Here is a 144179-nt window from a genome sequence, read left to right as displayed (position 1 = left end):
CATACATTTTATTGTCAACATGAAACCCAAATTGACACAGTTCTACTTATCTTATAACTGATTAGTGCATATATACATATTACATATTATATACACACACAGTGATGCGGTGGGTAGGCCTATTATGTGACATTACAGCATGTCCCTATTTTTCAAAAGGCTTATAAATCATGCAGAAGGCTTTTTTTTTAATTAAAAATGTGCAGTTTCCTGTAAAGGGTTAGGTTTAGGTGTAGGGGTTGGTGTAGGGCAATAGAAAATACGTTTTTTGCAGTATAAAAACCATTACGTCTATGGAATGTGCCAACAAATCACAAAAAACAATGTGTGCATGCGAGTGTGTGTGTGTGTGTGTGTGTGTGTGTAAAATTCCAATGAGTTGGAATTTTAGTTTCATGTTCACATTAAAGAAAGCAAAGAAAAAAACAATAATTTTAAAATGATAAATTATCCTAAATCGATTTGCAAACGCTAAGAACAGTTTATAAATCAGTACAGTCCAAATCATTAGCAAAACTGACATGCAATTAAGCTACATTAATGTTACCTGTTTATGGTCTACTGTATCCATAACCTGGAGAGCAGATTGCAGACAGCTTCTTCTTCGTCTTCTTTTTCTTATTCTTCTTCTGTTTGACGGATCGCAACCAAATTCACGCGCTACCGCCACCAGGAGCGTGAACAATATTACATGACATTAAACAAACCAATCAAAATCTTCTATTAGTTTGTACCGCCCACTTGCGGCTTAATGTCCCACCCACTTGCAGTTGCTCCACCCACTTGCAGCTGGCTCCGACCTCCGTTTATACCTATCTCCCTGTCATGGCGAAAATTGGAAAACAATTATGCCACTAGATGGCGACAAGTGAGTGTCTTTTGTGTGTTATTTAGGTTTTTTTTTTTTTTTTGTATTGTTTTTTTAAAAATTGCTTAAACACATTTTCTGAATAAATGTAAATACAACATAACATCACAAACAAATCTCATAACCTGTTCAAAAAAATATTTCATACAATTATAGACATTGTTTTCATATAATTATCTTTTTATTTCACCGCATGTATTTATGAAAATGAGTAGCCTTTGGCTGTTATGCTTTGTCAATGTTAAGATTATTTTTTATATGTCAATAAAAATACTGCAGGCTTTCTTCAGGTTATCATTTTATTAAAATTAAGCAAAACAAACGGTTTACTTTCACGAGCCGTCACGTATTTGCGAACTTGTAGCTGGAATCTCACGAGAACTTCAAAGCTTACAGGCTTCCGTACGTCGACCACCGCAGCATCTTCTGGGATTTTTAACGGTTCGATTCCCTCAAGTTTGCATTCGATGCATCCTCGATATCAAGAACACATCCGGGTACTTTCATGCGTCCTCCGTTCTTGAGTATTGGAATGAACGGTTGATGATGACGTAAAGCAAGAACACAAGGACGCAAGATCGCTGAAGAACGCATATTGAGAAACAGCCAATAACTGATGATCTTTACAACGGAACTGAATCAACACTGAACTGACTTCAGATGAACAATGACTGTTTTCGTTTAGAGCTGCTGTACAGCCGACATGAACTTGTTCACATCATTAAATTATTTTACTGTTATCACTGTAAAGCTGCTTTGAAATCTGTATTGTATAAAGCGCTTTATAAATAAAGGTGACTTGACTCAAATATGACATATTGGTCTTCTTTAATATGGCGAGTGCTAAATGTTGAAAACGTCTAGAGGTCGTTGTAAATTCATTCATTATTCGTATGACATTAGAATCATTATATGGCCATTCATGAGGGGCACATGATAGCTTTGTTGGTAAAAGTGAATATTTCTCAGGGTGAGGGTTATTTAACACAGTTAAAAAACTAAATTATGCCACTAGATGGCGACAAGAGAGTGTCTTTTTGGCATTTAATACCAAGGAATGTTAACACTGTAAAGCTGCTTTGAAATCTGTATTGTATACAGCGCTTTATGAAGGGAATTTGACTCAAATAATGACATGATGGTCTTTAATATGGCGAGTGCTAAATGTTGAAAGGGGTTAAAGGTCGTTGCATGAATTTGTATGACATCAGAATCGTTATATGGCCATCCGTGAGGGGCACGTGATCTTTGTTGGTAAAAGTGAATATTTCTCGGGGAGGGTTATTTTAACACAGTGGGAAAACATACATGCCACTAGATGGCGACAAGAGAGTGTCTTTTTGACATTTACAGAGGACGCATTTATTTGACCAAAATACAGTAAAACAGTAATTTATTTATGTGATGGCAAAACTTGGAAAACAATTACGCCACTAGATGGCGACAAGTGAGTGTCTTTTGAGTTTTTATTTACAGTTTTTTAAAATTGCTTACACACAATTTCTGAAACTGTCTCCTTGTCTCAAAACACATAAAATACAGTAAAATACAGTAATATTGTGAAATATTATTACAATTTAAAGTAAAAAGTTTTCTATTTGAATATATTTTAAAATGTCATTTATTCCTGTGATCAAAGCTGTATTTTCAGCGTCATTACTCCAGTCAGTGTCACACGATCCTTCAGAAATCACTCAGATATGCTGATTTGCTGCACAGGAAACTTTTTTTATTATTATTAATGTTGAAAAGTTGTGCTGCTTCATAAATTTGTGGAAACCATCATACGCCTTTTCAGCATTCCTTGATTAATAGAACATTTATTTTACATCAGCATTTATTTGAAATAGACTTTTTTCAGAGCCTGAAATACATATCTGACACTGAGAGAGAATAGCTCTCTTAAATGCTTCATATTGAGGGGATTTGTTCACTCTCAGATCACTCTGACTACATATTTCTCCCGGCAAGTGATTTTACAGATCAGTTTGTTGCACATAACCCGCATTGATCTTGACATCAGATCAAATAATTTTAGTAGCTGTTCTGAGTTTTGTGTGTTTCTTAGACTCCAAGCATTTCACAGTGTCTCTCGGTTGCTCTGAAAGCAGAGTTTCCTGGACTCTGAGCCTTTTGTGCTCTTCCGGCGAGGAAAGTGACTGTAAATCATAGTGATGTAACCCTGTAAACCTCTACAAACCAGGGTATTTTCAAACCAGCAGCTCTGTGTAGGTTTGCAGTTGTGTTCTCTGAGCTGTAGTCCATATGGCGAAGAAGCCTGTCTCTACTAGCTGAAATAGGACGTCTCGGTGTGACGCAGTGACGCTCTTTGTCACGTGTCCCGCACCCTCCCCCGCAGACAGCCCAGACCCTCCCCCGTTGGCTCTTGTGCTCTTCTGCGAGGAAGGTGTTGGCCCTTTGGCCCCTGGGAGGGTCTGCGCTGTCTGTGGGGGAGGGTGCGGGACACAAGACAAAGAGCGTCACTGCGTCTCACCGAGGCGTCCAATCACAGCTAGTAGAGACAGGTTTCTTTTGCATATGGTCTGGATTATACTACGGTAAACATACACAAAGCTGCTGGTTTGAAAATATTTTGTTTTTTAAAGGTTTACAGGCTTAAGTCACCATGATTTACAGTCACATTTCATGTAAGTGAGTAGAATAAGTGGTTTATTCACTTACCACCTCTGAAATACATACCTGGGGGTCCTGGGTATATATAGCGGCCGTCGAATCTCTCAGTTCGTGCTCGCTTCGGCAGCACATATACTAAAATTGGAACGATACAGAGAAGATTAGCATGGCCCCTGCGCAAGGATGACACGCAAATTCGTGAAGCGTTCCTTATTGATATTTTGGGTTATTAATTATGATTTTACTGTAATTTTTCATATTTTATACTGTACAGAGCAGGCACAGAGTGAAAAGCCTGTTTTTAGGGTGCAGTACGCGGCCTGAACGCCAGAGCGCAGCACTGCACTGCAGCTTCGCGCTAGAACGAGTCACTGCAGTTTAACATCTTCAACTCGGGTTTAAAGAAATTACAGGAAAAGAAATATTTTTCTTCCAAGCTAAAAATGTTGTAAGTATTCGCAATGATTATATTTAGCATCCTAATGTTTCCTCAGACGATTCAATTTACCGTATTTTAATCTGACAGCTGTTAATGTATTAGCATCGTCAATAATAACTCTGAATCTTCGTTTTCTTCGACTCAAACCAGCAGATATCGACACGAATTTAATCAAATATGATTATTTGGAATAAATACTAATGTATAAAATAATTTAAATTCACTTACCATAGCGTGTCTGACAAACTTGCGTCGTTTTCCTTGGCCTGTGTTTTTCTGTCGTACCTGAAAACGCGAAAACGATCATTAGAAAACACTAAATGTGTAACTTATTTTAATATCCAGCCACCACAAACAAAACTTACCAAACGGTGTTAACTAAATAAATGTTATTGAATGATTTTGCTTCCTACTGAACGCCCTTCGCTTCATTCAAGACCAAAACTTTTCATCATCTGATCAGACTGTAAACATATCTTGAGATTTAGTGTTAAAAACAAAGTTATGACAGGCTTGAGACCGCAGTAAAGATAGTTTGCGGTTTGATATTCAGATTTCTTTTGGCTATAAATACTCAGTTCGCTGTCATAGACATGCAAATAATACCAAATATCGTTCTCCATGATTTGTGAATTAAGGTGACGCTGTCCTTTGGGCTGAAATCAGGTTTTTTTTTCGTAGCGACTCTTAATTTTATAATGGCTATAGCTCCAAATGTTGGACACTTAGAGGAATGAAACTGGTGTCATCTTCACCAGCTTGATCTGTGAATTTTTTCACAGCAAAGCTCTTGTCCGTAAACCCCTTGGTAAGTCCGCCAGTAAGGAATGTGAAATAAAAGCGTTCTTCATGTTTAACGTCTATTACCAATGAACACGCAGACTGCTGGAATAAAATAACATTGTTTTAGGTCGAGCTCGATTTGTGAAAACTTTCACAATAGCATTTTATCTCGTGGTCGTGTTTCTCTTTGCTCTGCCCCCCGTTTTTTGTATAATATGATATATACATATATATATATATATATATATATATATATATATATATATATATATATATATATATATATATATATTATAGAAATGACCTTGTACAGATAATGTACATCACTATTCTCATTTTTGAAAACTTTCACAGTTCAGTACGGGTCAGCTGACCCTTCCCTGGGTCACTAACATCGCTATTCTGATCTGTGAAAACTTTCACAGTTGAGTTTTGGTCAGCTGACCCTTCCCAGGGTCACAAGCATTACTTTTCTGATCTGTGAAAACTTTCACAGTTCAGTACGGGTCAGCTGACCCTTCCCTGGGTCATGTACATCACTATTCTGAAGGGTCAGGGATGGGTCAGCTGACCCGTACTGAACTGTGAAAGTTTCACAGATCAGAATAGTGATGTTAGTGACCCGGGGAAGGGTCAGCTGACCAAAACTCAACTGTGAATGTTTTCACAGATCAGAATAGCGATGTTAGTGACCCAGGGTTGGGTCAGCTGACCCGTACTGAACTGTGAAAGTTTTCACAGATCAGAATAACGATATTAGTGACCCAGGGAATGGTCAGCTGACCCGTACTGAACTGTGAAAGTTTTCACAGATCAGAATAGCGATGTTAGTGACCCGGGGAAGGGTCAGCTGACCAAAACTCAATTGTGAAAGTTTTCACAGATCAGAATAGTGATGTACATTATCTGTACAAGGTCATTTATGTTATATATATATATATATATATATATATATATATATATATATATATATCATATTATACAAAAAACGGGGGGCAGAGCAAAGAGAAACACGACCACGAGATAAAATGCTATTGTGAAAGTTTTCACAAATCGAGCTCGACCTAAAACAATGTTATTTTATTCCAGCAGTCTGCGTGTTCATTGGTAATAGACGTTAAACATGAAGAACGCTTTTATTTCACATTCCTTACTGGCGGACTTACCAAGGGGTTTACGGACAAGAGCTTTGCTGTGAAAAAATTCACAGATCAAGCTGGTGAAGATGACACCAGTTTCATTCCTCTAAGTGTCCAACATTTGGAGCTATAGCCATTATAAAATTAAGAGTCGCTACGAAAAAAAAACCCTGATTTCGGCCCAAAGGACAGCGTCACCTTAATTCACAAATCATGGAGAACGATATTTGGTATTATTTGCATGTCTATGACAGCGAACTGAGTATTTATAGCCAAAAGAAATCTGAATATCAAACCGCAAACTATCTTTACTGCGGTAGATTTGAGAGGTTGTCTAACTTGTTGTGTATTGCAAAACTAAACTGAAGTAGATACAGATGCAAATACGACTGGATCGTATCATTGTATTTCTCTAAACGTCTGTTTAAACATTCATGACTATTTTCGAACATTTTTAGAGAGTATTGTGAGTGAAAAGAAAACAAAAACACATACAGGTTAATATTTATGAGACTAAAATGTTTTTAAAAATGCCTGTTTTCAGATTTTGATCAATATTTATGAACAATTATTACTAGTTTTAAATAAATACTTTTGTTAAAAAAGCAAACTAATCACCATCATTCTCGTGTTTGTGTCATATGTGGCAAATTCAGGAGAATTAGAACCAAATATTTACACCAAAGTAGCTGAAATCAGCATTTGTACAGCCACTACAAAAAGGACAAGAAAGACAACAGCTAATAGACTAAAGACTAATAAAACATTATTCCTGAAAAACTTTTATTGCTTTTCTATAGCATTAAACCTCAAATGTCAAAAAGACATTGGTTTGGTTTCTTCTTTAAATAAAAATAATAAAAACATGCATGGTATTATAATGTTATACTAAACCCTAAAGATAACCTGTAGAAAGTAAAAAACTTATTAAGCACAGAATAATGTGAGTAGACTTTTGTTTTGTTTTTTTGTAATTGCGCCTTTGAACGATACATAATTGTGGCATCCGTAATTGTAATCATGATTACAAATTCAATTAATTATGCAGCCCTACTTAACATAATCATATTTAAAAGAATTCAACCACAGATTTAGAAATATATCATCACCTGAGACTAGATTGACAAAATCTCAGTCACAGTCTTAATGAAATATGTTATAGTCATGTAACAACCCTCTACGCACACCTTGGCAATAGAATCGCCATTAAATATTTTTGTTTACTTGCCAGACTGATATACTATTTTATTTGTGTATATATCTATACAGTTGATCTTGAAAGTTTACACACCCCTTGCAGAATCTGAAAAAATGTTAATGGTTTTAACAAAACAAGAAGGATCATAAAAATTGCATGTTATTTTTTATTTAGTACTGTCCTGAATAAACTACTTCACATAACAGTTGTTTACATACATGCCACATGACAAAAAAATAGCTGAATTTATAAAAAATGACCTTGTTCAAAAGTTTACATACCCTTGATACTTAATATTGTGTGTGTGTGGTTACCTGGATGATCCACGACTGTTTTTTAGTTAATCCTGAGCAGTTAAACTGAGCTCTGTTCTTCCGAAAAATCCTCCAGGTCCCTTTCCAGCAGTGACTGTATGATTTTGAGATCCTTCTTTTCACACTGAGGACGACTGAGGGACTCAAACACAACTGTTCCAAAAGCTGCAAACATTCACTGATGCTCCAGAAGGAAACACGATGCATTAAGAGCCGGGGGGTGAACTTTTTTTTTTTTAATTGGATGAACGGGATAAATAGTACTTTTTTTGACTTCTGGGAAACATGTAAGCATGTGGCTTCCGAAGGGCAGTACTAAATAAAAAATATGATCTTTAAACAAAATAAAAAAAATTTGCGCACCCTGTTCTTGTTCAGAAGTTTACATCCCTGACTCTTAATGCATCGTGTTTCCTTCTGGAGCATCAGTGAATGTTTGAACCTTTTTTAATAGTTGTGTTTGAGTCCCTCACTGTGGAAAAGACGGATCTCAAAATCATTCAGTCACTGCTGGAAAGGGTTCAAATATGCAAAAAAATGCTGGAAAATCATATGGTATCATCAGGTAATTACACACAGTATTGAGAACCAAAGGTATGTAAACTTTGAACTGGGTCATTTTTATAAATTCAGCTATTTTATTTTATTTTTGTCTTGTGGACTTTATATGAATAACATGCAATTTTTATGATCCTTCTTATTTAGTTAAAATGATTAACATTTTTGCAAATTCTGCAAGGGGTGTGTAAACTTTTGTGCTCAACTGTATATATTCCACCAAATCATCTTATCTCTGTAAAATGGCACAGCTTTTTAAATATCTGAACATACACTCTTAACATCTGTCAATCAAGAATTATATTACGATATTATGATAATCAAGCACTATTTAATTATAGAACTTTATTAATTAAAACTAAAACTTGGTAACCGTGTATGAATGCATTTTTGTCATTTTAACTGAACTTAGGACTGATGGTGCTTGAAATATTGTTGGTCATTCAGTGTTTGTTTAAAAAAAATATAATAGTAATAGATAATAGTAATTATTATTAAGAGATAACACTACTACCAATCTACTACTAATAACAAAATACAACTCACTATGCTGCGTTCACACCGAACGCGTCTGATTTACATGTTAAGTCAATGTAAACGCGCGTCTAGACTTCCTGCAGCGCGAATCAAGCGAATTGAGCGTTCACGTGTCTGACGCCCTAGACACCCGAGTTGAAAAATCTGAACTTTGGCGAATATTCGCGGCGCGTTAACCAATCAGGATTGATTAGCTGCTGGGTTCATGAATATTAATCACGTTGTCAGCGTTCGCTGGAATTGATTTGCTAAAAAATCAAAACAGGGAAGGTAATAAACGAGCGCCAGCCAATAAGATTACCGTTTTCGCATTAGTTCCGCCCACTACCGGCATCTCTTCTGCATGTTCGTAAAAGCTGAATAATTCCAAATTAACTCACTTGTTTTAAGTAGAAAATACAATAAAAAAAATATTGTTTACATGCAGCGCGTCGATTCTGCGTGGTAGTCTCGCTCTCTCCCTCTCTCTCATTGCTTATGTGTGAGAAACACAGCGCTCTCAGCAAAGAGCGCCTCACACTAGAGTTTGCTGAGCGTCAGCTGTGTATCCATTGAGCTGAACTGAAATAGTACAGAGAGCGAAACTCAGAATGTTTAGCGAGTGAAAATTTACAGGGCTGCCAACTTTTGAGTTCAGCTTAGAGTGATATGGGGGGGTGGGGGGGGGGGGTGCTTTGGTTATGGGGGAGGGGCTTGGCTTGCTTTTGTACTGCTTTTTTATGATAAAGTTATGTAAAATAACTGCTCAGTGCTGCAAAACAAACAACTCTGCTAATGCTAACTTAATTCTATATAAACTATTAGGGGTGCGAGACAGGTATCTCACGAGACGAGACGAGACTCGAGAAGAGACAAGATGGCGAAATACATGAATAGAAAAAGTAGGTGTATTTGAAATGTTTTAACTAATCATCTTGTAATGAATGTCATTTCAGTTCTACTTTCTGAGTGTGAATTATCATATGCAGTAAAAGACAACAATACTCAAGCACTGTAAAAGGTTTTGCCACTAACTCAACTGACTGACTTCTCTTCTGTATGATTTCAGTCTGTTCAGACCTTACTGTACATGATTTATGAGCTTCTACAACTTTAGACCTCCTAACTGAATTCCTTTCCACTAACTGATTATATAATAAAAACAGCATAAATAAAAAATGGTAACACTTTACAATAAGGTCTCATTTATTAACATTAATGTATTAACCAACATCAACTAACAATGAGCAATATATTTGCTACAGTATTTATTAATCTTTGTTTATGTTAGTTAATAAAAATAGTCATTCATTGTTAGTTCATGATAGTTCACAATGCATTAACTAATGTTAACAAATGAAACCTTATTGTTTGTGCTTAATAAGATTAAGAGAATACTGTAATTCATTTTTATAACACTTTACAATAAGTGCAACCATAATCGCACTCTCTCAATATTCAAAGTGCAAATAAGACCAATTTTTCTTTGATACAGAGCTAAGAGATGGTTACAACTACACTGCCCAGCCTAAAATAGCTTTCATATTGAGAGATATCTGTATTCATCAGGGAGCCGCTTTCAAAATGCGGGGTATTGAGATCGCGTTTGAATGCGCGCTCGCGTTTACTTTCACTTTCAGCGAGCGCGCGTAGGCCTACTCTGTGAATATGGAGCGGCAGCGACCGTTACCGTGCGTTCACACCGCCGGCTGCGAGAGCGTCAACAGTCGCTTTGGCTGCCCTGCCAACAATGCTGTACTGTTCGTTCAAACCGCCGCCGACGGGAGGGTCAAAGTAAATGACAAGTTGCGTTAACCATTCGGAAACCTCTCAAGCGAGGACATCTACATTCCGATTGGTTGCCGCCGAACCGCGTCATAGCTCATTACCATAAAGTTAACCGGATTTCAACTCTCCTCGTCCTCGCAGCTCTCACCGTCCAAGAGGCGCCGCGCCGCGCCGCTCTGGCCGCAGAGCTGTTATTGACAATAAATGACTTCCTGGCACTTTGACGCTGTGAACGTGTGAACACACAGTTATCCAACCAGAGCATGTGAGCTAAGCGGAGCGGCGTGACGCTCCACTACGTTTTCCGCTCTATGGACGTGCGCTCCACTCAGTCGCTCATCCGCCCAAGCAAGCGCTCCGTTAATATTCCGCTCACGCTCGCCGAGTCGCCGTAAACCAATTCTCGCTCAGATGCCGCTCCGACACAAAATTGCTCTAGTAAGCCTAATTGTTTACTGTTTGTACCGAAATTCTTGGATAATTGTATAAAATTATTCATGCTGAGTTGCTGATAAATAGCACTTATCATGTTTCAAAACGAAATTCTTACATTCTTCTTAATTGTATTAATTGTATTAATTAAAATGTATTAAATATATTAATCTAACCTTAGCAAACATACATAAAATGCAAAAACTGAAAAAGTGTATTTGATTTTCGTTAACTTTTATTTCCGTGAAAACAGGCTAGCTGAATTCTTTATCTCCTTTTGGCCTTTTGTAGTTTTTTCTGTAAATAACAAATTTGCGTGCGTTATATTAGATTATAAATTACTGTTGCCTATATCTAGCCTAGGTCTACCTGTTGGTTCGGGTCAGTTTTTTTATTTTATTTTTTAATAATAATATTTTAATAGGCCTAAGTAGTGTGGCTAATCTTCTGTACTCTGTAGTTCTGTATTTAGGCCTATATACAGCTGTGAGTTTAGGTCTACAGTTTAACTGATATTATTTAATAACTACGGAGCTACGGAAAAATGGGCTTAATTATTTATTTCTAACATTGTTTTTCGAGAGGTCACGTTTTTATAACATAGGGCTGTATGTTATTATGCTTCATATCTTTCATAACTAATTAAAATAGCCTAACTAAACGGTAAAATATTATCTTTCATAACTAATTAAATAACTAAACGATAATATAATAAATCTATTTCATGTTAAGCATAGATTAATCCTTTAAAACTAATTAAGTAATTTAATACTTAATTCGTGGCCATAATTTAGACTAAACGAAAAAAAATATTCTTAATTCGTCGCTTTAATGTAGGCTAGTCCTAGCATAAAAAAAGAATAACTGTTAGTCTATTCTAAATTCGTGGCCGTGATTTTGTCTGCATGTTATGATCGGGGCTCCCTACAACCGAATATAGCTAAACCTACTTGTTTATTCGTTTTTTATGGTATGTAACTAGCTCACCTTTTGCTGCACCATGTTAGCACATCCTCGTGGCTCCTGCTTTCTGGCAATGTGCCGCTTCAGATTCCAATATGAATCTTTACTAACTTTAACAGCGTCCCCGCACTCCCTCTCAGTTTCTTCTCCCTGCTCATTCTTAACTTTGATTTTTAATTTACATATATGTATAAGGCTTGCAACTTCGTTGAAACAATATCTTAACTCCATAACTGCTCTACTATTCTCGACCTCTACAGATTCTCGCTCTCGAACAAGCAAATCACCAAAGGGCATTCTGGGTTGAGCGAGCGGCGCTGAGCGTAAGCGAGCGGAGCGTAATCTTCAGAAAGGCGCACTGAGCTCTAGGAAATATTACCACTCCGCTCCCCGCTCCGCTCATATGCTCTGTATCCAACTGAATTAAATGTTTTTTTTATTTAAATACAAAGCAAAACGACAGTGGAGGCTTAATGTAAACGAAGCGGTGGCATATTCTTCCCTAATCATCCTAACACTGTCATGAACATCACAGACTACTTTTCGCCTCAACGAGAAATCTCGTCACACCCCTATAAACTATACAGCATATTAGGCCTATACTAGCCTAAACTGGACGGAGACACGGAGCGCCCTGTAACTCACTGACCTGCCTGCGTTCACAATTCACACGGTGCAGATGGGAGGGAGAACAGAATACTACACAGTTTATGGGAATAAATTGTGTATTTCCCTCACAATTGTCACAAAAAACTTCCTGTACACTGTCTGTCTGGTCTCTCTGCGCGTTGCTTTGCGAGATCATGCGGCGCGATTTTTTCCCCTCACTTCTGCGTGAGAATATGGGGGTGTGGCGTGAGAGCGTGAGTCTCACGCTGAATGCGTGAGAGTTGGCAGCCTTGAATATTTATGGCGAGTAAAATCTTAGGGCCCTATCATACACCCGACGCAATGCGACGCAAGATTTGTTGTGTGTGTGTGTGTGTGTGTACTAGTTATCATTTTTACGTCGCAGTTATCATTTTTTGCAGTACTGACGAATGAAATCGGCTAATTATTTGAGCAATTGTGTTAATACACACGTTTTTAAACTGAGTCGTCAGGTTGAGGGTGTCTATATTCCGCCATGTAAATAGCAATCTGCCTGGCTTTTAAAGGGAATGAGATGACACTCTGATTGGTCTATTTCACATTACGCCCAAAACACACCCATTACTCATTAAGAGACTAGGTACAACCCTTTTGGACCATGCTGGCATTAAACTAGCCAAAGTGGACCCTAAGCCCAGAATACTCCAAGCCGACGGTCGGCCGAGTGTGTTCCACACCGTCGGCTTTAGTTGGTCCTCGTTGGCTTTTTTCAGCTGATTCGACATGTTGAATCGGCGTCGGGCCGTCGGCGAGAGAGAGAACTTTGATTGGCTGTTTAGTATAGCAAACCAGTCAGTTCACGAGAATATAATCAAAAGTTATGAAAGCAAGCAAATAAGTCTTGACGGCACAGACAGAAGGTTGTTCTAATTTTACGTCATCTTACCTGAGCGCACAAATATTTTCATAATAACATGAGTGGAGTGGAATAAAGAACACAATCTGCATTATTGATATACAAAACAGTAAGCAAGCGCTGCTTTTATGGTTTGTATACATCCCTGACAGCAACATAGTGAAGGGCCAGATCCGGCCCATATCTGGTCCACGTGTAATCCACATGTAGGCCGGATTTGGGCCACACTATGTTGCTGTCTGGAATGCAGTCTTAGTTTCGCTTTCCCATTTTGAATGATGAAGATAGACAAATATATCTGCTTAAATATACAGTTATCTCCTTTATATGCAGGCGCAGAATGCGCGTGCTATTGACAGTCGGCTGTAGTTCTTTCAGTGTGTTCAAGCACATATTTTTTTCCCGACGCAGCCGACGTGAGGCGACAACACCATTGGCTTTCGTTGCCACTAGTTGGGTTGATGTGTTGCGGCCTTAAGTGCACCTGCGCCATACGCTTCAGACCATGTGATTAGATCGATAAAATTAGGCCCTAAGTTTATTAGCCAATGGCTAATGATAGACATTATTTAGTCGTCCTCTACTCATATTGTAGAGGGTTGTACAGTAACCATTTTGTGGTTTCTCCATGATACCTGCAAAGTTATTTTTCTTTGTAAACAAGCTGGGAATAGTTTGTCTCCATAATCTGCAATTTTTTCATTCTTCTTTTAGGAAAATTGCTGGTTCTGCAGCTGGTACAGATGTGTGGACCCCAAATGTGGAAACCAGCCTCACTTGCTCATGTACATAGTTTCAGCTTTACATGCAGGAAGAACTGGTGCAGTTGAACAAAACCTTTGCAGATGTCTCAAGCAAACCTGAAGAGCCACAGTTTCTAACTTTAAGGATTACACTAGTCTGGTAAAGTACATGGATACTGCATATACACATCTCTCTCTGAGGTGGTAACAAGTTGCTATAAAGACTACTTGAATTATTTTGGCATTTTAGCTACCCACTTTTTCTTAACATCCTACATTTAAAAAATCAGCTTCAAAAACCATGTTTAAGCATGTATGATTGCATTTTATTTGTTGTAAAATACACCTTGAAAGTCTCTTCAATAAATATTAACCATAGACTTTATTGTACTCCTAAATTGAAAATGCCCAATGAAACCCATGGCTTAAAAATGCTCTTCCAGGTTTTGGTCCAGCAGGTCTGGCAGCAGCTGTTCCTGTCGAGCCCACCTGAGGAGGTTGGCCTTGAACATGCTGTACTGCCAGTCCGGATGCATCCTGCTGTATGGCAAACTCAAAGGTTGAGTGGCCGTGCCGGAACAGTTTGGGAGGCCATTGATGGAGACCAGAACCACCGGAAACTTCTCATTGTGGATGGGATCTAGTTGGTCCAGTATATCCCGTGACCAGGCTGTCAGCTTCTTTTTTTTAGGACTGGCATTCAATGTATTCAGTATCCATGAAATACCAGCCGCTGACATCTAAGACCTTCCTGACGGTCTTGTGCATCCCGCATGCTGTCAAATGGATGCCAAGCTGTCAACAGGTGAAGATTGGAGGCGCTGATTCTGGCATCTGCTCAGCATTTCTTCTCCTCATACACTTCTGCAGAGCATCCATCTTGGTACCTGGTCTGGCATTCTGCTTTTTCACCCACTTGATGAAGCTGAAATAGAGGGACACAGAATTAGCTCAAGCCCCAACCTTACACATTCTCTACTGTCTGCATCCTCTGTTAGAAAAGGGTATGGTTTATATCTCTGTTGAAGTCTGTCGCCTCATAAAGGTCCTTAAAGGCCAAGTTGCCAAGACCTGAGTTGCGTCCCAAATGATGCACTATACACTATGCACTTATACACTATGTACTTGTGCACTATGCACTCATCCATGTAGTGCGTGAATTGTATAAGGTTATTTTGTCATTTAATAACGGAGTCCGATACTCTCTCCCCCTCCACTACGTAATTAAAGCTGCGACAGTTGAGTGCACAAAGTGTCCAACATTCCACACTTTGTTTTTTCCGTTAAATAAGTGCATCATCCGGGTATTTAAAATGCACTTTTTCTTTTTGGAATTTTCTGTGTGAACGCACTACTCGCACTATTTATACTTGTCTTCCTGGGCTGGTGAGCCAGAGCCCTATCTGACCCGGCGCTCACTGATGGCAGCCATCATGTCAGGGAACAGGCCAGCATACTGCAGCAACGCACCCGTGTTGCCCATGACAGCAGACTGGGTGGTGTCGTCTCCCTCACACTCCCGTTGATGTGTGGTCAGCACCATGGCTGCGTACACAATGTCATTGGACACCATTTAGAGGTTTACCCCAGTACTGGCCAAACCACAGGACGCTCTCACTCAGCACAAGCTGATGATTGGACGTGTCACAGTTTCTCTGCCACTTTAGCTGGAAAGACTGTTTCTTAATGGCTGTCTGAGCAGAACAGGATCGCAGCCGCAGACAAATTGTCTCTGACAACTGCCTGGAAGAGGAAGAAGGGAGTAGAAGCCATTGCTCAAGGCCTGCCTCAGAAAAGGGCAAAAAAAAAAGCAAATAATTTACCTGGAGGATTATGGACACAGCAGTTATGTGTTGATTGAGGTCAAACAGCTGTAACCTTGTTTTAGCCATGAGTCTGGGGCTGTCTAGGACTACATCCCTGATCGTTCTGTAGTCCTGCAGAATGACAGCCCACCTGTTTACCCTGACACCAGCAACTGTCTGACCAGCGGGGTAAACACAGCAGAGAGCCAGGCAGATTGCCTCAACGAGACGGCTGGCATTGGGCCACTGAGCAGGTCCACTGCCACCAAGGAAGCAGCTGTGAAATAAAAGAAAACATTATGTGAAGATTATGTGAAGAGTAGATGAAAAACAAATGAATTAAATACAGATTATACAAACTGATTGAGAAATATTGACACATACTGCTTCAAACTGTCAACTCCAGGGGTCACATTTGTTACAGAATGACTGACTTTGAAGCGCCCCTTCACCAGTCTGTGACGGTGGCGATCTGGGTAGACGAGAGCGCCCTTGTCAAACTCGGACAGTTTATCCCACAGAGTCTGAATCTCATCCACCTTGAGCTGTGTGATGAACCCCTCATGTCTGAGGTCCACCAAACTGTTAGCTAACCTGACCACGTGGTCATAAGCAGGTCTGCCATCTGGTCCCAGGCTCTCCATCTGTGCATTAAAGGAAAATATATGCTCTCTTATAAGTCTTATCATGCTTATTCTGTCATATCACTCTGAAACCTCTGAAAGTAAGGTAATGAAGGAACTTCTACTTCAAAATAATGGACCGTTATCACAGTATTAATTCCTATATGGTAATTTACTTACTTGGCTCTAAGTGACTGGCTCCTCTCTCATGGGCTCAGGCAAGGAAGACTCTGCTGAATGACTCTGCACCCTCTGAAATTAAGACAATGAAGTAATTTCCACTTAAATTAAAAAATAAAAGATCATCATTATCACAGTATTAATGCCCATAATACCTGGCTCTGAGTGGCAGACTCATCTCTTATAGGTTCAGGTAAGGAAGACTCTGCTGCATGACACTGCATCCTCTGAAAGTTAATATAATAAAGTAATTTACACTTACATCAAAATTAGGGCTGGAAGATAAATGGAAATTATTGAAATATCGCAAATGTGCATACCACAACGATTTGCAATAAATTAATACTTAAAACGTTATGTATGTATAGTCAAGTTTTAGGTCAGTGTAGATAGCAGAGAGACAAAGATAGTGATGCTTTTTTTTGCCAGAAGGAATGCAAAACGTATGTTGGATATACAATTTTCAATTTTTAAATGTTAATTTAAACTGATTTATAAAATGGTTAGTTCCTGTCCTTGCTTCTGATTGGTCAATAGACCCTTTTCACAGATTGTGATGACGCATTTTAACGGTCATCAATATCGTAAATCCTGCAACGTTTTTTGAATTTTCTTTTTTTTTTTAAACGTAGGTACATTTATAACACTATACTTAGTATTACCTTTGCATCAAATTACAAGAATCTAGTTAACACTGCTGTGAGGGTGTTTCTAAAACAGCAGCTATGGGAGTGACAGTAAAAATCACATCTTTCCCTCTTCTGACTGCCGTTATCAAGCACTCATTTCCTTTTTGAAAGTTGTGAAAACACTATTGTGGAGTTTTCCTTTTGCTATTTGAGCAAATGGAAACACAAAAAATATATATTTAATGTATTCTCTCATTCACCACTATATAGAATTTTACCCAACTATGACAACTTCCGCTTCTGAGAAACCCAGAAATGTGAAAAGGGTCTATAGCTGTGGTTTATTTACGATAAAACATGGCTATGACCGCTTCACCCAACAGTTCTGTGTATCACTACACAACACCCTTAGCAACTAAAACTGTATGTTCTTAATTGATATTGTTCATTGAAGCTTACTGTATTATTAGCTTATAGTATTGTGAGAAAGAGATTGAGTGAGCGAGTTTATTACCTGCATTCAGATTTAGCATTTTCCTTCAGGTCAGTGCTATGTTCATTACAAAAAAAAAAAAAAAAAAACTGTTTAAATGTCAGATGTTTTATCTTGTCCTTTTTGACAGTTAAGGGGTTTTCCCGTGAATGACAGCGCTAGTCAAAGCATTTGTCAGTTGCGTCTTGTTTCGTGTTCACAACAATTCAGTCTTTTTCAATGTAAAAGTCTTCGCTACTGACTGACACACACTCATAAAGACAGTCTTTGCCATCATCTAATGGCATAAGAATGTAACTTCTGTTGCTGTTCACAGTCAGGGACTATTTTTTCTGGCGGAAGGAAGGCTTTTAGTCAAAGTTTATTTTATGAAAGTTTTATTGATACATATTTTTGCCTTTAATATTTGTCTTGTGTGGTAACCATTTTATAAAAGCAATGAGGTACTCGAGGCTAGTGCTTTATCATGAATAACTCACGGTATTCATGATACAGCACAGCCTCTCGTATCTTATTGCTTACTTAACAAACTTAAGGCATTATCGTATTGCATACTGCAAATTGCATTATTTAGCAAGTAATCAGATTGTACTTCAATATTGTGCAGGGTCATTTTCAGTGTTAATATCAATATGAAATACAGTTACCTGGCTTTGAGTGGGTGGCTCATCTCTCACAGGCTCAGGCAATGAAGACCCTGCTGTGTCTGCCAGACCAGGAGGTTGTATGGCCGCTGCCTGCTGTTGAATGGGTTCTGGGGGATTAAAGCTGAGCTCCATAATTTCAAGAAGGCTCACCATCGAAATCCAAATCCTCAAACCCCTCATCCCCAAATCACTCTCCAGGTCTTCATCCTGAATCCCATCGGGAATATCAGGATCAGCACCAAAGTCTTCCTCAAATGTTTTTTTTTTTTTTTTGGGAATGAGTTCACCTGTAGACATTCAAATTGTGATGAGCACATGGGTGAAATGCAGGCACTACTACACAAAAGTTTAATGTGTGCCATGTTACCTGTGTATTCGCCAGGGCTGGTGTAATCCTCCACCAAATTTAGGCCCATAAATTGCTGGCTCAGGGTGTTGGCATACTGCTGCAGTTGGCCACCATAGCAGACATCCTTTCTGCTGCCACCTTCAACCACAGCAACTGCACGAGCCTCATTCCACTGCACAAGGCCTTCCAGCAGGTACATCTGGAAGTGCAGGTCACTGGCACTTGTGCCTAGAAAAGCAGGCAGAAAGAAGTTAGCACCATGAAAAACACATGAACAAACAACTGCATTGTTTAGGAAACATGCATATCTTACACAAAACGATTTAGGTGCAGGTGGAAGGACTCCAGGGATGTTGAGCCACGTGCGCAACGATACTGAGACGGGATGAGTATTAATAATCAAAGGAACAAGACCTTTTCATTTTACAATAAAAAAATAACACTAAATCAGGCTTTACCTTTCTGCTGGAGTTCATCTTTAGGATGGAGCCGTAAACAGAGGTGACCCGGGCCTTTAGTTCAGGAAGGCGTGTCAGTTCATCTTTGGCATATACTGACAGAGGCCAAGATGGACAAGGCACAGGCACCATCTGTGGCAGCGGGGCAATGAGACGGGTGGGATCAGTGTCCTGGGTCATAAAATTCCTTAGCACAGAGAGGTACATTGTTGACTGGCCCACCCAGTGCTCTTTATGCCTGACACACAGGTGTCTGTACAGAGCTGTGGCACTGTTCCCCCGCATCAGTCTCACCACCTCCCTATCACAGGACAACCTACATGAAGTAAAAAGTACCAAAGCACAATGTTAGACCATTATGTATTATGTTAAGAGATTTAAAAACACTTTATTAAATATATTACGATGGCTGGGATGTAACTGGTCCAGGATGTCTCATGACCAGGCTGCCAGCTTCTTTTTACAGGACCGACGTTCCATGTACTCGGTTGCCATAAAATACCACCCATTTAGTTCCAAGACCCTTTGGACGGTCTTGTGCATGCCACAACCCGTTAGCTGAACGGACCTGGAGGATTTTTCTGAAGAACAGAGCTCAGTTTAACTGCTCAGGACTAACAAGGGACTCATGAACAACCATCACAAAACAAAAAAGCAGTCGTGGATCATCCAGGTAACACACAGTATTAAGAACCAAGCATATTTAAACTTTTTAACAGGGTCATTTTTATAAATTATAAATATTTATAAATATTTTTTTGTCTTGTGGACATTATGTAAACATCTGTTATGTGAAATACCTTATTCAGGACAGTACTAAATAAAAAATAACATGCAAAATCTTATTTTGTTAAAATGGTTAACATTTTTGAAGATTCTGTAAAGTTTCGAGCTCAACTGTATTGCACCATATCATCTTATCTTTGTAAAATGGCACAGCTTTTTAAATATCTGAACTGTGAATCAAGAACTATATTATTATATTATGATAATCAAGCACTATTTAATGATAGAACTCTAGTAATTAGAACTAAAACTTGGTAACCATGAATGAATGCATATTTGTCATTTTAACAGAACTTAAAACTGATGGTGGTGCTTGAGATATTGTTTCTTTAAAAAATATATATAATAGTAATTATTATTAAAAGATAATATCGCTACTACTAATAACAAAATACAACGCACTAAGGATTGATAAGCTGCTGGGTTCATGAATATTAATCACGTTGTCAGCATCTGCTCGAACTTATTTGCTGAAATCAAAACGGGGACGGTGATGGATGAGCGCCAGCCAATGAGATTACCGTTTTCGCACTAGTTCCGCCCACTACCGGCATCTCTTCTGCATGTTCTTAAAAGCTGAATAATTCCAAATTAACTCACCTATTTTAAGTGAAAAATACAATAAAATATCGTTTACATGCAGCGCGTCGATTCTGCGTGCCAGGCTATTTAAGGCGATTTGTGGGGTATTGGCTATGACTAACTAGCCCCTCCCTCTCTCAAAGGCCTCAAAACTTCATAGACATGCTAGTGTTTCTTTCGTAAAGACAACGTTGTACTTATTCAAACAACAATATTTATTTACCGTTGCAAGACGTTCAGCTGCTCTGCTGTAGAAATCATAGGTAACGTCAGAACTTCAGTTCGCTGCACTCAGGGGGCGGAGTTAAGATGTTTGACTGACAGTTTGAGCGGATCCAAAAAGATTTTGTCATGCTCTTTTTTAATACCTTTAATTGGCTAAATATATTTGTTAAACAGACTAACGGACGTAAAGGATGAGCAATAGCATCGATTTATTGAAGAAAATAAATAAATTAAAACACCTCAAAAAAAAAAAAAAAAAGGCACTTCGGAGTCTATGGTAAGGACAAAAAGGGCATGTGCTCTGCACTTTTTTTACAGTCTATTGTTGAGCCCTACCTGTGCACGTGCCTGCTCAATAGTTTTAGGCCTTTTTGCAATTGTTTCAAACAAGTTTAGCAGTTTTAAACAACGTTTATTCAGTTTAAACCTAGTTTTAAAAAAAATGTGTGTGTGAAAAAAGCGCCAATTAAACAAGACTAAACTAACCAATCAGATTTCTTTTCACCCATCCCCCACCAATGCACGCACACCGACGCACACACACACATGATTTTACTTTACAACCGTTTACAACACGTAACGTTACAAACCTTTTTTTACAGTCTATGGTATAAATGCACAGCTTTATTTATTATCATTCTCCCTTGCTTTCTCAATATATCATGAGTATAGATAGATTAATAATTAATTTAAAAATTATATTTAAAAATAAAAAAATAAAAATTAGCCCCCTCTCATCATGGTTCGCGAATCACGCTTTGTCTTGAGTCAGAAATTATTTGAACCACTGAATCGGTTCTTCGAATTGATTAAATGAATCAGAAAGGAACCACTAAATCGGCTTGACGGCTGTTCTGTGCTGTTTCTGTAAATTATTTATCACCAAACCTTCGACAGGACACGCAAACAACTTGATGAACATGTAAACACTCATATATCTGTGCATTTACATCGGATTACTTTTACAAATAACGTTAACGTTATTGGTATTATTTTGCACTAGCTTTTTTGCTTTACCGTAACGATGTTCAGTTCACTTGAGATTCATTTTAAATATGACTCAAGACTGCTAGTTACCTAACGTTATTATCCAGACATTATGAGTTGTTTAACCTATAATTAATGTCGTTTAAACACATAAAACAGTTGAAAGCCATTCTCTTGAAGTACTTTAAAAATATCTGCGCTGTTTTTCAAGCTAGCCCGCCAGATTGCGCTAGTCAGACGCTTGTTATATATTGAGGAATGTTTCCAAATAACTGAATTTTATTTCTTCACTTTAAAACAGGAATCCCAATGAGTTGGTAATGAAGATGGGAAAACCCTCAGATCTGAGTGTGTCTCTGCTCTCATCGTCCGACAATGTGTCCAGTGATGCGACCTACATCGTCTCACCATTATCAGACCTGCCAATCACAGATTCAGAACTGTGGCTAGACTCCATGTCTGATTCAAGTAAGAAACATAGCATGTTTAATTTCTATGCTGTTTCTGTTTTTTCTGAATGTTCAAACCAGAATGTATGCCTTTCTCATTTGATACAGAACGCAGAAAGACCTCCACATCCTGCCCATTAACCTCTGTCCGTCCTAACACAGAGGAGGATGAGCTTCTGACGCCTGTGGGCTCTGGGAAGAAAACCAAAGTCTCTGTGAATAAGTGCAGTCTGTGCAAGAAAGAGTTTAAAACCACCTGTGCACTTAAAACACACCTCTTGATCCACAGACATGATGGGCCACACATCTGCAGCATCTGTCAGAGAGTATTTAAACACTATCATCAGCTGTAAGTATCACATGTACTGGTATTTCAGTGATTCAGTTATGGTCATTTATCCTCTAGATCAGTGAATCTCAACCTTTTTTAAGTAATAGACCCCCGTCATATTTGGAACCATCCTCAAGGACCTCAGAATAAAATTGGCTCATTGGTATCATTAATGTCTTGGTGACGACCAAATGCAATCAAGTGTAATTTACTACTACGTTAGTTGACTTGTCTAATATTCAGTAATATCGTCAGTTATATTATACATATATCTTATTCTTTTATGGGAACTTGTCAAATGTCAAAATATACAAACATTCATATTCAGATATTTTATAAGGACCCCCTGGCATTATGTCAAGGACCACTGGTTGAGAAACATTTCTCTATATCAGGTTTTCAAATGGGTCCAGAGGGCCGCAAAGTAGTGCCTAGCTGGTTTAGATATGAACAGTCTATTAAAAGTCAAAATAATAATAAAAAAATTCACTAACTAAATAAACGTGATTTAAATAAATAATAAAAATATTAAAATGATAAAAAAGTTCATTAAAATACATAAATAATACATCAGTACTATATAGAACCACATGTGGCATTTATTATGAAGTGAATAGTGAATGAGTAAAGGAGTGAGTCGTTTTGAGTGAGCATATGTATTAAAGGGTTAGTTCACCTAAAAATGAAAATAATGTCATTATTTACTCACCCTCATGCCGTTCCACACCGGTAAGACCTTCGTTAATCTTCGGAACACAAATTAAGATATTTTTGTTGAAATCCGATGGCTCCATGAGGCCTTCATAGGGAGCAATGACATTTCCTCTTTCAAGATCCATTAATGTACCAAAAACATATCTAAATCAGTTCATGTGAGTACAGTGGTTCAATATTAATATTATAAAGCGATGAGAATATTTTTGGTGCGCCAAAATAACAACTTATATAGTGATGGCCGATTTCAAAACACTGCTTCATGAATCTTCGGAGCGTTATGAATCAGTGGTTCGGAGCACCAAAGTCACGTGATTTCAGCAGTTTGGCGGTTTGACACATGATCCGAATCATGATTCGACACAAAAGATTCACAACACTGCCAAGATTCTTCCCCTGCCATCTCTCTCTGTGAACTTGAGCGCACCAAAAAAGTAAAAGACAATAACCGAAACTTCATGTAAACTTGCCTCACATATGTGTAAAATATATCTAAAGAAAGCAAAATGAACCAATTCAAATGGAAAACAAATATTCTCAGGATATGTAATCCTTATGAAACGTGCATATAATGCGTGCACTACTGCAGCCGAAAATACAGAAAACAATAGTTCATCAATAAATTATTAAAATATTTAACAGTCTCCTTGCTATTTTCCCCCGACGCATTCATAATCATTTCTACTGCCAGTGCACTGTGGCAAGCTTTATGTGTGTGCTTGAATGCTGATTTGGCTATGCAGTCATTAAAGGCTCTTTATTATGATTTATATGGTTTATTAATAAACGTGTGGTTAGTCGACTAATCACTTAGAATGAACATCTACTAGTCGACAGGAAAAATCTTTAGTCATGGCAGTCCTACTGCAGGGGTGATAGCGTTCTGGCACCACGCCGGATTTCCGGCGTAGGCTACTGTGGCTGCGGGAAAAAAAAAAAAAAAAATGATCTGGTTATATTGGTCTACTGCAGCGTTTTAGTGCCATGTTAAAAAAATAATAATAATAATAATAATAAAAAAGATTGTCTAATGTTTATTTGATGTCTGTTTTTAAAAGCACGGAAGAGAATATGTGCTGTTCTGTTAGACATCGTTTCAGCTATTAAAATAGTTCCGTTTTGTATGTATGGCAGTGATTTCGTTTCTGTTTTTATTAATTAAGTTGTAATGGGAAGATTTTTTATTCGTCAGATATAAATAAGGTATAGGCGCATATCCATTGGTTTGTGCGGAGAGTGGAAGCTTGCACAATGCAATACAGAGGCGCCAGAGCCGTCACTTGCACTTTTTTTATCCAGTGGAAACGAATTATCCTCAAAACAATACATGCCTTACCGACATCAAATAGATGGAGAGATTTAAATTATTGCTTAACGAAATAAAACAAATCAAACCAAAAACTCTTTCATTATATCTGTAAAGATGCATTTCTCGCGTCAAAGTGGAGATTTCTATTAAGGATCTTGCGTCACTGATTTAGAATACACTAGTTTATTCATAAATAATTCAAATATCCCCTTACCCTCCGACACATTCATTGTTATGTACAAGGAATACAGCAAAACTGTTTCAAGTGATAGGCATTATTCAATTAAAAGTATCAATGAATAAAACATTATGTTGACCAGGTGGATTATTCATTGAAATCATGGAGAGTGACATTTAGTTTTGTTTTCATCAATGACAGCGCACCGTGTATTTACAGACAAACGAAATCTGCAGAAGTCTCTTTACTGCGGAACTGAACTTAATAAAACAGAAACGAAATCAATGTGTCATACATACAAAACGGAACTGTTTTAATAGCTGAAACGATATCTAAACGTTTTGCTATGTTCTGTCTATGCAAACAGAACAGCAGTAGGCTACATAGGCTAATAAATCAAGCGCGTCATCGTCACAACTATAGCCTTGTTTCCGCGCGGAATAAAGTATTTTATTCTCGGAACATTTCGACTTTATTCTCCGACTTTATTTTTATTATTATTAATATTATTATTATTTTTTGCAGAGGTTAGATATTTCGACTTTATTCTCTGAATATTCCGACTTTAATTTCGGAGTTTCGACTTTAATCTCGGAAACTTAGATTTTTTTTATTAAATATTTTTTTTTATGTCGTCGTATTGATCTTTCATTTAGATCTGAGATGCGCAGGTCAGAGAGCAGCTTTAACGCTCAACGACTCATGAGCCAATCAGAAGTAGTTAAGGGGCGGGCCTTGTGTCTTTGTCAAATAGATTGATACAGGTTAAGGCAATGCTCCATGCGCGAAGGTGTTTACAATTGTGTCTCATATTTCTCAACTCAAAACGTATGTCATGGCTATGTTTATGAAGCCAGGGGAAGACATTAAAGAGATTGATAAAAGCATAAAGAATAAATGGCGCTGGGCTTGGATTGAGGATGTGGGTAGCGACGGAAAGCCCTATTATTGCCATTTACTGACCTGTCTTGGTATGACTGTAGCATCTGCAGCATTTACTTACAGTGATTGTACTAAGATGGGCTAATAAGGTCAATGTAGGCACTGAACATATTGAGAAGAAAATGCTGTGTTTTCTTGAATAATACCGAGGGCATAATGCAAATATGAAAATATCTAAAAAAGAGCCACTTGTCAATAATGATGATCAGGGTTATACATACCTAGGCTGTTTATATATTTGGGCCCAGGGGCCAACAAGTTGTGTTAAAAGTGCGTCGCATACATAGTACCCTCTCGGGGGGCAAGGAAAAAAAGTTCAGGCTCAGGAATTTTTTTCACTATCAGCCCTGCTACTGCAAGGTGTAATACGATAGATATACTTCTTTACTCATTCATTATTTACTTCGTAGCAAATCCCACATGGGGTTGTAAAATAGATGTACAAGATGTACAATTCTTCATTTGCGCAACACAGCACTGATCCAAAACGCTCTCACGCTAGCCCCCGGCCAGTGCGCCATCCCTGTTTTTGAGCCCTGCTTACAATGGCAACCAAAGTAAATGTACTGGATATTTCTTACACTGGTACAATTTCATCACTTACAGAATGAGAGGGTGAACAGTCAGTCAAAAGGTCAGATTTAGGTAAACAAATTGAAATTGTAGTGTGCTCAAATCCTGTTTCCAGTGTCATCTTCTTGTTATTTCTCCATAGCACTTCCCACATGATGACCCACCACAAGAGGAAGACATATCAATGTACTCAATCTGGCTGCCACAAAACCTACAGTGACAAAAACTCCCTAAAACATCACTGTGCATCTCGACATGGAGTCCACTTCACGTCTCCTTCCTCCACCAGCTTAGCTTACAACTATGACCTGCCGGCCTCACTGTGGGAGCCAATGGTTAATCGTGCCGCGTCAGACTCCCGCAGCCTCTTCATCTCGCAACCAAAGCCTGTTTCAACTCCTGTGCTAAAAGATCCCAGTTATTCTGGAACACTCAAGCTTGGTTTGGGATGCTACTCAGAAGACACCCATCCCGCTAAGGTAAAACGTTCAACGCCTCAGGAAAGCTGGACTTTAGCGACTGCCAGTGAGTCTTATAAGGTCAAAGAAAGCACCAAGATGCTAAACTCCACCCAGTGGGCTTTAGGTATCGACGCTTTTGAAGAAAATCCTGTGGTTTCACAGAATCAATTTGATGTTCATGGTTTGGAAACCAAACTTGATCTCCACGAGTCTTACCCTGAAGAACGGAAAGAGATGCATTCGTTTCAGCCTAACAGAGAGGCAAGTACCTCCAGCGTGGGTTTCCCTACGAGGCCACCAGCTTCTGTCGGCCACAAGAAGCATTGTCCAATTCTGCTGAAACACAGTCTGAAAGACCCCAAATCTCTGAACAAGTTAAAGCGTCGGCACTCCTTTTCCAGTTCTACTTCTCCTGTCTTATTAGTCCCTGAACCGAAAAGTGATTTTGACTGTAACCTTCATGATCCTGCACTTCCTTCTCCTCCTCCTCATGCACCATTACCCAACAGCAGGCAGAGGAAGTCCTGCTCTAATGACACCTTGTCTAATGTTCCAACTCCTCCACTGCCTGTTCCTCAGCCCGGTTGTCATAAACGTTCACGATCCCGCTCTTCCTACCTTGTCTCACCTAGTCAGGTGGCACTTGCGTCCTTCAGCACTTACCTAGGCAACCCATTTTTACAAAAGGTACACAAGACTCCACTTTTTTCTGTATTCACTCCTTGTCTGAAGAGATAATCAATATTTTGTATTTCATTACGCAGGAGTCCATTATGAAATCGACCGGAGAGGAACCAAACTCTGGTTTCAGGTTAGAAAATGGAGTAAAAGAAATGACATTTTATGGATTTTTCACTCAACACTAAAACACTGTATTAAAGGGATAGTTCACCTCTTATTTGTTCCAAACCTGTATGAATTTCTTTCTTCTGCTGAACACAAAAGAAGATATTTTGAAGAATGTGAGTAACCAAACAGTTGATTGACTTTCATAAGCCCTATTCGGACGGGATTAGTTTTACATGGGGAGGTGGGGGCTTCTCAGTGATTTTAATCCCGTCCGAATGTGCCATCTCAGTAATCATTACGGACAATGTCAGTAAAGATTACGGTGACTTTTACCTTCTGTAAAAAGGTCTGGAAAAATTACCTCAGGTAATACTAATCCCGTTCGAATAGACCCACTGTAAATATGTACAGTAAAATTCTGTCATTTCCTGTTTAAAAGTAGTTTTCTGTGCATTTTTCAAGCATGGAAGCACTTGAAGAAACATTCATTTGTGTTGTAAGTGGTGCGACAATTCTGTGGCAAACCTCAAGTAACGTTAGGTTATTTTCCATACCATTCAGAGCAAAAAGAAGATCGAAGCAATTGTCAGAGGCACAAAACTAATTTTATCTTTAGCAAAGTGCCTATTACCATCATAATCCAATATATATTTTATATAGTTTATATATTTAGATTATATGTGTTTGCGCACATGGTATCAGGAAGCACTGTATACCCACATGACGACAGGGAGGTGACGGCAGTGCTTAAATCAAGTTACCCCTCCCACTTCTGCTAGTTTTACTGAGATGTCTTGTCCCGTGCGAATTGGCCAATTAATATTACAGACAAAAAAGGTAAAATTACTTTACTCCACCTCCCCATGTAAAACTAATCCCGTCCGAATAGGGCTATAGTATGGAAACTTGAGGGCGAGTAAATGAACAACAATTTTGGGTGAATTACCCCTTTAAGTTATTAGAGATTCATGTTCATGGGATAGTTCACCTAAAATGAAAATTCTGTCATCATTTACTCAACCTCATGTGGTTCCAAACCTATATGACTTACTTTCTTTTGTGGAACACAAAAGGAATAGCAACTTAAACATTAGTCCTTTGCTCGCAGCTGTCATATGACATCTTTTCACCAATTAATTTCATTACTTTTCTGCCAGTCATGATGAATAAGGATGTTTTAAAAATTATTTTATCCAAATTAAATGTTATGATTTAAATTATTGCTCTTATTAGAGTACAAATGTCTCTGAATTAACCATCAAGGAACGGATTATTATCACGTTGACTTTAGGACACGTTTTAATCTATATCTAAACAATGCAAATTTTGAAAATATATATTATTATATACGCTACTGTTCAAATGTTTGGGGTCAGTAAGATTTCTAAAATGTTTTTGAAAAATCTCTAATGCTTATGCTGCAGTTATTTGATCAAAATACAGTAAAAACAGTAATTTGGCAAATATTTTTAGAATTTAAAATAAGTTTTTTGTTTGAATATAATTTAAATGTAATTTATTCCTGTGATTACTCCAGTCTTCAGTGTCACAAGATCCTTCAGAAATCATTCTAATATGCTAATTTGCCACTCAAGAACATTTCTTATTATTATCACATTTGAACACGATTGTGCTGCTAAATATTTTTCTGGAAAATATTTCCAGAATTCTCTGTCAAATAGAAAGTAACAGCTTTTCGTTTGAAGAGTTTGAAATAGAAATATTTTGTAACATTATAAATCTCTTGATAATTGATAAATTTAATTCAACCTTGCTGAATAAAGGTATTCATTTCTTAAAAAAAAAAAACAACAACTTTCAAACACTTAATTTATAGTGCTTTTTTGTTGGTTTTAGCTTACCAGCTGCTAGTCTCTATATGCTTTTATAGTAGGCTTGCAAAGGGGCAGAAACATTTTTTTATGGGAAGTTAAGCTGGGGAATTTTGGGGATATTCCAAGTTTGACACTTAATGACCATTTACAGAAATTAAAGGGAATTAATTGGAAATTTTAAGTAATTTATGCAAACTTTATCATATGCAAACATATATATATATATATATATATATATATTTTGTCATAAGCAGACATGCATGCAAACTAATACAAATTTTAAAAAATAACATTTTTAACTACCCAGCATAATCATGTAGCTTTGGGGATCTATTTGCTGTAGGTAACTGCTGAAATGGAGGTGAATTGAACTGAGACTTTTGAACGGTAGTGTATATAAATTTTATTTTAAAGGATTAGTTCACTTTGAAATGAAAATTACCCCAAGCTTTACCCTCAAGCAATCCTAGGTGTTTATGACTTTCTTCTTTCTGATGAACACAATCGCAGAAATTATAATAAATATCCTGACACATCCAAGCTTTATAATGGCACTGATAGGGATCAATGAGCATGAGCTGAAGAAAGTGCTTCCATTCACATCTATCCATCATAAATATGTGCTCCACACGGCTCCGGGGGGTTAATAAAGGCCTTCTGAAGAGATGCATTATCCATATTTAAAAAAGTTATGAAGTAAAATATGTAGCTTCCACCAGAGCACCTTCCATATTGAAGTTACGAAGAAAGTGTAAACTGGCGTCACGTGAGTTACACTTTTTCCGTAAGTTGAATATGGATGGCGTAGGACGTAGCGTAAGCTTTGTGAACTGCAGGAGTTTTACACTTTCTGCGTATGTTGAATATGGAAGGCAGCTCATGCAGAAGCTAGATATTTTACTTCATAACTTGTAAAATATGGATTTTTTTTTTTACACAAATGCATCCCTTTGCTTCAGAAGGCCTTTATTAACCCTCATTTATTAACCCTTTATTAACCACATAGAATATGAATAATATGAATGTCTTCATGAGTCAGCTGTCCACAACAGGCCTAAACCAGCCATGGTACCAGCACAAAAACACTCAGAAAAATATAATCTATTGAAACAACTTTAAAAAATATTGAGATAAAAATATTTTTTTGTCAATATTGCACACCCCTAATGTTTAGTATAATTTTTTTATTTATTCAGGTCTTAAAAAGATCTTAAAAAGCCTTAAATTCAGCTTTAAAAAATGTGCAGCAACCATAGTTCATAGTATGGAAAAGAGCAGCATGAATATTTCTGTTTTTGTGTTTAGTGAAAACGAGTAAATTTGATACAATTTTAATTTTTTCAAAATATTTAGTTAAATAACTGCTGACTCTGCTTTTTATATCAGCAGGTCTGTGATAAAATCACTAAGTTTCACTCTGGTTTGTTTCCCACAGAACCTATAAAAGATCTTCATCTGTACGCAGAGCTCGATCGCAGCCCTCATGTTCTCAAGAAGCTCTTGGCTCTGGTGGAACAAAGGAGAAACATAATTCACAGCCATCCACCTCAACACTGGTGCTGCTGACATTAATTCAAGTATTATTGTAAACTTAACATATGAAAATCAGCACAATACTTACTTTAACATATTTTATCTTTTTTTTTTTTCTCACATAGGCTGAAGAACAAAAGGGGAATTCAGGACAAAGAGAAAAGTCCAAAGGGACAAACCTGTCCCCACTGATCATGCCCGTGTCTGTCCCAGTCACAAACGTTTTAGACCCCCAAGCTTGCACACACCAAGTAATGTTATAATAGATAACAACATAATAACGTTAAACAGTGAATATCCTAAAATGGCTTTTTATCTTCGATGAGGGATAGTTTAAAAGGCAGTGATGCACTAACCACTAAATTAGTTTATATCTTGTCTAGGTTGAGATGCCACAGACTCGTAAAGGTGCATCAAAGAGGTCTCGTTGTCTTGACCCTTTAAAGCGCCTGATCATCCCCAGTCCACCTCTGCCTCGCCTATCTTCCCCACAATGGGCCAGTGATTCGGAAACCCAAAGTTTGCAGAGAAGTCGTGCCATGGGGGGTTATCCCAGCCAACTGCGCTCACCAACCTATCTGGCAGACCATCCGCCGAGCCCTAGGTTTCATCCCCCACCCTACACCCCTCAGCCCATGCTGAGCCCTCTCCGTCCTGGGACAGGCCTCTACTCTAAAAGCCTGCCACAGTATCAGCCATGGACACCGCTACCCAGCACCCTCGGTGAGCACTAAACCCATGAATTCAGCTTTAATTTGATTTTCTGAGAGAACCTGACATCAGTTTCACAGATTGATGCAGTTAACCTCTGTTGAAGAGAGAAAAATAATGTAAATGCTTTTTTGTTTTAATTCCTTGCCAAATCATTTAACTTTGAAACCCTACAGATGGCGTGTCCTTCCCAACTGACAGCACAGTCATCAGCATACAGCCGTGAGTCACTCTACATCTGTATTAAAGAGGACCTATTATGCTCTTTTAGATTTTCAACTTTCTTTAGTGTAATGTTGCTGTTTGAGCATGAAAACTCTGCAAAGTTACAAACCACAAAGTCTGTCCAAAGGGAGTTATTCTCTATATCAGTGTCACTGTTTCTGAACTCCCTGAAACACCTTGGTTGTTGTCTTGAGCTTTCTTCAGGGAATGAACACGGCACAATATTCCTCAATTTCCGTCAAAGGCATACACAAAATAAAGAGTCCAAGGCCTGGTTGAGTTGCGTTAGTAGTGTGTTGATGCCATTCCCAAGAGAGACTGTTTTTCTACCCTGGGATCTAACTTGGTTATAATAAGGGCATGACATTTCTGAAACACACTCTATGAGGTTGACCGATCACAACACAATGATCCATTTGACCAATCAGAGCACATTGCACTTTTTGGAAGGAGGGGCTTCATAGAGACAGGAACTAAACGGGTGCGTTTCCCAAAAGCAGTGCTAGCCAACTATGGTTGCAAGTTCTGTTGAATTGTGTTGGTAATTATGGAACTTGCTTTGGGAAACGCCCTCAGAGTGTTACAGACAGACTGGGAAGAGAGGTGCTACAACAATGTAAAATATGTGAAAAATAATGTTTTTTTTGTTTGTTTGTTTTTAACATTCAAGCATGAAAACCCATTTTAGTAGACCCCAAAAACAAAATCAAGACTTTGTAAAAGGGTGTAATAGGTCCTCTTTAAATTCATTCATATTAAATTATTTAAGTTTTTAGTTTTTGTATGATTAAGATCTTTATTTATTTATTATTTATTATATTATCTTAGGTCCCTAAAAAAGTTGTTTTTGTGCCAAAATACTTTTTATTGCAAAATACTTTTTTTATATTATATAATATAATTCCAGTCAAAAGTTTGGATACAATTGACTGAATGATCTTAAAGACCTTTTGATCTGAAGGCTTCTATTTAAATTAACATTTGTATGTATCAATATAATTTTATATAGGTTCCACTGCTTCTCAATATATATGAAAACATAATATTGCATGTAATATCTAGTTATATATAAAGTTTTTTTGTTTGTTTTTACAAATAAGGATTGGAATTAATTATACAGAATTAAAAATACAGAGGGACATTCTACACAGTCTTACATTTCCTTTTCATGTAATGTCATTCCACCAGCTTATTTTCAAGACGGTCCATTTCCTTTCTGTGTTAATGGCAGTTACTTCTGTCCTGTTTCCTTTAGGAGGATTAACGTGGGTTCGCGTTTTCAAGCAGAGATCCCCCCAGTACGTGACACGCTCTACTTACTTTATGAAGAACACCCTGCTCAGCTCGTCTGGGCTCCTTGGAAAGATCTCTCTACCAACACAGAGACACAGCAAAGGGGTAAACACACCAACACACATACCACTCTCACTCAGTATCACCTGCAAGGGATCCATCTTGTTGGCTGTGCATTGAATAACTTTAATTTTAGTTTGTTCCTCACACAAGGATACATATTACATATTATAAACATATTACATCCTTTTGGAGGTCTGTCATTCCCATTCAAAAGAACAGCATGATCTGTTGATGTGTGAGTAAATTTCATCGAAATACAGAATAGTATAGACCAGTGGTTCCAAAAAAGGGGGCCTCAAGATGCATTAAAATGAAGACACACAAGCACTGAATTAAGCCAAAATGATTAAAAATAAAGATTTTTAATTCACCCCCTCAACAATGGTCTTAAAAACCCTGATATGAGAAAAACTAATGTAAAAGTGAGATTACAAGGCCTGGAAAACTCAATTAATTAAATCTCCATAGGCATTTTTATTATAAATATACATTTTTATAGTTATGCCAAATATTTTATGGAGTAGACATTTTGAGTACAAAATAAAAAAATCCTTATCTAGTAAATCATGAACAACTGGAAAAGGGCTTTCCAATATTGTTGTAGACAATGGGGACAAAAAGGTTGAGAGCCACAGGTTAAGACACTGGATGTAACCATGTTTTTGCAAAATTAGGATTGAACCTTGTTAAATTAAAATGGCAACAAAAGCCAAATGTTAAACAACTCACAGCTTCTTTTTTTCTTTTAGCATGTGCAAAGGGTTAATACTGATTACATGTCCTTTTTGTGCTTCAGTCACAGAGCTGTTAGACATGTGCTGTTCCAGTGTGCTACCAGGTGGAGGCACCAACATCGAACTCGCTCTCCACTGCCTTCATGAAGTCCAAGGAAACATAACGGTGAGCTTATTCATCAGACTGAGAGTTTTATTTACAGATGTTTAATACATTTTTCAACTTTCAGGCAGCACTGGATTTACTGCTAATGAGAGGAGATTATCGGACCCCCTGGCACCCTCTGAGTGATTACCACTACACAGGTACAAGCTCCTAATATACAGATACATCAGGGGTGTCCGGTCCTGCTCCTGGAGGGCCACCTTCTAGCAGAGTTTAACAACCCTAATTAAACACAGCTAAAAACATCTAATCAAGGTCATCAGGATTACTAGAATCTTCCAGGCAGGAATGTTGGAGATAAGCTCTGCAGGAAAATGGTCCGCCCAGGACAGAACTGGACAGCCATGAAATACATAAAACTTACATGTCCTTCATAAACTTGATGCTCATTTTAATTTGCAGGGTCAGACCACTGGACAGCTCAAGAGATGAAAGTGTTCAAAAAAGCTCTGGTTGATCATGACAAGGACTTTCAACAGATTCATAATGTGGTACGAAATTTAGAGTTCAGAAAAGAAGTCATTCCTAAATTAGTGCAAGACCCCACCCCATATTTGAGTGATATTCTGGTCTCCTTTACAATTGTTGCTTGTCAGACTGTACGAACATGATCCACATGATGAGTAACAATGTTTGTTTAAATCCCTATAGCGTGATGACTCCTAAAACCTGGAAACAAGTTAGAATTTTTGAACTTCTAGTTCTATCATGCCAAAATCAGTTTTTTTTAAAAAAATTTTTATGGGTTTCCATTTAAAGTGCCCCTATTATGCTATTTTAAAGGTTCCTAATTTTGTTTCGTAGGTCTCCTACATTAGGTTTACAGCATCCAAGGTCAAAAAATATTTACATTTTCTCAATATAGATTGCACATCACCTAATTTCTCTGAAAATGATTCGTTCAGAGATCTTTGATCTTTAAAACGTTGCAGACCTTTTACATTCACAAACAGCTATATTACACACTACATGAAAGGTAATATTCAAAAAAGCATAATAGGGGCACTTTAAATGGCTATGGTTAACAAGCTCAAGCTATTTTCAAATTTTATTCTACAACATAAAATACAATAGTCATACCCCACTTGTATTTTTTATTTTTGTTTACCCGTTTTAAAAAAATGTTGCAGGTTCAAAAGGTTTACCTGTTTTAAAAGAATGTTACAGAAAAGTCATCTACTCAACTTTACAACCTTGTATTTATATTTATACTCTCATTGGCTTTAGGCTTCAAAATTCATGTTATCTTGATGAACAAATGTGCAAAAATCATAAACTTTTGTTGGTCACAGATCTTATTTTCTGTAATAATCCAAAAGCCAATGGAAAAATCCTTTTGGCTTTTTGTTGAGGGAACTAGTGTGATGCTAACTTCTGGGTTGGCCTACAAAAATACATCACCCCTGCAGCACTCTATTGCCTTAAAGGGATAGTTCACCCAAAAAATGAAAATTCTGTCATCATTTACTCAGGGTGAGTAACAAAACACAAAAGTGTGATATTATGCTGAACACAAAAGATGATATTCTGAATAATGTTGATAACCAGTCAATGGACCCCAATGACTTCCATAGTATTTTTTTCCATACTAAAGAAGTCAGTGGGGTCCATTGTTTGGTTACCAACATTCTTTAAAATATCTTCTTTTGTGTTCAGCAGAAGAAAAATTCTTACAGGTTTGAAACAACTTCAGGGTGAGTAAATGATGACAATTTTTTAATTTTTTTGGTGAACTATCCCTTTAATGTTTCTAAATACTAAATTGATGTTTGTTTTGTAGTTGCAGACAAAATCAATAGCTCAGTGTGTTGAGTATTACTATAACATGAAGAAGCTGAAAAAGTTAAAGCAACGTGGCCGAGCAACCATTAAAAAGGATGGTTGTGGAGAGAACGCTGTACGTTTCATTTCAGTACATGAACACATTATTAGTCATTACATATGCATATACATCATCTATATTCGTGATAGTGGAATTTGTCTTCATTTACTATTGTCCTTATTACTACTATTTTCCAGAAGGTGTTCAGTTGCTCCGAAGTGTACCAGCCTGAGCAGACAGACAAAAACACACGGCAAAAGACAACGGCTGCTGAGGGCAAGGTGTGTGCCAGGTTAGAGACACTGCATCCTACAGCACACTTATGAGTTACATGCCTTCAAATACAAGGAGTGACACAATTAAAAAAAATCATTTTGTGATGTTAAAGGGTTAGTTAACCAAAAAAAATTAAAATTCTGCTATTAATCACCCTCATGTCGTTCCAATCCAGACTTTGTTCATCTTCAGAACACAAATGAAGATCTTTTTAATGAAATCTGAGTGATTTTGGTCCCTCTGTTGACAGCTACACAACTGACAATTTGACGCTTCAAAAAGATCGTAAAACTAATCCAAATTTTCTGAAGAGACTTGATCGCTTTATATGATGAACAGATTTTATTTAGGCTTTTCACATAAACATTGATTTTGCGCGTCAAGCAAATGTGTAATTGCTCAATTCATATGGATTATTTTTACAATCCGTTTATGAACTTGTTGAAGCGTTAAAGAGGTAGTTGCGTAGCTGTCAATGGAGGGACAGAAAGCTCCAATTTCATAAAAAAGATCTTCATTTGTGTTCCGAAAATGAACGAAGGTCTTACAGGTTTGAAATGATATGAGGGTGAGTAATTAATGACAGAATTTTCATTTTTGGTTGAACTAACCCTTTAAACTAAAAATAACACAAAAGTCTTTTTTTCATAGTTATAATTGGTAATTTAAAACTTTTTTTGAGTTTCTGTTCTAATCAGCTGTAACATGCAACAAACAACAGAACATTTTCTAATATTTATTCATAGAATGCAAATTTCTAAATGGCACATTAAAATTCATTTTACCTTTTACATCCAACAGAGATGTGAAGAGCCATAGATCCCCCTCAGTCAGGATAGAAACTAACTCCAGATGGCAACGGGTATGAAAGGACACAGGTCAGAGCTGAAGCCTGAAGTTAACTGAAGTCTGTTCGGTGTTTCAGAGGAATCCTGTGTGAAGTGCTGAAGTGTGTTTTAGACTACAGTAAACATTCAACTCATTGTCCAGAGATTAATATAGACCCTGAAATTAGCATAACTGTAATCCAAATTAAAGTTAGTAAGTAGCCATCTTTAAGTGGATTTACAACTGTTTCTTTGTTCTGTTCAGATTTTGAAAGAAGTGCACAATGCACAGAAGTTAACAATATTTGAAGTTCTTAAAATGTTCCAGATTAGTGACTGTACAATGACAGGGTTTCCTTTTCCATGTTTATTCAACTGTTTGTGATGCTCTTAAGTTTGGGATCAATATTCTCTCACTTAAGATATATGCATCTTTTCAATATTCCTATCACATTTTTGCAGTAAAAAAGTGGTATATTTAAATGATAGTAATGCACAACAAAACTGTAAAATCCTACCAATTCATTATAAATCTACAGTTTTACAAGTCAGCTGATTTCCCCTTTCCATTTGAGATTATCTTCAATCCATGTGACCTATAATAAGGTTATTAAATTGCAGTTTTACTTTCGTATGCTTATGAAAACAGCTGATGATGTCAATGTTTAACATGTTTACTGTTTATAATATTACTATAAAGTGTTCGGTTGTCTGATTTCTTTTTATGTGCTGTTCTAATAGAACAAATGTTTTACTTTAGTAATGCTAAATTTGTTAAACAAAATAAATGAGAACTGAGAACACACCATTTTCCATCTGCACTTCCCAGACTCCAGAATATTTCATACAACACTTTAATCTGATCATGCTACCAATAGAATACACTGAAAATTTTAAAGTTGCAAGTATGAAAAAGATTACTAATACCTAATTTTGCATGTACATATCCAATCCCTCATAAATATAAAGGAGGAAGTGGTTTAAATGCATGCATTATTTTAACAATGCATGTAATGCTTGCAACACTTTGTAAAGTGACAATAATATTGAAGTACTGTAACACTATATGTAGAATTTGAAAAAAGAAAAAAAAACACATATTAAACAATAATATAACAGTTACTTCCTTGCCTAGAATTGGCCGAATTTGATTTGCGGTGTTCGAAAACAGAGTATGTGAACGGTTCAGAAAAAAAGCCTGATATCTGCACGATTATGATGACCTATGGCCAAATCAGTCATACTAATATTCAAAACAGCAGCTTGATTGCTCGTGCTCATATTGCGTAATTCAGTAGAGACAAGTTAAGAATGTAGTAAAACAGATTTAGTAAAACGATATCTATATTAGTCACAAGACATTAACTACACAGACCCTCAGGCCTCTTAGAGACCAAAAACCATATTAAACAATAGTGTCACAAATTCCTTGCACAAGGAATTTGTTATTTCAAAACTAATTTACATAACTGTATTCATCTCTCCGTAATCCTTGCAACTAGAACCCATTGATGATGGAAGTCATCAGATAACCATGTAATTAAAAGATTAGTTCAGAATTAAAATTTCCTGATACTGATTCCTGATTCCTTTACTTTGTCTTTAGTCAAAAAGAAATTAAGGTTTTTGAGGAAAACATTCCTGGATTTTTGGACTTCACCGGGGTCACAACGGGTTGAAGGTCCACATTGCAGTTTCAGTGCAGTTTCAAAGGCCTCTACACAATCCCAGCCAAGGAATAAAGGTCTTATCTAGCGAAACAATTGGTCATTTTCTAAATAAAAATGTATATACTTTTACCACAAATGCTCATCTTACACTGCTCTGCGCCACACATTACATAATCACATTGGAAAAGTCATGCGTAGGTGGAAGTACCGCGGTGGGGCGAAAAACTCCATCTCATTTTCTCCTCCAACTTCAAAATTGTCTGACATCGTTGTATTACTTTTTTTTGTTAAGGCCGACTTAGTCTTTACACGTTCACTTTGTAGACACTTGCTCAGTACTTCAGCCTACGTCACGCGTGACCTTTCCAACTTGATTAAGTAATGCGTGGCGCATCGCAAAGCAGCACAAGATGAGCATTTGTGGATAAAAAGTATAGACATTTTTGTTGTTTAGAAAATTACCAATCATTTCATTAGACAACACCCTTATTCCTCATCTAGGATTGTGTAAAGCCCTTTGAAGCTGCATTGAAACTTCAACCCGTTATACCTCATTGCATTCTACTATATGGAGAAAAATCCTGGAATGTTTTCCCTCGAAAAACCATTTCTTTTCGACCGAAGAAAGAAAGACAAACATCTTGGGGGTGAGTAAATTATCTGGAAATTTTAATTCGGAAGTGAACTAATCCTTTAAAAGAAGCTTATTGTGGGATGTGACAGAAGAAATGTTCAAAAATTAAACCAAAAAATAAACAAACAGTGATCATGACTCTTCCTCAGGCACACGAACCTTACTTTCATAGGACACTAGAGTCTGGTAAAGACTTTCTCTGCTTTGGTTTCCACTGACATTGTTCCACTGGTCAATTTCACGTACAGAGGTTCCACCTTTCAGTTGATCTACGTAATCAGTGTTCTGATGGAGAAACAAAATATGATCAAGGTGTTTAGACCCCAATGTGGCCCTTCTTTGGGTCACTGGAGACTCCCTAGGGGCAAAGGTCCGATCGGCGGAAACAGCAGTTGCTGGTATGGACAGGTATTTTCGTGCCAGTCTGGCTACAGCAGGAAAGCGATGCTCCTTGTTGCGCCACCATTGCAGGGGCGAGAGGCTGCGTTTGCAGAGTGGCTCTGCAATGTAATTCTCCAGCTGCTGGTGAATTTCGGGCATTCGCTCAGTAGGGTCCTCGCCCAGAAGAATATCATACATGCTCTGTGGGAGAGGACTCATTCGTATTCGAGGTGTGAGCTGTAAATCTCCCCTCAGTGGCGAGGTCATACTGGTTCCACTAGAACGTCTTTTACGTTCGTTGGCGTTCTTGAAAGGTGATCCAACAACCTCAAGCGCGTTTTCATTGACCTGTTCTGGAGATGATATGGCAACGGAGGGCTCGCTTGGCTGCAGCTCAATGCTGTCACCTTCCTCTGCTGAGCCACATGATTCAGGAGAATCCAAAGAAGCCATTGCAGGAATTGTCAAAGAATCATCCAATCCAAAATCTGCAGGTTCTACACTTTCATCCACAGTCTCTTCCATTCCCATGCTTTGTCTTCTTTCTCCATTCCTTCCTTTGTTGCTTGTGAAAGCCTGAACAGATAGCAGCTCTTTCACCTTGTCGTGAAGCTTGCTGCGGGCATGAGGGCTAAGAAACCGCAACTCTTTAAAACGTGGGTCCAGAAATGAGGACAGTACGGCATGGCACTCCAGAAGAGCATCTTCATCACTCAAACTCCAGCGTTTGTCCATACCAGCACGAATTCTCTCCATAACTCCCCTCACCACTGGACAGGTGCACTCCACAATTTTCTGTCCCAGGAGCCTGGACACTCCTTGAAGGCATGGCATTAGGGCCGAAATTGGTCCATTGATGTCCTCACTCAAAAATGATGCCGCAATGCGAACCGTTTTTAGCACAGGGACCAGTTCATGTATAAGGCGCCACTGGTGATCCGCCAGATTTGTTGCAACTTTTTGCTCCTCTAAGACAGAGCTTACTACCCACTTGAGCTCCAGGAGACTCTCACACATCTCAATGGCGGTGGTCCAGCGCCCTGGGTCATTCAAGACCAAGCATGCGGATTCTTTATTAACAGCCTCTGCTTTCTGGCTCAGTGCTGTGGAAGCGCTCACATCATGCTGGAAATGTAGGACGATGGCACGGGCATCTGCCAGAGCTTGTCTGACAGTCTCCACGCAAAGTCCCTCCTGGACACAGAGTTTCAGGGCCTGTCCTGCACAAAGAAGAGGTGCCCATCCCTCCGGAAGATTACTCGGGGGAGGATGGCTGGGTCCAGCAAATTCTTGCTGATATTCCGGATCAATGGTCATATTCTCCTGACCCCCAGACTCAGATCTACTTGGGGTGTCATGCACAACACAGAAAACAGAGTCCTCTGGAAGCTGGAACTCAGAGAGGACTCCTCTCAGGGTGTCTGCAAAGCTCGCTTGCCCTCTCTCAGATGGGTTTCCCTTGAACTCGGCTACCGGTCGGGTCTCGAGCACGCAGCGTGCCAGGCGCCAGTGAGAGTCGACAAAGTGCGCACTGACTGTAAGGTAGTACTGACCGTCCCCGCTAACCCCACATCCATCTACAGATCGCCAGTATTCGGTGCAGAGGGTCAGACAGTGAGAAGCTAAACTTGTCTGAAGATGCTGCTGAAGGCTTTGCTTGAGGATGTGGTACCGATGCCAAAGTAGACTGCCGAGCAGAGATGGAGAAGGCACGGGGTAGTTAGGCTCTAGGCAACTCAGTAAGAGCTTGAACCCCCTCTCTTCCACCACAGACAATGGCTGAAGGTCTCTGAAGACCATCTCCAAGATAAGATCGGTCAACACTTCGGCTCGCTTGTTACTGCAGGCTCTTGTGCCAGTGCGGATGCTGCTGCCTCCAGCAGTGCTGCTCATCTCCCCTGCAGGGAAATTATACATTAGGCAGCCCATATCTGTATCTTGGTGTGCAATGACATTTGAACTAGAAGTACCGCTTCCTGCCGCACAGTCAGGGACATACGTGGTCCGAGCAGGTTTGGTCTCTCCCATCTCAGCTGTCAGTACTTCTTCCTGCTCCTCTTTGACAGTAACAGGTAGCACTGGTTGAAATGCAACATTGCCTGTGGTGTTGCATCTGTTGGCGTGTAAAGAGGTCTGAATGTGAGAGTGTAACGCTGCAGGGGTGGGGATGCCTGCTGTGTTGTGAGGGGGTACCGCTCCTTCCCGAATGCTGTGTTTGCGTCCTAAGTGTTCTCTCATAGAAGTAGTGCTGTTGTGAAAGGAAAGCTGTCTCTTACAATGGTTGCATTCAACACGATGCAGACTTAACTGAGTGTAGTGGTTCCACACTTTCGACGTGCGTCGGTCAGAAAATGGCAAAAAACGCTGCATTCTTCTCCGAAGATTTTGACCACTCAGGCTTGCAGGATGCCTTTCAAGTGGGAGATCCATGTCTGTGGTGAAAGATAAATTAAAACAGAAATAAATTTAAAATGAGTGTTTGAAGTAAAACAAGATTACACATGATAAAACTATTCCTAAACCCTTGATGTGATGTCAAGGTTTTTGGTAACAAATATCTTTTCATAGAAATGGTATGTCAAGGTTAAAATGTGGTCCTTGCAACCTGATGATTTCTGGGGGTCAACACAATTCACGTAAACCTAAAGTATCAGCACTGTGTATTGGTTTTATTTCTGACCCTTTACTTAAAGTGTTAGTTCACCCAAAAATGAAAATTCTGTCATTAATTTCTCACCCTCATGTCATTCCACACCCATAAGACTTTCGTTCATCTTCGGAACACAAATTAAGATCTTTAATGAAATCTGAGAGATTTCTGTCCCTCCATTGACAGCTATGCCAAACTGACACTTTGACGCTTCAAAATTCATAGATTGTAAAACTAATCCATATGAATTGAGTGTTTTAGTCAAAATTTTCTGAAGCATTACGATCGCTATATATGATGAACAGATTGAATTTAGGCTTTTATTTACATCTAACCAGTAATCAGCAAACATAATCAGAAGCTCAGCCGAACCTGCTTGACATGCAAGAACAAACCTCATTGGTTTTTGCACATCAAGCAAACATGCTTGAGCTTCAGTTTACCACAACTGATGTGTGCGTTGATGAATGTTTATATGTGAATATAAGCCTAAATTAAATCTGTTCATCATATAAAGCGATCATGTCTCTTCAGAAAATTTTTACTAAACCACTCAATTCATATGGATTAGTTTTACAATCCGTTTATGAACTTTTTGAAGCGACAAAGTGGTAGTTGTGTAGCTGTCAATGGAGGGACAGAAATCACACAGATTTAGTTCAAAAGATCTTCATTTGTGTTCCGAAGATGAATGACAAAAAGTCAAAAGTATTATGGGTTTGGAATGACATGAGGGTTAGTAAATCAAAGATTTTTTTTTTTTTTGGGTGGGGGGGGGGTGAACTAACCCTTAAATGCTATGACATTACTCACATACAGCTTTTTAAAATATTTTGTCAAAGTTTCTCAGCTCACTAAGTCACTTTGAATCAATCAGTTCTTGAAAGAGTTTATAGCTAGCTAAAACATTACAAACATTGCAGTTTAGTCTGATTTTATGTTCACTGTGAAAATACGTGTGGCTGCACAAATGTTTCCAGAACAAAATATTTGCATTTGGTTATATAAAAAAAATTTTCAGCTGCAATATAGCTTTCGTGTTGCACACATAACTGTGAATGAAATATAGCATGTCACACTGCCGTATCTGCTTGAAATCAATTCAAAAGCATTTGTTTTGTTTCTCGCGGAAACGTAGAATAAATTATAAGGTTTGTATTATGATAATGACTCTACATCAGTCACAGCGCTCTTTGCTCGTCACAAGAGTATCTAGGCAGAGAACAATAACCATGCAACATGATACTAATGAAACAATTCCGCTATTATTTACATCAAACGTCACTGGATGTTCTTCCGGGCGTGAGTGCGGGCCATTAAGCTTTCATCCGCTTCCAGCCTGTGTGTTACCTCCATTAACCCGTACACGACTCAGCAACTGTTACTTGTACAACTTATTTTCGAATCTGAAAATAAATACCTTTTTAATAACATATATAAAAAAAATCTCTCAGAATTCCTGTTTATCCTCCGCGCGTTTGCGACCCACACACTGGACGTGCTTAGCGCGGCCCCGCTAGGGTACCAGGATAAAGTGTGCGCAGCCAAGATAAGCGAACAATGTCCATCATTCAGGTTTATATAGCATGACTGCGCGGCGCAGCAGTGTAACTCAACTATAATTGGTGAAATTAATCATTAACGTATATGTAAACAAAAGTAATGAGTTAAATACCACATCACGGTGAACTGTTATTTTGAAAACAACTATTTAGCGACAGCCCCTAAAGTCTTAGAGAATTTACTTCCGATTTCCGCATGATGTGTCAATAAAACAAATAACTTCATTCAGGGGATGTGAATGGGATATTGCTTGGATATCATTCCCTACAGTGCAGTTCAAATCTAATCTGACAAAATGGATTACTCTGGAAAAGAAAAGGAGGCTTTGGCCATTATGGCTGAGGCAGACAAGAAAATGAAAACGTCGCATTCGATGTTCGGAACGTTTTTCGGGTAAAAAAAAACATTTTGTTTTTTGTGCATCTCAGCAATATTGAATGTGCAAATTTTGCACCTTAAAATCTAACTAAAGTGCTTGGTATCAAACAGTATTTATTTGCAACAAACAATGTTGATATCGTTCATGTTTATTAATTCAATTTATTTAAAAAAAAAAATGCCTTATTTGTAATATAATGTTAGCATTTAGCCGTCACAAATTACTACAGTTGTGTGTTTTTTTCTGGTCTGCAGATTTTGCACAAAAGTGTAATGGTCAGCTAGCCAAGTAGCATCGCATTGAATGTATAAAGCGTCATAATAAACAGAGTTGCTTGCACTGAATGCACCGTTTGCCTCTCGCTTTCAATCATACGCCTCTCAAACCCAACGCACACCAAGAGATCTCGCTCTTTTTGCCCTGGTCTGATACTTTTGAAACTCACCCATGCTGCCTTCGCCTGGCTCTTCCGTGCACAGTCTTTCACCGCCGTTGGCTACTGCGGGGATATTCAGTCGATGTTTCACTCTGAGGTGTTTTATCATGTTAGCTGTATTTGAAGAGAACTTAAAGTTCGTCTTACACAGCCTGCAGTAAACAGTGGCATTGCTCTCATTTTTTATATAGTACTTCCATGCTACTGAGCAATATCGGGCCTGTGTTTTCACACTGATTTCTGGGTCCTCTTGCTTCATGTTGGCCATATCAGGTCTGAAAACACGTTTTGTGAATGCAGGCGACAGATGCTCATAGCGCCACCTAATGGTTTGAGTGAATCTCCCCTCTTCATTGTAGGAGTTCCTCCAAGGTCGAGGAGGCCTGTGAAATGTACGTGAGAGCTGCCAACATGTTCAAGATGGCAAAGAACTGGAGTGGTACACAACACAGCAACTTTTGCATCACAATATTAAGGTGTTCAATAAGCACGTGTCATGTATATTGTTATTTTGTTTTCTTCATTTAAGCCGCAGGAGATGCCTTCTGCAAAGCTGCACAGCTGCATTTGCGGGTGCAAAACAAGCACGACGCAGCCGTAAACTTTCTTGATGCTGGCAATGCATTCAAAAAGTCTGATCCTCAAGGTACAGCGCTCATTGTTAGTTTTCGATACTGAACAATAAAAATCTTAGTGTTTGTTTCAAAAGGAGTTTGATTTCATACAACTTCTCTACACAGAGGCAGTAAGCTGTTTCTGTCAGGCCCTTGACATCTACACAGATATGGTAAGAAAAATTTCCTTAAAGGGTTAGTTCACCCAAAAATGAAAATTCTGTCATTAATTACTCACCCTCATGTCGTTTCAAACCCGCAAGATTTTCACCCATCTTCAAAACACAAATGAAGATCTTTTTAATGAAATCTTGAGTGATTTCTGTCCCTCCATTGACAGCTACGCAACTACCACTTTGACTTTGATTTTTGTTGATATGTGAATAAAAAGCCTAAATTCAATCTGTTCATCATATAAAGTGATCAAGTCTCTTTCAGAAAATTTGGGCTAATCCACTCAATTCATTTGGATTAGTTTTACTATCCCTTTATGAACTTTTTGAAGCGTCAAAGTGGTAGTTGCGTAGCTGTCAATGGAGGGACAGAAATCTCTCAGATTTCATTAAAAAGATCTTCATGTGTGTTCCAAAGATAAACTAAAGTCTTACTGGTTTGGAATAACATGAGGGTGAGCGACTAATGACAGAATTTTCATTTTTGGGTGAACTAACCCTTTAAGAGTTCCAACACAATTCATCATAAAATATGTAATATGTGTGCTTGTTTTTTGTTTATGATGATACACTTACAAGTTCTCATGTGTCCACAGGGTCGTTTCAACATAGCAGCAAAACACCACATATCTATTGCAGAAATCTATGAATCTGAATTATTGGACATTGAGAAAGTAAGTTGAAAGCAATCTTTTCTTGGAAAGGTGCACATTTATCAGTAAGTGGGTCAGATGAATATGGATAGCAAGTCAAAAGTATAAAAAACACACTACAATTTGTGGTCAGTAAGATTTTTTTTTTATTTTTGAAAGAAATTAACATTCTGCAAAGGATTCATTAAATTGATCAAAAAATCAAAGTAAAGACATACAATTTTAGAATTCTGTTTTAAATAATTGCTGTTTATTAACTAGAAGCAGAACAACTTTTCTCAACATTAATAAAAAATGTTTCTTGAGCAGCAAATCAGCATATTAGAATGATTACTGAAGGATCATTGGAGTAATGATGCTGAAAATTCAGCTTTGACATCACAGGAATAAACAACATTTGAATATATTTTAAAATAGAAAAGTTATTTTAAAGGTTTTGTTCACCCAAATATGAAAATTCTGTCATTAATTACTCACCATCATGTCGTTCCACACCCGTAACACCTTCATTCATCTTCAGAACACAAAAATACGATTTTTTGATCAAATCCGAGGGCTCAGTGAGGCCTACATAGAAAGCTTTGAAGCAGTGTTTTCAAATCGCCCATCACTAAATATTGTTGAATAAAGTTTTTTTTTTTTTTGGTGCACAAAAAGTATTCTCGTTGCTTCATAACATTAAGGTTGAACCACTGTAGTCACATTACATAGTAGCTTTCTAGGCATCTGAAAGTGTTAATCATCTTGCTGGCAATAGAAGCCTCACTGAGCCATCGGATTTTATCAAAAATATCTTAATCTGTGTTCCAAAGATGAACGAAAGTCTTCTGAGTTTGGAACGACATGAGGGTGAGTAATAGATTTTGGGTGAACTAACCCTTTAAGTTGTAAACTTTTGAATAGTAGTGTATTTGCTAATGCATCGGATGATCCATACTGAGCTAATCAAGTTATCGAGAACCCCTTCATGAAATAATAGTGTTTATTCTTATGCTATTATTTGGTCCCAAAATACTTCTCTTTGTGTACAGGCCATTTCTCATTATGAACAGGCAGCAGATTATTTCAAAGGGGAGTCGTCCACCAGGTACTCTACTATAGTCTTTATCTGCTTTCATATGTTATCACATTAATCAAATTAGGTGTGAGCACAGAAGTTGTGTTGTAATTAAATGATTGCATTTAATATTATTAAACTAAACATCTCTTGTTCTCTCTCTGACTCTTTCTCTGTAGTTCAGCCAACAAGTGTCTTCTCAAAGTGGCGAACTATGCGGCTCAGATGGAGCAGTATCAGAAAGCCATTGAAATATATGAGCAGGTCTGTGTGATCTTCTGTCAAACCAGTGTTCATTTGTTTTATTCACCCTTCATGTTGAGTGACACATTGTGTCTGTTCAGATTGGGACTTACGCCATGGACACTACCCTGTTGAAGTATGGTGCTAAAGACTATTTCTTCAAAGCAGCGCTGTGTCACTTCTGTGTGGACATGCTCAACTGCAAGGTGACGTGCAATTTTGCCTGTTCACAGTCTGAAGAAGATATTTACAATGTAACTCTCTGATTTATCATTATTTAATCCTTGTTCTCTTCAATAGCTGGCTGTACAGAAGTATGAAGAACTGTTCCCAGCCTTCTCAGATGCTAGAGAGTGCAGACTTCTTAAGGTGAGTCTTTCTTCCAACACATTTAGTTGCTTACATTTTCTTTTATAGACTTGAATTGTGATTTTAGATTATGGGTCAACATCAGTTGAGGTTGAAGATTTGCCCAAATCCTTACCTTTATCTATTAGGTTTCCATTGTCTCTTAATTGTTTTGTATATTTTTTTTTATATATAGACACTACCGTTAAAAAGTTTGGTTTTGAAAGAAGTCTCTTCTGCTCACCAAGACTACATTTCTTTGATTACGAATACAGTGAAATCTGTGTGAAATATTATTACAATTTAAAATAACTTTTCTATTTTAATATATTTTAAAATGTAATTTATTCCTGTGATGGCAAAGCTGACTTATCAGCATCATTACTCCAATGATCTTTCAGAAATCATTCTAATATGCTGATTTGCTGCTCAAGAAAAAAATTTTATTATCGGTCATCAATGTTGAGAACAGTTGTGCTGCTTAATATTTTTTGATTGTTTGATCAATTTAATGCATCCTTGCTAAATAAAAGTATTAGTAAAGTATCAACAAACTTTTGAGTGGTAGTGTTTGAACATTTTGTGACACTTTATACAAAACAATGTTTCTGCTCTAAACAGAAACTTCTTGATGCATATGAAGAGCAGAACATTGATGCATACGCTGATGCAGTAAGTTCACTTAGTATATTGTTTCAGGTTTTACATCATTCACTGCACACATTGTACCTGTGGTAGTTCATTCATGAATTAAGGCATGTTCGCACCAAAAACCATAACTAAACAGGGCTGGATTTACCTCATATTGTGACATGGGCTAAATACATTTTTGGGCCCCCCAAATACCCCACCCCCACCCAGTACTACATACTGTATGTCGTCACTGTCTGGCGGAAACCTCATATATCCAAAACCGCTACAGATATAAATACTTAACTTTTAATATCAATACTTTCACATTACAAAGAATAAATATCTGTATTTATGATTTATAAAAATGTTTTTAACCACTATTTTTAAGACTGCCCCTCTCCGTCACCTGTAGGACATTTACTATAATGCATTTATAACAATAATATCTTAGTCTAAACCGGAAGTAATCTTAACAAACTATATATCATTTAAAAGTTTGCAGACTCAAGTTTTCATATTTGGTGACTGATTTTCAAAAGAACTGACCGAGTGACTGACAGATGCCAAACTATAACGCACTCTGATTCTTTCCGTTTTTTTAATGTGTTTTAGGGATTGAATTCAAATCAAATATTAACATTATTGCCCAAACTACTTCTGAATAGGATGTCTACTTCATAAATATTATGAAAAGTATGGTAAAATATGGTTCAGATCACTCAAAACATCACACAAGACGGACAATTAACAGTAGTTAAGTTATTAAACTCAGCAAGACACTGGCACTTCAGGACTAGAGTTGAGGAGTTCTGACATACAAACAGTGAAATGTTTTGTATTTTTGGTCTGTAGTTGCTTTTGAATAGTCAACATTTGAAGTGGATCAAAAAAGGTTAATCAAAGTTGTTTTAAGAACTAAGTTGTCTTAAGAAGTTTTTAGGAAAACTTTGATGAAAGGTTTTGATCCACTTCAAATGTTGACTACAATATATAAGTGAAATTGACCCACAAACAGCAAGATTGTAAAAAATTTCTGTATGCACATTTCACAACATCAGCGTGTTGAAACTTTGCATGCATGTTCATGACGTTAAATGAAAAAAAGTCACAATTTCAAGAAACTATGTAGGTTAGATAGTATTTCAAAGAATTCATAGCTAGTTTTTGCCATACGTGGCTGACAAAAAAAAAAACTGTATTAAAAAAAGTGGAAAAAAGCTGGTAATAAGAGGTAGTAAAAAACTAAAATAACAAAATATAACCAAGAAATTTTATTATTTTGGGTCTGTACAGTTGTCTTAGAACATTAAAATATCACAAATGTATGTGTATATCTCAAAACACAGTGTGTTCAAATTTTGCATGCATATTCATGACCCTAAATGAGAAAAGCTCTCAATTTCAAGAAAAAAAAACATAATTAACTGATATTTCCGACAACTCAAAAATCAAAACAGGTCAAATTAACCCACAACAGAACATAAAGGTTAATCTGTAAATCGGCACTTCTCACATGTTGCCGGTACTCTGACCGCCTCGCCCCAGAATGTGATTTCAACCAAGATGGAGTGGAGATACAAGGTTCAGTCACAAGCTCTTTTTATAATGTTTCATTGGTTAAATATTTGCCAAACCCACAGACAGAAGTAAAGGATGACCAATAGTAATGATGACAATATGGAGCTACATGGCTTCTGCCCAATATTTAAAATGAAGTTAATTTAGATAGTAAATGTCTTACAGTGTTTTACAATTAGAGTGATATAATAATAAATAAAATATTATCTCTCCTCATTGTAATTGGGTCCCTCCTGGATGTGCAGGCATAGGAACATGCCTAGAATGCCTATGTATAAATCCGGCCCTGACTGTAATGATAACTGTATTAGAATGATATTGTCCATTGGGAATCCATGTGGATGCTGTTTATTGTAAGTGTGCTGCAGTTTTGTCATTGACTGCTTTAAATGCTCGAGCTGTGATGTGGACTCTGCTATTGCTTTGTATTTATCGTCCCTGTGAACGGGCCTTTAATCTCTGTAATATTCTGCAATTTTAATTATTTTTTTATTATTAGGTAAGGGAATATGACTCCATCGCCAGGCTTGATCAGTGGCAGACCACTATGATACTTAGAATCAAGAAGACCTTTCAGGACGAGAACGACGACCTTCGCTAATGTGAAGTCATGATTCCAAGCACACCACCCATTCTCCTGTCCTTCCTCTCTCTTAACTATTATTCCATTCTCACAACGTATTTGTGTAAATTAAGGTCACGTGCACTTTGTCTTGAGCCTTTTTCTCCAAAATTTCTCCCAAATCCTACAGTCTTCAAGGAAATATAGCTTTTATCTCCAAGAACACTGTGAAGTCTTCTAGAATGACACTAGGTAGGATTTATGTTACAAGCTTTGACCGCAACTTCCTTTAGTTTTAAATGTAACTGATTATAAATGTGATTATTGTATGCGTTACCATTTTCGTCCATGCTTGTGCAGCTTCAGTAGTTGTTTTATTTATCATTCTTTTATTATTGGTTGTAAATTAACTTTTGATTGTCATTTATTATAGATCCAGCCGCAAGGCTCTGTATGTGTCAACATTAATTAGTAGAATTTATTATCAGAATCAGAAAGAGCTTTGCCAGATATGTTTACACATACAAGGAATTTGTTTTAGTGACGGAAGCTTAGTGATAATTATTATCAGTGATTATAATTATTATAATGAAGTATTATAATTTGTGCAAAATACTGTAACTATGATAAGCTAGAATCGCCTGAAACGACACTAATTGCCATTTTCTTGTTTTCCTCTATGGAGGACATGATCAAGAACTAATTTTCTTCAGTTGGGATAGTTCACCCAAAAATAAATTCTGTCATCATTTATTCACCCTCAAGTTGTTCCAAACCTGTATGAGTTTCTTTCTTCTGCTGAACACAAAGGAAGATATGTTGAAGAATGTCAGTAACCAAACAGTTGATGGACCCTCTTTTGACTTCCAAAGTATTTTATTTTCCATACTCATATTATGGAAGTCAATGAGGTCCATCATCTGTTTGGTTATCGACATTCTTCAAGATATATTCTGTTGTGTTCAGCAGAAGAAAGAAACTCATACAGGTTTGGAACAACTTGAGGGTGAGTAAATGACTTTAAAAACTGATTAAGAATTATCATAAATTGACTTTTCTGTTTTAAACATAGAAGAGTGAATCTGTATGATGGTAATTGCAGTATTTTGAAGGACTAGAGGATGTGATGTTGTATTAGTCCTCTGTCTGAATGTGCAATGGTTAACTGTGCAATTTCTTTATGATGTATAGTGAATGAAATGGTTAACCGCTCAGACACATTTCTCAATACTCAAGTCACTTTTTCAAAACTTTTCACGCAGTGAGCATAACATCAGTCTATGTGGGCTAAACTGTGGATCATTCTTTTCTCACTTAGACAAACACTGCCAAAACTCTGAAGCATGTTTACATACTCTTTTCAAAACTGTTAAACCTAAGCTCAAAACCTAACATAACACAAAAATAAATAAGACAGCAATTTTCTACATTTCTACAGAAATACCATATTGAAATATATTCTGAATCTAAAAAATAAAATGCTATCAAAACAATTTGATGTAGCTGAATACCTACAGTACATACAGTGCTCTAAAAAAACACGAGATGCTTGTCCGAGATGTGCATTTTAAAAGTTGAGCATATATAAACTCAATAACCGTGTTTTAGATCGGCGTATCATGCACAAGATGCTGCAAGAGACCAGAGAGTAACAGTTAAAGACTTCCATCTAGCGCGTTTACATAGAAGAAGAATGGAAAAGTAGCGCAGTGGAATGGAAAATCATTTGGACCATGTAACAAACACTGCAGTGAATTGAAACAGATGAGAGATGACATTCTTGTTTTGTAAATAAATTTTTACAAAAGAAAATGTGTAATGCTACCTGTTGCTAGTGATTTTTAGGTTGTCGTTTCATGGGTGACAAAGTGTGTTTTTTTACTAGTGTTATGGAAGAAGGACTTGATCTGAGACATGTATGGAGTGTTTTGTGTAGTTTTAGTGTATTTCGAATGTCAAATTAACTGCTGTGCCAAGATGAATGTTGTTTTGGACAACTGTGCGAAGGGTTTTGAAAAGGTGTCATAAGTACTGAGAAATGTGTCCTAGCGATTGTTTTAAAAAAAAGAAAAAAGAAAAAAAAAACCTTAGCTGAGGAACCAGCTTGCCAAAAAGTTGTCCTAGTTTTTCTTAAGCTAATATCATGCTGAGTTTAATTTATTTATGTTAGAGTACTCAAAAAACACTCGTTATTTAGCCGGTTTAAGATTACACATTTCAATTAATAGTAAAATTCCATCAAATTAAATTGAGTAATCCTTACATATTGTGCATATTATGAATTAAGAATTTAAATGAGTTAAAACTAACAAAGAAAAACTAGAGCTTAATAAAACATTTTGTGGAACAAGGGAATGGACTGTTTAGTTTGTTATTCCCTTTTTCCATTAAGATTTATACAAAATATTTTATTAATCTTTTTATTTACCATTGTAATAATAATGAATAATATGTAAGGATTATTCAATTCATTTTGACGGAATTTTACTATTAACTGAAATTCGTAAATCTTAAAAAAAAAAAAAAAAAAAAAAGACTTTTTGAGTGCAGGATCATATTGTTTACCTAAAATGCACTAGAAATTATAGGCATCTTATTTATTAAGTTGATAATTTGTGCAGTTAAATGTTTTTCGTGTTGACAATTTCATCTACATACACATTGATGCTTACGACTAATTATGTACCAATACAGGACCTTGAGCATGGAAAGCATGGCAGAATAAGCTTAATGTAACAAAAAAATGTAACACAGTACAAGGTGTTAAAACAGTCGAAGCATGCATGTATTCACCAAAGCTGTTATGTTAAACTGATTTAAAAAGAGAATAAATGATATGATTCCCCATATGATTTTTGTTAAGTCTTAATATTTCATTGATGTGGACGGACATACAATGACACTATTTAGATCCCTTAATGAATTGCACTTAGTATCTGACCTTAAAGCATGTGACCAAACTCCAGGTTTATTTATAGTTAATCATCATCCTCCTCATCTTCCAGATCCTCTGTCTCTTCCAGGGCCGCCGTCTGCTCCTCCAGGGCTGCTTTCAAAGCCTGCTCTTCCTCCACACTGGGGTCCAGGGCCTCTGTGATTTCAGGTCCGCTGGGATACTCGCTTTGGGGCGGTGGGAGCGTTACTGGGGTGTAGGCCTCTCCGATATATTTCAACCCCCAACCAATGTATATGTTTCCAAAATTCCTGAGAGGAAGCAGAAAAGGGAGGTTTTATTATCAGATTAAAAGAGATAATTCGACAGACTGTTAGTAGGTATTTACAGTTTGAAAAAGTAAGGTTCTTACTTGCCACTTGCATAAGCGTAAGCTCCAGGCCAGAGGTTAGAGCGCAGCACAGCGATGGAAAACTGAGGAATGAGGTTAGAGGAGGTCATGGAGCTCCAAGGAGGAGTGTCATTGATCTCTGTGGACAGAGCACTTCCTGCATTAGAGCTGATCATTTAAACTGCTGGAGGTGTAGTGTGTAAATGTGATGCAGGGTGACTGACTTGCATCCTCAGACAGAGGCGTCAGAAGAGGAGGCCCAATCTCAGGCTCCGGCTCATCAGGTTCTTCCTCCTTCTCTTCCTCCTCGGCATCTTCATCAGCGTCATCCGCAGACTTCTTAGTTATGTTTACCCACACACATCGGCCCTAACATTCACATGTACAGTACTGTGCAAATTTCTTTGATTTTTCTCCAAAAAAAGATATAGTTATTCACATCTTTCACTTTAATATGCCTGGAAATATCAGTTTACATTTCCAAGCATTCCTTTTGCCATTTAGAGAAACAAAAACAAAAATTCTATCATCATTTATTCATCCTTATGTTGTTCCAAAACCTCTGACCTTTGAAGAAGGTTTTGGTTCCCTTTCACTTCCATTATATGGACAAAATTGGGTATCAACAGGAACCGAAATGGATTCCAAAATTCTAAAAAATATATTTATTGGTGTTCGCAGAAGAAATAAATGCATACAGTTTTGGAACCACATAAGGGGTGAGTACATAATGACAGAATTTTCATTTTTTTGGTGGATTATCCCTTTAATTGTAATAATCCAGTGAGATATTTGTGCGCACAAGAAGTCGGACAACAGATGATATGATCCGCACAGAGATCTGATCTCACCATCAAGAAATTAATTGAATGTAAATACTGTTCGTTACTGTTTATCATCAAAACTGAATTCAGAGGTGTAAAGAGTACCTGAAAACCATACTTGAGTAAAAGTACAGATAACTTACAGTGAAAATGACTCCATTATAAGTGACCAATTCCAATATGACTTGAGTAAAAGTCTTAGAATATCTATTTTAACAGTTCTTAAGTATTTTACTCATACTAAATATAGGCAAGAAACAGCTGATTTGTGAGAAGAGCAATCATATTTATTTTCTATAATCAAAATAAAACCAAAATAATTGCATTAGTCATTACAAATGTAGTGGAGTAAAGAATACATACACTTATTAAATAATGTTGTCAAGTAAAGAGTAAAAGTTGCAAAAATCTTTCAAACTCAGGAAAACTACAGAGTAGCCAAAACGATACTTAAGAACAGTAACTAATTACTCAAATACTTTACACCTCTGACTGAACTAGGAGTGAACTACATGAATTTATGGTGTAGTTATTTTGTTGAATTGTTTGGGGGTTCATAAATTTGTCAGATTTTTTTTCTTATTCTTTAAAATTTGGCAATTGTGGTAAATTTTTTTACAAGCTTTTTTGGAGCACAATGATTGATTTTTACTGTTTGCCATTACTAGATTTATTATAACAATATATAATACATGTAAAAGGAACACTGCAGAAACTAAGTGTTAGGCAACACTTACTGAAAATCCACTTCAATGGACATTTTAGGGCAGGCGAATTCTGAACAGGCCGTGTTTCTTACCTGTGTAAGTATATGCTGTACATGATGGACCCACAGATTCAGAGACTCAGCCATCTCATTTACATGGATGCCCTCAAAGTTAGGATTCTCCTCAAAGCTGTCTCGCAGTCCTTCATCCTCACCTTCATCCTCCCCAAATTGGTAGAATCCCAGAGGGCTGACGTGCGTCCCTGCTGAGATGCGTGCGATTTGGGCACGTAGGTAATTGGCCTCATTGCCAGGAAAGGGAGGGAAACTTTCAACAGGAGCATCAAGCCTGCCTGAGAAGAGCCTGCGGATCTGCCGCGCTGCTGTGATCTGAGCGGGGGTGACCACCGGCAGTCTGACCCACGGCATGCCGGGCTCTTGACACACAAAATAAGTGAATTTGTTGGCACCAGTGTGATTTTCTTCCTTTGGCACTGGAGGTGGTGGTTTGTAAGTGGATTTGGGGGGCGGATCAGCCTGCAAGACAAAAATTATTTTGGTCAAGTTTAGACATACATTTGTACAGTTTCTAGCCTTTCATCAGTACTGGATCCCCCATCAAAAAAAGTATGTCCATATTTTGATCATCTTATTTGAAACTTTTATGGATATAAATTGTCTTTACCTGCATGCGCAATAAAGATCTGCTTCGACAGAAGACATTTGGTAGTTTTGGAAACTACAGTGGATTGTAGGTAAATGTCCACCTCATCCAGCGCTCTTTTTGTTTTCCGGTTTAAGGTGTGGTCACATTAACGAAATTTCGCAAACAAAATAGGCCCATTGTCATCAATACTGTAGTGATGTATGAAGCAACGCTCACACAGAAGTGACCTTCAAACCAAGCAGCTTTCTGCTGGTCAATGTAGCAAATTTGAAATGATGAAATCCTGCATGGGGAAATCTTTGCCTTCACGCAAAATTCCTGTGAAAATTTGCTGAACCGCACCTTTATAAGGTATCCTGTTACTACTTCAGTTGTGAAAAAACTGCAAATGATTCAGTGTGAGTGCACTGTCCAAATGAATCAAACTGAATCGCAAACAACTTCAGACCTTTTTGCAAATCTGTTTGACTGTTCTGATTTGTTCTGCTTGCTAGTGGCATTGCTAGTTCTGATTCTAAATGTCTGATAAAAACACCTGACACATGATTGCGGATCAGAGATTCTCCAGTCGGGATACAGTAATCTCCACTGATAGAGCAGTATCCTAAAACATAGGCAGCTGACTTGTTTCCTAGCTGCTCTGTCAGGCAATGACTTTGCAGGCAGCGTTTGGAGAATCATGAAGGCACCTCACAAAACTGATTTTGGACAGACATCTAAGGCAGCATAACGGTTTAATGATCTACAGCAAAATAGCTCGAGCTTTGGTGAGAACTAAGCGGATATTTAAGTACTACAATAGTAATTTATCACTAGAAATGACATTAAAAGTAGAAAACACTGGTCAAAAACATAAATTTACACACAAACTGACAACCAACTGCAACTTTCAGATGCCATCTTTCATTTTTAGCTTAACTGTCAGAATGGAAAGCTCAGAATTGTGTGAACATACACCTGTGCTGCCTTCAAAAATTGATCAGATGAAGGTATCTCATGAGACAGGAAGTGAAGCTAACGGATTTGGACGTGCCTTGATACTTTCCTACCTTGGAATGCATCCTTTGAAGGCAGAATCTTTCAGTTTTCAGATGCAGGCAAGGTTTTATCAGTAATATTTTGGGACTTGTGCCCCAGAAAAAAGCAGTAGCCCCTCAGAGTGCAGAACACTCAAGATCCAGGGGGCGGAGTCAGGTAGGTTAAGGGATATGTAAAGTGGGAGGAGTTGGATCCAGATCCAGGGGGTGGAGATGGGTATGTTTAGATCCAGGGGGCAGAGACAGGTAGGTTTAGGGATATGTAAAGTGGAAGGAGTTGGATCCAGATCCAACCCCACCCCCTGGATCTTGTGTTCTGCAGTGAGGACCATGTCGTAAAAAGGGACTAGCGACACCCCTTCCTCTGTATCCATAATTTCCCTTTAAAGGTCCAGTCACATTAGCAATTTTGGCAAAATTTTGTGGGCAAAAAAAGCCATTATCTATGGAAGCTTGTTTCTGCCAGAGAATAAAAAAAAGGTAATTGTGGACTTTTTTTTCCTCACAATTCTAAGTTTATATCTCACAATTTAGACTTTATATCTCACAATTCTAAATTTATAACTCAATTCTGATTTTCTTTCTCAGAATTGTGAGATATAAACTCTAAACTGCTAGAAAAAGTCAGAACTCTGTGATATAAACTCGCAATTGCGAGAAATAAAGTCAGAACTGTGACATAAATTCGTAATGGCGAGTTATAAAGTCCAAATTGCGAGCCTACTGTAAACTCACAATTCTGCTGAAAAAAAGAATTGTAAGATATAAACTCGCAAAATTCAAAATTGTGAGATAAAAATGACCCTTTTTTATTCTGTGGCAGAAACAGGCCTCATAATCGTCTACTGTCAATAGAAAGCTCACACAGAAGTCACTTTCAATGCGGCAAATTTGTTTGACCAACATTGAAAAAAAATGGGCATGGGGAAATCTTTCACCCTCACATGAAACTCTAGATTGCAGATTCCTATTGGAATGATTGGACAACATTTATTGCTGTTCGCCAAATGTTCCTGGGTAAAATCCAGTCATTTCAAAATGGAATCCAAATGATCAGGAATTTCCCCACACATATTTCGCTATGGTTTCAACTGGCCACACAGTTTGAGCTGCTTGGTTTGAAAGTGACTTAATATACACGTGTACAATAGACAATGGACCTTTGTGTGCAGTCGTGGCCTAATGGTTAGAAAGTCAGACTGGTAACCCGAAGGTTGCAGGAAATGACAGAGGTGCCCTTGAGCAAGGGCGTGTGTGCACTAACTTGGATGGGTTAAAAGCACAGGACAAATTCTGAGAATGGTATACAGGTGATGAGCAGTGCCTGGTTTTCTCCACACATATCGCTTAGAATTAAGGCCAAAAAGTTCTATCTTGGTCTCATCAGACCAGAGAATCTTATTTCTCACCATCTTGGCAAACTCCATGCGGGCTACATCGCTACTATTCATCGCTACTATTCACATGTCACTTTCACTTTTTTTGCCTGTGAAATTTTGCTGTGGCCATCCTTTAAAAATCTATTAAAGGGATAGTTCACCCAAAAATGAAAATTTGATGTTTATCTGCTTACCCCCAGCGCATCCAAGATGTAGGTGACTTTGTTTCTTCAGTAGAACACAAATGATGATTTTTAACTCAATCGCTGCCGTCTGTCAGTCAAATAATGTGAGTGGATGGGAACTTCTACTATAAGAGTAAATAAAACTCGCATAGAAGTCCAAATTAAACCCTGCGGCTCGTGACGACACATTGATGTCCTAAGACATGAAACTATCAGTTTGTGTGATAAACCGAACAGTATTTATATCATTTTTTACCTCTAATACACTACTATGTCCAACTGCCTTCAACATTCGCTTAGTGAGGTCTGATCGCGCTCTGACAACGGCAGTGATGTCTCGCGCATATACTTCAATGAGAGCGAGACATCACTGTCGCTGTTAGAGCGCGAGTGCTGAACGCCATTGGACATAGTGGTGTATTACAGTTAAAAAATGATATAAATACAGATGGCAACGGTTGGAGTTAAAAATCATCATTTGTGTTCTACTGAAGAAACAAAGTCACCTACATCTTGGATGCGCTGGGGGTAAGCAGATAAACATCAAATTTTCATTTTTGGGTGAACTATCCCTTTAAGAGCAGATTAATCAACTTCAGTAAGTTTTGTGACTTACAGCTTCCACAAGCTCTGCTTCATCCTTGTCCTCCTGTGGCTCTTCCTCTCTCTCCTCATCCTCATTGGACTGTTCTGTGCTCTCCTCCTCCTCCCCTTCACCCTCTCTGAATTCCCCCTCAGCCACCAGGTAGTTGCTCTGTGTGCCGAGGATCTTGCCCCAGAATCGACAGCGCTGGAGACACTGTGTGTCCACCAGCTGTTTCAAAGCCAGAAAGATTCTCAGCATCTCCTCTTTCCCCAGACCCACACCAGCCTGCTCAAAGAAGAATGCAAGCTCTGCAACATTCGGTAGAGGAGAATCCACCTGAAAATGGAAAATGGTTACCGTCCATGTTACCAAAAAGTCCATGGTTACAGTCAACTGTTCACCAGCATTCTTCAAAATATCTTCTTTTTAGTTCATCAGAATAAAAAAAACTCAAACAGGTTTGGAATAACATGAGGGCGAGTAAGAGATGACAAAATTTTCGTGTGAACTATCCCTTTAAATCACTCCAAAGTTTCTGAATGTGATTAAATTAGATAACGACTTATCTAATCAAGCACTGATATTAAAGACAGCACAAGTACACTTTTCAAGCAAAGTATTTAACAAAAAAAGGTTAGGTTTTAACAGTTTAGAGAGAATCATATGGTCCCTCAGGAGCAGGACTCACCAGCTCTTCCTCCTGATCACCTTCACCTCCTGCCGCGCGCGTGAACAGCGTCTTCTGCTGCTCGGCCAGCAACAGAGCTGAGGATGAGGATGGACTGTCACGCAAGGTGTCCTGCTTCTCCTGAAGGATACTTCCTTTCAGCTCGCGACTCATGTCCTCTATCACATCGACCGCGTTCTCTGGACGCTCATCCATTACTTTGGTTAACAGTCGTACGAGGTGGTCATAGCTGGAGGTTCAATTTAAAACATATTTTGTAAACTCAAGCTTCTTTCCTCCAAATTTAAGCAATATCCGCAATTTTTAAACGTTTTAGGCTTAAATCTAAAGGTTTATGTCCCCGTTGTGACAACATGCCCCGCATAATTTTATTAGCTGGAAATACTAAAGTGAATCTTCATGGTCTTCCAATGAGTTCTCGGTTTAGTCTCTATGTAAAGGTGCTTAATAAATTAGTAATAACAACTTAATAAAATAATAACTGTGATATACATACAGATTTAAGTTTGTTTTAGTGCTGTTCTTCATCATGAACGCCTTAAATCGAGCCGCCGCCTGCAGTCGCTCATTGTTCAACGCTTCTTCTGTCATCTCCATTTTTGTAAAACTTATAAACTTTTGCTGACTAATTAAAAACAAACGATATATTTTTTCAATCCGTATTCTTATATTTCAAGGCAAATCTCCATTAACACAAACAGGCTTAGCGCAAACATCAGCGCATTTCCGCAGAGCACTTCCGTTGCCATGGATTCAGCTGTGTAACTACAACAAACGTGTTGCCTGGTAGCTTCTTCACTTTGATAGGCCGAATGCTGTCAAAATTAACATATTCATGACATACTTTAGTCCAATGAAGCACAGAGACCAATGATTTGTTTCTCATTTTGGTTTGTTGGTCATATTTTATTCTAGAAATGAAAACATTGTGGCACATACAAAATCAATTTATTCTCAAACTAATTTTAACAAAGAACAAAAATATTGTTTTCTCATATTTACTTCTTACTTTCAGATTCACAATACACTAAACAAAGCAGACATCATCTCAAAGTCAGTGCCTTCATTCAGCCTCATTTCAAATGGCATCAGTCCACGCTGCTTTCTCCTGCTTCTGCAACAACATCCTCAGGCTCGTCTTCAGGTTGGGCTGCCACATCCTCGGGTCTATCCGCAGGTCTATCCGGAGTTATATCCGCAGGTTCAGCAGTCGACTCTTCCATGGGTTCGTCTGTCTTTTCTGTGATGGAGCTGGACTGTGATGCCTCTTCACGCACTTCCATCTGCTTAAAGTGAAAGTCATTGGTCAGCCAGTGCCATTCACTCTTGTATTGGTGCGCAATGATGATGATTATAAAGTTTTACCTGCAATGCTGCTTCAGACGAGACCTCCAGAGAAGAGTAGGCCGTTTCTTCCTGCTCCATGGGCTCTTCTACTTCTATTTCCCTCCGGGCTGGGATCTGTTGAGGTGGTGCTGGTGGTTCAGTAAACACTATGGGTGTCGGGGCTGGAGGTTCTGCTTGTGGTACTGGTGCAGGCATTGATATGTGCTTTGGTACTGGCACCTTAAACAAAAGTGGACAAGAAAGAGAATAGTTTATTTGCGGATTATCCAAAGATTATCTATCTCCATAATTCTGTGTAGCAAGACTGTGTCCATGGACCTGTTTGAATTACAACACTAATTCAAGCGAAATGTGTCTACTGTCAATAGTGTAGCGATACAAAGTCGTCACTTTCAAACAAAGCAGCTTTCTATGGAAGCTTGTTTCCTCCACTAAATAAAAAAAAAGGTACTTGCGACTTCTCACAATTCTGACTTTTTTATTTAAACTCGCAATTGTTATAAAGTCAGAATTGCGAGATATAGTGGCAATTCTGACTTTTTTCGCAATTGCGAGTTTTTAATCAAGTAATTCTGACTTTATATCTCACAATTCTGACTTTTTTCCTCAGACCTGCAAGATATAAACTCACAATTGACCCTTCGCCAGGAGTTTGATTGACAAGCGATCTAGCCAATCATAATGCTGATTCAGAAGTTAGAAGATTAACTTCGGTGGACTTGAACTTGAAAAATGGTGTGTATTTACGTCTTTCCACATTTGAAACAACATTCCTTCTCATGTTCATTCATGTTTATTTGATGCTATAAATTAACTAGTAAGAAGAGATGATCGGTTCACGAGCCGCTTGAGCTGAGGCACTACAGCGATCTGTCACGACACATTAAAGAGCCACAAAATGGTTTTTATTGTTCAAATTTCTTTTAAAAAAAAAATACACAACTTGAAAGCTGGGACTTTGTTTAATATCATAAGTAACCTGCTCTGTCTTGGCTGTCGACACGTTGTCATTGTTCATTCCGTGTGTTGTGACAGTGCCACGGCTTGTCGGACAAAGCAACAGTAACTAAGGGGGGCGGGTCTTTGCGAAGGGTCAATTGCGAATTATAAAGTCAGAATTGTAAGATATAAACTCTTAATTCTGAGAAAAAAAATTTCCCCTGCACATTATCTCTCACAATTCTGACTTTATAACTCGGAATTGCGAGAAAAAAGTAAGAAATGTGAGATAAAAAGTTGCAATTAACTTTTTTATTTCTTATTTCATAAATAAAAACAAAAAATCTGCTGTGGAAATCTTTCACCTACATCGCATAGATTCCTACTAAAATAACAGGATTTCGCCCCAGTAAATGTGACCGCACAAAGTGTGGAATGAAAATTCACGCCATCTATTTTGTAAATGCATGTTATAGATCTTATAGAGTGAATTAATATTTCATTAGAATGTCATAACTCAATCTTCCAGTGAAAACACTGGAAAGTCCTGGTTCACTTAGTGTTCACGCAGTAATTTTTAACACCGAATCTAAATATACAAAACAAAAAGCAGCTTTTATGACGTATATTTTGCGACTGATCTCCGAACAGCTAAAACAATGCTGTGTGCTAGGCTAAATGAGCTCTCTTAATGTGGTAATGGTATTTTTATGAGCTAAGAACTCACAAAGAGCTTCTAAAATGTGTAAAAGGAGTCATAAAAGCACCAGATATTCCACTCTCACACACAAATGAAGATCTGCTGCAAGACGACTGCAGTTCTGATGACTGTACTGAACTGTAATGAGCAATGGAAGTCCTATGATGAGAAGAACCAGGTATACTTGAGCATTATGTCCTTTTTATGGTTGCATCTTGTGACATCACATCCTGTTTTTGGTTCGTTTAGATCTCTATGGTCCATGTTGCTTTCATATTTCAGTCCATCTGCACCAGAGTTTGATTGGAACACTAGGATTCGGATGGCAACGTTCACACGTATTTAAACTAACAGAGAAATCGCACCAGAGATTGTTTTAATCATCGAAACTTACCAAGTGTGAAGTGTTAGTTTGCCTAAACCTGGCCCCTCCACAATCTATTGCCAACTCGCATTCACATTTAAGTGCAACACCTCAAAATCCAATCAACAATCAATGAATAGAACAACTTTTTTTTCTTTGATAATCTGTTGCGCTCGGATGTACGTCACAATATAGGAGAAAAGATCTTCACTACTTCAGTTTTATCATGACATACCTCTCGCTCTCTCTCTTCAATTACTTCTGGATGGTGAAGATCAGGTTGAGGTTCTGGCTCCGGCTCAGGCTTCCTGTTGGCCTCAAGAACGGCCATTATAGATGTTGGAATGTGGGCTTGCTACAGAAACAATAAAACAACACGTTTAAATAAAAGGTATTTAGAGGTAAAATTTTATTAACTTAAGTTTTCTCATCTAAAACAATGAATACACAAACTTTTTTCACTTGTCATACTATTCATATCAATGTTTTGGAATACAGTTTTAAAAAATATTTCAAAATAACAGTGTTATTTTAGTATTATTTGTATACCATTGTTATTTACTAATATTTTGAATTTTATTTTTATATTTTAAGTCTTTAATTTAATTTTAGTTTAAGTAACTTTATGTGATTTTGCCATTTTTATTATTGTAATTTAATTTTTTTTTTTTTCAGTTTTAGTTTTAATATTACACACTACCAGTCAAAAGTTTGGAACACACACACACACACACACACACACACACACACACATACATACACACATACATACATACATACATACATATATACATATATACATATATACATATATATATATATATATACATATATATACATATATACATATATATATATATATATATATATATATATATATATATATATATATATATATATATATATATATATATATATATATATATATATATATTACATTACATATAAAAATAAAATCACTGTACTACATTTTAATATATTTAAAATGTATTATTATTCCATTATTCCAGTCTTTAGTGTCACATGATCCTTCAGAAATCATTTTAATATGCTGCTTTGGGGCACAAGAAATATTTCCTATTATTATTACTGTTGCTTTATATTTTTGTGGAAACCATGATGCAGTGGCATTCCAATGTTTGGTGTAAGTGAGATTTAAATTAATTAACCATTTTATTCAGCAGTGTATATATTTATGATTTCAGTCTCAGTAGCCATTCATTTCCCAGATGACACTTATTTGGGACAAAACCTGACACTTTGGCGATACGTACTTGGTGAGGGGTGAAGGAGTGCACATGCTGCAGGAGCGGCTCCCTCATCTCCGGGCAGCGCTCGAACACACTGGCCAATTGTGGTGGAGGCAGCTGAAGTAGAACGTTGTAGGACTGTGGTTTTGTGCGCTGACAGCACTTTACAAAGCCCTCCCACACTTTAGGATACTTCCACACCTGTACAATCAATCAACAGTCAAATCAGTGTACAGGTTTATCAGCACAAGATTATGAGAGATTACTGGCATTGGCCAATAACTGTGGATTTCATGAGTATGAAGGGTTCTCTGTCCAGTGACCTGTTTGAGGATGAGCCGAGCTAGGATGTTCATGACGAAGCCAGCCAGGCGAGGGTACATAGTGAGGGACTGGATGACTGTACGCATCAGCAGGATGGGAAGAGGGGTCTGCTCCATCAACTGCTGCATCACTACGGCCAGCACCTCTGATGTGTACACATTCTTCTCCCCAAAACACAGGTTAGTTGCTACAGGGGGAAAAGAAGACCAAAAGTGAGAAAAAAAACATCAAAAAGGGTGAGAAGAAAAGCAAAAGGGTATTTAATAGGCATCTTTTCAAATTTGTATTATTAATATATTAAATTTCATTTAAACTACACTAAATTCAACTAATTAAACTAAGCGGCTACATATGCATATATATATATATAGTAGTGGCTATATATAGGGGATATTTCCGGAGGGGACTTAAACTAAAAGATTGTCCACATTTCTTCATTCATCGCAGAAGAAATCAATTGCAACAAACACCATCGACTCACAAATTCTTTCTTCAGAAACTTTATAGACCGCTTCAACGGCAAACGCAAGTATCATACATTTAACAAGGTGTTTTGAAATAAGAAGCTGATGGTTCTTTTCATGTGGTTAAATGACTCTTTTCCATAGATTCATTCCCCGTTTCTGTTTCTGGTTTCATTCTGTAACTTTCACTTTCCATTTTACCCATGTATGCATGACTGTGTGTACGTGTTTGTTTAGATTAGTTGTCTTTGTGATTTAGTTAACACTTGTGCACAATACATATGAGTATTAGCTTCTGATTCTCTGCTTGCAGCAAAGTCATTTTAACGACGCCTGACCTAGCTACATGCTCTCAGTAGCACTGTACAGTAAGAAAGTAATTTCCCTTACCCTGGAAATTAACATTTCTTAGAATTAATAAATAATCAATACTAAGTGTTCGCTGGAAAAAACTGATTAATTGATTGTAATATTAGCTCAATTACAAGTTAATCTGATAACTGATCCAAATATTCATAATTAATTATAACACATTGTGTTGTGTTAAATATTAATAACACATTAATATTTCCCTTTTGATCTATGCATAATTTTAAAAAATGATGTAAAAGGCTGGACAGGGACTTGTGTGCAGCAGGATACCTTTGATGATTGACTTCATGTCACACTTGGAGGAGTCAATGTTGTGTAAGGCAATGAGGAGCTCTCCAGGAGTGAGTGGAGACATGGAGGAACTGCCCTCACCTACAGAACAGACAATCACACAAGTTCACTAGACTTCTAGTGATCTACAGCAAAACATGACACTGAAATGACATCATTCTGAAAAGAACTTCAGACCTATAATACATAAAATACAATGAAAACCACCTAATCTGTTTTTATCAATATCATCACACATGCACAAGAGAATCAGCAGGTATTACTGTGTTGAGTGCCCAGCAGTCTGTTGAACACCTCCTTCACCACGATGGGGTTGAGCTTGATGAGTTTGGGTAGAGCCTGAATCACCTCGTTCTGTTTGACACAATCAAGATAGCATTATAAGTGCAGTCTCCACAGAGCCCTTTTAACCTTAAAGCCATTTTAACCACCTTTTAATGTGCAATGTGTTCATTTCTGAGATTGACGTGTTAAAAGTAATTAAAAGAAACGCAACTAACACAGCAATTAATTTTTTTCACTTCCTGAAGTAGCTATGCTAATCTAGGGATGCTCTACATTTCAAGCTCTGTCTGTCTACCTGTGTTTGATCCTGTCAGTAACCTGCTCATCTCAGTGATTACAGCATGCAGGTGTTTGTGCAAGTATGAATAATAACGATCGAGAGGATCAATCCTCACATAAAACAAGTTTAACTAGTAAATATATTACTTATTGTGACAATGAACTGTCAATACAAAAGCACCTAAAAAGGACAGATGAGATGAGACAAACCTTCTCCAGGCCGTTGATAACTGGGATGAGGAAACGAACATCTGGCACTCGCTTATGATAAAGATCCCTCACCCTCTCCACCAATTCAGGAGATGGAGGCACTGTGGAAACGATACAATCCACAAAGGTCTACATTTAGTATTCAGAGATGCATATACAGACACACTCTTTCTTCTCTTTCACACACACACCTTTATCAGTGAGTATGTGTAGACAGCGAGTGACCAGCGTCTCGGCTCCTTTGGGACAGTTCTCCACCAGGAGCAGCAGGTCAGGAGAGCTCATTCCCATTCCTCTTATCTATGAAAAAAACATGGATGAAACAAAACAATTACAATTATCATAATTTTACCATTTTAAATGGAGAATGCAATAAATAGAATTGTTTGTTAGCTGTGAAGCCAGTTATATGCTAGTGTACAAATGCTGTTATTGTTAAATTTCCCCTATTATGCTTTTTCAGATATTAGCTTTGATATAGTGTGTAATATAGCTGTTTGTGAACGTAAAAGGTCTGTAAAGTTTTAAAGATCAAAGTGCACAACAAATGAAATTATGATTTCCTAAAAGAAAGATTTGATTCTGAACTGCCGAAATGAGTAGTCAGTAAATCCAGTCTCACTTCCTTTCTACGTAGGTTTGTAAAAAATCTGCATAATGCCAGCCTTTGGTCTTCACTGTGATCTTCACATCTACTTGGTTTGTGTTTTCGACATGTCGAGAAGACACTTTTCTGCACTGCGAAAGCAAATCCACTTTGCATGCACTTCCAAAGAATCAGGACTCGGGCTCGAATTTACAAGCTAAAATACGGTTTGTATTTTTTTGTAAATAAAATTACTGTTTGTTTAACTGTGTATACAATTGCTGAAGAAGAGCTAAATTTCAGATATGGTAATAGGCATTTTGTTTCTTACACACACTGTAAGTGGTAGACCAATCACAACAGTCTTGGCCCTTTGACCAATAAGTGCAGAGGAAGCTTTTATGGAACTGTCTTAGACACTCTGAGAAAAGAAGTGATGCTGCAATGTATATTGTAAGTAATTGTATGTATGTAATTAAAGTTTTTTTTGACCTTGGATGCATGTAAACCTATTGTAGGAGACCTCCAAAACAAAATAAGGAACCTTTAAAATAGCATAATAGGGCCACTTTAACTATCTGTTAGCTATTAAAACTATTAAAAATCATTAGTTAATTGAAATAAAGTTGAAATAAAATAATATCTAAATATTAGATTGAAAAACGTAAAACAATTATGCACATTTATGATTATTATTTTGTTTAGGGGGTCTACTAGAATAGGTTTACATAATTTAATATTGTTAAACACAAATTTTAACTATTGATTCTTCAATTCCTAAGTCCATATAATGATGTTTTGCCCTCATGTTTCCTTGACATAGCGTTAAAGTTTTCCTGGCCTTATAATTACCTTAGTTTGAGCCAGCAGGTGGATATTATGCAAAAGTATTAGATGGTGAAATGGCAACATTACGAAAAATGGCAGATCTACAAACTAGGTGTTTCAGGCAGGAGTTTTTCTTTTGGAGAGATTAACTCCCTTTGGCTGGACTTTCTGCTTTGTAACTTTGCAGATTGTTTATGCAAAGCACAAAACAACTATAGTGGGTGCTGTCAGGAAGTTCGCCAACAGGATGCTGCTGGTCATGTATTTCAAAATTCTTTTTACCCCCCAAGCGAAGAATGAAAATAAACTTTGCAGTGAGTATTTCGGGGTCTCTAGAAGGTGAGGTGGTCTTACAGGCTGTTCGATGACCCTGAGAACACTGCGTTTGATGTCGGCGATGGCCTCGGTGTAGACAGAAGCCAGCTCGTGCACCAGACGATGGTTGAGGGGCAGGAGAGAGAGATAGAGGTAAAGGCACTGCCGCACAGTCTCCTCTGTCCAGGGAGATGCTACCTCTGAGAACACAGCAGGATTGAGAACTCATTATTTTAGAACACAGTTCACCATTGAGTTCATTTTACACCATTTTAAAGTAATAATAAACTTTCTTTCTAAATATTCTAAATTAAGGAAACTTAAAGGGATTGTTCACCCAAAAATGAAAATTCTGTAATTTACTCATAATGTTGTTCCAAAGCCATAAGATTTTTGTTCATCTTCAAAACACAAATCAAGATATTGTTAATGAAATCTGAGAGATTTTCTTATATTTAAGTTAAATTATTCATCATATAAATTGATTGTGTCTCTTCAGAAGACCTGGATTAAACTGCTCAATACATATGGATTTGAACATTTTGAAGTGTCAGAGTTCTGGGTAAATTAAATTTCAATGGAGGGACAGAAATCTCTAAGATTTTATTAAAAAGATCTTCATTTGTGTTTCGAAGATGAACAAAAGTCGTATGGGTTTGGAACAATACCCTTTAATACACAAGTATGAGCACAATTATATCATAAACTGGGATAAATCTGAAGACTAGGAAAAGTCTTTGAACCTGTATCCTCTCCTGCTCCAAACAGAAGAGAAGGTGGGTTTGGGTGAACCAGAAACTGCATGTAGGTGAGAGCGTATTTCTCAATGCAGTCCTTCAGATGTTCCTTCTCATACATGCGCTTGATGAAGCTGAGAGCAGTGGACCGCACCTGAACATCATTGGGATTGTTATTATACTGCTATGAAACTAATTAATGCAACAATGAAAGACAGATGATTGGAGGATAACCTTTTCTTTTTCATGAGAGCTGAGGTTCAGAAGGACATTGAGGTACTGGTACTGTCTGGAGGGGCGTTTGAGGATGAGCTCCTTTAAAGTGGACATGCCCAGGTAAACACGTGACTGAAAGACAAGTGAGGAAACAAGAGGATTTTATACATGCTGCTCCTCGAGAACTTTTTAAATGATGGCATCAGGAACTTTTGGGGTTAGTGTAGAAGAGTGTCTGACCTCGTCCTCACAGTAGCGCTGAATCACCTCCAGTGCCGAGTCTGTAATGACCGGAGCCTCCAACACAAGCTTGGTGAAAAGCCTGAGATAAATGAAATTCAGGAATAGTGAACATATTTTAAACATGCCAGAATATACATGTCAGCATGTTAAAGACAGTCTTGCAATGTTTAATTTTTTTAGTTCACATAAAAACACGCATTGAATTCTGCTAGCTGACAACAGCTTAAAAAGGTAGTTCACTTTCAAATTCAAATTTCCTGATAATTTACTCACCCCCATGTCATCCAAAATGTTCATGTCTGTCTTTCTTCAGTCGAAAAGAAATTAAGGTTTTTGAGGAAAACATTCCAGGATTTTTCTCCATATACTTGACTTCAATGGAGCCCAAACAGTTGAAGGTCAAAATTACAGTTTCAGTGCAGCTTCAAAACGTTCCACATGATCCCAAATGAAGAATAAGGGTCTTATCTGGAGAAACCATTGCTCATTTTATAAAAAAAAAAAAAAAAAAAAAAAAAATATTATATATATATATTATATATATATATATGTTTTAACAATAAATGCTCATCTTGAACTAGCTCTCTTTTTCTTCTCTATTTGAATTCCAGCAGTGTAGACACTGCTAAGCGTATTACTGCCCTCCATAGGTCAAAGTTTGAACTAATTGTTATATACTTGCACTAGCATATTGTATATGACAATTTAGTTCAAACTTTGACCTGTGGAGGGCAGTAATACACTTAGCACCATCTACACTGCTGGAATTGAAATAGAGAAGAAGAAGAGAGCTAGTCCAAGATGAGCATTTATGGTTAAAACATAAATTTAACCTAATTTTAATTTTTTTTTTTAGAAAACGAGTGATGGTTTCTTTAGATAAGACCCTTTTTTCTTGTCTGGGATCACTGTAAACTGTAATTTGGACCTTCAACCATTTGGGCTCCATTGAAGTCCACTATAAGGAGAATAATCCTGGACTGTTTTCATCAAAAACCTTAAATTCTTTTTGACTGAAGAAAGACAGACATGAACATCTTGGATGACATGGCGGTGAGTAAATTACCAGGAAATTTTAATTTGAAAGTGAACTAATCCTTTAAGCAGAGTTAATATTTATCCATTTTGGGTCAGGATTAGGAGACGACGAGCACATGAAGCTTTGTGCCGTGCAGCTTATATTTATCAAACAGTAAAAATGTCTCATCCAGCACCCAAAATAAGGCATCTGTGGTTGAGAGTCCAAACAAGGACTGCTGGGACAATATCCCAGACAATAAGTGGAATGATAATTGTAGAATGACACGACAGCCATTTATTACACTACTCAAAAACAACAGCTTGTTCCATGCGTCATACTGCACGTCATTATGCCATTTCTACGGCGTAGCAAAAGAGCATAATGTTCTTGTTTCTGTTTTCAATGCGATCAAGTGTTTAAATGTCCTATCAAACCAATTAGAACATTTTTAAACCACACCTTACAGTCTGAATGAAATTTCCAATTTGATTTAAATCAGATTTAGCCAATTAATTCCTATTGATGTGGTTACATGTGACTTTTATTCTGACTGTGCTACTAGTCCAAATACAAATGGATTATTAGGGTTCATATTAAGGCAGCTAATGAAAAATATTGGGAAGTTGAAATGTCCAGCAGGTTGAAACGTAAACATACAAAACCATTATAAAAAACATTTTGGCAATTATTTCTTATAGATGCAGATCCTAATTAATTGAGAGACTACCTGGAATATTTATTCTTTAAAAAATTAATTTGTCAATGAAGGCAATTAAAAATGATGAAAAATGTAAAGCAATAAAACATGCACTTTCCTTATTAAAATACTATACCTTTGACCTAAAATCTTCCAGTAAAAAAACAAACAAAAAAAAACACACACACACACACACACACACACACACACACACACACACACACACACACACACACACACACACACACACACACACACACACACACACACACACAATACACATCTTTAAATGTTACCCATTTAAAGATAAATGGACCAAGTAATTTTCTCCCCAAAACATTATTTTGACTCCAATCATATCAGTGGATTATAAAAATCCACTGATATTAAAAAAAAAAGATTATAAAAACAATGCTCATGTGACCATTAACCAATGTCGGAGAACAGTGAACATGTGAATGTGTTGTTAAATTATTGAAAAATGAACTTAAAATCTCAGGGGTTACTTCAAGTAAATATATTTTTTTGTCTGACAAAAGTTTGAGAATCCCTAATATATAACATCATTGTATCGGTACTATATCGACAAGTGAAAAACACTGCGCATTGATCATTTTGATGAACTACTTTAATTCACTGACTGTATCAGGCTGATAAATAATGTGTGATGTTATGAGGTGATTCTCACCCATCCCTCTGCTCAGGTTTCTCCTGCAGGCCAGACAGAAGTGTGAACAGACATTGCTCATAGCTGTCCAGAGAGCCGGAGGGCTGCTGACTCAGGTATTCATTGTACTCGTGGTACAGCAGGGAAAAGGCCAGCTCACTTCTGCTTCGCATGTCCTCCAAGATAAACTGCAACAAGTCATTTTTCTTTCCTCCCTCAAACTGGGTCACCAAGCGTGCGAGCAGCTTCACACGGACCTGGGAGAAGATAAAACACAGAGATGACCTGGTAGAATGGATATAGTGGCTGAGATAGTATGCTTAGAAAAGTCCCCAAAAGCAGACTCACATGGGACATCCCACTCTGTGCAATGGTCTTTTCTGATTGGAGGATCCGCGTGATGGCCATGTTGGTAAGTTTCTCGATCTGAGCCTCTGAAAACGGCTGCACCACATCCGCCAATTTGAACACTTTTTTTCTGCCACTGGCGCCAAGAGCTCTGAATGAGGGTTAATGATTAAAACAAAGAGAGACAAATCAAACCATTGTCTCAAAGCTAGAGATAACACACAAATGCAATGTTTCTGTTCCAAAGCGCAGTGAGCCCCCTAACTAGACAGCATTTAAAGAGGACCTATTATGATATATATTTTTTTTTTTTACATTTTAAACTTTCTTTAATGCTGAAACAGCAACATTACACACTAAAGGGGCTGCAAAGTTACAAAGTAATTTCAAAGGAAGTTATTCTCTATTTCGGCAAGCACCATTTCGGATCTCCTCAAAACACCTCACAATATCCCGCATTTAAATAATTCCCACCCAAAGGCATACACAAGGGGCAAGACATGGTTGAGTTGCGTTAGTAGTGAGTTGACGTCAGTGTGTAGTTAGCAGTGTCTGTGACGTCAACCGCAGGTTTGAATGCAGTTAGAATGTCTATAAAATTCAACATATCAATTTGGCCAACGAAAATGTTACCTATAAAGTAAGAGCAAAATTGTTTGTTTCTGAATTAATCCACATTTTGAGCAAATCAATCAGGTGAACCAATGATTCAACAGCCCATTCATAAAGAGAGCTATTTACTTCATTCCTGAATGAATCAGCTGTTTGAATGAATCTAATGAATGAATGACTCAATGACTTAAGCATTTAGACATTTACTGCCACCTACTGGCAGTTTTAGTTTCTTATTTAGAGTATCATTTAATAATTGTTCACCCAAAAAATTCTGTCATCATTTGCTCACCCTCATGGCCACTAAAGCCTAAAAGTTTATGTGTAGTATGTTGAATCAAATAAAACTTTGATGCTTTTGTCATTTAATACAATAATGACTTTATCTTTTGGGGGTAATCTCTCAGCCAAATCTGATGTGCGATTAATTCGATTAATTAATCGCCACATTGTGTAATTAATTAGATTAAACATTTTAATTGCTTGTCAGCCCTAATTTATTTCTGTGTTTGTGTATATGTGGTGCTATGGGGACACTCTTACTTGGTCTGTGTGGTGGGCAGTATGGGCTCTGGAAGCTTCTTGATCTGAGGTGCCTCTTCAGCGATAGGGCTCTTGTAAGCTGCCACTGCCCCCACCACTGAGATGGCTTGACCGAGAGACACTGCAGACAGCTTGCGGATGATGAGAGGGTCTTTGGAGCTGGACTCAGCCGCCCCTCCCTCTTCCTCCTTCACCTCTTCATCTCGAGCCTTACACATCTCCAGCCCTGTGCAGGAGGAGACAGAGGAGAAGATGTTTAACTTGCAATGTTACAATATACACAAACCCCCTCACCATCTTTACAGCTGTGCTGACAGGAACTAAAGGAGTTTATCTCTCCTTCCTTCAAAATATCCATCACCTCACCTGGTCCCAGTCCAGCCCCAGTCATCTGTGTGGCCATCAGCCTGGCTAGATGTTTGATCTGAGCATCAGTGCCGGCCGATTCTACAGGCGTGTAGGTGGCCTGGAAAGAGGCTGGCATCACTTCAGGCAGGTAAACCATACTGATGAGCACCTGCATTAAAAGAAAGCAGAAAATGAATAAAGTGAACACACATGTAAGTTACAGTAATAAGCAAGACAAATTTTGACAAATTAATTTTCTAGATTGACTTTCAGCCTTTTGAATTAAGATTTAAATGATTGTTCTTTTTACATGTTAAAATGTTTTCAAAAACGACCCACAACGGGCGAAATGATTTTACTCTACAACAGCATTTCCCAGGTGTTTACAGGGTTTTGTGAGTTACTGAAAAGCTAATTAATTCATTAAGTTATAAAAATGTCAAAAAAAAAAAAAAAAGATGCTCCACATAGTTGGTGAGGTGCTAACAGAAGCGTAAGAATAGAGGTGGTACTGAATAAATATTAATGTTAAGTACTGATCAGTTTTTGTTTTTTTTGACAATATGTAAATGCATGTGTGCATTTAAAATATAATAAAAATAATGGAGAAGAAATGCTGCTTTAACAAACTCCATCTCTGCATGTCACTTATTTTCACATATGTATTAATATTGTAACTTGTAGTGTAAAAAAATATATAATAATTATCAAATATTCATTTTTTTTTTCATTTTAAAGTGCAACTGTATTTTTCAATAGGAATATATTGCAATCTTCATTTTCTATAATATCTGTTAAAAATTAGTTAAAATGTATATATTTTAGGGCTGTCAAAATTAATGTGTTAAAGCATGCAATTAAATTTTTCAGTTTAATAGTGTTAAAAATATTAAATGTAATTAATGCAGCATCCGTTTTTTCCATCATAATTTGGCTAGCATTACATTTTATGATCACGCTCTTATTCATGCAAACACTTTTAAACCATTCAAGCCTCACAAGACAAATCAGAACACACTGTCTGTGAATGTCGTGTCTGTGTCAGTATCGACCTCTCTTTCACGCTTAAACAATAACACAGAATTATGCCAAAATGCCTGTTTTGTCGAGTATCCTCATAAGAGCAGTCTCAAATTAGTTAAATAACTTCTTAGATGAACTTAAAGAGAAAATGAGATGCACGTCAGATCCTCATCATGTTCGGCAGTGGAGAAAATTGTAGCTTTAATAAGGATTAATCTATATTTCATTTATAATTTATTCAGTGAAGACTGCATAAATTATTTATGCAGTGAAGACTAATAAAGTGTTTGATAACTTTATTACATTTCTGTATATTTCCTACCTGTTAGACATGTAGGAAGGCCACAAGTAAATATGACATTTATTATAATGGGTTTATGTGAAGATTGTTTTAAGTTCAATTAAATTAAAAGTTATTTTTTTAAACCTAATACATGTTGAAATTGATAGCTTTCAGTTATACCGTAATGTTGAATGTCTATAATAAAAAAAAATAAAATAAAAAAAAATCAATTTCATAGAGACATCAGTACAATTATTAATATCAGATAATGGCCTTCATTCATAAAAAGATGCCATTAGCCAAATATTTAAAAAAGTATTGTCTATAAGTTGTTTCTACATCCAACTGTGAAATTATTACAATATAAAAATATTAAAAACAATTTTATATTAAAAATTTTAATCGCAAATTAATTACAGAAAAAGGTGTGATTAATTGGTTACAATTTTTAATCGATTGACAGCACTAATACATTAATTTATACATTTATTGCTATTATTTCAGCATTTAAAGAAACACTTTTACTTCCTAAACAAACCAAACCTCCCACACACAAACTTCAAGGAGAAACACCACTGTTAAATGTAGTTCAGACCAGACTGAGCAGTTTAGCCACAGTACGCACCAGGTTGGCCACATTCTCTGGGGACAGCAGAGGCAACAGGAACTCAGCAGTGAGATCGATGGCTGACTGGGTGCCAACGGAGGAGGATGGTTTTGGGGTGACGACAGGAGCTGGTTCCTCCTTATCCTCATCATCCTCCGCTAGAGCGCCCTCTGCAAGTGCAAACAAGGCATTATTCCCCTTCTGTCAAAATCAATGCCAACAACTGTTTGATCCACAACAAACAACGAGCCATGCAGCTCATTAAAACAGCCACTTACCCATCTTGATTCTCTTGCCCTCGACATAGGGCTCATGGTGGAGTCTCTTTCGTGGTTGTACAGTGGCTGGCGTGCAGCGGGTGATCTCACTCTGAGACATGCCAAGGTCCAGCAATAGAGTGGAAATCTGGCCCTGGAAGTCCACGCTGCTGGGGTGCTTCAGCACCGCAACCAGGTGCAGCTTCAGGTTCTTGCGCACACTGCTCACTTGAGACTTAGCCAGAGTCGGGGGCAGGTTAGCTGGGGAACGCAGCAAAAGAGATTAAGAACAAAAGAAATTATTCGATTTGTGTTCAATGCTCTAGATAATGTCAGTAAACAGAACTCACCATGTAATGTCTCATAGGCCTGCACCACCTCAGACATGAACATGGGCCGCTGTCTGGCCAGCGTCGCCAGTGATCCCAGTGCAGTGGTTAGATTAATGCTGGAGATGGCAGGGTGCACCATGAACTTTAACAACTGGTCCAGAGCCGACTTACCCTCCTCGCATAAGGTGTCTTAGAGCAGGACAGGAGGAAATGAGGAGGATGAGGAGAGAAGAAAAAGGAAGCCAAAAGAGAGAATGAAAATATTTTTGTAAAACTTAAGAGTTTTGACCTTAAGGCAGCACAATTTGGGGGGAAAAAATCTGATAAAAATTCAGAATGCAGTTTAAAAACAAAAGCTCCAGGTTTGCTGTGCTTGTTTGTAAGGTTGGACAATTTTGGGGTTTACATATGACTTCATGATCATTAAATAATAATAATAATAATAATCATCATTATTTATTTTAACTATTATTTCTACTATAAAAAAAAAATCAAGTATTTCAGATATATTTGTGGTCTTTGGTGATTTTGTCCAAGCTGCACTATTTGGCCAATTTTTTGGTGATTATATAATCAATATACTACTACTACTAATGCTAATAATAATAATAATAATAATAATAATAATAACAGAAATTATACTCATTGATTTTATTATAATTACTATTATTACTAATACTAAATAAAAATATTAAACAAAATAGGAAAATTGACAATCAGCAAGTATTTATTTAAAAAAAATATATTAATAATATAATATAAAAATATAACCATCTAAGCATACCTTGGCAATAGAATTGTCATTGGCTAGTCTATTTTTTAGTTTACGTGTGTGTGTGAATACAGCTTTTTACATTAAGATGCATTCATATGTGATATGATCTGAAAGCAAAACAATGACACTCTTAACATCAGTCAATCAAGCATTTTTTGAACTCAAGTAATTAACTAACACGTGGTAACCACGTATGAATGAAATGTATGAATGCGTATTTTTACATTTTCACAGAGTTTTGGCTGGTGGTGCTTGAGACGTACTGTACTATTGAGGAGCCATTCACAACACTGTTTTCAACTAAACACAGAAAACTAACATGTTTTGGCCGTTCATTTACACAACAACGTCATTTTGAGGGCCTGAAAATGCAAACTTTTGAAAACAGAATCCGAATGAAAAATGTTATCATTCTCATCTCCATGTAAACTACAAAAATGCGATTTTGTGAAAATGGTGACGTCATGCGCATGCGTATACAGTCTATAGATGCGTAGTGTTTCTTTACAAACTGACATCGCCAACTACTGGCCTGGCAGCAGAATACAGCGTTTTTAGTCAGATAGTGTGAACTGGGACCATATTGACAATGTTGTGCTTGTTCTTAAAGACTGAGTAATTCCAAATGATCTTCATTTTGAAAGGAAAACACAACAAAGGGTATCATTTACATGTAGCGCGTCAATTCTATCTGGTATGTAAGGCTATTGTGGTATGCAGGCAAAAGTGGCCCAAATCTGATTTTTTTTCTTTTTTTTTTTCCCCCCGCTCATATCTGACTCAGATCAGACTGTTTTTCTAACAGTGTGAACAGCACAAATCACATGAAATATGATCTTTTCGATTCTGATCTGGGCCACTTCCATATGTAAGTCGGGCACCTTCACACTACAGTTTTTATGGTAGGTCAAATACGCTGCGCACTGTAATAGTGCACTTTAAAGATGGAGCGCGAAACTTATATCTGTGCTAAACTTATATTTAGCTTCTAGCTCCAACACTGGCGAGAAAAATCTAACAAACTATTAGCCAATGGTTAATAACAGACATTATTAAGTTGCCTAGAATGAAAATTTAGCAACTCTAAATTTAGCACTCTAAAACATGCAGCTCTAATATTTAGTTAATTAGATTGATATATTGAAAGCAATATCACGATTTCTGTATTATTTTGAATAATTGTGCAGCCCGTGTAAAATTAACAAAAAAAAAATAATAATACAAAATTTTCATACAGAGTTTGAAAATGTGATTCTCCTCTTACCATATCGAATATATGCGTGGTCTTTGGGGATTTTGTCCAGGCTGATGTCTCCCTCCTGCTTCTTGGGCGTGTCGGAGTCGGGTGTCCGTGGGGAAAGAGTGATGATGAGGGACTCTGTGAATTTGATGGCGTGAGTGCGGACACCGTCGTTATCGGAATCCAGCAATGTCAGAACATCCTCTTTCATCTGGGTCACCATATCCCAGCATGCCTCCTGCATCTCCGAGACACTCTTAGTGCGCACCAGCCACTAACAGAACAAATAAAGACCATGTCAGACACATAAAAATATTAGCCCAGCTAATCAATGAATGTTGTGTAATGACTGATACCTGTAAAGCCACTTTATAGAGCTGCGTGAGCGTCAGAATGGCCTTCTTCACCACATTCACACTCTCATCTCTCATCAGCATGTTCAGGTTGGCGATCAGCCTCAGCAGAAGCTCATTGTCTCTTTTGCTGAATAAACGAAAAGCGACTGGTCATGAAGCATTGATCAAAGTATTACATACTGGATGCTTATAAGTGCACCAGCCAACACTCACCATGCCTCCTCAATGAACCCGATGACAAACTTCCGCACCTCAATTGACTTATCAGTCTGAAATGCGATGATTTCCTGTTGAGGATGGATAAAAGATGAAAGCATGAATTTAATTTCTGTGTCGACAACATTTACTCAAGCTGGTGAAGATGGTATGGATTATAGAACTTACATCCAGAAAATTGTCAAGCAATGAAGGGTCCTTGTTGATGATCAACTCCTGCACCTAATAGTGAAAGGACATAACTACATAAACATGAACACTAAACATCTGATTTTTATATTTACGACAATATGGAAAGGATTTTAAAACCTGTTTGAGGACAATAAGCTTTTCCTCTGTGGAGATGAGGGCCGCCTGGTTTAGCAGTTCTACCACCTGATGGAGAAATGCAATCCATGCCAAATGTCACATTTGCAAAACAACAACAAAAACAGTAATATCTAGTGATGTTATTAGTAATAAGTAACGATGGCCAGTGTGTTACCTTCTCGCTGGTGGTCATTTCTGAGGCTGCGGCTTCTTCATTGCTGTATGACTGTGAGTTCACGGTACCATGTGCTTGATCTCCCATGCCTGACGCCATCATGACAAATCTAAAGAAAAGAGCATCACAAGTCCTCACAGAAGGTTTACAAATGGTTAAAGTCACCATGAAAAATTTTTGTTTTTATAGAATATTACAGAATTTATTTTAAATGAATTATTATTTAATTAATATAATTTTTTTTTTTTTTAATTCATGTGCCCTCATAATCTTTTACCAATATAACTTCCCTCCCTCTTGCAGTGTCACCTCTACTCTTCTCTGATGACGCATTTACTGGCTCGAGGGCAGGACAACCTGTCACTCACATGAGATCGACCAATAGCAAACCACAACCATCCAATGAACAAATAATATCCCCATGGACAAAATTAAGTCCCGCCCCACTTTTGTGCTTGTTCAAGAATCCGTTTCACTTGGATAAACATCACAATAGAGAAAACACTATCGCAACTTCTGCTTCATGCTGAATTTAATTTCTAAATTAAGATGAAGAAAAAAGGGGAGCACAATTTCCATATTGTTAAATTGTTTAATTTGATATTATTTGATCTTATGTAAAGTCATGGTGAACTGCAACTTAACTGAAGGCTGGAAGACAAATTTAACTCACACTACACTCTTTTAGATCATATCATTTAGATCAATTTTCATACTACATTATACATTTCACTAAAAACCTTTAACAATGTTAGTTTTTCCATATCATATACAGAACATTGTATATGTATATGAGCAGTGCTTCATCTGGAAATACCTGTCATTTAAAGTAATCCCTTTTCACAATGTAATGAACTTTTCATTTTATTTTGTTCTTAGTAAATTAAATACATCATGATCTGACCATCATTTTATCAAAACTCTCTTAAGGCAAGACTTTTTCTCTGGCACTGCTCAATTTTGAGATTTTGGGCTATTTTGCTTCCATAACATTTCAGACTAGTGGAAAGAAAGTTAAACTAAAACACAAACTAAAACCAAAACACACATTTAAGTGTTTATTCTATTAAATTGATCTGTTTGTGCACTCTGTATACTGAAATTACAATACATAAACTTTTTTTTTTTTTCTCATGCACTGCCACTTATCCAGAAATCTCTACTTCAGCAGCACCAAACTAACAGCTTTATTCTGAAGGTTTTTATAGAGGGGTTTGTTCATATATCATTCACCTGATTATTCCTAAATATTTTTTTTCTGACTGTTCATAGTATCTTCAGATTTATAAGGTGATAAAAAGAGATTTCCAAAATCCCCTCTGTTTACCCTATTCACCTGTGGTGTCTTGACTTAATACATTGAGTACAAACCGAACAAACACGAGACAAAAAAAGAAACCCATCAGAGAGGTGAGAATAAACGGTCAAAGAAGCAGACATCTGAGGTGTGTCTAAAGAACTTCAGGTCATCATTGTTGTTGATCATGTGGTAAACTGACTTATCATGGCAGAGGTTACCAAATGAGTTTACCCTAATCTACAAAGGTCAATTAAGCCATAAGATTATTTAGGCAAGAATCCTAGTAATTCTGCAAGATGCTCTCTATTTTACAGTACAGAAGTACACAGCAGCTGGGATTACTGTACACAACAGTGTCACACAACTCTTAGTAACAAACAATACACAATTCAAAATATTATTGACTTCAGTATTAGCACTCAATTTACAAATTGACAGAAAACATAGCGCTGTCATGTCTTCAGTGATATTAAAGCATTACAGATTCTATGCAGATTTATTGTGTTAATTAATGTTACATTAGACACTTAAAGTACATTTACAGCACTTTATTCAGCATCTCTAAAGGAAAATTGAGACTTTTTTCTTGCATAACTTGGTGGTTTAAATGAATGTGGGACTAGTTTGGAGTTTCAAACATTTACCTGAGGAAATACAGCTAACTTAAGCGAGACAAATGGTCGGGGAAACATTGCCCTTTTATGCAGATAAAAGTGTTGAAATAATGTTAGAACTAGTACATACTGAAAATGAATGAAAATAGCTCGTTGATTTCTCATTGAGAACTGGGCTAATAGTAGCTAGATAACTTAATCTGATGAAACAGGCTTCCTGGCTGTCAAAAAATAGCATCTTTAGTAAACGAATATCACAGAGAAGTAAAACTTACTCAAGAGAAATCCTTTTAACTTCTATAAAATGAGGGTAATTAAAATTCAGAGTTAAAACCTGTCGGTTAGCATTGACGCTAAGCAATATTTCAGGCATTAAAATAGTTAAAAAGCACAAAACGTATTTTACCTTACTCAGAACTTCTTTTGATAACTTCTCACGTTGGAATTACATATTCATATAATTTACTTAGTTGCAAAATCATCAATCCTTGCAATTATTATAGAAAAGTATTCATTTGCGCCATGGTCAGAGAGGAATGATCTACTTCCGGTGTTGAACAAGAGGTTCATGGGTAATTGAGTTTTTTATTGTATTGAACTTACCGGTGATAGGTTAGAGTTGTGAGCTGTATAACAATACAACAAAAACACGTCATGTCACGACTCACCAAAATATTCAAGCAACATGCACAGGTTATACAACAACAATAAAGGTTAGAAAATACACACAAAAAAGGGTAAACCGTATGTTTAAAAAAAAAACAAGTTATTGCCTTGAGGACCCTCAGTACAGTGGGACAGTCATCAAACATCTGCATTTACAAATTAAACATTTATCTATCAACAATATTAATGAGAATTTTTTTTTTAAATGTATTGATATTTAATAAACCATATTTCACAATGTCCCACAAAATAACAGGTAGATCAGTTGTGTTTCAATTACAAATAATAATGCAAAATATTTGAAACAAACTGCTTATAAAAACACATTCTCAGCAGTTTACACATCATTTAAACTTGATATACATATGAACTATCAACATTTATCTTTTAAAGAATCTTACAGCACTTATTTATATTCAAGCAAAATAGGAAATGGAAGATATTATATTTCTAAATTTCACTTCGACTTCTGAAATAATTACTGATAACTTGCATTTATTTACAGGTAACAGGGGATCTTATTGGACTGTCATCACAACCTATACATTCTCACATTACATGGTAAAGCAGTATTAATATTAAAGGACTGTCAGGTTCACTCATCAATGACAATATAACAATTCTTTGACAAATGTTACAGAAGGAGTTTGAGCATAAATTACATTTTCCTGTTCAGTTTCTCTTCATCTCTTCAAGCATTTGTAGCTTTAGTTATTGTCTGTTCTCATTAGTATGTCTTCTATAAGAGCTTTTTCGGCTTCGTAAAGCGAGTTGAAAAATATCAGTTGTGATGAAAACCCTTGTTTTTCTGTGATCTCAAAGATCGTCCTAAATTTTTCCTCAGGTGTCGCCATTGCTTTGATTTCACTCGACAGTTCGTCTGCAATGACGTCAACAAGGTCATCTAAAATGGCATTAATGTTTCTCACCCTTCGGACAAGAACTGTTCTGTTGAGTTTCAGAAAGGACACACCTGTAGAATGTAGTCATCAATCATTAACAATATAGTATTTTCAAATTTTTGTGAGATGCAAAGATATTAATTTCCGCTGCATTAAAAAAATAAAATAAATAATAGCTCATTTGAATGTAAATAAAATGGCTATAAGATTGTTAAATGCATGTGCTTACGCTGCTCATCGGATAGGTTCAGTCCGCTGTTTTCTGCTGTATAGTCTGTAAGATAAAAAGTTGGTAATGTCTTCATTTTCAACTCTTTAGAAATTAACCGTAAATATAAATCCATTGACTTAGTGCTCATATTGTTGCAGTCTAGCATATATATTGAACAAATAAAGAGTATCCAAAGTCTTTGATGGTAATTACTGTTGGTTATTTACTTCTTAAACCTTTCTACAACCCTAGAAACACACAAACAGTACAGGGTCTTATTTAGAAGATTTATCAAGGCAGACAAAGGTCAGCATGTCACAGTGAACTTATGTTTTCAAACTTGTGCTTGTGTGAAAATAAAACGTTAAAACCGAATGAAAACCATAGGTTTTGAATGAATGACTCACTCGTACAAGTGGGATACAAATAGCAAATGTAAATAAAATAGCTAAGATTGTGTTAAATTTATTTGCTTACGCTTATCGGTTGATGGGTTCAGTCTGCTGTTTTCTGCTGTATAGTCTGAAAGAGAAAAAGTTTGTAATGTCTTCATTTTCATCTCTTTAGAGATTAACAGTAAATATAAATCCCTTGATTTAAATGAAAATCGTTAAACAATTCATTCAGCTTTTACATTATATTGTACTCGTATAGTTGCAGTCTATATGTATATTTAAAGAGTATTTCTTTGATGGTGACTGTCAGTTATTTACTCCCTAAACCTTTCTACAGTTCCAGTAACACACAAACACTAAAGGATCTTACCTGCCAGTGCTATGTCAAGGCTCCAATCAACTTTAACCTCTCTTTTCTTGGGTTTTTTCTTTTTGAGGCGTAATCCCACATTCATCACACCATTTGGTAACTTAATGTCAAACGTTGGATAGTAATGTTTCCACTGCTTTGCACAGCGAAGTTTTGTGTACTTAAAAAAGAAAAGAGAGGGATAATGAGGTTAAAGATTAAAAGGCACTACTGTACAAGACTCAAGGTTAGAAATATTGTTTGTTACTGCTGATTTGATTTAAGATGACATGCATTACATAGACCTAAAAACATTTGTCAGATGAAAAATGAGGTTTTAAAGGACCAGGTGATCATTTCTCAGAAATAAGTTTTGATATAAAGACATTAAAAGGATTCAAATTAGTTTTAGACCAATATAAACTGTGTGTAGATATCAGTTTGTACACTAAACCTGGTGAACTAGATTGGACAGTGAAGGAAAAGTGAAGGAGTGTGCAGAAGTGAGATTATTAAACTTTACTGTCAAAAATGTGAAAAATAGTAGGCCTAATAATAAAGAGTCAGTAATTGTGACTAAACTTTACCGGTAGCGTATGATAAGCTAAATTGTTGAGTAGAGGTGAATGTATAAAATGTACCACCATTGCACTTTGTATGTCTCCCTCATCTAACACACTTGATTCAACTCATCAGCTCTTCAGTAGAGACTGCATTGGGTGTGATCGATGAGGGAGACACACAAAATGTGCAGTGGTGGAAAGTCCATTGACAGTTTTGAAAAGGAGGTAAAAAACCTTGAGGTTTTAGATGCTATGTATAATTTCAAAACATTTATGAGAATAGACAAAGGTAGATAAACTGAAACTCCATTTTCAGAAAAGTTATATATACTGTAAAATCATAGTGTAAAATGCAATAAAATCAAGAACCTTTATTTAACTGACAAAAGTACAAAGAAAAGATTTCCAATGTTTTCACTGACCAATCTAATTGATTTTTGTAAATATAAACAAATTTTAAAACTTTAGAATACTTTTCGGTCATTAATGAATAACGAACAAATGAGTTACGCAATATTAACATTCTAGTGGTAACTTCTATTAACTAACAAGAAACTGATTAACACATTTTTTAAAAAAAGTAAAAGTGACATGTGAAGGACAAGTATGGTAACAGTAACCCATACTCAGATTTTTTCCTCTGCATTTAACACATCCAACACACACACATTAACAGAAAAGAGTAGTGAACACACACACCCGGAGCAGTGCTGTGGCGACCGGAAAGAGATTGGGGCAGTCATGTCCAGCCAGTATTGAGAGTTGAACCCACAACCTTCAGGTTACCAGTCTGACTCTCCAACCATTAGGCCACGACTTCTTCGACTGAAATTATATAGTACATTGGGGCATTTGGGATTATACAGAGATGTATTAATATATGCCTCTGTATAATCCCAAAATACACCTCCATGTCAATGATTCCTTAACACATAAGCAAGTCATCCATGCTGGTTGCACTAATGCACCCCCATACCATGACAGGCTTTTGAACCTGATGAAAGTCTGGATGGTCTCTTTCAAAAACAAGCTGAAATGTGGACTCATCTGACCACAGCACACATTTCCACTGTCTTTTGGACCATCTGAGATGAGTTTGGGCCCAGAGAACTCTGCACCATCTCTGCAAAGAACTGATGTATAGCTTTCTCCTAGCATAACAGAGATACAGTTTGCTTTTCTTGATGCAGCGGCAGGTTGTTAAGTGACAACACTTTTCCAAAGTACTCCAGAGCCCATGTGGCTATATTTAACACAGCAGCATGACAGTTTCTCATGCAGTGCCATCTGAGGATTTGAAGGTCACACACACATTCAACAGAGGTTTCCTGCCTTCCCCTACATGGACATCTCTGGATTCCCTGAGAATCTTTTCATAATATTATGTATGGTAGTGTCACTAAACAGAAAAATGCAACCACAGGTAATATCAAAACAGAGTTTATTGCAACACCAGATGAGAAACAAGGTGAGTAATGGATCAGTGTGTTGATACTGGCAAAGAAGTGACAGTTATCATCTGTTGCAGATAGTGAGTAGAGGTGAATAGCAAACCGGATGACTGGACGATGCACTGATGCTGAAGACTGAAGAAAACAGAAGACTGGACAGTTCGAGACAGGATTGTACAGGTACGTTACCACCGCAGATATGTGATTTCCTGTATCTTCCAGTCTAGCCATTTTATTGTGGATGATATCCAGAAGTTAAACACCAACTCTAAGAAGTTGGAAGTCAATATTTATGTGGGACCATGGTCGACATGGAACAGGGAGAAGCAAATGTTTACCCTGAGGAAAACGCCGTGGGACTTTTGCTAATTTTCAACTGTTACTGGTGGCCAGTTGGGAGACTTCCTGGGAAGTGGTGGAGCAGTTTGGAACTGCAAGGGATTCGCCCAGGTCAGTACGTCACAGTGAAATCGAGTTAAAGGCATCAACCTTGATGATGAAGGAGAGTTTTGGATCTAGATGGATCAGGATAGGAGCTGTACAGAAGGCGGTCTTCAGTTGCTGGAATGCTGACAGCAGAGACTTGGGCCCATTGCAAAGCAGGGAAGTGAGTGGTGAACTGAGTGGTACCGAAGTTATGGATGAATCTCCTGTAGAAATTTGCAAATCGGAAGGAAATTCCGGGAAAATATGAGGATGTGGTCAATATAGACGATGGCGAAATGGAGGAATTCCTGGAACACCTTGTTCATGAAGCCCTGGAAGACAGACTATGAGATGGATCCCAGATAGATTGTGCCCATTGCAATGCTTGGCCTGTTAACAGCGAGAAAATGTGTGCGAACCTCGCACGGTCATTAGGGAAAAGATGTGGTTGCATTTCAAAGAACAATGTACATTGCAGCAGAAACACACTGCATTCCTCTGCCTCACCAACGTATGTCACTGGTTGGGCCATGACTTGCAGAGGCAGATGTCAAAGAAGAAGTGACTAGCGGTTGTATGAAGTTACGAATCACTTGGATTAAATCAGCAAACAGACTGCCAGTATCGCAGGGATCTGCTTCGTGTTGCATGTTAGTCTGGTCTTCTGTCACAGAACAGAAGAATGCAAACACAGGAAATATCCAAACAGAGTTTATTGAACACAAGGTGAGTAACTGGTGATACTGGCAGTGAGGTGAGTTCTTATCTGTTGCAGATGCATGATTTTTCCCCAAACCAGTTCAGCGGCCAATGAAATTGGTTGCAGGGCGGGATTTCCGCTCTGGTTTGGGGGAGAAAAAAATAAATAAATCACGCGTTGCAGAAGGAGTGAAGAGAAGACTGAATGGGATGGCTGGGAGATGCTCTGAGTCTGTAGACTGAAGGATGACTGAAGACTGGACAGTTCGAGACGGTATAACCAAGAAATTATCCACAGGTAGGTAGTCAGGTAAGTTCAGCATCGAACAACAAGACCAGACACTGTTATAGTGTCTGTGATGATGACTCTGGTAATAATCTTTTCAATTTTATTTAGCCTCTTTCCCAACTTTTTTTTTTTATTTATTTTTTTTATTTTGTCAGTTAAATAAAGAGAATTAACAAAGCACGAATTCATGATTTGACTGCATTTTATAAAATGTGCCAATTTTTCTGGAAATAGGGTATTTGATACATGACGCCCCTATCATGATTCATTAGAAAATGTAAATGCTTTGAGAAATCTCACATCTTCGTCATGTTCACTATGCCTTATTTTAATTCTGAACCATACTGACCGGCGGTTGTATCGTTGATACTGGCCTCTCTGAAAGTTCATGTTCCTCAACAGGATCACAGGACATGCTGTACTCACAGTTAAATGTGAGCATGCATTCACAAGCTGACTGGATTAGTGTATAATCTTTATTACATTTTCTCACCTGAAAAAAAAACAGAAAATGTCATTTGTTTATAAAGTCGGACAAAATAAGGTGAAAAATTAGTACAGTAACTCAAAAACATACTTCTTTGGGATCCACATTGCGTGGTTGTAGAAACACGTGCAGCCTATGTGTTTCCTTTAAGTAGAACAGCATCACTTGGCCATAAGTCTTAGACCAATCACCTGTAAACCAGTTCTGTATTTTGGAAATAAAAAACCTTGACGTTCCTGGGATGCTCACTGTAACATGTGTGCTTGTGATATTCTGAGGTTTCAGAATGTCAACAATCTGATCAGAGTAATGTATAACTGACATGAAGTGGTAGGCTTCCTCTGAAATAATAATCAGAAAATAATTTTGCTATACGTCTTTTACATTTAGAAAATTTAAACAATGTAGTGTTATGTTTTTATATGTTAAATTTTTTTTTTGCACTTTGCATTATTCGCAGATTACATTCAGTATCTCTCATAATGTTTATTAGATTGCCAACTCACCAATGGAGGTCTCACAGTGAGGTAGACTGAGTTGAGACAGCTCACCCTGAACACATTTGATATCATACAGGGGTCCTGCTTGGTAATGGTTGGCAGGGATTGGACAGTCATTGTCCTGAAGAACAGTGCTGTACAGCACCTCCCCTTCACCCTTCATGTTAAAACCAAGCTTTGTGAACTCACAATGGAACCAGCCTGCATGGCTGCTCTGTAACCTGTTTCAAAGAAATATCAAATATAATTGCAAACTGATACACTCAAATAGTTTGCTTCACCTGTTTGATGATATAGTACAGTACCTGTATTTATTTTGCCCCTCCTGAAGGATGACCTCAGGAGTGAACAAGTAATCTTTTACATCTAGCTTCTGTGAAAATAAAAAGTGCATTGTAATTGTATTGTCAAATTAGACATAAAATTATAAAACCATATTTGCATTTACAAAGAGATCTTTTTTTTTTTTATAGAAATGAATCAGTGATTTACCCTTAAAAGGTCTGAAGGGGACTGAGAATCTCCATCTGAAATTTCTGGTAATACCAGATGCATTGAATTATTTCCTCTGATCATCCTCTGTATCTTCTTTGACAGCCCTCTCCTTTTTGTACTTTCTGGTTCAGAGCCACAGATGTAGGTTCTGTGTCCACATTTTTCATGAAGCCACTCCAATACGCTTTTCTGAGCTCCAGTATATTCGTTTATACTACAGTCTCCCTCTGTAAACACTACAATGACGTGATTCCAAAATTTCTCTCCCAGAAACTCTAAATTTTCAAGAATCTCTTTGGTCTGGTCTGTGAATTGGCCATCAAATGCAAGCAGAATGGCATGAGGCCCAGGAGCCAGCTTTTCCCATCTAAGAATCCTCTTGGCATTGCAAACATCAATATCAACCAAGTGCACAATCTTCTTGTTCATTGAACCTTTGAAACTCTTAAGCCTGCCACTGCCAACTTCATCATAACTTCCTCCATCAAAAATCAGGTTTAAAACAGGTTTTTCTGTTTCACTGAAACTCATGAGCCAAATCCTCATCTCTGTAAAAAGACAGCTTTCACCTAAGAAAAACAAACATTTGTATGAATGAGATGTTACAAAGGCTCATTTAAAGGCTTTCCTTTTTTAAGGAAAATAAAATCTCTCTTAATTCCACATATGGCCAGTGACAAATGACGATCAATGATTGTGACAATATAGACAATGATTATCATTACAATGTTAATGTCATGCTATCCTAAAACTGTGTCAAAGTTCTTAACACTGAAAATGAAAACACTTCTTTTGATTTTTGCATGAATGACTCCTAAGTGTAATCTTCAAATTAATTATTAATGCATTAATAAGGAAGTTCAGTCTTATTAAACAATATATTTTACAGTGTCATCATGTTTAAATTTGCCATTTTAAAAACTATTGATTCAGGAAGCCATCAACTAATCAAACACTTTAGAGTAGGAAGAATGTGACAGTGCACTTACTGGTAGCCAAAATTAGGACAACACCTACATATTTCTTTAAGAAATGTCAAAATGTTGGTTTAAAATAATTAATACATTCATACAACACGACAACATTCTGAATCAATAGGTTATGGGTCTTAATTTTAACATAAATGCTCAAGATGTCTACTATAATGTTTAAAAAATCCATTAATACATTATTAAATAGTTTTACTCCAAGATTATCTGAAATATTGAAATATTGAAAATATTTAAAGTCATATGCCTTTTGTGAAAACATTTACCTGCATGTGTACATTCTAATACCTTTGGGGATTTAAAAAATAAAAAAATAACATACCAGTCTATTTCACATAACCCAACCTCTAATTATAAAAGAATTATATAAAAAATAAAATTAACTAAAACAAAAGCATAAACTTATAAAATAAAATTATGTATTTACCTAAATCAAGCCCATTTCTTAGGGCTTTCTCATAAAACTCTTCCGCCTTGAGTTTTTCCCCCTTCACTTCATGAATGAATCCTTGGATAGCACACACCTCGCTGTCATTTGAGTTTTTCACCCTTTCAATCAGCTTGTTCAGGTTCTTCTCACACAACTTGCCTTCCTCTGATTTAGGCTGCAACCTCAGACCTTGCATGAAATGATAGATGGCCAGTTGTTCAGATCTTTTGCTGTAGAGCTGGTATTGGCCATAAAAACAATGAACTGCCTGCAGGTCTTGCTTTTCATTAGCAATTTTAAATGCTTCTTCAAACAGTCTCTCAGCCTTGAAGTACCATGTTGTACCAAGTTGTCCGTAGTGCAGTGCTAAATCTGCCATGGCAAAAATGAAAGTGGGCTTTAGGGAAATCGCCTTCTCCAGATGATAGATGCACTTTTGCAGGTATTGCTGTATTTCATTTGACTCTTTTTTACCATGCATCCTATAGTTAATTTCCAGGGATATTTTTTTGCTTTTGTAACACATAGCCAACTGATGGTGTATAAAAGCTGAGCTTGGAGAAGGCAGCAGGGCTTTTTCCAGTAAAGAAATGGCAGCGTCCATGTTTCCTAATTTGCGGAAAAATTTTGCTACGTATCTAAAGACATGTGGGTTTTCAGGGGACTTCAGCAGTGCCGTAATCACATTCCTCCATGCAGTATCGAGCAGCTTGCTATCATCTCTGTCATGCAGCATTCTCAGTGCTAGCAACACTAACAGAACAGCATCATCTGGATTCAGCTCTATGGCTCTTCTGAGCTGTTCTATTGTTGGCGAGTCTGAAGGGTCAGAGGTCTCATTGTTCGTGCGGTCCAGGGCAATAGCATAGCCTGTATTTAAATCACTGTCATCAGGATTCAGTTCAAGAGCCTGTCTAAAGCATTCCTTTGCCGCATTGTAGTATTTGTGAGAGAATTTAAGAAAAACCCAACCCTTTTCTCTGAGTACCTCCACAGTATGAGTGAATCCTTCGGAAAATTTCCTATGGATCCTCTCTAACTGTCTCAAGTACTCTTGACATATAGAAAAATCATTCATATGATAATGCAGCCAGGCAAGGTCTCCATAGGGAACAATAAGAACTTCATCACAGTCTTTGTAGTGTTCCTCTGCGAGCTGCACTGATATCTGCAGATTTGCGAGAGCTTCTTTCTGATTGCCATAGAGATACTGAACAAATCCAAAGCTGCTGTAAGCTCGTGTTACTCTCGCCTCGCTAGATTCCAGCCTAATCTGTTCCTCCAGACGACTTAGTAAATCACAGAGAAAAAAGTCTTCTTCTCTCAGAGACCAAGTAAAGTGGCACTCCTGCTGAAGCAGTTTGGTTTTTAAAACACCTTCAAAACTAAAAAAAAAAAAAGAAGGAAATCTGAGACAAACGATTAAACACTTCATTTATATGAGTCATGTACTATAGTTTTGTCGCAGTTTTCAGATAAAGAGCAAAGTTCATTTCAGATACATTCACATGAATGATACAAAAACAGGTACTCACACGTCTGGTTTGCTATCCTTGTGGGGACTCTCCATAGACATAATTGTTTTACGTGCAAACTTTGTTCTATCCCCTTACACTAACCCTACCCATCACAGAAATCTTTCTTCATGTTTACATTTTAAAAAAATAAAATAAATCAACTTCATTCTGTATGATTTATAAGCTTGTTTCCCCAGGGTGACACGAGTCCCCATCATGGGGGACCCCATGAGTCTGTGAGCATTCAAGTTGAAGTCCCCACCAGGATAGAATAACATGTATACACACACACCACTCAGAAGTTTTCTATGGAGTCAAATTAATGCCTTAAAGTTTTGCACAAAAATAAAGTTTTGCAAAACAAAAAAAAGAATTGAGCAATAAAAAAATGTTTTGCAAACAAAAATAAAGAATTGCAAAGGAAAAAATAAAGTATTGAGCGGAAAAAATAAGTTTTGCAAACAAAAATAATACATTGGAAAATAAAATAAAGTAGTGCAAAAATAAAAATATAATCAATTACAAAAATCAATGGCAGCTGTAATCCTATTTTATCTTTGCCACATATTTTTCATGCTCAAACCTACTAAATCATTTGCAACGCTCATTTTATTCTGCGTTTCAGTCAAGTGTGCGCTCACGATACCGGTTTTCTTTTGCGCTGCACTTTTCTGTGCGGATCTCTTTATGGCACTGGTTTGACGTGGGGGTGGAGTCAAGAAACGGGGGCACGCCCCCGCGAAACACATTAGAGGGGAACGTAATCGGCGACAGGTGAAATAATTATTTGACATGGTTAAAAATAATGAATGGTTTGTTTTTGTTGGTTTGTTTAGCATATGTTGTCGCCGATTACGACCCCCTCCAATGCATTTCTTATAGTAATATGACCCGTTGCGCTCTGTCTCACTGCCTGTATCCACTTTTGTGTCCTTAAACATTCGTTTTTTGGGGTCGACAGCTTATAAAAACTTATTTCTGGGTTTTTTAGCTTGTTAGCTGTGCACCTTGACACACAGCACCTTTTAGGCAGTGTTCTGTTTTTTGTAATGAGTCAGAAAAGACAAGAAGGCAGCCTGAAGACAGTTGGATTGTTTAATAAATGCGCTCTGTCTCTATGCTTGATCTGTTCTGTTGCGATCTGCGTCTCCTGTCGATGACGTGTTTCGCGGGGGCGTGCTCCCGTTTCTTGACTCCACCCCCACGTCAAACCAGTGCCATAAACAGATCCGCACAGAAAAGTGCAGCGCAAAAGAAAACCGGTATCGTGAGCGCACGCTTGACTGAAACACAGAATAAAATGAGCGTTGCAAATGATTTAGTAGGTTTGAGCATGAAAAATATGTGGCAAAGATAAAATAGGATTACAGCTGCCATTGATTTTTGTAATTGATTATATTTTTATTTTTGCACTACGTTATTTTATTTTGCAATTTATTATTTTTGTTTGCAAAACTTATTTTTTTATGCTCAATACTTTATTTTTCCTTTGCAATTCTTTATTTTTGTTTGCAAAACATTTTTTTATTGCTCAATTCTTTTTTTTGTTTTGCAAAACTTTATTTTTGTGCAAAACTTTAAGGCATTAATTTGACTCCATAGTTTTCGTTTTTAAATGATATTTTAGTGTAGTTAACTAAATTTTTTGTGTGTGTATAACAATTTCTATATTTATATACTTTACTGACATAAATGTTGCCATTCAATTTCTTGAATAAATCCACATTCAGGTTCAAATTTTAATGTAAAATGCCTGAGCGGAAATAAAAATGCAGCAGACAACAGCTTGTGTAACCACTTATAGGACACACGCCAGATCCTGATCACCGAAAATCACATTTTATTTGATACAAAACTAACTAGGCTAATGGGGAAAAATCATAACTTACACTATTTTCATGGTATTTCATTTTCTCCATAATTTTTGTATGAAAACTTATAAATTGTTTAAGACAGTCCTACTGTAACTATCAGAGGATGTTAATCAATAGTCTGTGCGTTTGTTAGAGTCATCAGTTTGCATAATTTCAATTTATTTTTTTAAAGAATACTGATTTTTTTATTTATTGTAGCCTACTTATATTTATTATAATTACATTCTACTTTTTATTTATAATAGGCTGCTAATACTTATTATGTTATACTTATTTTTAATTATTAATTTAAAAAGTACTTCTAGCATACATTTAAATTTGCGCCATGGTGTTTTTATTTGTTGTGTCCTAAACTGATAAAATTAAACTGATAAAAAAACTTAAAGGTGCCCTAGAATTGAAAATTGAATTTACCTCGGCATAGATATTAAATAATTAGAGTTCTGTACGTGGAAATGACATACAGTGAGTCTCAAACACCATTGTTTCCTCCTTCTTATGTAAATTTGATTTGTGCAAAAGACCTCTGAAGAACAGGCGAATCTCAACATAACACCGACTGTGACGCAACAGTCGGGATCATTAATATGTACGGCCCCAATATTTGCATATGCCAGCCCATGTTCAAGGCATTAGACAAGCCAGTATTAACGTCTGGAGCTGCACAGCCAAATCAACAGACTTTATGCAGGTATGCAAGCAAGGACAATAGAGAAAAATGGCAGATGGAGCAATAATAACTGACATGATCCATGATAACATATTTTTAGCGATATTTGTAATCCATACAATTGTTTTAATTACTTTTTTTTTTTTTCAATTTTTAATTATTTTAAAAAAGTAGGCCTTATAATTACTTATGTAAGGATGTGTAAATGTAAAGGATTTTAAGGTTTTTAAGACTTTTAAGATCAAGAATCGTTTTGGAATCGGATCATGACTCCCAGAAACTGATCTTGAGATGACTAAAGATCACCTCATTATATTATATTATACTATATTATATTATATATATATATATATATATATATATAACATAGCCTATAATCAAAACGTATTCAGATTTCAGTGTGTTAACGTCAAAGACCTTCTGAAAAGGTTTGACGATTGTATCTAGCTGCGCTTGTTTCCATGATGCATATCGTTCATAAAACATTTCATTCAACAATAATACAACAAACAAACCCACCTCATTTTGTGCCCATCTTCAGTAAGAATCAAATCATGAAAATACCAATGGAGCAGGACGTTATCAAATAGGTTTGAAACTTCTTTAGGGCCGATGAGAAACCTGTAAACATGACAGATGAAGGGTGGAGCTGAGAACAGTTGGACCTGGCAATTTTAAAGGTACACTTCTGTAACTTTTTTTTTTAAGTAAAAAATTTAAATGATTCAATAGCCTACACCATCAATTCTTAAGCGCATTTTGTCTTACCATGGTTCATATGGTAAGCCTCGTTTGAAACGTGCCCTGCCTGGAATTCAGACGAGAGAAGGCGGATGCAGTGAGACGGATAGTTTCCATTTCTCGTAATGGATCAGACACCTACGAGATCAAAGGCTGATATCGCGAGATTCACGCTCATGCGCTGTCTCTAATAAACTTTTGTTGTTGTTGTGTTGCTAACAAACTGGATGCATTTGCACATTTGAAGGGAAGAGAAGCTATTTTATCCCATTACATGATCATTTGGTGTTTTAAATTAAGTTTAGTTGAATTGCGTTCACAACACCAGTAAGCTGACAAATATCATCTTATTGAAATAACCGGTTTTCCCCGTTTACATGCAAACCCAGTGGCGTGTTTAGGTTATTGGTGGCCCTAAGCAAATCTCCAGGGCCCGGTTTTTCAAAAGGTTTAATACGGATAAAATTGATCCGGATTTAGTAATCCTTTTTTTGCGATCCGTGATCACGTAATCCAGCTTACTTTTGGAGCCAGTTTTTTAAAGCAACATCGGATTGGATCAATCTGATCCGGATAGGAACTTTTCAGGATCACCAAATCTGGATTTCCAGTGCTCTACGGAGGCCCTAAAGGGACATGTTGATAGAAAGAATATGGGTTTTGAATTAAATATATTTTTGTTGGATATTTACAGCTGTTTAGGGATTGTTTTATGGCACCAAAATTTCTTTTTACTTTAGAGTAGGTTACCGAAAGGCTAAATATGTAGACTAATGTCTGCATTTAATTTATTACTTTAACAGTTAAACTAATCAAGAGCAAGATAAAAATGTGTATGTATATTACATGATAAAAATGTTGTATTTTTTGACTAGTTTTAAAGTTTTACTACATTTTCCTCCTGGAATCCACCTTGAAATCCTACCCCCTGTTGGGATCAGGATAATCCTGTTTTTTTGGATCAAAGTGATCCAAATCCTACAAAAAAGTTCTGAAAAACCCAAACTAAAGGTTTGATCCGGATCAAAACCAAGATTGGATTAAGTGATCTAATCCGATTATGTAATCCGTTTTTTCTTTTGAAAAACACATTTTCAAGATTTGATCCAATCCGTTATCCAAAATCCTAGTGGATTACTTTTGAAAAACCGGGCCCAGGAGGGGGCCCCGTGATCGCGTTCCCGGGGGTTTATCAGCTGGCAATTTTCAATGAACATTTAAAAATGCAGGTTGCAAATATAACAATAATGGAAAGATGAGGCTTATCAGTAGCCTATGTCAAAGTCTACATGCCCTACTGTAGAATTTGTTTTCTGTTTTGCATAATTTCCTGCCAGTCTGTCATAGTTATGCATTCTGATTCACAAGCTTGCAATTCGATTCAGTATCAATTATTTTGGATACTGTATATATACTGTGATATATCAGGTACAGTACATGGCAAATTTTCTCAAGAAATCTCTCAACTAATGCGCATTAACATTTTTTCCGATGCATGTCCTTAATTTAATTTCACTTGTTTCTTCAGTACATGATGATTTTCTGTCTGTCAGCCGTATAATGCGTGTCAATGGCAACACAATCTATAAGAGTAAAAAAAAACATGCATTATACGACTGACAGAAGGCAATCGTTGAAGTTAAAATCATCATGTACCGAAGAAACAAAGTCACCTGCATCTTGGATGCCCTGGGGGTAAGCAGATAAACATAAAAAATTCGTTTTTGGGTGAACTATTCCTTTAATGTACGGTTCCTCAGCGCGGATGAATCTAATGTTTGTTTACTGTCAGTCACCGTACCGGTGTGGATACTGTACTTCGGAATCACAGGCTGTAGTCTTGAAGTATGACCAAAATAAGACTTTTCACCGGAAAATGTAATCTTAACAAGAAGCATGTCTGCCACTTTTGTTCTGACCAACTGAGAAAAAAACACTACAATTTGTAACGTTTTTTGTCCTCTGTTGGTCAGAACAAAAGTGGCAGACATGCTACTTGTTCTGACAATAAACCGCGCTACCAATGGTAAAACCAACAATCGCTTATATCACGTAAAACTGTGCAAATTATTATTGTTGTTATACTTTGTTCTCAAATTGTTAATGTTATCAGCATTGCTTTGACTACGTGTATTTAGTGTGTATTACCTGTAGATATTTCTATAGCCACTCCGCAGTCCAGTCTTTTGCTTTAACTACGGGTGAATCTCCAGTTGTTGATTTTCATTTGGATCTTTCTGGATTACAATCCGCTATCAAAATGATAGTCTGCTGTGAGAACAGACTATAAATGATCAGTCACCTGCAGCATCCTCACGTCAACACATCAATACTTCATCCAAAACGCATTTGTCTTAGGCTTACAATAGTGAATCCGGTTAGGGGTTTATACCAAGCGAGACCAAAATGTGTACATCACTCGCGTCTCATCAAATTCATAAATAGACAAAAGTTGTCTGGCTACTGAGTGTATTGTGTGGGAGAGTCTTTTATCTGCTAAAGGCCCAAAAGTTGCATAGTGTACCTTTAAAAAGTGATGAAAGCAAGCATTCCTAAAAAAAAAAAAAAAAAAGCAACACAGAACACAGGATGGTTTCTTCTGATTATATTCTCAAATACAAAATAATGCATTTTGATTTGACACAAAACCATATGCAGATACTGCTTTACAGACAAGACACAAGGTAAAAACATATCCACACAAGGAACTATTTTGGATCATTACTAATTTGAAACATGGGAATAGATGTGCATCAGACCAATCAGAGTCGTTTTAAAAATGCTATATAAAAAAGGAAAATGATAACCTTCATCAGACATCAGAAAAGTGTTATTCAAGATTTAGGTTATTAAAATTTCCAATATGATGTACCAAGACAAAAGTGTTACATGGTCTTACATCAATGTGTACATACAGGCATATGATCATATACAGAATACCCATAACCATCTACCGCAAAATGTGGTTCTTTAATCTTACAAGATAAAAAATAAAATAAAATCAGTGGTAAAACTATTGGAACACAAACACCCTGCCTCTCTCTCTATACATCAGATGTAAATCTAAGCGAGCTTCCTCAAATTTTTCCTGCTCTATTTTGAAACATTCAAGCACATCATAGTGTGTGAGCTTTTTGGAGCGGACTAAACCACACATTACTAAATTCAAAAGTCAAACCTGTCATCTACAAGTACACAGAGAAGAAGAGAGAAAAAAAAAAAAAGAAGATCAAGCATGTAAACAAATATTTATTAGAAGAGCTAAAAAGGGATACTTGCCACCAAAACTCAAATAGAGCAATGGATGGCCACAGAAATGTGACTACCTTTAAGGATGGCATAAATATGGAGAGAATAAACTTTTACAGAGAGCAGGGGGGAAAAAAAGGGGGTAAGACTGGGAAGGATCACAAAAAAGGCATGAGGAATGCTGCTTAGGGAATGGGCCGTCTGAAGCGGCTGCGATGCTACTACTGTGTTCCCTGGGCACCCTGGCTGCCTTGGGCACCCTGCTGGTTATAGCTGCCGTAATTGCCGTATTGGTTATAGTACTGGTTCCACTGGCTCTGGTTCTGGTAGTACTGCTGCCACTGCTGAGCGTACTGAGGGAAGGAATACAACGTATAAAAATACATGCATCAAAAATACAATACAATACAATACAATACAATACAATACAATACAAAAATTAACAGGGACATCTGGGAAAAAACGGCACAATTATACTTTTAAATCTTGTATGGCTGTTGGAACTGAAAAGAAACGTGAAAATGATTCGAAGTGCCAACTGCAGCACTACATTAAGATCTGCTCACGTTGCATCAGATTTCTTTTTATGTTTTTGTAGCTTTGAGCATTATAACCAATTACACGGTTCGGTTGCGATATGAATGCAATGGCCAATCAGAGGCGTTTAGAGTAGTTACCGCTGTAAAGGCCGTTTTGTTCAGTGCGCACACTCACCGACTGAATTCTGCACTCTCGCGGATTCTCTCAACAAACAACCAAGTGCAGATATGATGCTAGTAAGATTAATGTTGTAGTGTATACAGCTTCACCTATTGTAACAAGACTTTAAACACTAGACTGAAGTCATGCACCGCTTCAGTGATAGGGAAGGTACCGTCACTTCCTGTATATAATTTATTCCCAGTTTGAATAACTGTTTTTAAGCCACATTTCCACCGCAGGAACTTTCCCCAGGAACTAGGAACTTCAGGGTGGTACTCAGTGTGTTTTAGGGTCTAAATGAAGTTCCAGGTAAAAAATTCCCCCCTCCGAGGGTGTACTCACACTAGGTACGGTGGCCTTGAACCGAGCCCGCGTGCGATTGTCCCCCCTCCCCCCTCCCCCGCACTCACATTGCCTTCACCGTTCCAAGCCGGAGCACACTTACGTCATATATGATGCAACTTTCTGAATGGAAGAAAACATGTAGAAACGCACTTTCGCTAAGATACTGCCTAATATATAGGCTAATTTATAATTTATGCCATGCAGCGATTTTCAAAAGCACGTATGAGAGGATTAATTACGAAGCCAGCTGACGTTAATGGAGGAATTTGCAGCTTTACTCGCAAAATACAATTCCTGTTCATCAATAAGGTGAGAATCAGACCAGTTATAAACCCAAATACATTCGAATTAATTACACAAATTGATAAGTGTACTATCAAAGCAGTAATAAAGATGTTTGCTGTCATAATGATGACAGTAGCACACACAAAAGTAGTATATGTGATATGCTCAGGCATGGTTAGCGCTCACACTGCACGCGAACCGTGCTCTGGCCCACCTCTTCCAAGCGGGACAGGGCCGGCTAAACGAACCGGGCACGGAACGGAGCGATCACACTTCTCAAACGAACCGGGCTTTAGGGGTCAAACGTGCTCGGGCACGGTTCAGAGCGCCTAGTGTGAGTACACCCTGAAAGTAACTGCTAACAAGGTAGTACTTTTCCCGGAACTTATTTTTTTTTAGCCTACAAAAATATGACGTGCCGTTTCCCCAAATGCAAAAACTATGTATTCTATTAATCAACATTAATAATATCAAAATTATAATATCAAAAGCAATCACTGACAATTTTAACTTATGTAATACATTTGCAGCCCTACCCTATAATGAGTCCCTGTTTTTAAATTTATAATTTATAAGAACAATTTTATTTAGGCAACTGTTGTTTAAATACATGATTGCTGCCTTTGAACAGCATTAAAGTCTGTGTAAATAAACATGCCATGTCAGATGCAGCTTCTGTTCCATCTTTGCCGTGTAAAGATGGCTTCTGTTGATGTTGATAAAATTTTGTTTTAGTATTCTGATTGAAGTTATTCATTAAATTACAGTATATGACAAAAGACAACACAGATGAATTTAATAAAAGTAATCATAAATAATTGCCCATACAGAGATAAAAATAATGCCCCTGGAAATCAATGCCAGGGAGCAAATATTGCCCCTTAATGGAAAAGTTAATGTCTGACCCTGGAGCCTGTATGCAGTTTCTACCACTGATGATCTCACCTGCTGGTACTGCTGATTGTAGCTCTGCTGCTGCTGGTTGTAGGTCTGTCCTGTGGGCGCTGGAGTTTGACTGTAGCTCTGGCTGTATCCTGGGTACTGACTGTAGTTGCCATAGTTGTACCCTTGGTTGTAGTTGCTCTGGTTGTAGCCCTGATTGTAGCCTTGATTGTAAGACTGAGGCTACAGAAAAAGAGAGAACAACATGCAAGCGATAAGTACAAATCCTGCTGGATTCATAAGCTGATTCTTGGGTAATGTAAGCCCTGTCCTGGTACCTGTGATTGGCTGTAGCCTCCACTTGCTCCAGAGCTACTCTTGTTGTAGGAGCCCTGGCGATTGTGGTTGTAACTGCCTCCAGACTGCTGGTTGCGGTTGTATCCACCACGGCCTCCTGAGCCTCCATCCCTGTAGTTAGTTCCCCAGCGGTTCTGGTTGTAGCCTCCACGGTTGTATCCTAATTAATTAGTTGAGTGATTATCAACATCTAGTTCTTGTAGGCAATATCTAACCAGCAATGCTGAACAATAAGTAAGGAATAACTGTATAAAAAGCTGGTAATTAAATCACAAAATAAAGCCAGACTATGATATGATTAGGATAACTCGTATCACCCTGAAGGGGTTTCTTTGTGATAACGCCGGCTGCCTGCACATTCTCCTGCTAGTACATGGACAAGAGCCATTGATTTAGATATTAATTTATGATTTTGCCTGTATATTCTCTTAAAGCTTTCATTAAAGGGATAGTTAACCCAAAAATGAAAATTTAATGTTTATCTGCTTACCCCAGGGCATCGAAGATGTAGGTGACTTTGTTTCTTCAGAACACCACAAATGATGATTTTTAAGTCCAACCGTTGCCGTCTCTCAGCCGTATAATGTGTCAATGGCAACACAATCTATAAGAGTAAAAAAAAAAAAAAAAACATGCAGACAAATTAAACCCTGCATTGATGTCCTAAGACACTAAACAATCAGTTTGTGCGAGAAACCAAACAGTATTTATATCATTTTTTACATCTAATACACCACTATGTCCAACAGCCTTGAGCATCCAGTGTGTGAGGTCTGATCGCGCTCTGACAACGGAAGTGATCTGTCGCACTCATTGAAGCAAAGCTCGAGAGATCTCTTCCGGCCTCAAAGCACATTTAGACATCAATAACCGGATGCTGACCGCAGTTGGACATAGTGGTGTATTAGAGGTAAAAAATGATGTAAATACTGTTCGGTTTCTCATATAAACCAATCGTTTCGTGTCTTAGGATATCAATGTGTCGTCACGAGCCGCAGGGTTTAATTTGGATTTGTCTGTGCATGTTTTTTTGACTCTTATAGATGGAGTTCCTATTGACACGCATTATACGACTGACAGACGGCAACGGTTGGAACTAAAAATCATCATTTGTGTTCTACTGAAGAAACAAAGTCACCCACATCTTCGATGCCCTGGGGGTAAGCAGATAAACATCAAATTTTTATTTTTCAGTCAACTATCCCTTTAAGAAACAGTCAATTACAAAGTTCAAATCAATGGGACTATAACAAACACTGCAACAGTATTACAGTACTAGTAATACTAAAGTTCTCAGAGATCGTTTTCAGTATAAACCATAACTTAGATGTAAAATGGCGGCAGGTGTGATGGTGTGATTTGAGGGACATGAGAGTAGCGCTGGTTTCAGTAAACCAGGTGAGAGTACTGATATACAGTGTTGCCACTGATGATGCGCCGGGTTTAAAAAAAAATAAATCACACCTCAATGCCACAGCTGACCAATCAGAACCAAGTATTCCAGTGTAATAGCTGTAATAAATGTATACACATGACAATTCTAAATTTTTGTCAGTAATATTTAATGTTTTTGAAAGAAGATTCTTTAGTTCAAAGTCTTCATTTATTTAATCAAAAACAGATTAAAAGCATTATTATTTCATATTGTAATAATATTTCACAATAATAATTTTCTATTTAAAATTGTAATTTATTCCTATGATGCAAAGTGGAATTTTCAGCATCATTACTTCAGTGTCATATGATCCTTCAGAAATTATTCTAATATGCTGATTTTCTGCTCAAGAAAAGCAATAGCAATTTTGAAAACAGTTTTGCTGCTGATATTTTTGGAAACAGTGATAGTTTTGCTCAGGATTCTTTGATGAATAGAAAGTTTTTCTATTAAAAAAGCATCAGTTTTTCCATTTATAAAGCACTTAATTTGAAATAAATATTGTATGTAACATTATAAGTGTCTCTCCTGAAACTTTTGTAAATATAATGTGTCCTTGCTGAAAAAAAGTATTATTTTTTGTCATTTATTAACCCCAAACTTGTAAAACAGAACTAGCAAATTCAACACACTTACCTCCTCGGAAGCCTCCACCTCCAGAGCCGCCTCGGTTCTGGTAGCCACCTCTACCACCCTGAGGTCCACTACGATTGTCATAGCGCTGGAAGTTGCTACGGCCGCGGAAACCACCCTGGCGGTTATCAAAGCGCTTCTCCGGGGGAGGGCCTGCTTTACGGCCTTCTTCGTTGTACTGCTTGACGAGAGCGTCGGCTTCTTCCCGCTGAAGCTCTATGAATCGCACCTCGTCCAGGAACTCGCCAGCGTCGGGCAGAACAAAGTTTGCTGCGGGAGCAGAGGCATGCAATGAGGGACAGAACCGCCGTGCCGGCGAAAGACAAAGAGAATCATAATCAGCACCATACAATGGTGACAGCAAAAATACAGGGGAGGGGACAGAACAAGGAGACAGAGAGAGTAAAAGAGAGAGAACTGGATCATGTGGTGATAACAGTAACATGCTCTAGGACAAACGTTGCCTTAGCTGGGTAAGAAAACCCTTGTCCCAGAGTAGGAATATGAGGACAATGTATGGGGGTCGTAGGGAATGAAATTAAACTAAAAACAGTTGCCAGAAAAAGAGTGTTATGATAAAAGGTGTCCCTGCAAAATTATAAGTTACTAGCTGAGGACATCGGTCCAATAATTTAACATTTATTAATACAGCCAATACAAACTGCTCAGTTGCTGAAGTGAATTGGAGAGCCTGAGCCAATTGCAGCAATTCTGTTCCTCAATCCTCATTATCTGAGCTGGATTTCAGTGGTGAGAAATGGCATGAGATAATGTAAGAAAATGTGGTTAACAGGGCAGGAAGAGATGAAAAAAAAGGAGAGAGGTGCTCTTTTATCTGGCAAAAAGGTTTAACAGAAGGAGGGACGGGTGGGTTCTTCCAAGTCTTAAAATAAAGAAACAAAAAAAACAAACAGCAAAAGCAGATCTGGTGTGTAGTTTTGAACATTTGTTTTGGTTATCCGTGGCATTCCTACCTTTCATTTCTAACACAGCATGATCGGGAACATCCTTCCCTTCCTCATCAGTTCGCTTTAACGTTCGCTCTTTTAAATCCTCATCCGTGGGACAAATTACAATAGCCTTGCGTTGAAAACCTTCAAAAGGACGCATTTTTCGTCTCTGGGCTGATCCATATACATTTGTCTAGCAATGGTGACAAGAAAGAAGTAGAAGCTGTTCATTATTTGCTTTTGTTACGGCTTTGCGTTCCATAGGAGGGGAATTGGATTCCTGCAACGATGAAAGTGAGAGAGTTTTTTTTTCATTCTATAGTTACTGCTCTGGAATGACTAGCGGTTGTCTCTCACAACCCCACCTGACTTACCGTGAACTGTGCGACACATTAGAGTTTATGAATGACTGACATTGTACAGGGGACCCTTACTGCTTCCCTCAAACTAGCACTTTTAACAGAAGCTAGTTACAAACAACTGGTGTATCACTTTCTCACTATACTATAAAAGATCCAAGTTACATGAAATTAATGGTAACACTTCAGTATAGGGACACATTCGCTATTAACTACAACTTGCCTCAAACTCCTAATTTCCTTATTAATAGTTAGTAAGGTAGTTTCTGTAGTGTTCAAGTTTAGGTATTAAAGGTATTGGGTAGGATTAAGGAATGTAGAATATGATCATGCAGAATAAGACATTAATATGTGCTTTAAAATGAATAAAAAACAGCCAATATCCTAGTAATATGCATGCTAATAAGCAACTAGTTAAAGGTAGGGGTTGAACGACTTTTTAAAAGTTTATTAATGTGATGGAAGTCCAGTCAACGTAAGCTAGAACCTTCAGCTGACAGCTGAGACTTGAACTCGTTGCCTTGTGCACAGCTATAGCATATGACACTGCGCTGCCCACATGCCTATTGCTCTTACATAACAGCTAATTTTTATCAGTTCTTGTCTTTATCAAATACAGATGAATACAGTTAGATTACATTTATATGAATGCATTAGTGAGCAAGCGATTGCGTGTGTGAATTAATTCTACCTGTGCAGCGTCTCTAATAATAAGGGGCTTTCACACCGAATAGTTCTAGGAAATAGCCACTAGGATAAGTCCCTGCACCGGGAATAGGAACTGTGAAGCGACCGACAGAAGCATCTTTAAGCGCAGCATTTACAAACGCTAAAAACTGGTGAATGGAAGAAGCCGTGATCAGAGCCGTGTTTATAGTGTGTCGTGGGTTTCGTGATAACGGAGATGGAATGTAAATGCATTATTTACATGACTAAAAGAGCAAAAAGTGGGGCTAGCAGACTAAATGTCCTATGACAACTTTCAGTTTTACATATCATAGAGGTGGAAAAAAGAACAACCCTGCAGACAACTGGAAAATGCTATATCACCGTTTTCCATGTTCGTGAAGTATATATGTTTACACGTCTTTTTAAAAATGCCTGGTGCCAGTGTTTGACATGACATCAACATACATAGGGCCCTATGAAATCAGTTTTATTTTTTTCCCAATTTCCGCTTTTTTCCGTTTTCATTTTTCTGGATTTTCAGTTTTTTTTTTGGACTCCATTTTAATGGTTAAATTAAATTTTAGTAATCAAAAACCATGTCTAATTAATTGAAATAATGAAACATCCAATTTACCAACAAAAAAAAAATACATTTTATTAGGGCCCTATGATATAGGTTTTATTTTTTCCTCAAATTTTTTACCAAGTTCTGTTTTCTGGGTTCCATTTTAATGCTTTAAAGGTACAGTAAGTGGTATTTGAACTAAGCCGTTGGATATTGTTGATATGCCTCCAAAACTCCACTCCAATTCTAACCACCCTGCTCAGAGTCGGACTCAAACCGCTGCCCGAACGCTGCTGGCATGCGAGGCGAATACACTACCAATGACGCCAAGCACTGCATTCTCTAGCAGTCGTCAGTATGCAGTCATTTACCTGCAAAACTCTCACTATCTAGCCGCTGTCACACACGCGATGCGAGTGGATGTCTGTTTATCACAGCTGACGTGCAACAAAATGCTTCACAAAAATTAAAACGCAATTGATGAAAGGACAAGGAAGCACAAAAAAAATGAAGTGTTCGTTTGTTAGTCGCAAACTGCACCGCAGCTCCAGACAATCAAAACCCAGTGTACTCACATGATAAGCGAGATCAAAGAAGTTCAGACCTTCCCTCTTAGCTCTCTCCAGCGCTGGAAAGCTTTTCTAATATAAACACAGGTCCTAATGCACTTGCCCAGACATAAACCTTCATTCCAGTGATATTCTTTTGAGCTGATTTGTATGGTGTCCCATTTCTCGTTCTGCAGTTTTTTTCCCTTATTTTCAAATCTCCCTCTTGCTCATTCTCTCTCCTCGACGGGTTATACGTCCCCCGATGCTGATTGGTTAGACATTTGTTGTTGGACTCGCCCGACTAACTTTCAAACAGCGTATTTGAAATAAATAAATGAATCAAAAAGCATGTCTAATTAATTGAATTCTTAAAAACAACATTAATTAAAATTGTCTTTTAAAGAAATGTTTTGTTTTTTCAGAAATTCTGTATTTTAATTTTTCCGGCAATCAAATGAACGCATAAACTAACTGTTATCTTTTAATCATGAAATTAATTTGTCAAAAAATGTGCTGCACAACAGAGCTTTACGGTTAAAATTAAAACATGGAAGAAAAACAGATAATTCTGAATTCTACTGTACAACTCTAATGTTTCATCCTGTCAAGCTAAATCAAACTTTTATGTTAACGTGCTGTCGAGTGCTTTGAGTTTATGACGATAGTTTTCTCAGATGAAGCAGTTAAATGCTGATGAAGTGACATTCAGAGCGGTTCTGGAGATTAATTTTGTGCGTTCATTTCCTCATATAGTGAGGTGACAGAGGATGAAAACACCGCAAGCGTCGCACGTGCTTCAGCGTATGTGAGAAGGAAATTAAACCACGCTTCTGCATCATTCATTTCAGAGGCACACGGACACGCAGGATTCATGTTTAAATAGTCTTTTTGCAGTTTAATATTCACAGACACTAGTCTCTATCGCGATTTGATTTAAGTGTACTGACCTGCTTTGGATTCATTCATGTAAAATTCCGTGACATTCCATGTTATACACTAAATTCCGTTTTAGTGATTGGATTCAGTGATTCCGTCTGCGTTTTCTGCATCGTGGAAATCATAGGGCCCTACATACACTCACATCACTGATAGTTCAAATAGGAGCTAATTTAATTCCTCCAAAAGGAGTTCCTAGAACTAAAATTGTTCCTAGTTCCTGTGGTGCGAACATGGCAGAATGCAGGTACTTCAGCCTATAGTTCTAGGAACTATGAAAAGGTTCCACCGGTGCAAAAGCCCCTATAGTGAAGCTGTGGGATTTAGTTAAAGAAATATATGCTAGAACGTTTCAGTTTCTAAGCTATTTTATTGAGAAATCACAGAACAGCGCTGACAATACATTTCTGCGCGTGATGTACGAGTCTACAAGCTATACTGTAAGCGTGTGTGTTACAGTGAGGCAAGCATTAGTTTAGAACGCAAATTAACTTACCTGTACAATAAGCTGTTTAAAATGTGCATTCTCTCGTTCAATTTGAGTATCCAGATAGTATAATCACACGTTTTGTGGAGCGCTCTCGGAGCATGCATTTATTTGTCATTTTGGAAACGGAGCGTAAATGTGGACTTTCTTATGCTGTTGCGCCCTCTATAGGACCATCGACTACTCGACGTCAAGCTTAAAGAGTCATGGCAGAGCATTTAAGTCGACTAGTCGGTGCAACCCCTAGTTAAAAGTGAGAATTGAACCCTAAAATAAAGTGTTACCAATTAAATTCTTATTTGACAGCCTAATACTGCAGTCTACCGATTTCTCTTAAACTAACCAAACACAGTCATGCTCTTAATGTAAATACATCAATCATGTCTAAACATCAATGACTGAGATTTTGGCATTATCTGCTGGTACATTTTGTCCTGATAACTAGGAAATCATCTTAAAGTTAACAAATTTACTTAAATAACCTTCACTTCTGTATTTCAAACACATGCACTGCCTGGGTCCCCTTACTTACCTTAACTTACCCATTGTTCAAAAGACCAGAATGCCCGACACGGACAAACATTTAGTACCAACCTGTTCATACTCACAGTTTCCTTAAGGAACCATTAGCATGTCCTTTGACCTTACTTACCTTACAACCTCTGGAACTGTTCACCTGCAAACTTCAAGCAGGTTAGTGTTTCCACTTACCTGCCATTCATTTTTAAAAACAACATTCAAGTAAAGTTCCAAGTATATCTAATGAAAAGTTCTCGTTTTCTTTACAATTACCATAGCAACAGAAGGTGTTTTCTTACTCACCAGGCAGTGATTACTTGTTTTTCAACATCTTACTAATGTCATGGACTACTTGTACAGTGTGGCAAAAATCTCTTTACAACAAGGCAATACATAAAATCAAAAATATTCATTGTGACAACATACTATACTGCATTCTTTCCCTGCTCGTTTTTAACGTTTAAGCGAAACAAAACAAATCATAATTAAGCAACATGTTCAGGACAAAGAAATAAGGATTGGAAAAAAGTTTTCAGGAGCACAATAGGCTAACCAATGCTTTGGACTAAGCTACAGAGAGAGCAGAAGTGCATTAATGAACATGTGCATCAGTGAGCAGCAGTGGATGTGGGGTTTTTTTTTTTGGGGAGGAGGGTTGAAAGGAAGGGAAGAGCTTTAGCTGTGAGAACAGCGCAGAGATAGGCAAGTGTGGCAGTACCTGGTCCAGGATGTAGTTCCGCTTCTTGCGGGCAGCAATCTGGATGAGTCTGTTGAGACACTGCGTAGCCTGCTGAATAAGTACATCCCAGCGTCCGGCATAGTTGCGCTGCCGACGGAGTCCCATGACCTGACATAAACGAACTTCAGTGTGTGGTCTTTGAATTGGAGGAACTACATATTTCCAAAATGATTAGTTGGTGGATGGCCTGAACAACTAGTTGAGTTATATTGCTCTTAACCAAGGTTAGGCAACTCTAGCCCTCATAGTCCTGCAGAGTTTAGCTACAACCTTGATAAAACCAGCTAATCAAGGTATTGAGGATTACTGGAAAATTACAAGCAGGTGTTTTGATTAGGTTGAAGCTAAACATTGAAGGACAATGGACCTCGAAGACCAGAGTGATGTGACTCAATTAGCATTATTAAAAAGGACAGACTCCGGTACCAAGTCAGTACTGAAAGTTTAAAAATGTGGCAACATCAGTATCTCCCCTAGCATTTTGAGCTTTAAACACCTGATTGGTGTTTTTGTCTGTGACAGATATGTCTGTGATTGGCTACAATGATCAACGCTTCAAAAACATGTTGTAAATAGATGTCTTTGATGATTTTCACCAACTGAAGTCGGTTCTTTTGACAACACAAGACTCAATGGACAAAGATTTCCATCTGAATGTGTATGGCTGTAGCAGCATGGCTTTACAATGCACAGTTGCTATAATAACAGGGATTATATCCAGCAGCAATACCTTCATCTTGTCCATGATAGCATTTGTGCCCAGGATGTTGTACTTCTTATCTGGGTTCTCTTCTGCATATTTGAGGGCCCAGGTGGTTTTTCCACTGCCAGGCAGACCAACCATCATCAGGATCTGAGAAGAAAATGTTGAGGCAACATTTTACAAAACACTAAAAAAATATATTTCTTTTTTTCTGGCATTTTGGCCAGTACCTGAGGTCTGATAAACGTTAAAACAGTATGGTGAAAAAGTGAAACTATGGATTTGAAAGCGTGCAGTGATACCTGGAATCACTTTGATCATGAATACAATTAAGTGCAAGATGCGCAGCGCCAATCTGCCATATACATAATATTATAATGAGAACACTTTCATAATAGAATGTTGTAATTCTTTGTGCTTTAGTCGCCTGTGTTTCAGCGTTGTTGTTATAGTAATAGTGCATCGTGCGCTCATTCGCGTCCTTTTGTGCAGCTGGTACAATACTTTTATGTTGAATAGCCTTTAACTGATAAATAACATATAGGATGCATCAGCTGAAGAGAATTGTTTTTTTTTTTAAATTATAAAATCCTTGTTGATGAGACTGTAAAACATAATGAATATTCATCTCAAATTTCAAATGACAATTCAAACCTCGCAATCAGTTTTAGTGGCAGGTCCCAGTGTCCCTCTGACTCTGTCGTCCAGTTGAAGATCCTGAATGAAAGTATAGCCTTCTGGCTGGGGGAAGAAGGGCTCCTCTCTCTGTCCAAAGTTGAATTCTATGGCACAGTTCTTCACCAATACATGTGGGAAAAGAGCACGTCCGGCCAGTTCCTCTCGGGTGACACGGAAACATGGGCCCAGCCACTTGCCATTCTTGGAGAACGCCATCTCTACTTCCTCACTGTTTTCAAAGTCCTATGGAAAACAATCCGAGTGGGAAAAAGAAAAGAAATCAGGTTAATAATAGAGTCTGAGACCTTATCAAGTTGCATCATGTTTAATGTAATATAGAAGTATGAGAGAAAAACAATTACAATATAGCAGCCAATGATATCATTTTCACTGAACTTTTCCCCATAGTCTTCAAATTTACAGTTGGAGGATTTCTTGCCAGTTCCTCCATAGCCAAAAGAGAAGGGTTCTTCACCTATAATATAAATAAAAGGAGTTAAAATTAATAAATTAGTTAAACTACAGTGTTAATACAACACAAAACAAAATCCTCACACTTCCCAGCAAAATCTACAGCTGTTTGATTCATCTTATTAAAGAAAAACATAGCCATTTACCAAGTTGAGTGTTGCATGAATCCAAGGACCATCCGATTCTCACCACATGAGGGTCAGGCTCAGTGCTAGGAAGGTGCTTTACTGAAATTTCCTCATTTATCTAAACAAAGAAATAGACAGGAGAGATGTGTATCTCTACAGATATCTAAGGCATTCAAACAAGGCAATGGTTTACATCAGTCATATTACATAGATATTTGTTACCTTCATTTCAAAGCACACACGTCCTTTGGCAACACCATAAGTGGCTCGAGCACCTGACCACAGGAAGGCAAAACCCTCAATTGTCAGAGGGTACCCGCTGTATCTGTCACGAGCCACTTTGAAATGCAGGTCACAGTTATCTGAAGACAAACAAACAAGAAGCCATTGTGATGTGAATGAAACGCTAGATATGAAACTAACCACATTTAAAATAAGTTTTGTGTCCATGAACCATGGAAATTAGGGAAATTACCACTTATTTTCCAGAACGAGTATGATACCGATACTTTCATTTTTGGCAGTTGCTGATACAGGAATTTTTATTCCATTTGTAATTTTTATAAATGTTTGGTAGAGAAACCAAAAGAATTTGAATCATCTTAGATGGCCTGATTTGTTTAGTATATAGATATTTCAGTGTCCTTGTTACATGTACTTTGTAATATTGTAAATTATACATAATTAAATGCAAATAACCCTGAACCATACCCTAATTGTAACCATAACCCTATAGTAAGTACATATTGTTATTTAATATTACTCAGTTCTTAAATGTAAAATTACACTGGAACAAGGACACCTTAAAATAAAGTGTAATCAATATTTCCTATAGTAATTTTCATGCTTTATTATGTCTGTTAAATTGCAAATTATCATATGTTTTTATATTTTATTAAATATCAGAGTGCACATTTAGAGTTTTAGTTCAAATGACGCAGCTATAAAGGAGTAAATATTGAATTTATGTTTAATATTCCATTAATTAGATACATTAACGTCATAGATACAGATTTAATCTCGGATATCTCCATTCTGCACTCTGTCTGTTCTGTTGTCTGCGCTTCTTTGTGTGGACACAAACACTGTGCACACGCTGCGCGGTATTGAAGCATTTTAACGAGAATGTATTGGGCATCCCTAATGAAAATACAGCACTGCAAATACAAACATCTCCATCACACACACACACACACACACAAAAAAATCTCTCCTTAATTATACTCACAGGTGTCAATAACCACAAGTTTATCATCAATGTCTTCCTCCTCTTCTTCGGCTGGGGGCTGTGGTGATCGTCCCCTACAACAACCAAAGAGAACTATGAGATTGAGCAATACAAAAAAATAATTAAATAAATCCAAGGACGCATAACTTACCTCCTTTCCTCGCGATGCTCATAGTAACCGTATCCTCGGCTATCATCATATGACCTCTTACGACTGTATGAGTATCTATCATCCTCTGATTTGGCCTGTGCATCCCAGTCACCGGCCTGCTCTGCCTGCTGTGGAACGTCCTCGTCGGCCTTATACTCAGACTTCACTTCCTCACCTACAAAAAGATTTTTGAAAAATATATCAAAAGCTACATCAAATAAAAATGGTAAGGTCACAAGTAACGTTAACTACTTACGAATTATGTGCATGAACCTCACTGGCATAGAAATGTGGCACAAATGGCAACAATTTAACTTAAAATCTGCTTTAGCATGTGTGGTTAGTTAAAAGAATAATTCACTCAAATGAAAATTTCCTGATATTTACTCCACGAGGCTATCTGAGAAGCATGACTTTCTTTCTTCAGCTGAAGAGAAATTAAGGGTTTTGAGGAAAACATTCTGGGATTTTTCCCCATTTAATGCAAGTTAAAGGGAAATGTTCTTTTTATAATGAACTATTCTTTTAGCAGTAGTATGCTTTAAAAAAAAAAAAAGCATGTATAACAAAACACTATGCTAAATTGGTCCAACTATTAGAGAATTCTCCCCTTATGGCTCATACACTTGACAAGACTTACCAGACACTTCCTGCTGGCTGCGTTGACTTGAGTCTCCCTCTGGGATCTGCCGGGACGCCGGCTCATCAGACTTCTCCATCTGTGGCTCTGCATGTGAAGGAGTCTCCTCATTCTCCTGCTTCATCTCCTCCTGATTTTTATGGTGCTGCCCGGCTGGTTCCTCATGGCGCGGCTTCTTGGCTTCGGGTTCCTGGTGATCATCCCGCTCATAGGAGTATTGCTCTGTCATTTGTTCCGGCATCGCATCCGATGAATAATCGCTCGTTCCAAAAGCAGGTATGGGGGTCTCGGTGCTGTCCTCATTGCCTTCGTTACTCTCATTTCCCTGATCTTCAAATCCACCCTGGTAGAGGTCTGTGCTGTTTCCATCATCAAATTGTGCCTTGGATTCTTCTCCATAATCTTGCTCCCTGGCTGCAGCTTCTGTGTAGAAATGAAACAGAATTAAAATGTTTTGTTGCGTTAAAGGTAAAATATGTAATAATTTTGTCTGCTAGAGGTCACTAGAAGCCTATTCAAAACAAAGGCATAGCTTGATGACGCGTTTAAGAGCGGAAACTTGGGACGTGATCTCCATCTCAAGGGACGGTGCAAAAGAATAGGGATTGGAGTCGGGAAGAACTCATGTTCATGGATGAGATTATTAACGTTACTACAGTATGAAGCTGAATGAGACCACTGGAGCGATTGCGCAACACACGCCTCACGAGCAGCAGAACTTTTATTATGACACAGTCACCGGCGCCACTTCAGCTTTTCCGATCGTGAGTATGAGGTAACGCAGCTCTGTTTATCATATTAGATACATTTGAGAGTGTTAAATGTTATAACGTTACTCTGTGCATTCGTTCGGCAGCTGCTGTGAGACACTGTTGCACAGTACAGTAAGATATTATTAAGTAGCATTATTATTATTATTATAAATGCCATGCAATTCATTTTAAAACGTATTGTATGATGGAGAAAATTATGTATTACTGTTAGGGATGCTCACATTGACCGTTTAACCGTTAACCGAAAGTAAGAATTTTAACCGATTAATACTATCAGTTAAACGTTTTTTTTTTTTTTTTTGCTGTTTGCTGCATGGTTAAAGAAAAATATGCTATATATACATATATGCTTATTTGTTAACTCGCGGGGCGTTTCACACGTGCCAGACATATTTCGCTAAGCAACAAGCAAAATGAAGCGAGCGAAAAGAAGTACTGACCATTTCGATAGAAAGGGTCAGGCGCGCCGTTGGCACGGGGACAGGAAAGAAATCGACCCCCGCACTTTTGATAAGGGCTGCTTCAATCAGTCACAATATATCATCTTTTAGCTTAGGATATTTTCTTTCAAATGAGACCATTTTCACGTTTCTGTGAGCTTTCGTTCATAAATAATAAACTGTTTTGTCGCAGATGTGAAGAAGAGGAAATGCGCTCTCGAACAGAGAAACACGCGATCTCCAAGCAATCGATCACAGCGTGCTAACGTTTTAGGACAGGTCGATGGTATATAAATCGTGGCCGAACGTTAGCGTTTGTCAATCAAGCAAAACCGTCCATTCAGAAACCGAGAAATTTGACACTTTAAGGTAAGAGGCTGATCTCTCAGATTGACGCGCGAGCTGGCTTGACTGAAGTTTTCGTGAGGATTTGTAGTTTATGGACAGTTAAAAGCATTGATGGCATCTATAAAAGAGATATCTAAAAGCGAAACGAAAATTATTGCCTCGACCGGCGACACAGTGGGGAGGACGCACGAGAGGAGACCTGCGCGTTTAATTGGTATGTGTATGCTACTGTAATACTGCATTTACAAAGCTTATCAGTGGCATGCACTTTGATCACGAAAGTGAAAGTGCCTTTTGCGGTCGCATCGCGGTGACCCCCGCGTTCCCATTTCTCTCGATGTGAACCGTGAGCTCCAGTCCATTACAATTTAGGGCCATGGTATACTTCATTTACCGCATTCCGCTCAGTATCGTGCGCGAGCCTTTCAAAGAAACTGCCCATGAGCGCGGAAAGACGCGTTCGGTATGCACACGTGCACCGTCCGTGGTCATAACAATAACAATCCTTGAGGTAGGCCTGCTATTTTTATTTGACGGAAAAAATGTCTAAAATACTTCAATGGATTCACCGTGTTTTTGTTTTGTCATCTTAATTTGTTAAACATTTAAGTGAAAAATATTTAGTGTAGGCCTATTTATTTTATGCCTTTTATTGAAATTATTTTTTTCTGTTGTCAGAAACGCTGCAGGTGCGTGACAATTTGATAATGTGAATCCAGGTTCTGTTGTTTATCTGTTCTGTGCTGCTGTTTGCATGTTAAAATAAACCCGTGGAAGACACAGACACTAGTCAATTGTATTTTTTATTTAATGTCATATATATGTCATATTATATAGGCTATACAATATTATAATCTTATCAGTTAACGGTTAATAATCGGATATCGAGCGTCGGTTGTCGGTCGAGAAATTTAACCGAAATGAGCATCCCTAATTACTGTTAATAAAAATAAACCTGCGTCTGATTATGCTATGTTAGCTATTTGACAAAATAGTGTTTTTCTCTGAGGCATGGTAAAGCATGGTAAATCGAAAAAAGGACTAAACGTGTTGAGCTATATAACAATGATTAGTTTTCTGTCTATAAATATATCAAAACAGTTGTTCCCTTGCCTATTAAAATGTGTAATATATTAAAGTGTCTTTAGTGTTTCCATGGTTTCTACAAAATAAAACCGTGGGTATCACGGGTATGACGCAATTGACAGGGGACTCCTCACACGTTCTGGAGCCTTGGTTAAAATTACAATTTTCTCAAGATTTACAAATAGTTTTGGGATATTGTAAGTACTCAAGTGAACAAAATATATAACACTGGCCTAGTGGTTTTAGGATATTTTACTGCAAAAATATTACATGTTGCACCTTTAATGTCTTTTAAATACATCATTAAAAATTACTCAACTAATTTCCATTACTTTTGTAGTCATTCAGAATTACTCAATAAGGACTTTATTTTTTAAGAGATTATTTTTTAAGCAATGATTACACTTAATTTTAAGGTGTACTGTGTAATTATACAATAAATTACTGAGTAATGTTAGTTAACAACATGTAGGATAATGTTTAGTGTTACTTATACATGTTTACTTATACATAGAATTTAATCATTTTTACTACAAGATTTTTTCCAGAGATGTGGAAATCACATCTGTAAAATTCCCTGTAATTTTCAGTTTTCCTCAATTGAAAACACTGATGTTATCAGATGCCCCTAAATTTAAAAATCAACCAATGCTTGTTTTATTTCACAGAAGGATGTCCTAAATCAAAGGGGTTCCCCTGTGGTGGTTTAACACGTTGCCAGGCGCCCCTCATAAATAATAATCTCCCCTAATCTCTGTGAAGCACATCTCCATTTGCAACAACAGCACGGATTAACGCCTCAGAACATAGCCAGGTCAAAACATAAACATAAATACATGTATTACCTTCCTCCTGATCATCATTCCCCTCTCCAGACTCCCCGCCAGCCTCAAAGTCTTGTTCCTGATCGCCTGATGGTGCATCCCCCGCCGCCTCGGCCTCCAGTGCCGCCTGCAATCTGTCCGCCAGATCCGCCTTCAGCCCGCGAGTGTCCAGGCCTCGGCGCTGGAGCTCTTCTTTCAGCTCATTAACTTTGAGCTTTTTGACATTAAGCCCGCTCATTGTTCATGCACCCCTACAGCAGTTTATTCCAAACTGTGCGCCTGTACATCAGAGTAAACAAACGCGAGTCATTGATTGGTTACTGTACGCGCTCAGCGGATCATCTTCGCTAAAATATTAGCCCGCTAGCTAACTGGTTAACGGAGGCAAAGGTCTTTGCAGCTAAAACGTAATTCCACTGCATTGTAAGAGTATCTGGACATTAGTACATTAAATACAACAACATGCATAGACCAAATCCATTTGTTTAAGTGTCAAAACAGTGTAGTAGCATGGTTCATCATAGCCACTGGCTTAATGCACACTTAGCATTCGTGATAACTAGCGAACTATGGAGTCAAGAAATTTGCGCGCAAATCCCACCCGCCTCACATGCATTCACAAACATCAGTAAATACCGGTTTAGACCACAAACAGAACATAAATACTTCCTCGTGTTTGCAGAAAACAACATATTTACCTTTATCTGTCAGTTTTCCTTTTAAGCAAATTGTCGTTACGGTTGTATCAAAAATGGAGGGTGACCGTGGTAGCCCACTTCCTCCGCCTCGCGACGGTGTGAGCGCTCTTGGTCCCTGCAGCTGATTGGCTAAATCTGCTGTCTGTCTAAGGCCGGATGTAGCCAATCATATTCGTTATACGCAGCCATGTCCCACCCCAATCTTTCATGATGTAAACATGTCAAATACTACAAATAATACACATTTTTTTAATTCTGGGACTTTAATGTAGTTGTTAAAGTCCTTTTTGTAATTCACAGAGAACCAGGACAGAGGAATGAGAGAAATGTATGTAGGTCAAATTTTGTTCAAATAAAATAAAAAGTTGAATTAAATACATTTGTTTTTGCCCCACGTAAAATAACCATAAACTGGGATAAGTGCCAAAATAAATGCACAAGAGTCTCAGGAGGGTTAACATTTTTTGTTGTTGTTGTTGTCTAAATATATTTTATTTTTTATTAAAAGGTTAGTTCACCCAAAAATTAAAATACTGTAATTTATTACTCACCCTGATGCCATTCCACACGTAAGACCATTAATCTTCGGAACACAAATTAAGATATTTTTGATGAAATCCAATGGCTCTGTGAGGCCTGCATAGGGAGCAATGATATTTCCTCTCTCAAGATCCATAAAGGTACTAAAAACATATTTAAATCAGTTCATGTGAGCACAGTGGTTCAATATTAATATTATAAAGCAACGAGAATATTTTCGGTGCACCAAAAAAACTAAATAACGACTTATTTAGTGATGGCTGATTTCAAAACACTGCTTCAGGAAGCTTTGGAGCATAAATTAATCAGTTTGTCGAATCATGATTCGGATCGCGTGTCAAACTGCTGAAATCACATGACTTTGGCGCTCTGAATCATGATTCGACACGTTGATTCATAATACTCTGAAGCTTCATGAAGCATTGTTTTGAAATCAGCCATCACTATAAGTCATTATTTAATTTTTTTTGGTGCACCAAAAATCTTCTCCTCGTTTTATATTAATATTGAACCACTGTACTCACATTAACTGATTTAAATAGTTTTTAGTACATTAATGGATCTTGAGAGAGGAAATGTCATTGCTGGCTATGAAGGCCTCACAGAGTCATCGGATTTCAACTTAATTTGTGTTCTGAAGATTAACGAAGGTCTACCGGTGTGGAACGGCATGAGAGTAAGTAATAAATGACAGAATTTTAATTTTTTGGTGAACTAACCCTTTAATTAGGAAAATAAATTTCTCTACTTGTATTTGTTTATATATTTTATTTACTTTATAATTTGCGTTTTTTTTTTATTATTATTTATTTGCGAGCAAAAAAAGAGTCATGAGTGAGTCAAGATCCGTGGGTGTCTGAGCAAGACCAATCTTTATGTTTCTTATCTTGTTGATAGTTTAGAACCAAAGGAATCTGTCCGTTTAGCGATTAGGTCAGGACGATTGAACTGTGGAGCGCATCGATTTCGATCGATTAATTTAGTCTTGCAATCGGTTATCTGCAGAGACTTCTACTGTCTTGTTTACAACACCACAGTCGTGAATGGCGAATAAGGAAGTACAGTTGCTATGGAGAGAGATACTGGTGCAATCGCTTTAATTAAAGCTCTTGGGTGAGTAACAGCGATTTAAAAACTATGTTTTATTCTTGTCAAGAAGATAATAACAATCACATCTGTTTTAATATTGCATAGGTATAAGAGCAGAGAGTGCTTGAAGACCTGTCAGTGTGACGAATTACCTTGCCCTTTGCTCACCTGGCTGATCTCTGAACTGAGAGCAAATTGTCCTGATGTACCAGGTAACCCAACCAAGACAATCCTATACAAGGTTTCCACCCCATTGATCTCGTTTTTTAGTCGTTTGTGATTAGCCAATAAGGGATTTCCCTGTATCATATTTAAATGATTAGAGCTGCACTTTTAAATCTAATAATAATGTGTAACTTATTTAGCTTTAATTCTAGGCCTGGGATTAAAAATTAAAACTTGAACCCTTTGTTTCACAGACAAGGCTTAACCTAGTTCCAGACTAAAATGCATGTTTGAGCTGGTCTAACTGAAAGCAACTTTCACTCACAAATCTTAAAATATGTCAATGCCATTGTTTTGTCTCAAGATGCACATCAGTAATGTACATTTATAAAAGCTACTTAAATATCCTAATTGAACTAAGGCCCAATCCTGGCTTAAACTAAGACCTGTCTGAAAGAATTTTCCTGCCTATAAGACAACAATTGAAGACTACAAATGCAAAACCCTCTAAGTGCCGTCTGAAATTTTCTTCTAAAATGAGCATTTTTATCAAGCTTGTATGTTTATGTTCAGTTATTTCACTCGAATGGCATTGAAACGGATATATTAATTGCCATTAAAGTGAAATTACTGAACTTTGTTTAACCACCCATTTTTAGCTGGTATTATGCATAAAATGTAACTGTGCTTCAGCACGGAGAGTTGGTGGTGCAGTTCTGGTTGGGGAGTTGAGGGAGGTGCTGAAGGAGATGTCCTGTCCTCAAAATACACTTCTATCAGAGCACCTTAGCCCGCTTCTCCTGTTCAGAGTGACCGGTAAGGTAGGGAGATGATAGATGTGCTCAATTTCTGCATTTTTAGGATTTTCTGTGAAGAGCTACTGTGCATATTATTATCTTTCATTTTACAGAGTATTTGCTGTCTGAGTTGATGGCAGCGCGTATGCTGAAGTACACAGAGAGTCATCCAGAAGAGATAAATGGCAAAGAGCATTGTGAGACGAATGGCAAAGAGCAAAGAAAACAGGAGAGTCTTACTATGGGCAATGAAGATGAGCATCAGAAAACCAGTCAAGAGGAAGAGGATAAAACTAATTGGAAAGAAGTAAAAAAGGATCTGGCAGAGCTGTTCCAGACTCTTGGCTTAGAAACATCCTCTCAGATGAGTGATGCCTGTGCAGAGGTAGGAAACTGATCACCAGTGAATGTCTAGTAAGGGTTAGTTAGGGTTAGGGTTAAATGAAAATTATTACAATCATTACATTCTTAAAAAAGTTTCCAATTAGGGCTTTTTCGCAGCTATGCTATAGAAGATCTTTTTTTGAGTTCCACCAAAGAACCTTTCATTGAACCTTTTTTAGTTCTTAATGTTGACATGTAACGAAAGTTGCAAAGTCTTTTCTTCTCTATTATGACGTATATCAGAGTGAAACTCCTTTTTGAATAAGAAAAAATGTAGGGCAGGACTTGATTTTGTCCATCAGCAATTGATTTGATGGTTTTGGTTTGTTATTGGTCGATCTCATGTGAGTGACAGGTTGCCCCGTCCTCGTGCCAGTAAATACATCATCAAAGAAGAGAAGAAATGTTGCTGCAAGAGGGATGGGAAGTTATTTTGATTAAGATTATAATGGCACATGAATATTAAAAAATTATGTGCACAGGGAAATGATTTATAATAAGTACTGCAATATTCCATACAATTAGAAATTCTATTTTCATGGTTCCTTTAAAGGAACACACCACTATTTTTGAAAATAGGCTCATCTTCCAACTCCCCTAAACAGTTAAACAGTTGAGTTTTACAGTGTTCGAATCTATTCAGCTGATCTCTGGGTCTGGCGGTACCACTTTTAGCATAGCTTAGCATAGTTCATTGAATCTGATTAGACCGTTAGCATCTCACTCAAAAATGACCAAAGAGTTTTGATATTTTTCCTATTTCTAACTGGACTCTTCTGTAGTTACGTCGTGTACTAAGACTTACAGAAAATGAAAAGTTGCCATTTTCTAGGCCGATATGGCTAGGAACTATACTCTCATTCCGGCGTAATAATCAAGGAACTTTGCTGCCGTACCATGGGTGCAGCAGGCGCAATGATATTACGCAGCAGATGAAAATATTCCTCAGCTAGGTAACTTTCATGTTCCAAAAGCTCATCTTCAGTGTATTCCGGTTTCATATAGATATGGTTTAGGATCTGCACCAAAGTAAATATATTCTGAATCTTCTTTCACAAATGTCTCCATGGTTGCAAGCAGGTGGTCACGTTGGTTATGTTGACAGAAGTTAGCCTATTTTCCGGCACTGTGTAATATCATTGCGCCTGCCTATATCGCAGCTTTTCATTTTCCGTCGGTCTTAGCACACGATGTAAACTACAGAAGAGTCAAGTTTTAAAAAGGAAAAATATCGAAACTCTTTGGTCATTTTTGAGCGAGATGCTAACGGTCCAATCAGATTCAATGAACTATGCTAAGCTATGCTAAAAGTGGTACCGCCAGACCCGGAGATCGGCTGAATGGATTCGAACACGGTAAAACTGTTTAACTTTAGGGGAGTTGGAAAATGAGCCTATTTTCAAAAATAGTGGTGTTTACCATTTTTTTCTTTAGTGTGAAAAACTAATGATCTAAAAAACCTTAAATCCTTTTTTGGAATGTAAAGGTTCTATGGATGATAATGGCACCATAGATGCAAATAAAGAACTTTTAAACTTTTAAATATTTTTAACATAACATGAGTGTCATTCATTCAGGTGGAGTCACGGCTGACATCACTTCCAGAAGGTGAAATGCCAGAAGCGTTACTGAATACCAGTCTGAACTCTGAGCAATGGGTACGTATTGCAAAATTACGTTTGACCTATTCCAGAACTCTCTTCCAGAACAAACATTTTCACAATTATTGTTTTCTCTCTTAGAAAAAGATTAATGACATCAACAGAGCTCTCTGTAAGGATTATGAGTGCCGGCGCCAAATGATGATCAAGCGCTTTTATGTCACGCTACAATCCTTTGCTTGGGGAGAGAGGGGAAAGGTACTAACAATTTTTTTTTTTTTTTTCAAACCTTCAAGTATGTATTGAAATATTTGTTTCATCAAGCAAATTCTCTCTGTTCTTTCAAGGAACGCAGTGCTGTGCTTTCTTCCATGCCACACTTTTCACCTTCCTCTAAGTCCTCTGTCTCCATTGCTATGCTGTTGGCGACCAGAGAGGACGAGTCTCGCATTAGGCCGGTTAAAGCAGGGCCTTCAACAGCTGTTCACAAGGTACCCTTCAGCAAAGTTTTACTTCTAATAGTAACAATAATTCACTTTTTTCTCCCAGCATTGAGTGCATTCAATTTAGTGAGGAAAATTACATGAGAAAAGATATAAAGGTATAATTCAGTACTGGCAAAATGGGCTTTCAATAAAATGTGGCTGCCTATGTGGTAGGAAGGCAATTTTTTTTTTTAAATTGATGCTATTGGGCATGTAGCCATCCAAGGCCACTCCTAGTCTTCTCCTAGTCTTTTCCTATTGGATAGGCTTCACCAGAGTCAAATACCTTGCTTGAGTAGGAAATGCTTCTAAGGAAACTTTTTGACATAATGGTGTCGACATGTATTGTTCCTTTGAGCAAGAATTCAAAGAGTAAAGATTTAGTGGGAGTGAGTTATTTTCAGTTTCTAGTGAAGGGTCCAGAGAATTGTAGGCGGTGGCTAATGTCTGCAAAGAATTGTAAATTGTAAAGAGAAAACTTCGACGGAAAAGCTGAAAAACCTCTGTGTCTATAGTGTCCTTTTTTAAACTGAATGACTACAAAAACAGTGTTTGTATAGAAGCTTGTTTCTGCCACTTGATAAAAAATAAAAAAGATAATTGCAACTTTTTATCTCACAATTCTGACTTTTTTTTCACAATTGTGAGTTTATATCACAATTCTGACTTCATAACTCGCAATTCTGACTTTATAACTCACAATTATATGTTATAAAGTCAGAATTGTGAGATGTAAACCCACAATTCGGAGAAAAAAGTCAGAATTGCAAGTTTATATCTCGCAATTCTGACTTTATAACATGCAGTTGTGACTATATCATGCAATTCTGACTATTTCTCGCATAGTCAGTTTATATTACACAATTCTGAGAAAAAAATTCAGAATTGTGAGAGAAAAAGTCACAATTATTATTATCATTCTCCGGTATTGTTATGTTTAGGATTAGGGGGTGGGGTTAGGATTTGGCAATCAAGTAGCAGCTTCAATTTGGCAGGGAGTAAAAATTCAGAACAGCACCGGTAAGAAGGCTGTAGCCATAATATTTTTACCATAATGCTGTTTAAAGACAATGTATGATACAATTTACAGTGATAAACCTACTCTTAGCATAACTGTTCTGTTAATAACCCTCTGTCGATCCGACTGTCGTGGTCGGGGATACAAATATGTGAAAGTACAATCTGTAGTTTTCGCCTTGTAGAAAGCCCTGGAGCTGTCGAAATTATGTGTTTTGCGTCATCCAGTGGACTTTTACTGACAAATAAATGGGATTTCTTGGTCCAGGAAACACAGAGAAATACTAAACTTTGTTCATTTACATATACCTCCGACATTGTAACAATACAAAGAGGGTTGAAAATCAATTTTGACTTTACAACAATTGATGTGAAACATTTGTTTGTGCAGGTACTAATGGGCAGTGTCCCAGACAGAGGGGGACGTCCAGGAGAGATCGAGCCACCGATGCCCAGCTTCACCGGCCGCAGTGAGGGAGGAGGCAGTCATCAGCAGTATAGAAAGAGAAGGCGAGAATATTCAGGGAAGAAGAAGAAAGATAAAAAGAATTAGAGGTTTGTTTTTTTAGTGCTAGTTTTGTAACTAACACAACACAAAGAGCTTGTTATAAGGTGGCAATATTTCTCAGTAACATGAATGATTATGGACTATGCTAAAAAAAAATCTTATTTAATGTTTCAAATCACTTTATGCACTATTTAATTTGATGAACAAAAATGTAATACGTTCATTTCAATGAAATGTATAAATATAAATTGCTACAAGCTGTATTTTCTTTTCACAACCAAGACCTATGACATTATTAAAGGCAATTATGTTTCCTTTAAAACAATGTTTTTTCTTTAAACTCTTTTCCCTTATTACATTCCCCCTAATAATAATTATTAATTTATCATGTGCATTTTTAAGTAGTTGTTGACGTGACATCTCAGGCAGTGACAGCAATGTCCCACAGTTCATTCATTGAAAACTACTAACATTCGTCTAGTTCTTAGTAATAATTAAAATACATTTTTTATGGCCTAAATTGTTAGATTTAATTGAGAGTACATAGAAAATATGTGTTATTATGAATAGAATAGATATAGATTGTTTAAAAAAAAAAAACAAAGCGGTGTCATGACATATCGGTCCTCCCTCAAAAACGGGTCTCTATCAACTATCAGTTAATGTTATAAACAATATTCATTTATAATATGTATAGCTTACTATATAGTGCATAATTAAAAAAGTAAAACGTAATTTCTTTCACTTGATAAACTGTTAATAGGGTATTATTTATTAAATAAATAACTGAACATCATTACATTCTTTTTATAACTGAAATGCTTGGACACTTAATTTAACATGTAATTACATTAAAGGTGATTGTGAACACATGTAGGGTAAGTGCAAATGCGTGAATAAACTAAGATATCATCAGGCTAATCGGGTATGTATGCTATGCTAGTACATAAGCTTAATAGTACAGACATTAATGGTCGTTTAATGTAGTCCAAACAGCATTTATCATAACATGATTTTGTAAGAATTGTAATCAGGCACTAGAGAGTACCTATTAAAAGTAATTGAGCTAATGTGATCACTTGGGGTCCTAACAGAGACTTGGGCTGCATCCAAAATCCAAAATCACTTCCCTACTATATAGCAGGTGAAAAACAGTATGTGACTAAAGAAACATGTCCAAATTCACAGTAGTCATAATAAAAGAGTAGGCAAAAAGTAACTTGATGACCGACTACTTCCAGCGAGACTGAAGAAGTGTGCATATGATGGACACTTTACTGTCCCATGAGGCCAGGGGAGAGGATTTGTGAATGCCAGTGAAGCAACGCAACTGACACTGGTTGGTCATGTGATAATGACAACATGGTGAATGTAGTTAGTACATCCGAATTACATTCATACTACACACACTCATACTATTTAGAACACTTTTTAAGCGGTCGTTAAGTAATTACTTGTTCAAAATAAGTACCTACTCGAGAGTATGCGATTTCGAACGCAGCCCTGATTATGAGGAGGACCTGGGGAGGTGCGTCCCAATTCGCATACTTATGCCCTATTCTATAACGTTTTTAAGTATAAATAGTGCAATAGTGCGTTCACACAGAAAATTCCAAAAAGAAAAAGTGCACTCTAAATACCCAGATGATGCACTAAATTAACGGAAAAAAATGAAAGTTGCGTCCCAAATGACAGACTATACACTACGTACTTGTACTCATCCATGAGTATACACTATGCACTTATGCATGTAGTCATCCATGAAGTGTATGAATTTTAGAAGTTTATTTTGCCATTTAACATCGGAATCTGACAACCCCATCCCCTCCACTACATAATTAAAGCTGCGACAGTTGAGTGCATGAAGTGTCCAACACTTCTTTTTTGGAATTTTTAGTGTGAACACACTACTTACGCTATTTATACTTAAAAACGTCATAGAATAGTGCATAAGTACGCAAATTGGGATGCACCTGAAGTTGGACACTTCATGCACTCAACTGTCGCAGCTTTAATTATGTAGTGGAGGGGAAGGGGCTGTCAGACTCCAATGTTTAATGACAAAATAACCTTATACAATTCATGCACTACATGGATGACTACATAGTGCATAAGTGCATAGTGCGTCATTTGGGAACTTCATTTTTAACAGCTTCTGAACAAGTAGAAATGTAGGGTGGGACTTAATTGTCCATCAGAAATTGATTTGATGGTGGTGGTTTGTTATTGCTGTGATGTCATGTGAGTGACAGGTTGCCCTGCCCTCATGCCTGTAAACAGAAGATTAAAGGGAGTAGAAATTATTTGTATATCTTGTTATTAAAGATTATGAGAGCACAATATTCATATTATTATTATTATTTTAAATAATAACGTGCACAGATAAATCATTTATTACAAATCCTGCAGTTGATTTCATGGTGACTTTAAACTGAGAAGTGTAACACTTTTAGGGATAGTTTCAAAAAAAGATTTCTGTTTTATCGTAATAATATTCCTCAATACTTTGGTGTTTATTATCGATATGTTTGACGTAAGGAGTTGAACTTGTGGGCAGTAAATGGTTAACTGGAGTGTTTGGATTAAGACGCTGTCTGGTAACCAAGGACGATTCACACCCTGACAACATTAAAAAGCGCTGAAACTTTGCAACGCAACACTGCACAACCTCGCATTTCATTAATTTGTATTTACACTCAATTTAGGACGGCAAATATTTCTCTTTGGAGTCGATAAAACGAACTAAACGAACACTTTAGACTATTTTGTTGTCAGTTACACTATGTATGCTGCAAGTGCAACTGTATTTTTTTCGCGAGTCTTATTTTTTCCCTTACAATACTGGATTATTTTTTAAGTCGATTAAATTGATTTGATTCAGTTCAAGCCATGTCTGGAATTCAGCATGCATCCAATCAAAGCATCAAGCCTTTTAAATCCGGCGAGGAATATCTCTATGCCATGAAAGAAGACCTGGCAGAATGGCTGGGAGATTTATACAACATAGACATTGACGTAAATAATATTTTGGAGATGTTAGAGACAGGTGCGCTTCTGTGTGCTCACGCCAATAACGTGACACGAGTGGCGGATGACTTTCTGAAGAGGAGCGGACCCTCTGAGATCCAGATGCCCGCTTCTGGAGTCACTTTCAACAGCTCTGCACATCCTACAACATTCCTGGCCCGGGATAATGTGACGAATTTTATCAACTGGTGTCGAAAAGAGATGAGCATTCCTGGTATGTTTTATCATTTTAATGTGACGTTTTATATTTGTCGAATAAAAAAATATTACTCAGCATATAGAAATAGCTTGATATAAAATCACATGTTTGCGATTCGCACACTTACCACTAGATAGTGCTGTGAGCTCACAATAGCTTGACAAGTGTTGTGCTGTTTGCTCAAATGTATTTTTCCCAAGGTTTTTACACAAAAAACGTTAATTGTACATTTGATTCATACGTTTAAAGACATATACATTCACATTAGAGGAAGATTCATGTCATAAGAGTAGCCTTTACATGTATTAGATATGGGGGCCACCATATTGAGATCACATGACCAATCGAATACTTGTCTTTCTGTACTGTTCTTCAAGTCTATACTATGGTCAACGTGATTTCAACAAGTACAACATCTTTGTTGATCCTGGAACAACATTCCAGTCAACCAATCAGTTTTGAGGGGTAAGTTTATAGTTTGTTAAGTTTAGCCTTAAAATCAGGGTTAGGTGCTTCTACATCAGTGTTATTCACCTATCATTTCCCTCTGATTTTAAGGACAAGTTATGGGTAGGGTTAGGATCTATTTTTGGGGTATGTTGATCCAGGAACTTTTCTTACTTGGCAAAATCATGGTGACCTCTATAATATATCCTTGCTAGTGGAATAAATTATAGGTGCAATATGTAAGAATTTTGCAGTAAAATATCCAAAAACCATTAGGCCAGTGTTATATATTTTGTTCACTTGAGTACTTACAACATCCCAAATTTTTTCAACTATTTGTGAATAGTGAGAAAATTGCAATTTTAACCAAGGCTCCAGGATGTGTGAGGAGTCGCCTGTCAATTGCTGTTAAAAAAGTTCAGCTCCCACAACACTCGGTCCTGCTCCGCTTTATACTACAGTAATGTTAATAATCACATCCATGAACATGATTTCTTCCCACGGCGAGTCCTATCCCGATTCTTTTCCATCGTCCATTGAGGCGAAGACCACATGTCCCAAGATTCCGCGCTCAAACTTGGCATCATCAAGCTACGCCTTTTTGGGGCATCATTAAATATGAGCCAATTTAGGCTGCGGCCCCTTTAAATCCTCACGCTCCCCGCCCACGGATCTTGCGCTTGCCTTTAACACCATAAACAAAGTTCACACAGCTAATATAACCCTCAAAATTGTTCTTTACAAAGTGTTTGTCATGCAACATGTCTAATCGCGCAAGTATGGTGTTTATTTGGATGTTTACATTTGATTCTGAATGAGTTTGATAGTGCTCCGTGGCTAAAGCTAACATTACACACTGTTGGAGAGATTTATAAAGAATGAAGTTGTGTTTATGAATTATACAGACTGCAAGTGTTTAATAATGAAAATTACGACATGGCTTTGGTCTCCGTGAATACAGTAAGAAACGATGGTAACTTTAACCACATTTAACAGTACATTAGCAACATGCTAACGAAACATTTAGAAAGACAATTTACATATCACTAAAAATATCATGATATCATGGATCATGTCAGTTATTATTGCTCCATCTGCCATTTTTCGCTGTTGTCCTTGCTCGCTTACCTAGTCTGATGATTCAGCTGTGCACATCCAGATGTTCTGCCCTTGTCTAATGGCTTGAACATGAGCTGGCATATGCAAATATTGGGGGCGTACATATTAATGATCCAGACTGTTACGTAACAGTCGGTGTTATGTTGAGATTCGCCTGTTCGTCGGAGGTCTTTTAAACAAATGAGATTTATATAAGAAGGAGGAAACAATGGTGTTTTAGACTCACTGTATGTCATTTCCATGTACTGAACTCTTGTTATTTAACTATGCCAAGATAAATTCAATTTTTAATTCTAGGGCACCTTTAATGTTAAATAGCAAATTTCTGACATCAGTAACTGAAAACTTTACTTGATGCCGCATCCTACAAGGTGTAAGTCCAAGATGACTGTCATATAGACCAGCGTAACAAAACAAAATACCTTTTATTTTCACAAATTTGTTCCAGTTCTGTTTTCTGCTACCATCTTAAACTCTGCCCCCATTGCAGATGTACTGATGTTCGAGACAGACGACCTTGTCCTGCGTAAGAATGAGAAGAATTTTGTGCTGTGCCTTCTTGAGGTGGCCAGACGGGCCTCTCGTTTCGGCATGGCTTCACCAGTCCTCATTCAGCTGGAGCAGGAGATTGAGGAGGAGATTCGCGAAGAGATGGAGGACTTGCCTGCTCAGCCCAAACCACAGAAGCGCTTGATAAACATCCAGAACCTGGATGAGATGGTGCTGCATTACTTATTAAATTCACATGTTTACTGATGTGCCGAGGGCATTGGATTTTAAATAAGAATTGAATCTAAATGAAGATATTTTCGCATAAAATAACTTGATACCATCAAAATTGTGGATTTAAAATGACCTAATTTGGTTCATTGCAGTCTTTGAATGATCCCTTTAGGTGAATCTCAAAAAAACCTGTCAAGAAGAACATTTCATATTCGCAAATTCAAATGAAATCAAAAACAGCATAATGAAAATAAACGACTGTTTACATTGTAATATGTTTGACAACAATTGAGCACATAAAAGTTAGAGCAGAAGATAAAAACTATTTATTTAAATTGTAAAGAATTTATACATTGTAAAGATTTAAATTTTTTAATGTTGTGTCTAGACACGATTATATATATATATATATATATATATATATATATATATATATATATATATATATATATATATATATATATATATATATATATATATATATATTGAGCACATACATAATACATAAATGATAATTTAAAGAAGAAAAATGTGCTAAAAAAATTGTAAAAGAAAAAAGAAAGAGTCAGTGGTCCTAAAACTTCATTTTCTGTATTAAAGATATGTCTTTTTTTTCACCATTGATGTCTAATGAATATTTTCACAGTCACAGTCGCTGTTTGTTGTTAGTAATTATTCGTTTAGCAGATACTTTAATCCAAAGTGACTTGCCTATAAAGTACTCTTAATGCAGACACAAGCCATTTGTAATTAAATGCTTTGCTCAAGGGCACAATCAGTGTTGCCAAGTGTGTGATTTTCCTGCAGAATTGGGCTACTTTTACAGTTTCTGCAGGATGTTTTTTGGTCTGCAGGTGTAATGGACATATCCCAGCCTCCTCACCCAGAGCTCAATTTTTACGCCCCGGAACACAATTTATACCGGAACCCCCCCTTTCCTCCCCATTTGGGCTGGATTTGTAACACAAACCTGGCAACTGGAATAATGTTGGCTGTTCATGGTTTGCTCCTTCCAGCGACTGAACCACCAAACTTCTAGTTACCAGCTTTAAAGGGTTAGTTCATCCAAAAATTAAAATTCTGTCATTAATTACTCACCCTCATGTCATTTCAAACCCATAGGACCATAAGACCCTTCCATAGACAGCAATTTAATTACCACTTTCAAGGCCCAGAAAGTTAGTAAAGACATTGGCTACAGTGGTTCAACCTTAATTTTATGAAGTGACGAGAATACTTTTTGTGTGCAAAAACAAACCAAAAATAACAACTTTATTTCAACAGTTTCTTCTCTTCCCTGTCATTCTCCTACACAGTTCACACAGTGCAGAGCTTCTGGGTTCCATCTAAGAACGGCAACTCGTTGTTGGCCGTCTATTGGCATGTGTCGTGGTGCTCACTTGAACAGCGTTGGCCAATACTGAGCCGGCGTTCTGACGTAGAACCTGGAAGCGCGGAGCATAAACAGGATAGGAGAATGACACTGAAGAGAAGAAGAGTTCATTTGCAAAAACAGATAACTTTCTCACTAAAATTCTCACAAATCGTGTGTGTGTGTTTTTTTTATGTGCATTCTAGGTTATTTAAATCAAACTGCAGTTGGGTTGTAATAATAGCTCCAAAAATACAGGTAACTTACAAAATTAAAGTTCATTGGAAGTATGTTTTATATATATATATATATATATATATATAAATTTTTTTTTTTTTTTTTTTTTTTTTTTTTTTTGTAAAAGCAGATAACTCCAACAGTCATTTTTTGGCAAAAACAGATAACTCCTCATTTCATGTTGAATCAAACCCAGTAATTTCTTGTAATTGCATTTACACACACTCAAACACATGTGTTCACACAAAAACACACACACACAGATTGGCACACACATATATGCATGAATGCGCACATGCAAACACAAACGCAAAAGGGTTCAGCATGTAAGACATGTAGAGTGTACAAGGACATACAGGAGTCAAAATTATAAATCCTCGATCACTTTTAGTCAGCTTTGATGAATCTCTCCTCAGCGCATCTTTTTTGAAGTGACTAGCAGCCTTGTCACCTGACCTGAATACTTTGTGCTGATTCGCTAAAACGGATTTATCGGTTTCTGTACACAAACAACAAGGGCGCTTGTCAGTTTCTGCTGTAAAATGTGAACTCGCGACGCCTTGACAGCGAACAAAACCAGCTTTTCTGACAAAACATATTTAGGGTTCAGAACGTGCTATATGTGGAGAATAACGCACAGCAGTCAGTTAATTTAAAAAAAAAAAAAATCACAAAAAGGGGCACAAAAAGTATTCTCATCGCTTCATAAATTTAAGGTGGAACCATTGGAGTCACATGGACTATTTTAATGATGTCTTTAATACCTTTCTGGACCTTGAATGTGGTTTCTGTCAGGACCACTATCGTCAAATATGATTGATAATTGCATAGAGTTTGTATTGGCGGAATGGATCTGTTCTGGGCAAAAACTCCCTATGCATCCATGCAGCCTAGCATAGATAAGAGCAGGGAAAGCAGCAATACCCTCCCAGCCCCCAGACACCCCCCCCCCCCCCAATATATGCAGATATAATTATATTAATCATATTTCAAGAATTAGTTTGATTCAGGGGAATCATAAGGCCAATCCTGACTGAAGAGAGGAGGAGCTGGGGATGGAGGAGGGTAATTGGCTCCTGAGAAATGCAATAGCTGCTAATAATACTGAAGAGCTAATATATGGGTGCTGTTATAGGCATCGTATTCCTATAGGTAGACGTGAGTCAGCTGATGCCTTCCTGAACTGACGCTAACGCTGGATAATTATATTGCGGTCTTGGGAGGAGTCAGAAAGCTCTTGGATTTCATCAAAAATATCTTAATTTGTGTTCCAAAGAACTTACTGGTTTAGAACAACATGACAGAATTAATAATTAATGACAGAATTTTAATTTTTGGGTGAACTAACCCTTTAAACTTTAAACACTACACCACCTGTAGCACGAACCCCGGTGTTATTCAACCAATAAGGCATGCAAGAGGAAACAAGGACACCCAAAGGGTCAAAGCTGAACATCCATCCGTTCCTATAAGATTCATGCCTCTTTTTACTGTTTAAAATGATTTGCAGGATAGGAAAAGAGGAGAACTTTGGATTAGCCTGCCATTTTGATTTGTGGGTCTTCTCCTTACTGATTTATGAAGGCTTTCAAAGTGGCAGGTTACATGGTCTGCTTAGAATACTCTATCAGAAGTGTGCGGGTCATTCCAATAATGTTTTTGAGCTTGTGTTTGTTCGTGTGTGCAGGTCCAGTTTCTAATAAGCCGATGCACCTGCCCAACCCAATTCCCCATGGTGAAGGTATCAGAGGGCAAATACAGGGTTGGAGACTCCAACACTCTCATATTTGTTCGGGTATATGAAACCTCTTTTTCTCTTTCTGTCAATTTAGTATTTTTCTAAGCGCTACTCTTACTTCTGCCTGCCTATGCTGGAAAATGTTAATCTATCATAGTCATCAAAATATGTCTTTTACTGTCTCAGAAGCTTTGTTTAGCAGAAATGAAAGAGTATCTCTTTTGTTGATATGACAACATGAGATAAATGGCTCCTAAACAAACCCACAATCAACTGTAGATGCTCATACATTTTTATTAAGACTTATGTGTGTGTATGTATGTTTCTCTGTGTAGATTTTGAGGAATCATGTGATGGTGCGAGTGGGCGGAGGATGGGACACCCTGGAGCACTATCTTGACAAACATGATCCCTGCCGCTGCACTTCTCTCAGTACGCTCACATATACACACCTACAACTACCTACAAAAATTAGCATCAGAAATTATATAAACAGTGAAAGGTTTGTGTTAGTTTGTCACGTATCTCAACCCAAGAATTTTTGTGTGAACTATCCCTTTAAAGTCCTTAATTTCTCACCCACACGACATTCCAAACCCGTAAGACCTTCGTTCATCTTCGGAAACACAAATGAAGATATGTGGTAATTTCGTTGCTTTCTATTAAGGATAAAAAAACCTGTTGGATTTCATCAAAAATATCTTAATTTGTGTTATGAAGATGAACGAAGGTCTTACGGGTTTGGAACAACATGAAGGTGAGTAATTAATGACAGAGATTTCATTTTTGGGTGAACTAACCCTTTAAGACCGGTTTGGTATGATGAAGTACATTATGAGAAATTGTAGTAGGATTATGCAATAGTGGCATAATGTATAATCTTCACTAATATTTCATCACATCTCAACACATGTACTGTAAATAACTTCTTTAAAGTGCCCCTATTATGCTATTTTAAAAGCTCCTAATTTTGTTTTCTCCTATAATAGGTTTACATGCATCCAAGGTCAAAAAACACTTTAATTTTTATCATAATATACATTTGCAGCATCACCTCTTTTCTCAGTGTCTCAAACGGTTCAATCAAGGATTCGGTCTCTCTAATCCCCTCCTTTCTGAGAGCTTCCTCTGCTCTGATTGGTCAGATGGCTCAGTCTGTTGTCGCTTTCAGCATGTGTTGGAAATGTAACACTCATTAGCATATCAGAATTTCAGCACTTGTACACAGTGATACGAACAGTATCTATGGTGTTGGTTTTATCGCATCAATTCAAGTCCAAAAATTAAATATCAGAAGAAGTAGCTAATCAACCTGAACCACCATTGCAAGCATGACTTTAACAGAATATTTTGAACACTCGGTAGAAAACTTACACATAAATGATTAATCATACTTACAGGCAGTGGTGTAGTCTACAGGATACGCAGGTATATGCCATATACCCACTAGGAAAGGTCAAGGATTTCCGTATACCCAGTTAAAAAAGCACGAGGATACGTAACCATCCAATAAATCGCAATAAGCTTTGTGCTCTGTTGCTTTTGACATGAAACAAAGTCTCATATTTCTATTCTGCCCATTTTACATAAATAGTCTTGGCGCTCTATAATGTGGCATGACTGATCGCTGTAGTGCCTCAGTTCAAGAGAAGCGGCAGCGTGAAGCGAACGTGAACTGATCCTCTCCTCCGCTTTAATACCAGTTACAGTGTGAAATAAACATGAATGAACATCTAAAGGTATGTTAAAACATACAGTACAACTTACTGAAATCTGATACATGTCATGTCTCGTGTAATCGCTTACTCAGTGTTCAACCGCGGAAAGACGTTAATAAAACAAATGTAACGTCACTTATGTGCACTATATTACATATCAATTATAATTTGTAATGTTCTTCAATAGCCTATATAATGCATGAATAAATCCATCATGTTGACAGCCACCATTTAAATGTTTATATTTAAAAAAAAAACGAATTGGAGTACAAATAATTTTAAAGTTAGTAGGCCTATTATATTGTAACTTTACTATTATATAAATTTATCTTAAGTGTAATTTAAGCTTGTATACAAATCAGTTCATTTTATCATTCAAATCAGTTCCTTTATCCTTTAGATGAGAGATTGTTTGTTTTTTTTCTTGAGAAAATTTGCCATGTACTGTACCTAAAATATCCGGTATATCCAAAATAACTGATATCAAATCAAATTGCAAGCTTGTGAATCGAAATGCATAACTATGATGACAGACTGGCAGGAAATGGTGTAAAACAGAAAACAAAGTCCAAGCAGGGTGATGTTGTGACATACTGATAAGCCTCATCTTTCCATTATTGTTAATAATAGTTGCAACCTGCACTCTTTAATGTGCATTGAAAATTGCCAACTGATAAAACATATGCTCCAGGGACCATATTCATATAACATCTAAGGCTAAATGTAGATCTTAACGGGCTGAGTTAGATGGCGATTGACACTAAACAGTAAAAAAATCAGTTCAGTCTCTCCAGGTGTAAATGTCATTGGCTGTTAAAGTCTTGTGTTGCTTATAATAAATTGACATATTGATAACCTACATAAGCAGTCTTTCAGAATGCTCTCAATTACATGTAGCCTAGATCAGATGCAGACTATATGCAGTAGTGAGTGTGGTGGTGCTTATGGGGTGTCGCTCTGGGACGGGTGAGTATGAAAACTAGACTACACCACTGCTTACAGGTTGTGATCCAGAGGCACAAGATGGTCCAAATAAAGTGGGTATTGCTGCATCTTTAATTGAAAAAACATTTTGCAAATCCCACATTGACCTTGGCAAGATTTAAGTCATCAGTAAAATGAAAGGAACACAACAAAAGGTTGAAGTTAAACTGCTGTGGTATCATTTGTAAAAATTAAATTAAGCACTGACTCATCACTTCGTCATCCTTTGGAAGTGGGAAAACAGCGTCCTCTCAACATGTCGACAACACAAATCAAACTCTTCCAGGCTCAGCTACAACTACAGTGTTTGAGGGTCAAAGTAGACATTGTTTGCAGGCAGCCAATGAAGACCATAATCTGGCAATTTGTTACAAACCTATGTAGGTTTGAGCAGGAAGTAAGAGTTGAATTACTGACGACTCATTTCAGGCAGTTCAGAATCGGTTCTTTCATTTAGGAGACAATAAATCCATTTGTCATGTACTTTGGTCTTTGAAATTTTCCAGACCTTTCATATCCATTAATGGTTATATTACACACTACATGAAAGGTAATATCTGAATAAAGCTTAATAGGGGCACTCTAAGGAATTGGATCAGTATTTCCTGCAAAACCTCGTTTTATTTCTCTCTCACACATACATGCATACATCAGTCCATAAGTTGACCACACGTCCAGCTACTCCGGTCCATGAGATCAAAGAGCGGTTGACCACACCACGACCTGATGCCCAGTGTGCTTCTCAGACCACTCTTGTGCTGAGCCGAACTCAGTCCCCCCTTCAGCCAGTTGTCTGGACCCCTTCAGCCCCATACAGAGCCCAGAGAGGATGGCCCTCTCCCCCTCGCTCCTCCTGTTCCCCGGACCCTGACTATCAGCCCACCCGCCGGAGAAACAGTCCCTCTCCTAACAAGTAAGTGCCCAGTTGGTTTGCAATGCAGTACCTATATAGCTATTTAACTGTTACGACAATAAATATGGTCCGTTTTGATTGACTATGAAGTTGGCATGAAATTTAAATTCATACCTATTTCCATTTTATTGATTATTTGGTGAATGATGTTTAATTTTGATGTATGCAGGACCTCTCCAATCATTTCATCCCTATAAACCTCATCCCTTTCTTACAATCAACTGCAAGCTCGCATTCAGATCTGCCTCTGTCCAATCATCAACTGATAGATAGAACCAGGTCCACAAATTTTTTTACCCCAATAATCCATTTCACTTGCGTGTATGTACATCACAATGCATGAGAAAAGATCTGTTGTTACATTTTTTCTGTTTATATACAGTCAGAACTTGTTGAAATGTCATTGGTCTAATTGAAAATCTTCCTCTCAGGCTTAGATCTGGCTGACAGGATGATAAAAATCCACTTAAACCCTTGGATTTTCACAGACACTTTACTTGTTGTCTGAGACCCAGACAATAACAGCACACAGAGTCTAAGGTATAAACTTGGTTTGTGTGCAAGACAGAGAGACAGAGACTATGATTTATAAAAGAAATAACATTTACAACTGAGCTTGCCCCTCTGCAATTAAATAGTCACTAAGAAACAAACTTGTTCCACTTCATCATGACATCTCATTAGCAATGTCACGCTTTTCAGCAAAGACCTCAGCAAGGATGTAATTACAAGGCCTATTATTTCACATTACTATTTCTATAGTCTCTATAATACACACATTTAATGATCACCACATTTAATGTTGGCTATTAAATCATTGTAATAAAATTAGAAGAATAACAAAAGGAGAGAGCAATGGGAGAAATTAACATTCAAGAAATGAACCATGTGAATGTTGATCCTTGATTTTTGTGGTAAAGCATAATGTTAACATGAGTGTTTTAGATAGTTAATTTTAATCTGTAGTTTGCAACAATAATCACTAATGACAGACTGTATCACTGTGCGATTATTATCTGAAATTATATTTATTATCCAGATTGCATTTACACCTTCATTCCAATGAATCGCCTGTGTGATTGGATAAAGATGCAATCACACTTACCTGTGTAAAATGCAAATCACCACTCACTTACATATTATATGCGTTTATACGAGTCATTTAAAGTCATTAAAATTGATGGATAACTCCAAGGACCCTATCATACACCTGGTGCAATGCGACGCCAGGCACGCCGCAAGTGTTTTTTGCTAGTTTCAGCCTGACGCAGTTATCATTTACACATTCAGCGCCCACATTGTTTAAATAGCAAATGCACTCGCTCCCATCTGTTCGCCCATGGGCGTGTTAGTCTGAAAACGAGGTGCATTCAGGCGCATTGTTAGCGTGTTGCTATTTTGAGGTAACTGAAACCATTTTTTTCAGTTGTTAAACTAGCAAAAGTGGATTCGGACACGCCCTAAGTGCACCCGTGCCATCATGTCGTTGATTGTTAAAATAGGGCCTCAAATGTTTTCTGTCATTTCTTGCATTTTCTTTCTTTACAAAACCCCCAGTAAAGGAAGTTAATGGGGATTAGATGTAAAGAAAATAGCTCTCTCTTTGAGAGGAGAAATTAGCAAAATGAGAGATTCCAAGTGTAGTTAACTGGAAAAGAACTTAGTAGTTTTGCAATTTGCTCACCTGATTTACTCAACGATATCCAATTATCTGAGTCTTGTGTCTTTTTGACAATAAAAGCAGAAAAAGAAAAAGCTAATGACAACTGAATGCCAATAACAAAAATACATTTGCATTTACACCCTAATTAAATGTGGTTGAAATCAGTCCCAGACCACCTCAAAATGTGAAAATGTAGAAAACACATGCCAATGCCTGGTGTAAATGAGGCCATAAACTGAGAGTGAGCCTGCAAATTGGTTGTTTTAATGTATCTCCATAAAGTGTCCATTTGATCAAATCCCTTCTGATCTGATAAAATGGAGTTTGTATTACCATATGCTTAATCATGACTATTTGTGTCCGTAAATACATGATACTATTAACAGCTGTTGAGAAAGCACAACCTCACTGACAAAGCTCTGTGTGGGTGTTTTTCCAGATTAAGAGAGAGACCGAGTACTCCATCACATGTGTACACTTGTGCTGACAGAAGAAACAGCTTGAAAACAAACTCCTCCAGTAGGACAGGCAGAAATGCAACACGGACATCACCCACACCTCGCCTGACAAACAGTCTTCCACGGGCCACCCTTCATCCTCCCACACCACAACCTGAGATACAGCGTCCTCAAACACCTCTAGTCCTTCAGAGAAACACCAATCAGATCCAACCCCAGCAAGTGCCTGAGAAGAATCTGGGTCAAACCTGGACCAAATCGCAGTTTGTTTCCAAACTGAGACAAGCTGGAGTAAAAGGACGAGAGAACCCGGACATACAAGAAAGTCCAGGAAGGACCTTCCAGAGTCTTCCCGGAAATACACATTCATGTCCCAAACCTCCGAACATCACCATTCATGAGCCGGAGAGCAATGGGGGTCCTAAAAAGAGTCTCATCCGCTCCTTTTCTCCTCTTAAAGGGATAATAGGGGCCATCTCAGAAGCACAACACACCAGACCTAGAACACCAGCTAAGATCTCTCAAGAAGAGTCCCCAGATAAAACGAAAAATATTCTGGATGTAACTGGACAAGGAGCAGATAGGTCAGCCAGCAAGAAGGTACAACACTTGGCCCTACCAGTGCCAAACATTATGCAGTCGCCTCTCATTAGCAGCTCAAGTAAACCTTCTGACAGCTTTCTTGAGTCTCAGAAGTATAAAGCAGATTTAGTTGAAGAGGGAGGAATTGAGAGAAGTTATCTCTTCACTCCTCCTCCTCTCAGCCCTTTTCAGGAAGCCAACCTCTACAAGAGCCTTGAGGAGGAAATCTTGTCCAATCTACAGCAGCTAAGCATTGACTCGGAAACCAGCACTAGCTCCGATGAGAAGCACCACGAGACTCCTAAGAATTCGAGAGAGATTCTATCTGACCACTGTAAAGCCTCCAACAGATCAGCGAGTCTTGATCGGGCAACACCCGACAGTGGAAACAGGGCTTTTGATGCAGTCGTTGCTGAACTCTCTGGCGGCCAAAGGAAGACGGAGAAGGTGTCAGTTGAGAAGTGGGTGAACACTCTTCCTAAGGGTCTCAGAGTTAAGGTGGTGGAAGACCACACTACCGCACATCACCTTAAGGTCTCTAAACCTCGTATGAACAGTTCTTGGTCCTCATTGGGATCCAGTATGGATTCAAAGGAGGCTGCTGATCTTGTGAAGGTGCCAGCTGACAACTCGATCCCCCCTGGTAATTTATCAGGTTTAGGAACTGAACATGTAAAAAATCAGAGGAATTGTTCAATCAAACAAAGAAGATCCTTAAGGAAGCCAGAGAGAGTGCCATCCATCTTTAAGCTGAAACTTAGACCCTGTGTGCGACCGAGACGTGACCACAGGTCCGACCAAAAGCCTTCAAAAATCCCAACACCAGTTTTCTACAAAAGAACAAGCTTCAAAGACGCCAACTCTCACAACCAGAGAGAAAGTGATGCCTCACATGGGCCTTTCGGCACAGACAACTCTCGAGGAAACACTTGGACTAAACCAAAATCTCAGGTCCCAATACCGATTGCAACAAAGTGCCAAAGCGCAAACAAGGAACCACATGCAGATCAAGATCTGGAATCCTGGGTTTAACCAACAACTCAGTAAATTTGTAATTTTGGAGTTTACTGAAAATTTGACTAATTCAGAAAAGCCATGTTAGTCAGGAACTATTTTTACTTGCTATTCATAACAGCATTTTTCAGAAAGCGTTTAACATCTTTTACTAAGAAGCACAACATTTTCATCAGAGATAAAGTCGCCTTACACTAAATTAAATACTTTGGTTTATTGATTGTTTATTTTCTTTTATGTAAAGTACATGCATTTACTGTATGGAAAAACCTCATTGACTACTATAGTTTTAATGCCATAACAATGTAGCCATGTTGTTTCTGTCAAATATTGTAAGGGATTTTTGTTGTTTTGCATTACTCTTCAGGGTCTAACTAATAATTTTTTTAAAATGTTAACCATATGCACTGTGTCAAGATGTTTACCAGTTCCACTCCGTGTACTATGCACAAGCTAAAGGAATAGTTCACCCTAAAATACTGTCATAATTTACCACATTGTTCCAAACTTGTATGACTTTATTTCTTGATATCCTTTTAAAATGAGCATTTCACCTCAGTGTCACGCTTGGGCAGTCGGGGGCCTGTAGACATGACGGATCAGATGTTATTCTTCCATACAATCAGGCATTGAGGGTGATGAAACTTGCCCATTTAATAAAAACAATACACTGACATCTGAGCCGTGTGAATATTTCCCACATCATAATGCATGTCCATGTACAGATTTATATGTTTATACTTTTACATTTTGTAACATGCTATAAATATGACACGACTGTACAAGGATTTATCCCTGTGTGCTGTTTATTCATCCAGGCATTCGGCTATCATTTCTTCCTAGGCGTTTCCAAGTCACCTTGTACTTCAATGTTTTTTGCTGCAGGTTTTATAAATAACTCTTGGCATAAGTCTGGAGCTAATAATAGCTTCGTCAGAACTGCAGCCTGTCACACTACAGCAGCTGTGCTCCCTTGCAACTTTCTTCTCCTTGTTCCCTCCCTCCAAACTCAGTCCCCTTTCATCCCCAGACTCTTGTCAGTGCGGAGCCCTTTTGAAGATATCCTCTGAGGACTGTGAGAGCATGATACTGCGAGGACCTCAATTTTGTGGACTTCTTGGGATAAAAAGATTAAATTCAGCCTTTTGGAATTACACTGAATCTCATCCAGTTATTTTGAATGACAGTTTAAAATAAAAATAGGAAAACATGCTTCCATTTGTCATGTTACCTGAAATGATTCTCTTTGATTATTTAGGGATTAATGAACATTAGTAAGCTTCACCAGCACACTCGTTTATCATTGAGCAGTGCCTCACTGATTTGCATAGTACATGCTACGAATCACACCTTGTTCTTACTGAGTACGTGTAGTGCATTATATAAACAGTAGGGCAGATACACTACCTCTGAAGAACAGATACTGATGTAAGTATTGATTTTGTACTCATACATCACACAGAAGAGAATGCATTTTCTGTGTCCAGTGTCCATTTATTAGACGTATGTGCTCTTTACATGTAGCCATTTGTATTTAAGATGTATTTGATCAGACTTTGATGTGTTGCAGAAGCTGGTCTGTATGTGTGCCAGAGATGCGGTGGGTTAAATTATTAAAGAAGGGAATATTTTTAGTCTTTTACTTACCTCACACAAACATCGTCCAAGACTCTGTGGATTCCACAATGTAAGATCATACATTTATAACACATTTACATTTAAATGATATTTTCCTCTTCTCCTTGTGACTTGATTTAATGTGTCTACAGCACTTCAAAGTGTGACAAATTCTCATACCTCGGCCTAAATTACATTTGTGGGATAAGACGGAGTATCAAGAAATACTTTAAAGGGATAGTTCAAGATCTGACACTATTTACTCATCCTCGTGGCTTTCAAAAGAAGAACTTTTAATGATTTACTATTCACTCTTTTTCATGCAATTACAATGAATGGAGATATTGTGCTTCATGATGAAATACACAACTTCTGCACCGAAGAAAAAAAGAAAAAGCTATTAACAAGCTAAATTAAAATAAAATATGAATATTAGATTAATTTAAGGTACTTAATGAAAGTTTACTAATTTAAAATAAATATGTTTAAGATGAAGTACTGAAATTACTAAAACCAAAACTGTAATAAAAATAAAGCTATGTAGAAATATAAACTAATAAAAATGACAAAACCACACATCATAATTACTAGAACTGTAAAATTAAAAATTAAAACCAAAAATATAAAAAATAAGTGCTATTTCAAAATATTGTATTAATAATTTATACAAAAACAACACTGTTCTGCACTATATCCCAGAATATGCATAATAAGCATTATGAAGCCTTAAGATGTCTTTGTATGACAAACAGATGGACATTCAAGCTGTTACTCACTAAAAAACTTCACATCCGTCCAAGCTCTATTTGTTTCACCATGAGGGAAAAGTACCAATATCCGATGAATGAATGAACCATTGTTTGATCTCTTTTAATGAATCTTTTCAGATTCACAAAACTGGTCTAAATAATTAGGTCACAAATCCAAGTGATCTGGTTTGAGTTCATCTAAATTTGACTCCATTCGGTGGCAGTAGTTATCCATCAAGAGGGTTATCACAGCTTTTCCAGCTCGCTGCAGGGGAAGATTATTTGCAAATTTCTCTACGTTCCTTTTAAATGCTATCACATGGTTTCAGAGCCATATGGGTCATTTTATAATACTTTCATGGTGTTTTTGCATCCATTTTGAAGCTTGAAAGCTTCAGTAACCATTCAATGTAACTGCATGGAAAAGAGCAACCACCAAAGTATTAAAATTTCTCTTTTGTGTTCCACAAATGAAAGACAATCAGATTTGGAACAACATAGAGGTGAGTAAATGATGCCATTTTTGGGTGAACTATCCCTTTAAAAACACTGAAGTATCCATAGAACAAATACTTTTGTATAATTTTTGTTGTGTGGCATATTGCAGAATAAGTGCCAGTGTATGGCACCTGAGCTGGAAACACTTCTGCTTGCAGGTACTGGAAGATCCTTTAGCTTGTAAGTAGGGTTGGGAATCAAAAATCAACTCCAATTCTGGAATCGGATACTTAAGGTCAGGAATTAACATTTTGATTCCATTTACAGATTCACGTGTGTGCATTTTAATGTGGTTTTTAACCATTCAAACACAAGAAGATGCGGAAGAGAACTCAATTCGTCATTTGCACACTGTTTTCTGTAATGTGCACATCGAGAGCGAGCACACAAAAAGCCACCTCTTATATAGCGTGTGAATAGTGAATTGAGTTCTCTTTTGCATTATCTTGCGCTTGAACGGACAAATGCACATAAAATTAAGTCAAAATATCCTTGTAAAGACAGTCGGTTATGTCTTTAGTGACAAAAACAGTGAGAAAGAAAATGCATGCGTAACAGTATATTGGATCCATGCATTAGCTCTTAAAGTGACAGCAGCCTAATAAACCTGCTGCTGTCTGTGTTATTACTGTTAATCAAAGAAAAAAAATGAAAATCACTCACTGATCTTCACTGAATAACTTTTGTAACTTTAATAAGGATTACTCAGTAAAACTTTATAATAAGGTTCATTAGTTAACATGAACTAATACATTATTAAAATCTTGACATTAACATTAGTTAACGCACTGTGAACTAACATGAACAAACAATAAACTGTATTTTCATTAACTAACGTTAACGAAGATTAGTAAATACAGTAACTATATTGCTCATGGTTAGTTCATGTTAGTTAATACACTAACTAATGTTTAACTAATGAACCTTATTGTAAAATGTTACCGATTAATCTATATTTGAAGAGTTTATTTGCAAAAACCGATAAATGGCACTTTTAAAGAAAATGAACTGACTGCGGTGCGTTATTCTCCACATATAGCACGTTCGAACCCAAATGACTCCTGCAAGTCATTTTACACCATACACCAGTCATCTTACATGCTGAACCCTTGGTTGTCCTTTTGTGTTTGTTTGTGTGTGCGTATATGTGTTCTGATGTGCGTTTTAAATGCAATTACAAAGCAATTACAAGTTTTGTTCAACTTTGAAACATGAAATGTGGAGTTATATGCTTTTGATAAAAAACAAACGTTTATATATATATATATATATATATATATATATATATAAATATAATAAAAAACATAATTTCAATTAACTTTAATTTTGTAAGTTACCTGTATTTTTTGGAGTTATTATTACTTAATAAAAACAACCCAACTGCAGTTTGATGATATTACTTGGAATGCACATTAAAAAAGCATGATTTGTGAGAATTAATAAAAATGGTTATAGGTATAGAGTTATAGGTTTTTGCAAATTAACTCTTCATTTCAAAAAGAAAAATATAAAGTGTTATTCTAAATGTGATCAGTTGTATTTATTTGAGCTATTAGTAACTTGCTTATTGTTATTGTATTACTGACTGTGTCTTCATCAGTTTTTTAAATGTATATTAGATAGTCTAGTTTATTAATTAGTTGCTCTTTAGGCTGCTGATTTTTGTTCATGTTATTCAACTGTGACAGAATGTTTTGCAAAAAGACAGAATAAATATGTTTGGTATCTAAATGTTTACCTTTTTTTTACCATATTGGAATTGAAACTGGG

The 144179-nt window shown here is 37.3% G+C and overlaps 9 protein-coding genes, 1 long non-coding RNA gene and 1 other non-coding gene across 17 annotated transcripts in view; 5 read left to right on the top strand and 6 right to left on the bottom strand.

Annotated features, from left to right (window-relative positions):
* The window catches only part of LOC137035091 (uncharacterized), a 1893-nt gene extending 1276 nt beyond the window's left edge, over nucleotides 1-617 (bottom strand). Inside the window, exon 1 of the long non-coding RNA XR_010897020.1 lies at nucleotides 548-617. This is a non-coding gene — a long non-coding RNA (uncharacterized lncRNA). The remainder of the gene's footprint in view (nucleotides 1-547) is intronic.
* Nucleotides 618-3613: 2996 nt separating this feature from the next.
* On the top strand, nucleotides 3614-3720 carry LOC137035140 (U6 spliceosomal RNA). The gene has a single exon (XR_010897035.1). It is a non-coding gene; the product is annotated as a U6 spliceosomal RNA (small nuclear RNA).
* Nucleotides 3721-33940: 30220 nt separating this feature from the next.
* Nucleotides 33941-36946, top strand: znf541 (zinc finger protein 541). Its single transcript, XM_067406410.1, has 4 exons — nucleotides 33941-34443; nucleotides 35733-35849; nucleotides 35972-36066; nucleotides 36852-36946. Exons 1-4 carry the CDS (start codon nucleotides 34381-34383, stop codon nucleotides 36916-36918), a joined length of 342 nt encoding a protein of 113 aa, XP_067262511.1. The 5' UTR covers nucleotides 33941-34380; the 3' UTR covers nucleotides 36919-36946.
* Nucleotides 36910-44912, bottom strand: zbed4l2 (zinc finger BED-type containing 4-like 2). 3 transcript variants are annotated; one of them, XM_067406406.1, is made up of 2 exons: nucleotides 44600-44912; nucleotides 36910-41994 (listed from the first exon to the last, which is right to left on the bottom strand). In XM_067406406.1, exons 1-2 carry the CDS (start codon nucleotides 44856-44858, stop codon nucleotides 39314-39316), a joined length of 2940 nt encoding a protein of 979 aa, XP_067262507.1. In that variant the 5' UTR covers nucleotides 44859-44912; the 3' UTR covers nucleotides 36910-39313. The 3 variants fall into 3 exon arrangements, with proteins under 3 accessions (XP_067262507.1, XP_067262509.1, XP_067262508.1); XM_067406408.1 differs by lacking the exon at nucleotides 44600-44912 and adding an exon at nucleotides 43633-43720 and having other exon boundaries at nucleotides 36911-41994; XM_067406407.1 differs by lacking the exon at nucleotides 44600-44912 and adding an exon at nucleotides 43486-43714 and having other exon boundaries at nucleotides 36912-41994.
* On the top strand, nucleotides 43885-51256 carry napaa (N-ethylmaleimide-sensitive factor attachment protein, alpha a). The gene is made up of 11 exons (XM_067406409.1): nucleotides 43885-44168; nucleotides 44950-45029; nucleotides 45120-45236; nucleotides 45331-45377; nucleotides 45974-46051; nucleotides 47062-47117; nucleotides 47267-47351; nucleotides 47432-47536; nucleotides 47631-47699; nucleotides 48300-48350; nucleotides 50389-51256. Exons 1-11 carry the CDS (start codon nucleotides 44071-44073, stop codon nucleotides 50488-50490), a joined length of 888 nt encoding a protein of 295 aa, XP_067262510.1. The 5' UTR covers nucleotides 43885-44070; the 3' UTR covers nucleotides 50491-51256.
* A 152-nt stretch (nucleotides 51257-51408) lies between these two features.
* rsph4a (radial spoke head component 4A) lies at nucleotides 51409-60438 on the bottom strand. Its single transcript, XM_067406742.1, has 7 exons — nucleotides 60304-60438; nucleotides 59808-60036; nucleotides 59150-59455; nucleotides 55359-55802; nucleotides 53960-54104; nucleotides 53757-53874; nucleotides 51409-53655 (listed from the first exon to the last, which is right to left on the bottom strand). Exons 1-7 carry the CDS (start codon nucleotides 60402-60404, stop codon nucleotides 53430-53432), a joined length of 1569 nt encoding a protein of 522 aa, XP_067262843.1. The 5' UTR covers nucleotides 60405-60438; the 3' UTR covers nucleotides 51409-53429.
* A 249-nt stretch (nucleotides 60439-60687) lies between these two features.
* sympk (symplekin) lies at nucleotides 60688-81826 on the bottom strand. 2 transcript variants are annotated; one of them, XM_067405981.1, is made up of 27 exons: nucleotides 81687-81826; nucleotides 79367-79475; nucleotides 79192-79257; nucleotides 79051-79104; nucleotides 78880-78953; nucleotides 78667-78793; nucleotides 78335-78584; nucleotides 76314-76484; nucleotides 75985-76224; nucleotides 75725-75876; nucleotides 73812-73962; nucleotides 73446-73671; nucleotides 72291-72441; nucleotides 71964-72199; nucleotides 69555-69636; nucleotides 69333-69446; nucleotides 69105-69252; nucleotides 68401-68561; nucleotides 66824-66932; nucleotides 66633-66733; nucleotides 66122-66212; nucleotides 65838-65939; nucleotides 64731-64918; nucleotides 64432-64608; nucleotides 63393-63512; nucleotides 61173-61373; nucleotides 60688-61093 (listed from the first exon to the last, which is right to left on the bottom strand). In XM_067405981.1, the coding sequence occupies exons 2-27, from the start codon at nucleotides 79466-79468 to the stop codon at nucleotides 60896-60898; spliced, it is 3792 nt and encodes a 1263-aa protein (XP_067262082.1). In that variant the 5' UTR covers nucleotides 79469-79475; nucleotides 81687-81826; the 3' UTR covers nucleotides 60688-60895. The 2 variants fall into 2 exon arrangements, with proteins under 2 accessions (XP_067262082.1, XP_067262083.1); XM_067405982.1 differs by having other exon boundaries at nucleotides 60688-61090.
* A 30-nt stretch (nucleotides 81827-81856) lies between these two features.
* On the bottom strand, nucleotides 81857-95076 carry LOC137033732 (interferon-induced protein with tetratricopeptide repeats 5). 2 transcript variants are annotated; one of them, XM_067405979.1, is made up of 12 exons: nucleotides 94962-95076; nucleotides 94713-94814; nucleotides 90130-91517; nucleotides 88711-89282; nucleotides 88524-88591; nucleotides 88225-88439; nucleotides 87809-88059; nucleotides 87581-87724; nucleotides 83825-83984; nucleotides 83537-83581; nucleotides 83078-83122; nucleotides 81857-82919 (listed from the first exon to the last, which is right to left on the bottom strand). In XM_067405979.1, the coding sequence occupies exons 2-12, from the start codon at nucleotides 94715-94717 to the stop codon at nucleotides 82654-82656; spliced, it is 3159 nt and encodes a 1052-aa protein (XP_067262080.1). In that variant the 5' UTR covers nucleotides 94718-94814; nucleotides 94962-95076; the 3' UTR covers nucleotides 81857-82653. The 2 variants fall into 2 exon arrangements, 1 of the variants encoding a protein (XP_067262080.1); XR_010896876.1 differs by lacking the exons at nucleotides 81857-82919; nucleotides 83078-83122; nucleotides 83537-83581 and adding an exon at nucleotides 85066-85191 and having other exon boundaries at nucleotides 83847-83984.
* A 3182-nt stretch (nucleotides 95077-98258) lies between these two features.
* hnrnpul1l (heterogeneous nuclear ribonucleoprotein U-like 1 like) lies at nucleotides 98259-116858 on the bottom strand. Of its 3 annotated transcripts, XM_067405698.1 has the most exons (17): nucleotides 116766-116858; nucleotides 116089-116346; nucleotides 112597-113019; nucleotides 111957-112131; nucleotides 111806-111879; nucleotides 110800-110939; nucleotides 110596-110695; nucleotides 110341-110453; nucleotides 109955-110221; nucleotides 109328-109450; nucleotides 108577-108705; nucleotides 103797-103965; nucleotides 102826-103092; nucleotides 100736-100914; nucleotides 100461-100640; nucleotides 100174-100221; nucleotides 98259-98536 (listed from the first exon to the last, which is right to left on the bottom strand). In XM_067405698.1, the coding sequence occupies exons 2-17, from the start codon at nucleotides 116303-116305 to the stop codon at nucleotides 98405-98407; spliced, it is 2736 nt and encodes a 911-aa protein (XP_067261799.1). In that variant the 5' UTR covers nucleotides 116306-116346; nucleotides 116766-116858; the 3' UTR covers nucleotides 98259-98404. The 3 variants fall into 3 exon arrangements, 2 of the variants coding, with proteins under 2 accessions (XP_067261799.1, XP_067261800.1); XM_067405699.1 differs by lacking the exon at nucleotides 100174-100221; XR_010896867.1 differs by lacking the exons at nucleotides 98259-98536; nucleotides 100174-100221; nucleotides 100461-100640 and adding an exon at nucleotides 101245-101358 and having other exon boundaries at nucleotides 100775-100914.
* Nucleotides 116859-118295: 1437 nt separating this feature from the next.
* im:7138535 (uncharacterized protein LOC797998 homolog) lies at nucleotides 118296-123673 on the top strand. Its single transcript, XM_067407255.1, has 8 exons — nucleotides 118296-118418; nucleotides 118500-118606; nucleotides 119253-119375; nucleotides 119470-119741; nucleotides 121318-121398; nucleotides 121483-121599; nucleotides 121689-121832; nucleotides 123235-123673. The coding sequence occupies exons 1-8, from the start codon at nucleotides 118375-118377 to the stop codon at nucleotides 123394-123396; spliced, it is 1050 nt and encodes a 349-aa protein (XP_067263356.1). The 5' UTR covers nucleotides 118296-118374; the 3' UTR covers nucleotides 123397-123673.
* A 2567-nt stretch (nucleotides 123674-126240) lies between these two features.
* On the top strand, nucleotides 126241-139563 carry LOC137035090 (GAS2-like protein 2A). The gene is made up of 6 exons (XM_067408359.1): nucleotides 126241-126592; nucleotides 128634-128863; nucleotides 132163-132270; nucleotides 132549-132645; nucleotides 135570-135828; nucleotides 137931-139563. Exons 1-6 carry the CDS (start codon nucleotides 126241-126243, stop codon nucleotides 139561-139563), a joined length of 2679 nt encoding a protein of 892 aa, XP_067264460.1.
* Nucleotides 139564-144179: the final 4616 nt, after the last annotated feature.

The sequence above is a fragment of the Chanodichthys erythropterus genome, chromosome 13 (assembly GCF_024489055.1).
Source record: "Chanodichthys erythropterus isolate Z2021 chromosome 13, ASM2448905v1, whole genome shotgun sequence".
NCBI classification, from domain to species: Eukaryota; Metazoa; Chordata; class Actinopteri; order Cypriniformes; family Xenocyprididae; genus Chanodichthys; species Chanodichthys erythropterus.
Note: the sequence above shows the minus strand (reverse complement) of the source record. Positions and strands in the feature narration are given on the sequence as shown.

Coding starts and splice junctions, on each gene's coding strand:
- znf541 (XM_067406410.1), top strand. CDS start 34,381: ATGAAAGTGTTCAAAAAAGCTCTGGTTGATCATGACAAGGACTTTCAA. Junction 34,444..35,732: donor TTCAACAGATTCATAATGTG/GTACGAAATTTA, acceptor TTTGTTTTGTAG/TTGCAGACAAAATCAATAGC. Junction 35,850..35,971: donor ATGGTTGTGGAGAGAACGCT/GTACGTTTCATT, acceptor ACTATTTTCCAG/AAGGTGTTCAGTTGCTCCGA.
- napaa (XM_067406409.1), top strand. CDS start 44,071: ATGGATTACTCTGGAAAAGAAAAGGAGGCTTTGGCCATTATGGCTGAG. Junction 45,030..45,119: donor GATGGCAAAGAACTGGAGTG/GTACACAACACA, acceptor TCTTCATTTAAG/CCGCAGGAGATGCCTTCTGC. Junction 45,237..45,330: donor CAAAAAGTCTGATCCTCAAG/GTACAGCGCTCA, acceptor TTCTCTACACAG/AGGCAGTAAGCTGTTTCTGT.
- zbed4l2 (XM_067406406.1), bottom strand. CDS start 44,858: ATGGCCAACATGAAGCAAGAGGACCCAGAAATCAGTGTGAAAACACAG. Junction 41,995..44,599: donor GCCAGGCGAAGGCAGCATGG/GTGAGTTTCAAA, acceptor CTTTCACCACAG/ACATGGATCTCCCACTTGAA.
- rsph4a (XM_067406742.1), bottom strand. CDS start 60,404: ATGGAGATGACAGAAGAAGCGTTGAACAATGAGCGACTGCAGGCGGCG. Junction 59,456..59,807: donor GTGATCAGGAGGAAGAGCTG/GTGAGTCCTGCT, acceptor TTCCATTTTCAG/GTGGATTCTCCTCTACCGAA. Junction 54,105..55,358: donor TACAGCATATACTTACACAG/GTAAGAAACACG, acceptor TGTGAATGTTAG/GGCCGATGTGTGTGGGTAAA.
- sympk (XM_067405981.1), bottom strand. CDS start 79,468: ATGATGGCGTCAGGCATGGGAGATCAAGCACATGGTACCGTGAACTCA. Junction 76,225..76,313: donor GGCCTATGAGACATTACATG/GTGAGTTCTGTT, acceptor TGCGTTCCCCAG/CTAACCTGCCCCCGACTCTG. Junction 69,253..69,332: donor GCTCTCATGAAAAAGAAAAG/GTTATCCTCCAA, acceptor AATGATGTTCAG/GTGCGGTCCACTGCTCTCAG.
- LOC137033732 (XM_067405979.1), bottom strand. Junction 88,060..88,224: donor TCACTGTGAGACCTCCATTG/GTGAGTTGGCAA, acceptor TTATTATTTCAG/AGGAAGCCTACCACTTCATG. Junction 82,920..83,077: donor GAACCTATCCGATGAGCAGC/GTAAGCACATGC, acceptor TACATTCTACAG/GTGTGTCCTTTCTGAAACTC.
- hnrnpul1l (XM_067405698.1), bottom strand. CDS start 116,305: ATGAGCGGGCTTAATGTCAAAAAGCTCAAAGTTAATGAGCTGAAAGAA. Junction 112,132..112,596: donor CAGCCAGCAGGAAGTGTCTG/GTAAGTCTTGTC, acceptor ATCTTTTTGTAG/GTGAGGAAGTGAAGTCTGAG. Junction 110,940..111,805: donor ACTTGTGGTTATTGACACCT/GTGAGTATAATT, acceptor GTTTGTCTTCAG/ATAACTGTGACCTGCATTTC.
- im:7138535 (XM_067407255.1), top strand. CDS start 118,375: ATGGAGAGAGATACTGGTGCAATCGCTTTAATTAAAGCTCTTGG. Junction 118,419..118,499: donor GCTTTAATTAAAGCTCTTGG/GTGAGTAACAGC, acceptor AATATTGCATAG/GTATAAGAGCAGAGAGTGCT. Junction 121,399..121,482: donor GTCTGAACTCTGAGCAATGG/GTACGTATTGCA, acceptor TTTCTCTCTTAG/AAAAAGATTAATGACATCAA.
- LOC137035090 (XM_067408359.1), top strand. CDS start 126,241: ATGTCTGGAATTCAGCATGCATCCAATCAAAGCATCAAGCCTTTTAAA. Junction 126,593..128,633: donor AAAAGAGATGAGCATTCCTG/GTATGTTTTATC, acceptor CCCCCATTGCAG/ATGTACTGATGTTCGAGACA. Junction 128,864..132,162: donor TCCAGAACCTGGATGAGATG/GTGCTGCATTAC, acceptor TCGTGTGTGCAG/GTCCAGTTTCTAATAAGCCG.